Below are 132,408 nucleotides of genomic sequence, written 5' to 3' on the forward strand. Positions count from 1 at the left end.
CTTCTGGGGCTGGGTGTGTCCATCGCTCCCCTTCCCTCTGGGATCAGGCTATCCCAGCCCCCTTCCACCAGAGTGCTGCTAAGGCTGATTTTAGCGCCTCCCTGAGGCAGAGGCCCTAGGGAGGGTCCTGAGGGCAGTGACCACTCCTTACTCAAGGCTTCCTTTCTACCATTATTGCTTTCTGAGAACCCCATTACCATCATGAGCGTCCAAGGTGGAAAGATTAATGGGGGCTGCCCTGGCCTCAGGGGACACAGGGGTGGGGAGGGAAGGGGAGAGGCTGAGGTCCAGAAAACAGGCTCCTATCCTGTTTTCTAAGGAGTTAATGCCCAGCTCATCTATTGAGTCCTGTGCCAAGGTCTAGGGACACAGTTCAGACCTCCCCAAGCTCTGGTCCTGGCCCTGACTGGCAGGGGCCCCTGCCCTAAGCTGACCTATACCCTTTCCCGCTTTCCTCCTCCTCCTTTCTCCCTGATGCCCCTACCACCTGACTTCCATCTACTCCTTAGGTGGTAAGCTGCATGTAGCCAGGGGTCATCTCTCTCATTCATTCGCTTATTCAATCCTCTTCAACCTCCAGCTTCCAGAGAAGGCGACTGAGGCCCAGAGAGACCAGGTTCTGGTGGTAGCGAGAGGGAGTGGGCTTGAACCCAGGTCTATGGGCATAGAGGCTGACCTTCACCCTGTGCGGCTCAGTTCCCCTAGAGGGTTCTGTGGTGCCTGTGAATCTGAGGGACCTGGCTCTGCTGCCCTGGAGAGAGAGAACAAAGATAGATGGTCCTACCCCTTTTCTTTGTCTCCTCAAGGGCCGGGAGTAGAGGCAAGAAGGGAGCCGGCCTTCAAGTAAGAGGGTTGAAATCACCTCTGAAGCTGTGTGACCTTGGACAAGTCCCTTCCCCTCTCTGGGCCTCATGTGGAGATAATAATCCTCCCCACAGGGCCAAGGCCAAAGGCAAAATTCCCTAGGTTAGAGTTGGTGCCCGGCATGGTGGGGATTTGAGGATGGCCAGTGGCAGGCCCAGCTCCCCTCAGGGTCTGAGTGCCCTGGGGCAGAGGGGGCTGGCAGAGCCGGCTCCTCCCTGGCTGACCCCTCCTCCCCCAGAACCAGCTCTGCTCTTTCTGGGTTTCTAGGTGACTTGGCTGGCCCCTCTGGATGAGTTCTACTTTAAACCTGCTGTCGCTACTGCCTCCGTATTGGGGGGGCTCCCACAGGGGCCCCCAGGCAGGAGCCCCCCCAGCCAAGCCCTGCGGGAGGGGTTGCAGCCCCCACCCATCCCCTGCCCATGTGCTTTCCCCTCCTCCCAACCCTGGAACGCAGATTTCAGGGCACCTGCTGTGGGCCGGGCACTGCGGAGCCCCTCCTCAACTTCCATTGTTCTGGATACCTAGGAGGCTTCTGACCCTCCGGCCAAACCACCAGCTTCCCCTGCGCAGTCTCCAGCCCGAGGCCCACAGGGGCAGGCTTCAGATTCAGTCCGGAGGGGCCTGTGGCACGTGAAGGGGGCTGTTCCGGGGTGCGCCCTGGAAGGCCAGGACGCCTGGGTCCTCGGAGGCGGCAGGCGCCCGGCCTCCCAGGGCCAGGGAGGGGGGAGGGCGCTGCCGGCAGGAGGCCCATTAGCCGGCTAAGTGCTCCCAGGGAGGGGACCGCGCGTCAGCGGGAGGGGTGAGGCGAAGTGAGGGCAGAGAGGGGGTGGAAATGGTTTTTCCTGCATTCAGCTAAGTGCCGCGGGAGTGGGGCGGGGGACAGAGCTCTGCGCCCCCGACCCCCCTCAAGTCCTGCCCTCCAGTAGTGCTCTTGGTCTGTCCCCCAGAAAGTTAGCGGGCAGACCCCGGCCGCCTTCGGCAGCGTCTTCTACACGCAACCCCCCAGCTGCGCCTCCAGCAGCCATCCTGGCCCCACGTCTCCCCACCCTGGGCCCTGGGCCCGAAGCTGAACCCCCAGCCAAGCCCCAGGCCAGGTGCGCCCCTGCCCCTGGCCCCAGCCCCTCTCTGACTGCAGTGGCAGCCCGGCCGCCAGAGGGAGCCAGTGCGGGGCGGGCGGGCCGACGCCGTGGGAGGGGCGGCCCCGCTGCGGCCCCGCCCTCGCCCCGCCCCGGCCCGGCCCCGCGAAGTCGCTGGTCGGTCCGGGACAGACTGGCGGGCGGGCGGGCGCTGACGCCGCGGGGCCGGAGCGGGCCGCCCGGAAGCCGCGCGGAAAGACCAGCGGCGCCGTCGGTCCCTGTCGAGGACCGGTGGGTCCCCGACGCGCCTCCAGGCCGGCCATGGCGGGCGCCAGGCCCGGTGTCCACGCGCTGCAGCTGGAGCCGCCCACCGTGGTGGAGACCCTGCGGCGCGGGAGTAAGTTCATCAAATGGGACGAGGTAAGTGTGGGGGACTCCCCCCCGCTCAAGCTCGACTAGACGCCGGGGACCATCTCAGCCTGGCCTGGCCCCGGCCCCCCCATCCCAGCCCGGCTGCGCTCCGGAAACTTGAGTCCCCAGGCGTCCTCTTAATGAAGACTTTGTCCCCCCCCCCCCCGCCCCAATCCCTCAGCTCTGGAAAATTTGGCTCCCCAGTCCTTGGCTAATAAATCCTGCCCCCCCCCTTCACTCGTTCCTCCCACCCCTCCCTGCCAGGCTAATTCTAGTTCCCCTACAGTGGCCTGGTCCACAGACCCCTGCCCAGCCCTGGACATCCTGCTGTGGCTTGGGACCCTGGCACCCAGTCTGGCTCAGGGCACCCCTTTTCTGGAACCCTACTCTTCCCAGTGCCATCGTCTGAGCATTACTCTCTCATTCATCACTTTTTCACCCCATTCTGGCTGTCACCCCTTTGCCCTGCTTCTAGATCTCAGCCCAACCATCTGCTCAGGCAGGAGCACCAAGACCCCCCAAATGGAGGCATTGCCCTCCGCAAGTTCCTTTACCCTTGGAGAACTTTGCTCCCCACTCCTTGGTATTGGGGACTTTGAACCCCAATAAAGCCTGGTTACCCTTTCCAGCTGCCCTGCCCTTCTGCTTCCCAGACACCCTGGCCTCCCACCCAGTCCTGCGCCCTACCCTCAGTTTCACCTCCCACCCCTCTGCCCCCTGGGGCCCTCCTTCCTCAGGGCCTCCACCCGGTCGGCCTGTGCTTCCTCGCTGCTCCTTCCCAGTTAGACCAGAGGCCTGGAAGACTCTGGGCTCCTTTCCGGCTGGGTGGGGCAGGAGGCGTGGGAGCTGGGAGGGAGGACCTGGAGGCGTGGCCTGAGGCAGCAGGTGTGCCACCAGAAGTGCCTGGGTGCCTGGGGAGTGGGGAGACCCCTCCCCCCAGGCCAGCCTGTAGGGAAAAGTTTCTCCTTTTCCTTCCAGTGTGATAAACCCAAATAAGGAAGTGGGAGCAGAGAGAGGGCCCAGGGGGTGGGGTGGGGGTGCTGACAAGGGCTTGGGGCTGGAGAGCAGGGGGCCTGGGGCTACCTTTAAAGGCTGGGCCCCTGGGGAGGGGCAGAGGGAGGTACCAGGGACAGCACCGTCAGAACTCACCCCTCCCCACAGTATTGGGGCTTCAGGCCCAGAGCAGGGTTGGGAATCCTACAGAGAGCAGCTGGGGATGGGTGTCAACACACTGAGGTGGGGTGGCTCAGGCACCCCAGAAGTTCTGGGGCCTCCCATCCCCTCTTCCCCCAGATCAATCTCTTGTCCATTGTAATCAAGCCCTGAGATGGGTGGGGCTGGTACAGTCCCCATTCTCCAGAAAGGGAAACTGAGGTCTTGAAAGAGGAGATTCATCCCAGACTCCACAATGGAGCTGTGCTGAGGCTGGAGCTAGAACCCTGGCAGAGGTCCTGGTCCCCTGCTTCCCAGGCCTCAAGATGCTGGCACCATACTTCCTGCCTGCAGATCCTGGCACCCCTGCATGATCTTGGGCAAGCTCCTTAGCCTCCCTGTATCTGTTTCCCCATCTGTAAAATGGGAATAACAAAGGCACACCCTTCATGGCGTTGTTGAGAGGACCAAGTGAGCTCACATATATGAAGTGCTTAGAACTGTGCCCGGCACACAGTAGGGGCCAAGAGAGTGTGAGCTGTTATGCTGATGGTGATATAATTACCCACCAGACAGGGAGCAGCGGTTCCGGGGTGGCACCGAAGGTGAGGTTGGGTCCTCTTCTGTCCGGAGGAGCCTGGGGGAGGAGAATTCTACCTGTGGCTACCTGGCCACTTGGGCCCTGGCCAAGTCTAAGCCCTTGATGACAGCCCCTTCTGGCTGCTGCCCATCATTTGCACTGGGTGGCCCTGGGAGTAAGCCAGGGACTAGGCCTTCCTCAGAAAATGGGGCCAGGGGGCCCTTCCCTGCACCCTGCCAGCCACAAGCCCATTTGAGGGTGGACAGAATTCACTGTCTGTTGCAAAGGCAGGGACAGTCCCCCTTTTGGGGGGACTCGGTCTGTTCTTTTGTGAGGCTGTGAGGGTCCTGTGGCATGCAGGGTGGGGTGGGGGAACTGGGAGGCTCTGAGGGTCCTGGGGGTGCAGGGTGGGGTGGGGGAGCTATGAAGCTGTGAGGGTCCTGAGGGTGCAGGCTGGGGTGGGGGAGCTGTGAGGCTGTAAGGTTCTGTGGGCTACAGGGTGGGGTGGGGGGAGCTGCGAGGCTGGCTGTGAGGGTCCTGGGGGTGCAGGGTGGGATGGGGGAGCTGTGAGGCTGGGAGTCCTGGGGGATGCAGGATAGGGAGAAACGGACTTGGAAGTGGGTATAAGGGTGGCTGGTCATATTGGTACCCTGAGGGATGCAGAGGGCTGTGGAGGTCAGACGTCCGCCCCCTCTGTTTTCATCTCATAAACCTCTATAGTGTGCTCAGCTAAGGGCGCTACCAGCGGCTCCAACCTTCAGGGAGCTCTGGGGTCTCCTGGGGAAACCAAGCCCGGGTAGAGGTCAGGGGAGGCCTCCCCGAGGAGGTGGGTCAGATTTCACGGGAGAGAAAGAAAGAAAGGTGATCCCAGCAAAGGGAACAATGAGGCGAAGCTGGGAGTGGGGAAGGGTGGGCTGTGGTCCATGGTCCACGTGACAGGTCTTAGGGCAAGAGCTGAGGCTGGGAGGGGTCAGAGCGTGGGGCCCGCAAACGTCATGATGAGGACCTTGCCTTGTCCTGAGGGCTGTACAGAGCTGTGGAGGACCCGTGGACTGGAAGGGGCCTTGTCTTAGCTCACTGGCAGAAGCAGTGGGTGGATGACTGAGAAGTCACGGGTCAAGCCTGGGCCAAAGCCTGTGGGCAGGACTTGCCCTCAGCCCTCACTCCCTCACCCCTGCTCTCCTGGCCCGTCCCCAGGAGGCTTCTAGTCGGAACCTGGTGACCCTGCGTGTGGACTCCAATGGCTTTTTCCTGTACTGGACGGGACCCAACATGGTAAGGGTGGGTGCTGGTACAGCTCACTCAGGCATATGGCCCCTGCCCCAGACCCCTGCGCAGCGCCCCCTGTCCACAGGGTTGGGGCCTAGCTGCTGGTTGACCTCTCCCACGGCTCTCCGGACAGGAAGTGCTAAGGGCGGGAGCTGAGACTGGGGCTCCAGCCAGGGGGTGGCCACTCCCTGGCCTGGGTGGGGAGCTCGGGGGCTCCTGGCTGTCTCCCTGCAGCCTCTCAGACCCACCCTGGCATCTGGTTTTCCAGGAGGTGGACACATTGGACATCAGTTCCATCAGGGACACCCGGACAGGTCGCTATGCCCGCCTGCCCAAGGTGAGTGAAAGGGCCCAAGACTAAGGGTGGGCGTGAGGGCCGGGAGGGTGGGACGCCCCTCCTCAGCCTGGGCTCTCGCCTACCCAGGACCCCAAGATCCGGGAGGTTCTGGGCTTTGGGGGTCCTGATGCCCGGCTGGAAGAGAAGCTGCTAACGGTGGTGGCTGGGCCAGATCCGGTGAACACAACGTTCTTGAACTTCATGGCCGTGCAGGATGACACAGCCAAGGTGGGCTGGGGCTGAGGGGCGGGCCTGGAGAAGCCTCTGACTCAGCTGCTTAGTTAGCTATCATTTATTGACTACCTATTGTATGCTAGACTGTTCTTTAACCCTATATCTCACCATCTTCTGAAGAACCAATATGTAAGCACTACTGTGTGCCAGGAGCCCTGATGGTAAAGTGGTTAAGAGCTCTGCTGCTAAACAAAAGGTTGGCAGTTCGAATCCACCAGCCACTCTTTGGAAACTCGATGGGGTAGTTCTGCTCTGTCCTATGTGGTAGCTATGAGTTAGCATCGACTCGATGGCAGCGGGGCTGGTTTTTGGTTTATTGTGTGCCAGACCTGGTGCTGGGTGTGGGCTGTGGCTGGCCAGTTTCTCTGTCCCCCATTGACTGCTGCCCATATGCTGACCCCCCAGATCTGGTCCGAGGAGCTGTTCAAGCTGGCGATGAACATCCTGGCTCAGAACGCTTCCCGCAACACCTTCCTGCGCAAAGCGTGAGCCCTGGGCCGCCTGGGGGGTGCCGGGGGGTTTTGGGTGGCCATCGCCAGGGTGTGACCCCTCCATCTACCTTTCCAGATACACGAAGCTGAAGCTGCAGGTGAACCAGGATGGACGGATCCCAGTCAAGAAGTAAGCACCCCCTTCTCTCAGCGCCCTCCCTCTTGCCTTGACTTGATGACCTTTGCCCCCTCTGACCTTGACCCTCCCTTCCGCTCCAGCATCCTGAAGATGTTCTCAGCAGACAAGAAGCGGGTAGAGACTGCGTTGGAATCCTGCGGCCTCAATTTCAACCGGGTGTGTAGAGTGGTTGTGGGGGCAGCGAGGGTGTCCTGGTGGGCGCCCACTCCCTGGGTCCGGCTGCCCCCTGGGTTCTCACCCCTCACTCCTGGCCCCCAGAGCGAGTCCATCCGGCCTGATGAGTTTTCCTTGGACATCTTTGAGCGGTTTCTGAACAAGCTGTGTCTGCGGCCGGATATTGACAAGATCCTGCTGGAGATGTGAGTGGGCAGGGCAGGGGGCTCTTCTTGCTGCTCCCCATGGCTGGGCCCATCTCCCAGCCCCGGCCTCTGCGCAGAGTTCCGGCCAGCCCAGCGAGGAAAAGGGTGGTGATGGTCACGCTCAGAGCTGCTTTTCCAGCAGCTCCGTTACCCGGCTGCTCTGTGCTGACGCTCTGCCGGGGTAGTTTAATCAGCCCACCTTACGGATGAGAACACAGCTGCTCAGACGTGCTGGGGGACACAGTGAGTGAGGGCTGCAGCTGGGCTGGAGCCGGGGGCTGAGCACCCGACGCCCAGTGCTAGTTCATTTGCTCCCAATGCCAAGTAGTCAGGGAGCGTATGGGGAAACTGAGGCCCAGAGGGGACGTCAACTTGCCCTGAGTCCCAATCACTGGATGCTGAAGCCAGGCAGGCCCAGACCTTCTGACTCCCTCTGGCCTGACCCAGGTCTCCCAGGGTGAGGGCTGGAGTGGGGGTGGGGAGCCGGCGAGGCTCAGCCTGACCCAGCTTTTCACCCTGTCTAGAGGAGCCAAGGGGAAGCCATACCTGACGCTGGAGCAGCTCATGGAGTTCATCAACCAGAAGCAGCGCGATCCGAGACTCAACGAAGTGCTGTACCCGCCACTGCGGCCCTCACAGGCCCGGCTGCTCATTGAGAAGTACGAGCCCAACCAGCAGTTCCTGGAGCGAGGTGAGCCAGCCAGTGGGCACGCAGGCAGTGGGGAGGGTGGAGGGGTCCAGCTGACCCCACCGCCTCCGCCCCCAGACCAGATGTCCATGGAGGGTTTCAGCCGCTACCTGGGAGGCGAGGAGAATGGCATCCTGCCCCTGGAGTCCCTGGACCTGAGTGCGGACATGACCCAGCCACTGAGCGCCTACTTTATCAACTCCTCACACAACACTTATCTCACCGGTGAGTGGGTGACAGGCTGTCCTCAGCTGGCGGGGGGATGGCCGGCCCCGACCTCTGGCCTTTGCACCGTGCATTCGTTGGCCAGTGCTGGGGATGCAGGCTGGGAGCAGAGCCCGACCTCGGGGACAGCGTCTCTGCATGGAGTGCCTCGTCTTGGGGGTGGTCAGGAATGGCCTCCCTGGGGAAGGGCTGGGGCCAGGGACAGCTCTGATGCCATGGCTATTGAGCTGGTGAGGGAGGAATAGCCTGTGCAAAGGCCTGGGGCAGGAGGCAGCCTGGCTGGGGAGGCGCAGCCTGGGCATGGGCTGGGGACAGCTACAGGGTACAAGGGCACTGAATTGGGAGGCCAGGCCAGACCAGGGGGCACAGATGACTGCATCCTGAGGGGGAGCGAGAGGCTCTAGATGATGGTAAGCAGGGCCTGGGCGCAGGTGATGTGACCTGGTACGGTTTTCAAAGGAGGATGCCAGGTTTGTGTGTGGGGACTGGACTGAGACAGGGCAGGGCCTGCAAGTCTCCAAGGCAGGAGGGGACACAGGCTGTTCCTGGGCAGAGGTGGCAGTACTGTACCATACTGTTGTTGTCGAGTCGATACCAACTCATAGCAACCCAACAGGACAGAGTAGAACCGCCCCATAGAGTTTCCAAGGGGCGCCTGGTGGATTCAAACTGCCGACCTTTTGGTTAGCAGCTGTAGCTCTTAACCACTACGCCACCAGGGTTTCTGTAGAGGTGGCAGAGGGAGTGGAAAAAAGGGAGGGATTGTGAGGGTTACAGGGAGTGGGGCTGTTGGACATGACTCTCAGGGTTCAGGCTGGTGGGATGGGTGCATGGTGGATGTGGGGGGTGAGCCCTGGAGGGAACCTACTTGTCAGCAAGCACTGGTGGACAGCTACTTTGTGCCTAGCTTAGGGTGAGCCCCAGGGGCTGGGTGAGTGGGCAGGGGCCCTACCCTGTGTGTTTGAGGGGAGTTGGTACTTATTCTACGAGTAATTAAGAAGTGACCAAGATGCTGATAGGAGTTTCTGGGTAATGCAAACAGTTAAGCACTAGACTACTAGCCAAAAGGTTGATGGTTCGAACCCACCCAGAGGTGCCTTGGAAGAAAGGCCTGGTGATGTTCTTCTGAAAGGTCACAGCCTTGAAAACTATGGCGTTTCAAGGCTATGGAGCAGTCCTGTTCTGTACCACGTGGGGTCACCATGAGTTTGAACCAAGAGCAGCTGGCTTGGTTTGGTTTTAGGGTGTTGATAACAGGGCTGGGCCAGGCTGTCACAAGGGGCCTTTGCATCCCCAGCATGGTCTGGTTCAGCACTGGCCTCGGGAAGGGGAGAAGCGGAACCCAGGTGAGTGAAGGGCCAGCTGGCCAGGCGGCTGTGGTGACAAAGCCTCGTCTGCAGCGGGGCAGCTGGCTGGGACCTCATCGGTGGAGATGTACCGGCAGGCGCTGCTGTGGGGCTGCCGCTGTGTGGAGCTGGATGTGTGGAAGGGGCGGCCGCCCGAGGAGGAGCCCTTCATCACCCACGGCTTCACCATGACCACGGAGGTGCCGCTGCGTGACGTACTTGAGGCCATTGCTGAGACCGCCTTCAAGACCTCGCCCTACCCCGTTATCCTCTCCTTTGAGAACCACGTGGACTCGTGAGTGGGACCCTGGCCCAGGGACACCATGCGTTAGACATCTGTCCCAGGAACCTCTGATATGGAGGCCTCTGCCCTGGGGACCCTGCTAAACCCAGAGACATCCTCCCACCATGGGACTATCAAACTCTGCTGTGGCCCCTAACTCTGGGAATTTCCACTGACCTTGTGGACCTCTGACCTCTGACCTTGGGCCCACAGGGCGAAGCAGCAGGCCAAGATGGCTGAGTACTGCCGCTCTATCTTTGGGGATGCGCTGCTCATTGACCCGCTGGACAAGTACCCGGTATGGGGGCTGGGAGCCATGGCAGGGCGGGCGGAGGTTGAGGGTCAGTCCCCCTGACCTGTCTCTGCCCACCCAGCTGGCCCCGGGCGTTCCCCTGCCTAGCCCCCAGGACCTGATGGGCCGCATCCTGGTGAAGAACAAGAAGAGGCACCAGCCCAGCACTGGCGTCCCAGACAGCTCTGTGCGCAAGCGGCCGCTGGAGCAGAGCAATTCAGCCCTGAGCGAGAGCTCCGCCACCACTGAGCCCTCCTCGCCCCAGCTTGGTATGGCTGTGGCCTGACCTTCAACCCTGGTCTCGACCCTAGTCCCAACCCTAGTCTCTCCCCTCAGGTGACCCCCCAACCCCACCCCAGGCAAAGGACCATCTCTCCTCAGACCTCTGATCCCAACCTTCCACCTCACCTCACTGAGCCTGTCCCTCCCTGGGGATACTCTGTCCACCCCAACCTCTGACCCTTCTCTTCACGGAGCCATTTACCACCCCTCAGCTGGGAAGGGACCTCTGGCCTCTGACTCTAGAGCCTATGTCACTGAGCTATACCCTGGTTAGACTTGGCTCCATTCAACTCCTGACACCCCAGACTCAACCTCTCACCTCACAGAGCCCTCCCTCCCCTCCAGCCAAGTTATGACTAAATTCTGATCTCTGACCTCAGTGAACCACATCCCCATGCTTTGGGTAGAACCCTCAGACCCCTGACCCCTATTCTGTGACCCGCACTTCAGCCAACTTTTGACCTCTCACCTCACTGAGGTCCCTCCTACACCCAGCTGGGTATGGTGGCATCTGACCCGACTGTTCACCTCACTAAGCCGCTTCCTTGGGTGTGGGGTCTGACTGACTCGACCTGTAATCCCATCATGTCCTTTATCTCCATTGGGTCAAGCTGTTGTACCCCAGTTCCTGACTTCTCACCTCTCTGAGTTGCCCTGCCTACCTTTCTGCTGAATATAACTTTAGACCTTGGCCTGTGACCCGTCTGAGCTACCACTGGGTTTAACACCATCTGACCCTTGACCTCTGTCTTCTCCCAAACCATACCCCTTTGATTTCCCATTGAGTCACCTCCACATACTGGACATACCCCTGACTTCCTGAGTATCTGTGTGGCCCTGACCCTGACTCCTGGTGCTCCCTTCCCCTGTAGGGTCCCCCAGCTCCGACAGCTGTCCAGGCCTGAGCAATGGGGAGGAGGCGGGGCTTGAGAAGCCCGGCCTGGGGCCTCGGAAGTCTCTGGGCGAGGAGGGGCTGCGCCAGGGTCCTGATGCTCTTGGGCCTGCTGACCGTGAGGACGAGGAAGAAGACGAGGAAGAGGAGGAGCAGACAGACCCCAAAAAGCTGACCTCAGATGAGGTTAGGCCTGTGGGCAGGAAGGCAGGGGCAGGTGGCATGTGTTCATTCTTTCCTGAGCACCTACTGTGTGCCAGGCACAGTGCCAGGTGCAGGGTGTAGTATGAGCCAGACAGACATTATCCTTGCCCTCCTGGAGTTCACTGTGAATGGGTGGCAGGGGCAGATCTTAGACGAACAGGCATGGGAGCAAGTGTTCGTGACATGCGTCAGGGGAGAGATGTTTGGGTACAGAGGTGGGGGGAGAGCGGGGAGTCTGACCTCGACCCCTAGGGAGGCTGGGCGGCAGAGCTGAGGAAGAGGGAACAGCATGTGCAAAGGCCCTGTGGCATGGCTGGGGGTAGGCAGTACAAAATGAGGGCGTGGAGTCCTGGAGAGTGGCAAGGAGGGGCTCTGATGAGTGGAGTTGACAGGATCCGATTTGTGCTGAGAGAAGGTTGCCATGACTGTAGGATGAAGCTGGGTTTGAGAGGGGCCCAGAGTGGGTAAGGGGCAGCTAGAGGTCAGCATGGGATGTGTTGAAGTCGAGACTCTTGTTTACCACTGGAGAGAAGATAGCAAGGTGGTGACGGGAAATACGGGCCAGGATGGACACTTGGGCTCATTTGTATGTGTGTAACTGAATCCTGGGCTGGGGTGTGGAGTTCTAGCTTCCATCAGGGAGGTGGGAACAAGCCAGGAGGGTGAGGCCTGGGGCACGTCAGTGAGGCCCTCAGAGAGGGGGCTGTTGGGGCAGGCAGGACCAGGACTGAGAGAGGCTGTGGATCGGATGCCTGGAGGGGCTGGGGTCCTCAGTGAAATGGCAGTGGCTCGACGGGCAGTGGAGGGAGGAGGTGTGGCAGGGACAGCCTGGCCGGAGGATTGGCATTAACGGAGCCAGAAAGGGTGAGGCTGAGTGGAGGAGGCCGGAGCGGGTCTGACACTGTTGCGGGGGTGATCTGGGGAGTGGATCAGGACCCAGGACTTGGGCTTCAGTACGGGGGGAGTCAGCACCTATTTTGTATGGGTTGGGGGAGGGGCAGGCAAAGAAACTTTCAGCCAATGGCTGGGGGTCATGGTACTGCTGACCCTGGATTTGGGGCCACAGGGCACAGCCAGCAGTGAGGTTAATGCCACTGAGGAAATGTCGACGTTGGTCAACTACATTGAGCCTGTCAAGTTCAAGTCCTTTGAGGCTGCTCGAAGTGAGTGGGCTGGGAGGTGGTGGGGGTGGAAGCTGGTCCTATTGGGCCCTGCTGGGCTTGACACCCACCCTCCTGCCCACACATACTCCTCCCCCACAGAGAGGAACAAGTGCTTTGAGATGTCATCCTTTGTGGAGACCAAAGGCCTGGAGCAACTGAAAGAGAGCCCCATGGAGTTCGTGGAGTATCCTCCCAAGTTGCTGCAGGCAGGGGGCCAGGATGGGGATGTGTGGAGGCTCAGATGTCCTGACGCCTGCCGATGGCACCTTCACAGTCCCCAGGCCCTCCAGCACCCTAGTTTGGGGGTTGGACATTTAGTGCAGGCTAGATGGGCCGTGGGAGACTGTTCAGGGGCTAGGCCCAGACTGGGAGGCAGAAGGGACAGGGTGGGTGACGGCCAGGAGGTAGAGTTCATAGGAGCAGAGGATGGGCCTCCAATGCTGGGTAGAAGGCGGAGGGCAACAGGGGTGTAGCTGGGTGGGCCTTGGGACACTGGGTGGCCCCTGACTGCTGTCCTCAGATACAACAAGAAGCAGCTCAGCCGAATCTACCCCAAGGGTACCCGCGTGGACTCGTCCAACTACATGCCCCAGCTCTTCTGGAACGTGGGCTGCCAGCTCGTCGCGCTCAACTTCCAGACCCTGGGTGAGTGCTGGCTTGCCATGGCCCCTGACCCCTGGCCCCCAGCCCCTCTGACTTCTGACCACAACCCTGTTAATCTTTCCCCAGACCTTGCCTATCCCCAATCCTTGACCTTAGCTGACTCTAGACTCTACCTTGTCTGATCTTTCCCAAATCTAGACGCCGATGGCATTTGATCCCACCCCAGCCCTGGCCTCCGTCTGACCCCTAACTGTCCCGCCTGACTCCTGACCCCATCTGACCTACTAACCCTTGCCCTCCCTGGCGCCCCCAGATGTGGCGATGCAGCTGAATGCAGGCGTGTTTGAGTACAACGGGCGCAGCGGCTACCTGCTCAAGCCGGAGTTCATGCGGCGGCCAGACAAGTCCTTCGACCCCTTCACTGAAGTCATTGTGGATGGCATCGTGGCCAACGCCTTACGGGTCAAGGTAGGGCTGGGGAGCGGGGTTGGAGGTGTCCTGGGGAGTGGAACTCTCAGCAGCCGCCTCATCCTCCTTGGCCCACCTGTCCCCCAGGTGATCTCGGGGCAGTTCCTGTCTGACAGGAAGGTGGGAATCTATGTGGAGGTGGACATGTTCGGCCTCCCCACTGACACGCGGCGCAAGTACCGCACACGGACCTCACAGGGGAACTCGTTCAACCCCGTGTGGGATGAGGAGCCCTTCGACTTCCCCAAGGTGAGCCTGGCCCCGCACCTATCCTGAGCACAACAGATCTAGCCTGGACCTGCCCAGGCTCTCAGGTGGGATAGGAGATGGAAATAGGGCTGCTGAGGGACCTCCAGGTGGGGCCCATGTACCTCCAGGCCCCATCCTAGGCCCTGCACACCCTGGGTTCAGGCTCAGGCTCCCTGCACTTCACAGGGTGAGTGAAGACAGGAAAGGGAGACAGGGAGGGGAGCTCTGGCCCAAGGTCCCATAGCCCTACTATGAGGAGAGGGTGCCGTCCACTCATCTCAGAGGCAGGAAGGAGGTCACAACCCCAAGCCGGTACCCGCTCTTCCCCCTGCCCATGGTCCCAAATGGCCGGGGCTCCACTTCCGACTTGGTGTGGGGGTGACCTTGACGCATGGTTCATTTGACAGTTCCTAAGCTGGCAATGAGCAGACCCATCTTGCCATCGGGCCTGGGGCAGGAGGGAGGCAGGCAGTGCTGGGAGGGGCCTGTTGGCTTATTCTCTCAGGTCAGTGCTCCGATGGCTGCTGGCCATCTACTGGGCCAGGCTGTGAAGGTTGTGGGTCAGTCCTTGCTCCACGGCCATGGGGACTCGTGGTCAGTTGTTAAGTCAGTGGGTCTGAAGGTCCACGAGGTGATCGGGCCTCAGGGGTGGTGGTCACAGTCGCTCAGGGGCCGTGGTGCCCAGGCATTAGCTTCATGGCTCAGCACTTCTGTGGTGGCAGGTGGTGCTTCCGACGCTGGCTTCACTCCGCATTGCAGCCTTTGAGGAGGGCGGCAAGTTCGTGGGGCACCGGATCCTGCCTGTCTCTGCCATCCGCTCAGGTGAGGCTGTGTTGGGCTTGGGCAGCCCTGGGGGGCAGTGGATGTGGGGGCCTCACTGGGCGCAGCCTACCTTGCCCACCTGCCCCCCCAGGGTACCACTACGTCTGCCTGCGGAATGAGGCCAACCAGCCACTGTGTCTGCCGGCCCTGCTTGTCTACACCGAGGCCTCCGACTACATCCCCGATGACCATCAGGGTGAGCTGGGGTGTGGTGGGGCAGGGTGCTACACATGGCTTAGCTAGGTGGCCCTAATTCAGGATGGTAAACAGACTCAGGAGCAGGGATAGGCCTGACGCTCCTCAGTGACCCGTGCTGAGCTGGGGAGGGTGTGGCCCCGGGGCGCTGTCTCTGTGACCCTTGCCCTCTACCATAGACTACGCAGAGGCCCTGATCAACCCCATTAAGCATGTCAGCCTGATGGACCAGAGGGCAAAGCAGCTGGCTGCCCTTATTGGGGAGAATGAGGTGAGCCAGGGCCGGGTTGGGTCAGGCCTGGGGCTTGGTGGGTGGGGCCTGGGAGGTGGGCAGGAGAGACCTGGGAAGTGGGGGGACCATGGTGCCTATGGACATGGCTGCTGTGGGTGAGTGGGGAAGTGAGGCCTGGTCAGCCACCCAGTCCTTGTGCCCAGCCCAGTGGAAAAGGGCCCTGAGGCCTCCCCTGCTCTCTACGGCCTCACAGTCCCACCCAACTCCCAGCCTGGTGGTCTGCCTCTCCCCCAGCTGGGCTGTTCCATACCTTCATGTGCTGCCAACTCCTACTTTCACGCATGTACCCTCACCATCCTCTCTGCCTGGAGAGCCCTTTCTGGATTCTTCCGTGTCTCACCAAACCCAGAAAATAAAGCCCAGCGAATGCTGAGTGCCACCTCCCTGCCAGGCCCCGTGTGAGCTCTTTTGTCTCCATGGCTCATTTAACCCTTCCAACCACCTATGAGTTTGGTGGTGGCTGTCCCCAGGCTAGAGATGGGGACACTGAGTCACACTGCACAAGCTCTCTGCCTGGCCAGCCTGGGCACCTCCCACAGCTGGGCCTTCCTGCTCCCTCACTCAGGAGCTCAGCACCTAGGGTTGATCTCCACATCTTAAGGAGTGAGGTGGAAACCACCCCTCTTGCCTGCGAGGGACCCTCAGTTCAGGCCTGGGCTGACATTCCTCAGCTCCAAGTGGGGTCCAAGCCGGGGTGTGGGGCTCTAGCTGCTTCACCAGGGCAGTTTAAAACCATAGAAACTTTTAGAAGGAGGGGGCCCTGGGAGCCTTGTGGGGGGCAGTGGCTCCTGTGGGGAGGGGTCAGGAGCGGAGGCTCACCTACGCATCTAGACCCAGTCCCCAGGGGCCTGAGGCCAGCAGGGGAAGAGATGGCTGCAATTAGGGCCGCACGGAGCTGTTAGTGGGAGAGTCTGGTGCCCACTCTGCGGTCACTTCCTTTGTTGATTTAATCAGGAGCTGAGCCATGAGGATGAGCAGCCGTGGAAGAGGGTGGAGGGGCACAGAAAGGGGAGGAAACGCCAGACTGGGCAGTTTCCAGAACCATCTGCAAGTCCCTGAGCACACACAGTGGGCCTGGCATTCTAGAGATACGCTCTTGTATGAGCTTCCCCACACCTGGTGTGGAAAGGGTTTAGGAACGTTTGTCTTACAGTCTCCTGGGGTCACCATGGGTCAGAGTTGACTCAAAAGGCAACTGACGACACCACCAACACTTCTTAGCCAGACAGCCTCGTGTTCCAGAGGAGTCCAGCGGCTCAGGGAGGCTGCCAAGGGGCAGTGGGGGGCCTGGGATGTTGTCCAGGACAGAAGGGCGTGGAGAGAACAGCGCTTCTGGAAGGAACATGCATTCTGCTTTCCCCCCACAGGCCCAGACTGGCCCTGAGATGAGCCAGGAGCCCCAGTCTCAGCAGCTGGGCTCCCAGCTGCCTCTCAATGCCACACTCAGCCAACTGGAAACATCTGCCTGCCGAAGCCCCGTCTCTTGTGCCCCCCCTTCCAGTTCCTCCCTCACCAGCCCAGGTGAGGGGTAGCCTGGGCTTGGGAGGGGCTGAGGGAAGGGTCTTCTGGCCTGCCCCCTCCCCACCACAGTCCTGCCTTTGCTTTCCAGGCCAGAGGGATGACCTCATTGCCAGCATCCTCTCAGGTAAGGGGCGGGGCTTGGGATGGGTGGGGCTGCTCCTGCGTGCGGCTCTTCTGCTGGGCTGGCCCCCACCTTGCCCACTACCCCAGCTCAGGGCTATCACAGCCTGCCTTTGCTCTGCTGCTCAGAGGTGGCCCCGACCCCGCTGGATGAGCTCCGAGGCCACAAGGCGCTGGTGAAGCTTCGGAGCCGGCAGGAGCGAGACCTGCGGGAGCTGCTCAAGAAGCACCAGCGGAAGGCACTCACTCTCTCGCGCCGCTTGCTGAACAACCTGGCGCAGGTCCGGGCGGAGGGCAGGAGCCGGCGCCGGTAGGTGGCCTTCAAATGTCCTGCCTGCCTGTGTGCGTGTGCCGACGGGAACGGAGGAGTGTGTGCGTAGGTGGGGTTCTGTACCAGGTGGGCATGGAGGGAAGGCCAGGGGCTGCCCCTTGGCCCCCAGGGAGGGGGTTTGGTACCTGGAGGAAAGAGGGGGCTCCCACATGGGGCCCCCAAAGAGTGACCCCTCTTTTGAGGCTCCCCGTGAACAGCACGTTTTAAGAGACTTGCCCAAGCAAGCTCCCATTATTCAAGTGAGCTAAAGGGCCTCCTCACTTGTATGACAGACCCCCTGGGGCTGGTGTCTGTCATTACCTGCTGGCACAGGCCCCAGCCCCACTGCTCTCCCAGCCCAAGTCTGTGAGACAGACACAAGCATCACGCAATGGGGTTCCTCCCACAGAGGGGGGACTGCTGAAGAGGAGGAGGAGGAGGAGGAGGTGAAGCGGTACCAGGAGTTCCAGAGAAGGCAGGTGCAGAGTCTGCTGGAGCTGAGGGAGGCCCAGGTGGACACGGAGGCTGATCGGAGGCTGGAGCACCTGAGACAGGTGTGGAGCATGTGGTGGCAAGAGCGAGCCTGCCCCCCGCATGGATCTCTCGGCAGCCCTGTGTCACCTGTCGGCTCCGTGTCCACAGGTTCAGCATCGGCTCAGGGAGGTTGTCCTGGAGGCACACACGACTCAGCTCAAGAGGCTGAAGGAGCTTAATGAGAGGTAAAGGCAGGGATCTTGTTGGTGGGACAGGACTCCCTGGCACCAAGAGAAAGACAGAGCCCTGGTTCTGCTCTTGACCTTTCCTATCCCCAACCGGCCCCTCCAGAGAGAAGAAGGACCTGCAGAAGATCCTGGACAGGAAGCGCCACAACAGTATCTCGGAGGCCAAAACAAGGGAGAAATATAAGAAGGAAGTGTAAGGACTTCAGGGCCAGGAGCCACTTGGTGCCAGGGAGGCAGGGCTGGGCATCTGTTAACTGAACCTATCCTGCCTTGCTCCTCTGCAGGGAACTGACGGAGATTAATCGTCGGCACATCACCGAGTCTGTCAACTCCATCCGCCGGGTGAGTGAGGCTCATGTGCCACCTCGTCCCATCCCTCTTCCTTCAGTCATCAGATACCCATCTCCTCGGTGCCTGGCCTGGTGCCATGGCGGATGAGACTCCGTGCCTGCCCCAGAGGCCTTTTAGAGCCTTTCCCCCCTGCCCCATATCATGTCCAAAGTCAACGGCAACAGAGCCCCATGGCTTTGGCATCTTCAGGCCTGCCACGTTTGCTGCAAGGCCCATCTCAGAACCCTGACCCCATAGCCCTGTGATCCTTAGCCCACCTGACCTCTATGCCCAGCCAGAGCCCAGGGCCCTCAGCTGAGCCCTTGCCCACCCCGTAGCTGGAGGAGGCCCAGAAGCAGCGGCACGACTGCCTGGTAGCTGGGCAACAGCAGGTCCTACAGCAGCTGGCGGAAGAGGAGCCCAAGGTGAGGCCATGGGGCAGGCGGGCAGGTGAGTGGCAGGCTGGTGGCATGTTGGGTGGCCTGGCCTTGCCTGTGACATCATCCTCCTCCTGCAGCTGCTGGCCCAGCTGGCCCAGGAATGTCAGGAGCAGCGGGCGAGACTCCCCCAGGAGATCCGCCAGAGCCTGCTAGGCGAGACACCGGAGGGGCTGGGGGACGGGCATCTGGTGGCCTGTGCCAGCAATGGTCACGCACCTGGGAGCAGCAGCCACCTATCCGGCGCTGACTTGGAGAACCAGGAGGAGAACACGAAGCTCTGAGCTTGGCTGGGCAAGAGGTGGCCACAGGGCCAGGGTGGTTACCAGGAGGGGAGCCAGAGGAGGCTGAGACACTAATACTTGTAACTTTTTACCTTTGGAAATTTTATTTTTTTAAACCTGGGGCAAGTACCCCACACTAGCTCCCTCCCTTCATCCTCCTGTCCCCCAGCAGTGCCGGGCCCCTCCTTCTTGCCCTCAGTCCCAGGAAAGGTGCTAGGTCACCCCAGCCAGACGGGCCTGAATTGGGGGTCTCGAGGGTTTCACCCTTCCCGTGATACTCACACCCAGAGTAGGAGTCTTCTCCCTCACCTCCCCAGAGAACATTTGGTGGAGACTTCAAGCTCTGGGAAGTAGGGCCCACTTTCTCTATTCTTTGGGAAATTTTTTTTTACATGAATAAAAGTGGATTTTAGGGACCCCGTGTGCAGTGTGGTTTGGGTTAAGGCAGTGCTGGAGAGGACTCTGGGGCCTAGGTCGGGCTTTGCCCTTTCCTTTGGGGGCCTCCGTTTCCTCATCTGTAAAATGACCCTGTGGCCATTTGGTGGGCTTAAGGTCAGGCCCCCAGCAGAGCTGATGGGTCTAAACCTTGTAGGCCTCCTAGCATGGAATTTGCAAATCTTCCTAGTGACCCTCCTTACTCACATCCTAGGCTCTCTAGCCTCTCTCAAGCTTTCCCTGCCCCTCTGTCCCTGCTCCTGTTTTCAACCTGACCCCATTACCTTCTCCCTCCTAGCCTCTTCCTGGCCTCCACAGAGGCTCAGGCCTCTGTTCCAGGAAGCCTTCCCTGCCCCCATCTTCCTGTTGCCTGATATGACCCAAGTGCCCAGCATCTTCCGCCAGGGCTGCTCTGGGCCCCACACACAGGCTGCTTCTCTGTATTGGGGGATGGACCGACTAGGGGTGGAGCTGGGCAGCTCAGAACCTGCCCAGCACTGGGGAACCCGGGCTTTCAGCTGTGAGTGGGAAGTGGGCCTGACCGTGACCTGGGGCTAGGAGACCCAGCATCCTCCTCACCCCTGTGAGGGAGATGTTATACCTGTTTTACAGGTGAGAAAACTGAGGCCCAGAGCAGAAGTCGTGTGTCCCAGACCACAGCTAAACCAAGACATCCTGACCTGGAGGTTCAGGGTGGGCCTGGTCCCTCCATAGCGGACAGTCCAAGGCCAGCCTGGAAGATGAACAGCGTGGAATGGCAGAGACAGCGAGGGTGCCGCCAGGCTCTGCAGCAGGGTCAGGTTGGCCCTTCTTCAAGGCCTCTCCTAGCTTTCTGGCGCATCTGGGGCTGAGGCCTCCCTCCTCCAGAGGAAAGCAGTCTCTTATCTGGGCTTGTCTCCTGCCAATTGAGTGCTTTGCTTTGCTTTGTTTTTGCTGTAACCTCAGACAAACAGGTGGGGTGGGAGGCCCAAGAAACAGAGTAGGGCCTTTCCGGGCCTGGGGATGCTCTCCCCTGGGCCCTCCTCCCTCAGGGTCAGTATCATTGCCCAGGCCCTCTCTGCCTCTCCTGTCAGGCCTTGTTCAATCCCCAAATCTGCCCTCTCTCCTCTTTTCCATGTTTAGGCCCCTCAGCACCCTCAGGTCCCCCTGAGCAGCCAGCTCCCATGCTCTGGACTCTTCTCACCTCCACTTAAATCAACACTACCTGATCCCACGTCAGTGCCAGGTCCTTAAAGACCAGACTAAAGTCTAAACTCGGTGTGACACTCAACCCCCACAGAAGCCAAACCCCTGCTGCGACCCCTCCTACCTCCCCTCATCTCTTCAAGCCTCAGCTCTAACTTACCTCCTCCCTGAAGCCCTCTCTGCCTGCCTTGCAGAAGGGAGCCGCCCTCACTCTGGTTGTGGGCCCCTGTTAGGGCACTAAGCTGGCGGTAGCAAGCTCCAGCTGGGGGGCCGTGGCGGCATCATCTCTGTGTACCCAGTAAAAGCACTGGCTTGGTCTACAGGGGGCGCCAATAAATCTTCCTAGAATTGTGCCCGGAGCTCTGGTCCCAGACTCTCATGGAGCTCCCCCCAGTCCCACAATGACCCCTCGCGGCCGGGCCGGGCCTGCCCGGCCCGTTCGGCTGTGCCCTGAGCAGCGCTGGCCCTGCGCCCGCCACACAGGAGCAGCTCACAAGGACTGACCCACACACGAACAGAGGACCCTCCCTGGGGGCCGCGGCACGGTCTGCAGAGCACGGGTCCCGATTACCACTGACATAAGGACTTTAGAGATAAGGACCCGGAAGCCTCGGTCCTCCCTGCGGCCTGGGAGCCCCGGGTCTCCATCCCCGGACAAGCCGCTCGGAGAGATCCCGCTTCACCTACGTGTAAGCCCGGGGAAGCCTCTCAGTGTTAGCACTAGCCCTCCCGCGAAGCCGCGGCAACGGACAGAGCACATGCGGCGGCACAGACGCGGGCTTTATTCGCACAGGGGGCCGCGAGCACGGGCCCGGGCGTTACCCGGGAGTAAAGGCTACTGGCGCAGGAACGGTTAAGCCCGGCTCGCTCGCGACTTGGCGCAGGCGCCTGAGGCAGAGCAAGCGCCGAAGGGCAGGGCGGGGCCGGAGAGCCACTGGAACTTCCGATGAGGTCGAAAGGGTTCGCACCGGAAGGGAATCGGGCTCCGGCTCAGGCCGGTTCCCTCCTAACGGGAGGGAACGGATCCTCTTTTTGCTTAAGGCCTGCGGAAGACTTCCGCCCACACCCAAGATGGCCACCGGCGGCTGCTGCGGGAGTGGGTGGGGCCTCGGGAACGTGGGACGTAAGGTCACTGAGACGGGGCGGAGCTGCCTCTCCCCAAATTCCGATCCCACCAGGCCTGGATGATGCGTGTCCAGCTGGGGCTTTGCCGCATCTGCGTTGCTGTGCCCGCGCTCTTCGGGCGAGGAAGTCCCTTCGGAGTAGGGAGACGGAAGGGTTAAAAGAGCTCACCCGGGTGGCCAGCTTCGGAATCCGACCTCTGCATGAGCCCCCACGGGAGATCCTAGAGCCCTCAGCTCCCAGAGTGAACGCCGGGCCCGTAGGAATCGGTGCTATCACTATCCAAAAAAACCCCAAACCTGTTGCGGTCAAGTGCATTCAGACTCATAGCAACCCTGTAGGACAGGGCAGAACAGCCCCATAGGGTTTCCAAGGAGAGGCTGGTGGATTCAAACCGCTGACCAATGCGCCACCAGGGCTCCGCCAGCACTACAGATCACAGAAACTCCGTGCTGGGGGCGGGGCTGCGGAGGCGTACGAGGGGGGCAGAGTGGGGGCACCTGCCCTGAGGCGCAAATCAAAGGAGGCGCCAGAGGGATAACATGCGGGGGCCCACAAATACGAAAGGCACCTGGCCTGACTGAGGCAGACGGAAAAGAAGGAAAGGCCTTTCTACTGAAGCGCCACCACTATCAACATCTATTCATCTTGAAATGGGGGGGGGGGGTGCAATTTAGAGATTGCCCCTGAGCGGGGAGGCTTAGGACCCCATTATGGCAGCTCCAGAGCTGGAGATCTAGCACCTGGAAGATGGGGCCGCAACTCAAGAGTTATAGAGGTGGCCTAGAAGCTGGGGCCGAAAACCTGAAAAGGGCTGGCAGGAAGTACAGATCCTAGAGTGCCTCATGCTCAAAGGATTTGGGGAACCCTGGAGCTTTGAAGGAAAGGTGGGGGAGGGAGAGGTTTGGCCACCTGGAGAGGGCAGACTTAAAGGGTTCAGGGAAAGGTCAAGGTGTGTGTGGGGAATGGGGATCAGGAAAGGGACCTGCCGGAGGTTGGGCAGGAAGAGGGGTGAGGTCTATAGATCAGTGTGCCCTGGGACTCAGGAAGGGACAGGCCAGTGAGAGGGTGTGAGAACAGTGGCATCACTAGGGTTGGTGTCACCTGCCCCATGGACTTCCTCCCTTACAAGACAATACAGAATCCTTAGTAATGTTTTGTGCTCTGATGGTACTTGTAAATTGTAATTCTTTTCCTTTAATTACTACTTCATTCTCAAAAAACTTATTGATATAAGTTCACGAATACTAATCGCTACAGTGTTGTAGCTAAAACATCAGAAAATGTGACAAAATCTGCGACTATAAACACCACCAGCAGCGTACCCCAAGGAGACCTGATTTAAAGCGGCGCTGTAACTGGGTAACAGTGACAGCTCTGACTGAAGGGCATTAGAAGGTTCAGGAAGTAAGTTAGCCTAGCGTTTTAGCCTTGTAGGTATATGGATGCATGTAAGCTGGGCTTACAAAAAATGTTTTTGCTGTTATAACTACAGAGATATTCTTATAAAAAATAAATTCCTGCTGAAACACTGCACAAAAAATTGTATGGACAGTCATTTTAGTGTCACCCCTTTCTGACAAGTGTCACCCAGTACAGTTTGCACCCCCACACCCACCTAGTGATCCCGTTGTGTGGGAATACAGGGCCCACACCCTGGGGCTGGCGCTCACCTTGAAATAGCCCTGGAACTCGTCACTCATCCTGCGGAGCTCACGGCCATATCTCTGTGCAGCCCAGAGGTTGGGGGGCGCTGAAAGCGAGCGACCCCGAAAGGGGCTGGGATCCTCCTCCAGCCCTTCAGCCTCATCAGACCCTGCGGGGTATGAGCTGTGGCGACTCCGGGTCTCCACAGCCGCAGCACCTGCAGAGAGGGTCGTGGCATGGTGCTTGATGTGAATCTCAGCTCCTCTACGCCCCTGGCCCTGCCACAACCCTCAGCATTAGTGTCTCGGTGGACATCACGGTCTCTCCCCGCCCCCCCAGCTCCAGTCCCCTCATATGTAAATCCAGGGTAATACAAGCTAGCTCATGGGGCTTCTGTGAAGATTGGTGTCAACTTCTCATTAATCCTCCACATGTTTACTGAGCTCCAATAATGGGCGAGGCCCTTAGGGTATAAAAGGACCTTCCCCTGCTGTGTGCCATTGAGTCACCCCTATAGATGGCCTAGCTGGGATCCAAACCCAGCCACTGGGGTCCCAGAGGCTGTATGCGTAACATTCATGCCCCAGGCTCCCCCCAGCTCAGTGTGGGCCACCTCGAGGCCCAGGTTGGGGAAGGGCCCCCTGGGATTTCTGACAGGAGCCTGATGTGCTGTGTAGAAGGATTCTCCCTAAGGCCATGAATTTAGCAAAGCCATGCCATGATATCTCCTGTGTAAAATGAATTTTTGAAGTGTCCTTCTATTTACTAGAAAAAACCTGGGGCATTTCCTGTGAATTCCCTGGGGAAAGGGGGCTTTGGGTCCCTGAGCAGAGTCATGCCCGCCCTGAACAAGCCCACCCTGGACCAGCTCTCATCCCTACACCCCTTGTAATGGGGCAGAGGCAATTTCTCCCCTTCTGCCTCTCGCCTTCTCTGGGGAGAAAAGGGGTGTGGCTCCATTGTGGGTGTGGGCCTGGATGGGTGCCCAGGCCTGCATGCCTAAGCTACCCTCCCTAGAGCCTGGCCAGGGTGTGGTGGGGGAGAGGTCAGGGTCTATGGCTGGCAGTGCCCCAGCCCCCAGCAAAGCACCTCCAGTTTTAAGTACTTTACCCGTTGGGTTTCTGCCTAAGTAGGTGAGGCTGACCACATCCAGGATCATGCTTCCATGAGCATCTTTATACATTTAATTAAAACAGTGGGGTTCTAGAAAATTTGAGACAATGAAGCAGCACCATCAGACAGGGTGGGGTTCAGATCTTGCCTCTACCACTTATGTCTGTGCCAGCTAGGACAAGTTTCTTCGCCTTCCTCATCCTTAACTACTTGCCAGCTACACTGCAGTGAATTGCTTAATATGGCCCTTCTAGCCATTGTCTTTGTAACTTCCACTAAATGATGACTGGGTGGGGCTATGCAAATGAAGTACTTGTGACCCAGCAAGGGGATTGGACAGCTTGCTAATAATGCAAATAAGGTGCATGGCACCTTTGTAGGGGTATAACTATGCAAATAAGGTGTATGGAACACTAAAGAGGGAATTGGTCAGTTTTGCTACCCTGCTAGGTCAAGAGAACCAATTCCAGAGCAGAGGGGGACTTGACTACCACCTAGCAGAAGAGGTGGGAATGGAGCAGGTACTCTGGACCTGGGATCCCTGTGCTGAGACCCTTCCGGACCCAGGGGATAGAGAAAGAGAGCTGGAGACAGCAAGATAGCTAGAAGCAGTGGCAGAAAAATGACAGCAGTAGAGGCAGCAGAACCAGGAGACTATGCAGTGAGCTTCCTGGCCCAAGGGGCAAAAAACCTGAGCGCCTTTGGGCAGAGGCTTGGTGGTGGAGTGGGGTGTCTCCAGGCACTTATTGCTGGAGCTAAAGAGCTTTCTAACACTTGCCAGAGCATGACACAGGCTGGGCCAAGTGGCCAAGGGCCAGAGAGAGGCCTGCCTGCAGCACAGCTGAGAAGAGGCTGTCCTGATGGAAGACTGTACCCTGAGCATTCCTGAACCTGAATTGCAACCTGTTACCTCCCTAATAAACCCCATAATCGTGAGTATTGTCTGTGAGTTCTGTGTGGCCATCATAAGGAATTATCCAACCCAGCAGGGAAGTAGAGAGTGCCCTGGGAAGGAGCGCTGGTGTCAGAAGTGGTAAAAAGGTTGGAGAGAGGAAGGAGGTCTGTCTGACCTTTGCCTCATAAGAATCAGCCCTGGGCTACTGACGCTGATATTGATTCTCTCTCTCCCTCCTAAATTTAGAGGAGCTCAGATGCCTCCACCACACCATTTTTACACTTACAAAACATGCGTACACGTGCACACACATGCACAGACACACATGTACACCCACGTACATGCACTGTATCCCCTCTCAGGAGGCAGAGCACCATGAGACCTGTGCATGGCCCCACCCTGAGCAGGCATTCCACTGCTCATCAGGGCTGCCCCAGCAGGTCTGGCCTCCACTCCTGGGTGTTTTAAAGCCACGTGAAGTACAAAAGCCCCTCAGACCACAGGCCTGCAGGAAGCTGGTGATGTCAGTAGACATCTAAAACTGGGGCTGGTTTTGCAGGCCATCTGGTCTCTGTTGTCACGACTCAGCTCTGTGGCCACAGCATGAAAGCTGCCATAGACCATATAAATATGAATGAACATGGCTGTGTTCCACTAAACTTTACTTATTGTACACTGAAATGTGAATTTCATGTCATTTTCATGTATCACACAATATTATTTTTCTTTTAACCATTTAAAAATGTAAAAAACTATAAAAAAAAGGAAAACCATCCCAAGCTTAAGCTTGTGAGCTATATAAAAACAGAGGGATTACCTACAGACTGGGAAAAAGTTTTTGGCTATGACATTTCCGATCAGCACCTGATCTCTAAAATCTACATGATACTGTAAAAACTCAACTACAAAAAGACAAATAACCCAATGAAAAAATGGGCAAAAGATATGAACAGGCACTTCATTAAAGAAGACATTCACGTAGCTAACAGATACATGTGAAAATGCTCACGATCATTACCCATTAGAGAAATGCAAATCAAAACCACAATGAGATTCCATCTCACTCCAATTAGGCTGGCTTTAATCCAAAAAACACAAAATAATAAATGTTGGAGAGGTTGTGGAGAGACTGGAACACTTATACACTGCTGGTGGGAACGTAAAATGGTACAACCACTTTGGAAATCCATTTGGCGCTTCCTTAAAAAGCTAGAAATGGAACTACCATACGATCCAGCAATCCTACTCCTTGGGATATATCCTAGAGAAATGAGAGCCTTTACACGAACAGATATATGCACACCCATGTTCACTGCAGCACTGTTTACAACAGCAAAAAAAAGATGGAAGCAACCAAGGTGCCCATCAATGGATGAACGAATAAATAATTATGGTATATTCATACAATGGAACACTACTCATTGAAAAAGAACAATGACGAATCTGTGAAACATTTCATAACATGGAGGAATCTGGAAGGCATTATGCTGAGTGAAATTAGTGAGTTGGAAAAGGATAAATATTGTATAAGACTACTATTATAAGAACTCCAGAAACAGTTTAAACAGAGAAGAAAATATTCTTTGATGGTTATGAGAGGGGGGAGGGAGGGAGGGAGAGGAATAGTCACTAATTAGATAGTAGATAAGATCTACTTTAGGTGAAGGAAAAGACAACACACAATACAGGAGAGATCAGCACAACTGGACTAAACCAAAAGCAAAGAAGTTTCCTGAATAAACTGAATGCTTTGAAGTCCATCGTAGCAGGGGTGGGGGTTTGAGGACCATGGTTTCAGGGGACATCTAAGTCAACTGGCATAACAAAATCTATTAAGAAAACATTCTCCACCCCACATTGAAGAGTGGTTTCTGGGGTCTTAAATGCTAGCAAGCAGCCATCTAAGATGCATCAATTGGTCTCAACCCACCTGGATCAAAGGAGAATGAAGAACACCAAGGACACAAGGTAATTATGAGCCCAAGAGACAGAAAGGACCACATAAACCAGAGACTACATCAGCCTGAGACCCAGAAGAACCAGATGGTGCCTGGCCACAACCGATGATTGTCCTGACAGGGAACACAACAGAGAACCCCTGAGGGAGCAGGAGAACAGTGGGATGCAGACCCCAAATTCTCATAAAAAGACCAGACTTAATGGTTAGACTGAGACTAGAAAGACCCCGGAGGTCATGGCCCCCAGACCTTCTGTTAGCCCAGGACAGAAACCATTCCCAAAGCCAACTCTTCAGACAGGGATTGGACTGGACAATGGGCTAGAAAAAGGTGCTGGTGAAGAATGAGTTTCTTGGATCAAGTAGACACTTGAGACTATGCTGGCATCTCCTACCTGGAGGGGAGATGAGAGGGCAGAGGGGGTCAGAAGCTGGTGGGATGGACCCAAAAAGAGAGAGTGGAGGGAAGGAGCCGGCTGTCTCATTACGGGGAGAGCAACTAGGATTATATAGCAATGTATATATAAATTTTTGTATGAGAGATTAACTTGATTTGTAAACATTCACTTAAAGCACAATAAAAATTAAAAAAAAAAAAAAAGAGGGATTCAGGCCAACCCTTGCTCTAAAACCCAACCATGTCTGTCTTTTGCTTAAAACTTTCAATGACTCCCCAGTGCCTATAAGATTAAGTTCAAACTCCTTGGTGTGGCCTTGGAGTAGTTCTAACCTACACTTCATTTGTCTGCTGTCGGGAAGCATTAGATATTCATGTCTCTGTTCCCAGTGCTTTTGGTATACTATAGGTGCTTGTGACCCTAATACTCCCCAGCATATTTTCTCCTTTTTCAAAACGGGCAACTGAGAGCTTGACATAACTAACGCCATGATAGACCTCTAAGTTGTTCCCCTTCTTCTGCCTGCCTCCTCCTTCACATACCTCTGTTAATGACTTTGTTTTGACCTAAGGTTAATGACTTTTTTCTTTATTTTAATCTGAGGCAAATAACTTTGTTTTGTTCTGTCCAACCACCTATGACTTACAACCCCCCACAGGAAAATCAGAGCCCAGGTATCTGATATGCATCTCTTTAGTCTGATAAAGTCTTTTGTCACGATTTTGTAATGATTAACTCCTTCAGCCATGCCATCTGTGGACTATAAAGACACTTCTAAGCCTTGTAAGATTCTACATAAAGTCTAACGTAAAACTGTTCTTTGGGACTCCATAGAGACAGCCTGTGTTGCTGCTGGGTCCCTGGTGATGTGTGTTGCTGTTGTTAGGTGCCGTCGGTTCCAACTCATAGGGACCCTATGCACAACAGAATGGAACACTGCCGGGTCCTGCGCCATCCTTACAATCGTTGCTATGCTTGAGCTCATTGTTGCAGCCACTGTGTCAATCCACCTCGTTGAGGGTCTTCCTCTTTTCCACTGACCCGGTACTCTGCCAAGCACAATTGTCCTTCTCCAGGGACTGATCCCTCCTGACAACATGTCCAAAGTATGTATTAAGGTGTATACGTTAAGGTGTCTACATCTCCTTAATAAACTTTCTCACTCTTTCTGACTTGGAGTATGTTTCATTGGCTCGACTGCTCCAGGGCATGGACCCTAATCAAGTAACATGCTCAATAAATGTGCTGCATGAATGGCAACCTCTGGGAGCTGAGACTGAGCTCACTCCCCGGTCTGCTTGGAGCCAGGGTCAACTCATAACAACAGCCATAATAATAATGATCAGAGTAATAAGAATGCCAGAAGTCCTTGGCTGGTGCAAATGGTTAACTTGCTTGGCTGCCAACCAAAAGGTTGGTGGTTTGAGTCTACCCAGAGGCCCCTTGGAAGAAAGGCCTGGTGACTATTCCTGAAAAATCAGCCCTATGGAGCACAGCTCTACTCTGACACACATGGGGTTGCCATGAGTCATTAACTCAATGGACTAATGGACCACATGAACTATAGCCTACAGGACCCTGAGACCAAAGGAACTAGGTAGTGCCCAGCTACCACTACTGACCACCACTCTCACTGGGATCACAACAGAGGATCCCAAACAGCGCAGGAGAAAAATGTAGAACAAAAAATAAAACTCACCAAAAAGACCGGACTTACTGGTCCAACAGAGGCTGGAGGAACTCCCGGGACTATGGCCCTAAGACACCCTTCTGACCTGGAACTAAAGCCATTCCTGGAGACCACCTTTCAGCCAAACAATAAATAGGCCCCAAAAATAAACAGTAACACTGGAGAGGAACAAGTTCCTTAGAACAATCAATTATACAAGATCAAAAGGACAACATTTGCCCAAAGGCAGAGATGAGAAGGCAGGAAGGGGTAGAAAATCTGGACTAACAGAAATGAGGAACCCAGGGAGGAAATGGGGAGAGTGCTGACACATTGCGGGGAATGCAACCAACGTCATGGAGCACCTTACATACAAACTATCGAGCCGGAAAACTAATTTGCTGAGTAAACTTTCACCTACCTAAAGCGCAATTAAAAAAAAAATATTCGACAGCAACTGGTCTTGGTTAATAAGAATAGCAAACACTCAGAGTAAGCAATTCCTCTGTGTCAGGCACTACTCTAAGCACTTTTCCTGTATTAATTCATCAGATCCTCTCCACAACCCAATGAGGTGGGTCTAGTTCTATTCCAGATTTTACAGATAAGAAAACTGAGGCAGAGCGAGTTAACTAACCTGTTCAAGCTCAGCTGGCTAATAAAGGGTAGAGCCGAGGTTGAACTCCGACAGTTTGGCCCAGAGTCGGATACCAGGCTGCTTCTCCCACTGCGTGTTCTTCCTTCCTTCCTGTTCTGTATGTTTCTACGATGATCTCAAATCCCATAAGGTTGAAGTCACTATTATGCTTTCAAAACACATGTATAAGCACTCAAAATATGAACTTAAAAATAGAAATATGTATTCTTTGTGAGACTCTCTAACATTAACTGTAAGTCATTACTTAACGTGGCAGTCATAAAAGTTATTTAGAAAATTTCTGAACTTAGACTTGGAAACACAGAAGCATGTGAAGTGTGTAAAGAACATAAACAACCTTTAAGTTCACTTTGACCTGAGGTGCTGTGATAAAAAAAGACATAGCTAGAATAAACTAGAATTGAATCATAAATGTAAACCACCTCTAACCTCTAACCTTGAAGAGGCTATGCAAGATATGTGTCATAACAATACTACTCTTTGATGTCACACTGGCCCTTGCTTCGTGTGGACCCAAGGTGACAAATTCACATAAAAACCATAAATTTCTCTTCACTTACTGAGAGAAGGCAGAGATGGTACCGAGATTCTGTCCACCGTAGCTGCTGACCTTGTACCCAAGCTATGAGGGACCTCGGCTGAGTTTGAGCCGCGGTTAAACCTTCTTCCCAAGACCTCTTGTTAAAGGTAAAAGCCTGAAGTCTAAAGACTGGACTCTAACCGTTGAACAATCGTACCTGTTAATTCTAATTCTTCTGTCCCAATGAATGCTGTGATGTCTTACTTGCATGCCTTCCCCTAACTACCTTGCAGTAAACTAAACTGGAGTTTATGCGTGGCAAACCTGAGTATTAATTTTCTAAGGTTTCTAAAATCCGACACAACACTTCCCTTCGCCACCCATGCACCCACAGGGGCTTGCCACGCACCCAGCCCATTTCAGGCACTGGGCTGTGCACTAGAGTTATAAAAGCGCACAAGGCGGTCCAGTCACTGCCCTTGGGGCACAGAGGCCAGACAGGAAATGTGAAGAGATACCACCAAGTGTGAGCTGAGAGGGGGCAGTGACCACATGGCTCTGGCAGGTCATTGGCACTTATGGGATTTTTTATGGGAAATCACTAAGACATTGAAAAGTACATCAAAAGCATCCTGTGTAGCCCTCTGAGATGGTGGCAGTTTTCTCCCCCGCAGCTGTCCGTAGGCTAGGTCTGGAGCTGGGGAAGTCCCCTGGCCCTTCATTGCTATTTCAGATGGTTCTCCGTCTGTGTCACCCCTTCCCCTCCATGCCCCCCGTGTCCTCCACCTGCAGGTCACAGCCCACCTTTCTGCCCAATGTCACTCCCACTTTCTGCATCACTCCGCTGGTCCTTATTGATCCACAGGTGTTTCAATGTACCCGTAAGCAATTCTTCCCACCTCCTAGCCTTGTGCCCTCCTTCCCCCATCATCTTGGCCCCCAGACTCTCATCCCCATGGGTATAACCCAGACCTCACTGAGAAGAGATTGGGCTGGCTGAATGAAATAAAGGCTACATTTCAAGGCCCTGTGTGCTTGACCAGCTATAATTAGTCTCTGAATCTAAACCTAAGTGCAGACCACCGTACAACTTTTGCTCCTGGCACCCGAAAACTACTTGTGATTAACAAACTAGGTGCTTAGACAAGATAAGGGGCTACATTTCAAGGCCCTGTGTGCTTGACCAGCTATCAATTACTGATAATCCTCCCGAGTTGTTTTTCAAGGCATCACCAGCTGCAGAGCACGCGCAGTAAAGATCAACATGGACTATAAGTGACCTTCCACGTGAGACAAACATGAACAGGGACCCCTCGCCGGGGCTCAAACCAAGATCCAGAGGCATCACGCATGCACAACATCCCAGAATAAGTCCTGTTTGACCTCCCGGCAGCCTTTGTGACAGACTCCATCTTGGTTCCAGCAACCTCTGTGAGGAAGTCCATTTTGAATTCTAACTGAGCACCCATTTGATTTTCATAATCCCTCTCCTTCTCATCGAAATCTCCACCCATCTAACAAATAAAGATAATGCATTCCTCCCATCCCCCCCTCCACAAAATTTTATAAGCCCTAGGGAATCCTCTGTCCAGTGAGAGACTGGAAGCTAGCATAGGTGGAAAGCCCTCTCCCTCTCTCCCTCGCGAGCCTTCTACCCTGTCCCTAGCAAACTTTTGTTCGTGTGGAACCTCTGAGCCTCTCCTGGCCATTTGTGGTCAGAAGAAGGTAAGAACCTAAGCAGGGCTTAGTCCCGAGCTGGGAGCTGGGAAGCCCTGCCCTGTAACATCATCACTGCCAATAACAGCAGCCCACTGACCGCCACCTACCTGTCCAGTTCTCCCCCTCTGGTGCTTGGCTCCAACGACACCGCTGCTGTGACTCCCCAGGGGCTTGCCCGCTATGGTCAGCCAGTTCTTGTCCCTTCCTTGCACACACCCTCAACCCCTTGCTGGGACAAACAGCCTTTTTAACTCCGCTCCCCTGCAAGTTCCCACTGAGAGCGCAGCCACGCCGCCTGCTCTCACTTTAAATTCTCGGCCACAAAGCCCAGTTGCACCCTCCACATTGCCCACCACTGCTCCCAAGTTTCAAACCTGCTCCTATCTCCCCACAGCCCCACCCCTCCTCCCTATCCCCACTCCGGGCTTCCTTACATGGAAGAGAAACTTCTCCCAGTTCCCAGGCTGCATCTACATCCACTCTGCCCCTCCCAGAGCTGCTGCCTCCTGCCTCTAACAGAGAAGTTGCCTCACCAGCCCCCTCCTCAGGTGCCATGCCGGCCCACTGTCCTGCAACACCCCTGCACCGTGGAGTGGACCCCTCTCCCCTGGATGGGTCCCAGTAGCCTAGAAACCTGGTATCTTCTTCTTGGATCTTAAAAACCAACCCTCTCTTGACTGTCCTGCCTTCAGCTGCCACCCCATCCTCTGCTGCTCTTTGTGGGAGCACAGCTGTCAAGAGTGGGTTCTCCCGTCTGCAGTTCTTCTCTTCCCAGGATTTCTACCCACAGCTGTCAGAGCCCCTCCCCCATCAAATGGCCCCAGGTGTGGCCTCCATCGCCAACTCTCAGCCCTTACTGAGGAGTGGGCCGACCCCCGCCCCAAGCGTCCCACTCAGTTCATCGCCCACCCGGCATTCACCACCATGCAGTGGCTGGCGCACACCCCTCTCTTGGTTTCCTGTCCACCTCACTGCCCGCTCCTTCTCAGTCTCCCTTGTGGTTTCTCCTCCTCTTGCACTTAAGGCTAGAACGCAGCCCAGCCCTCCGTCCTCTCCAGATGCTCGCCTCCAGGTTCCTGGGCCTACGTACACTGAAAGGCCGACCACTCTTCATTTATAAATGCTGCCAGGGCCTTTCCTCCGCTGGAAACCCCCACTTGGAGGACTAACGGGCACCTCTAACCTCACATGGCCCAAAATGGGCTCCCTATCTGCCCCCCACCCCAAGGCTCCGTCTTGGTTAAAGGAAACTCCATCCATCCTTCTGGTTGCGCAGGTGAAGCTCCTTGGAGACCTCCTTGACTCAGCTCTTTCTATTCGTCTCTCAGCAAGTCCTGACAGCCCCACCTTCACAATCAATCCAGCTCCTTCTCACCACCTCCACTGCCACCTCCCTGGCCCAAGTCACCATCTTCTCTTGCTTTATTTACAGAAGAGAAACCTGAGGCTCAGAGAGGTTATAGACTCACCCAAAGCCAGCCAGTAAGCATGTATGTGGCTGGGGTGCAGAGAGCTACTGGGCAGGCGGTGATCTTAGGGGGTTCCTACCTCCAAGGTGGCCGCTGCTGGTCGGCTGCCTCTGCTGGTGACTGGCGTCCCGCAACAGCCTCCCCTCTGGCCTCCGCTTCTGCTTTGCCCATTACAGACCAGTCTCAACATTGTGGCCCCAGGCACTCAGCAAACCTGACCAAGTCCCCTCTGCTCTCAGCTCTCTACTGTTTCTTTTCAGAGTATACGCCACAGCCCTTACAATGGCCTTCGAGGCCCTGCCCAGGCCACCTGTCCCCCTCATTAACTCTGATGGCATCTCAACTATTCTCCCCTGTACCTTCTTTCTCCTCTCCGGCCTCACTAGCCTGGACCACGACTTGCCTACGGGACTTTGCATATGCTATTCCCTCTGCCTGGTACTCTCTTCCCACAGACACTTGTGTGGCTCACCCATATCCCCTTCAAGGTTTTGCTCAAATGTTGCTTCTTACCAAGGCTGACCCTGACCCTGGCATCTCAGTTAAAATCCCATGGCCAGTCCTCAGGACTCACCTGACTCTGTTTGCATACACGCCCCTCTCCCAAGCACACATTATCTTCCCAGACATTATAGCATTTCCCTGTCTGCTTGTTTGTTTATGGCCTGTCTCTCCAACCCCACTAGAATGTAAGCTCCACAAGGGCAAAATTTTCATCTCTGTGGTCACTGATGAAGGAGTCCTGGTGGCGCAGTGGTTAAGGACTGGGCTGCTAACCAAAAGGTTGGCAGTTCGAACCCACCAGCCACTCCAAGGGAGAAAGATGTGGCAGTTTGCTTCTGTAAAGATTTACAGTCTTGGAAACCCTGTGGGGCAGTTCTATTTTGTCCTGTAGGGTCGCTAAGAATCAGAATCGAGTTGATGGCAACGGGTTTTTAGTCACTGATGTGCCCCTAGAAACGGGGACAACACGTGGGACCTGATAAAAGGAGGAAGAGAACACTGAGGGGGTCCCAAGGAGGGGTGGGTACGTGTTGTTATTCGCCTTCCAGTTGATTCCCACTCATGGTGAACCCATGTATGTCGGAGTAGAACTGCTCCGTAGGGTTTTAAGGCTGCGATCTTTCAGAAGCAGACGGCCAGGCGGGTCTTTTCAGTGCCTCTGGGTGGGTTCGAATCACCAACCTTTCAGCTAGTAGTCAAGTGCTTAACCGTTTGCACCACCCAGGGTCTCCTACTAAGTACTCAATAAGTGGAGGAAGAGAACGATGAGGGAGCCCAAAGGAGGGGTAGGAAGAGCCAGGTTGGGTGTGGAAACAGCTGAGAGCAGAAAAAGCTGCTTGAGGATCCTCTGCAATTCAGCCTGACAGGACAGAGTGTGCAGGAAAGAGGGAGGGGAGGCCACCCAGGCCTTCCTGTTCCTGAAGAAAATGGGAGTTATATAAGCTTCGGTGGGTAAGCGACATGGTCTGGTGTGTGTTTTCAGAAGGTCTCTGTAACTGTCTCAGGTGCCAAGGCCCGTCCCAGGCACCAGGCACGTGAAGACTATAGACAAATGGCCACTGCCCGCCAACGTCCTTCCATCCGGGCTGGGCCTGAGTAGGTGGGAAGGGCAACCAATAGCCTGTGCTGGAGAGTAGACAGCTCTTTCCAGCAACTTCCCACACCACCCCCTACATGGCCACTGCCTGGGAGGACTGTCTGCCACTTCAGGTAACCTGCCCCAGCAACTGTGCAAAAATAGCTCAGTCCTAGGGTAAGCAGGTAGCCTACGGCAGGATGTAGCCTGGACAGGCCACCAAGGAGCCTTCCACCCCTGCCTCCTACCAAAGGTACCTCAAGCATGACCTTAGTCAAGTCACTTCCCCTTTCTTGCTCTCTGCCTGCTCCTCAGTGATTTCTGTCCTGGCCCTACAACAACAGCTACGTTTTTTGGAGCATCTCCGATGTGCCAACACTATGACAAAGTGCTTCCTATATATTGCTACTAATTGCCCCGAAAACCCTACAATAGTGATGTGATTCATTGCTTTATTTACAGAAAAGGAACCTGAAGCTTAGAGAGGTTATAGACTCACCCAAAGCCAGCCAGTAAGCATGTATGTGGCTGGGGTGCAGAGAGCTACTGGGCAGGAGGTGATATTAGGGGGTTCCTACCTCCAAGGTGGCCGCTGCTGGTCGGCTGCCCCTGCTGGTGACTGGCGTCCCGCAGGAAGCCTGGGGCCACACGGTGGCGGTCGCTGGGGCCTGAAGGCCAGTACCCTTCGGGGCTGGGGCCCAGGGCCCTGTCTGCAGGGGTGGAGTCTTCCCGGTCACTCTGCTCAAACTCTGGGATCTGGAACATACTCTGGGCTGTGGGGGCAAGATGGTGGGTGGTTAGGGCACAGCCGGAGCAAACGGGAACCTGTGGGGGTACAGCAGAGACGTCCCTGGCTCACTCTCTGCCCCTAGAGCCCGCCTGCCTCCCAGACTCATCTGTCTGCCCAGTCTGGCTCTGCCGGGTGCTCAGCCTGTCCAGCTGGGACCTAAATCTTCCCTTGGAGCACTGGTGCTGTAGGGCAGCCCCAGACCCCCACCCAGGCCGTCTCTCCTGGGATGACCGCACACAGGTCTCACCCCAAGCCCGATCTCGAGGCCCCTGACCCGGGCCTGCCGTCTCCCTCCAGTACTGAGGGCGCCCTGCCCTAGTTGCTTGGGCAACGGGAACTGTCACCGGCCTGGCCCAATCAACTCGTGAAATGTCACTCGGGCTGGACAGGAGGCGGGCCCACTCTATACCGGCCCCGCCCCACCGCCCAACCTGCAGCCCGCCCGATGATCTCCTGCGTCCCTTCTTCTTCTCCGGATGTTCAGCTCCCGACATCCTCACGCCTTGGGCGTGTGTGGAAGCCGGTGAGGGATTCTCTGGGGGCCTCCATTTGGAGCCTGGAGACTCGTTTCTGCTGATAAGCCCTTCAGCCCCTCCGGGGCTTAGTTTCCACCCCTGTAAAATGGGGATAATGACACCTCCCTCCGGAGCCAGTGAAAACTTTGTAAACAGAGTGGTGATTACTGTGGCTGAAAGCACTTTGCAAAGTCGCAGTTGACAGTCAGAAGTCGGATGCAATGACTTGCTGTTGTTACGGTTCTGGAGGGGTGATGGGGTCGGCAAGTCCCACTCCGTCCTCTTCCCTAGCGTGGGAACCGCGCCGTGGAAACCATGCCGCCCGCAACAGGGCACCACTCCCCGCGCCATCTCTGGAGCATCCGAGATAAGAGAGGGAGCCTCCACCCTGGCCGGATGACTGCCCGGGGCGCAGAGAAGGCGCAGGGACCCCTGTGAGGGTGACCCATAGTACTCGCGACGGTTTCGCCCCTGGCAGGCAGCATGCAGGCGGCCGGCCAGGTGAGCGGGCATCACCGCGGCGGGCCAGTTCTTGGGGCTGGCTGCCCAGCGGGGGCTCCGGGGTCCAGCGGTTTAAGACCCGCGGAGTCGGGGGGGAAGGGAGGCAGACCCGGAGGCCATCTTGGCTATGGGCGGAAGTTCCCTTCACAGGCGAGGTGACGAGAAATCGTTGCCGCCCCCCGCCGGGGACACGATCCGGGTTTGGGCATAGAGAGGAGAAGGATGGGAGCTGATGGGCCCCAAACCAGCAAAGGCCAGTGGTCCAGGCCACGGCCCACCCGAGCGCTAGTGGAATGGGGCGCGGCTCCGGCGTCTAGGCCGCCCGCCGCCTCTCGTAACCCCTGGAGCCCGCTGACGGCGCACCTCGCGCCAATTCTCGAACGGCCCCACGCCGGGCGCGGCGCGGGGCTGCGGAGCCGAGGTCTGCCCCTGCGCAATTTGCGTAGCGAACGGCGCCCGCGCAGGCGCAGAAGGGGGCGGAGCAGCGGGAGCCGGGGAGCCGGAGCCCCGGGTCCCGGCGACCGGAGCCGGCTCCCCCAGCGGCGGTCTGAGGACCAGACGGCGGTCTCCACCAGCCCCCCGCGGCTGGAGAGGAGACGCGGTGGGGGGTGGGGTGGAGGAGCGTGCGGAATCCCGAGGAGAGAAGGCAGAGGCGCCCCCATTCGGATTGTTGGAGGGGAAAGAACCCTCCTAGCCTGAGGAGGGGGAGAGCGGGGCTTTGGGGCGCCCCCTGCAGGGGCCGATACCCTGAGCGGACGCGCATCGCCGGCTCTCCCCCTCCTGCTGACACCGGCACGAGTCAGCACAAGGCCGGGGATCCCTCTCCTACAGCCTCTGCACCTATCCACCTGGCTCTGGGGTGGCCCAGGGAGGAGACCCCCATCTACCCTGGAGAGGAGAGGCTGTCCTTTCACGCCCCTGAGTGACGGGGCCGGGGCCCAGGCTGCCTGTGCCCCGCAAAGACGAGAATCCCTCTGGTGAGGGGAAGGACCTGGCCAGCCACAACGCCTTGCCCCCTGAGCTCCCTACCTCTGTCTCAGCACCCACCCGCAGTCCCCTCCCCTCCGTATTTATTTCCCTGGGCACTGGCCAGCCCGTCCATCTCTGTCTTCTCCGGGATTCAGGCCTCCCTCCCTGATATGGAGAGTAACCTGTCTGGCCTGGTGCCTGCTGCTGGGCTGGTGCCTGCGCTGCCACCCGCCGTGACCCTGGGGCTGACCGCCGCCTACACCACCCTGTATGCCCTGCTCTTCTTCTCCGTCTATGCCCAGCTCTGGCTGGTGCTCCTGTACGGGCACAAGCGGCTCAGCTACCAGACGGTGTTCCTGGCACTCTGTTTGCTCTGGGCTGCGCTGCGTACCACCCTCTTCTCCTTCTACTTCCGAGACACCCCTCGAGCCAACCGCCTGGGGCCCCTGCCCTTTTGGCTTCTCTACTGCTGCCCTGTCTGCCTGCAGTTCTTCACGCTGACGCTAATGAATCTCTACTTTGCCCAGGTAACCGTGGTAGTGGGTAGTGGATGGGGGCTGGTGGGGGGTGTCAAGCGCCAAGGGCCATAATGAGTGATGGGCATTTCTGCACCCAGGTGGTGTTCAAGGCCAAGGCAAAGCGTCGTCCGGAAATGAGTAGAGGCTTGTAAGTACTTGGGGCCCTGATGAGCTCTGCCTCCAGGCCAGGGGCAGGGAGCAGCCCAGTGTCCATCCTTTCCTACCTCAAAGGGCTGAGGCAAGGGCAACCCAGGGAATGTTTGTGAATGAGGTTGTTGTTGTTGTTAACTGCTGTCTAGGTGGCCCCCGCTTATGGTGACCCCACGCACAACAGAAGGAAACACTGCCAGATCCTGTGCCATTCCCATTGGAAAAGTTAAAGTACCTGGCACAGATGGCTTAGCAGAGGCGTTGCGTATGTGAAAAACAACAATAATAGAAGCAGTAGCGATACTGCGAGGGGTGAGGGTACCAATGTCATCCATGACAGAGGATGCTCCGAAACCAAACTGCACCCTGGGTGACATGGGCCTATGGTCCCGCTGTTATTTACATAAAGTTTTACAGTTTTATAAAGAGCTTTTACAAACACTGTTAATCTTTATAACTAACCTGATATTATCCATATGTGAAAGATGAAAGAACTGAGGTCCAGCAAGGTAAAGGAACATGTTCAAGGTCACAGAGCTGGCAGGAGGCAAAGCCAGGACTCAGACCCAGATTTTTGACTCCCAGTCTCAGGCTCTTTCCACTGTATCACAGCCGTCAGCTACCGCCTGACTTCTTTGGACCTCAGTTTCCCATCTGTAAAACTAGAGGAGCAGGGTTCAGGTTGAAAGATCTGTGGTTCTGATCGGCTCTGGGGGCTCCTTTGGGAGGTTAGGTGAGTGGTGAGCACCAAGTTCAACCTTCTGGGCTGACTGTGCTGTGGGCTGCAGGCTGGCCGTCCGAGGGGCCTTCGTGGGGGCCTCGCTGCTCTTTCTGCTGGTGAACGTGCTGTGTGCTGTGCTATCCCGCCGGCGCCGGGCACAGCCCTGGGCACTACTCCTGGTGCGCATCCTGGTGAGCGACTCCCTCTTCGTCATCTGCGCACTCTCTCTTGCTGCCTGCCTCTGCCTTGTGGCCCGGCGGGCCCCTTCCACCAGCATCTACCTGGAGGCCAAGGTAGGGCCACAGGCTCTAATGCCTGGGTGTCCTTTGGGGTGTCTGGGCAGCCATGTTTGTTGGACAGCAGCCTTCAGGATAGAAAGGAGGCTGGAATCCACTCCTTCCTGATGGTCACCGTTGTTATCTGTGGCAGGGGACCAGTGTGTGCCAGGCAGCTGCAATGGGTGGTGCCATGGTCCTGCTCTATGCCAGCCGGGCCTGTTACAACTTGGCAGCCCTGGCCTTGGCCCCCCGGAGCCGGCTGGACGCCTTCGATTATGACTGGTACAACGTCTCTGACCAGGTGGGCGTTCAGCAGGTCTGCTGCCTCCTAATAGCCATGGCTCCTGGTCCCTGTCCCAGTGCCCCATTGGCACAAACGCAGATTGGCGTGAATCCCTGCCTTCCCCTAGGCGGACCTGGTGAATGACCTGGGGAACAAAGGCTACTTGGTATTTGGCCTCATCCTCTTTGTGTGGGAGCTGTTGCCCACCACCCTGCTGGTGGGCTTCTTCCGAGTGCACCGGCCCCCACAGGACCTGGTGAGTGCCTCCACCTTCCTCTGCGGGCCCAGTGGAGAAGGGTGGATGCTGGGAACCCTTGGGCTGGGCTGGGGGGTGGTAAGGGAGCTTGGTGGGGGCCAAGAGAAGGCATCCATGGTGGCTTTTTCCCCTCCCCAGAGCACCAGCCGCATCCTCAACGGGCAAGTCTTTGGCTCCCGATCCTACTTCTTCGACCGGGCTGGGCACTGTGAAGATGAGGGCTGTTCCTGGGAGCACAGCCGGGGTGAGAGCACCAGGTAGGAGTCCCTACCCTGCCTCAGGCCCCCTGAGCCATGGCCCTCCCCCAAGGTTTTTGTTTCCTTGTCAGTATGAGGTGAGGCCCCCTCCTTCCCATCTCCCCCTACTCCACCCAAAGATGCAGTTGGGCAGAGTCTGGGGAGGGGAGCCCCTCCCACCATGCTCTGTTCTAAGCCTTTTTCCCTCTCCCACCTCTTGTGAACGTGGTCCTGGTCACTGCCCTGGGACTGACCTGGTTTCTCTACCCACAGCATGTCAGGCAGCCTAGGCTCCGGCAGCTGGTACGGCTCCATCGGGCGGGAGCCGAGCTGGTGCGGGGGCAGCCAGACGCGGACTACTCCTCTGCTCTTCTCCCAGGTGCCGGGACCAGGCGGCCATCACCACAGCCTCTACTCTACCCCCCAGACGTGATCCCCCACCCTTCTAGGATGCCCAGACCCCAGTTCCCCTCCCCCTCAGGCCCCTGAGTCAAGTTCATTTGCTGCTTCTTGCCCAGGATCCTAGGGGCTGTAGCCGCCTCCTTCCCTGGCCGGCTCTTCGGCTGCTCCTGTTGTAGTGAGCTTGTGCCACCCCCTAGGGTGGGGGACATGGCCCTGGCTGCCAGATGCCCACAGCACCCTGGCATGACCTGCCATCTTTGCTTCCACACCAGAGCCAGCTACCTCTCCTGCATCTGCCACTCGATAAACAGTGTCTGTGCCCAGTGTTCATTTGTCTGCTTCATCTTCCTCCCTCATCGCCACCGTTTTGGTCAGCTTCCTGCCTTGACCTCATGCTGATTAGACACTGGTCCTTGAAGGCAGCCATTAGCCTGGGCTGGGGCCACTTACTGAGGTGGGTGGGCAGGGTGAGGAGGAGCCTGCTGTTTGAGGGAGGGGCAAGGGAGACCATTCAGCCCTTTGTTTTCAAAGCTCTCTCGGCCCAGAAAAACCCCATTCATGCTGCAGTCCCCTCCCCACTTGAATAATTTCTACTCTTTTATCAGGATCTGTTCTAAATGTCACTTCCTTTATGAAGCTTTCCATCCCTTGCTCACAGAACAGTGGCCCCTCTCCTGGGCCCTGTATCCCTGTGATTATGTGATTATTATGCTTCTTGGTCCCTATCATTTGGGATTTTGGAGCCTGTTTCCCTGTTACCACCCCCAACCTGACCTTCAGGTGCCAGGGGTTAGCCCAGGGCCTGCAGAGGTGTCGACATGGTGACTGAGCAGCCTACACCTCTAGGAAGGTGTGAGTTTCGCCTGGTGGGTAGGGCACCCCCACCCCTGAGGCCCTCTTTTCCCATGTGCCCACAGCCTGTTAGCCTAACATAGATCTGCCCCACTGCTGGCAACCTTTATTAGAGGGTTTCTCTCCTGCCCACATACCTGACTGCCCCAGCTCCTAGGGCCCAGCACCAAGCTTCCCTGGCAACCCTTCACCTGGGACTATCCTGGCATCAAGCCCAAAGGGCTGCCAGATAGGGCAACTGACCAAAAACCACTTGTGGTGGAAAAGGACATAGCTAATATTTGTAGGCTACTTTATTGTGTGCCAGGCTCAGTTTTGAGCATTTACACACTCCAACCTCTAATGTTTAGAACAGCACCTTCGGTGATCATTCACCATCCCTCTTGTGTAGATGAGGAAGAAAAAGCTCTGGAATTAGGTGACCTGTCCAGGTTTCCTACTGGGAGGGGTTGGTCAACCCTAAAGCCGAGCTGGAAACACGTCAAGAAGGCTGAGGTCTGGAAGCAGCCAAAGAGGAGGGTCTTTGGAGATGGGATGATAGCATGGAGGGGCAGCGTTCCAGGACCAGAAGGGGGCCCTGGTTGTGCAGGCAGTGGGGGAGGGAGCGCTGGCACTAGTCCATGTTGGGACTGGGGGGCAGCTCCTGGTCCAAACCCCTGGGGCTGACCCCTGGGCATAGAGTTGAGCACTAAGTGGGGGGGGGGACAAGGAGGAGGTGCAGGGGGTGCCGCAGCAGGGACTTCCCAGAGCTGGGTCCCAACCCCCACGCCAGCCAATCCCAGATGGCCTCTGAGGGATCCTCCAGCCTTGGTCCCGCGGGGACCCCCTCCCTTATGGTGCCATCCTCAACAGAGTGCTGAGCCCAAAGACCGAGCTGTCCCCAGGGGCGGGGAGATAAGGGCCCATCCTGATCCAGTAATGGGCCTTGGAGAGGCCCGGAGACTAGCGTGGCGCCGGTCCGGAGAAGTGGGCCCACTGATGTTCAACCGGGGACCAGCCGGCCGGCGGGACAGCACCAGGGCTCCAGTCCGAGACTCGAGGCTGGATCCAGCGGCGCGCCCTCTCCGACTCTTCTGCGATCCGCCGCTCCAGGCAGGGCTGGATTGGAAGGCCGGCGGCCGCAGGTAAAGGGCTGCTGGGGCAGCGCCGGCGGCGAGGGAGCGGCACCGAGGACGGCGCGGCGCAGGAGGGGTTAAGCGGGGGGGGGGGCTCCCGGCAGCGGGAGGGGGTCTCAGCCCCGGCGGCCGCCCGCTCCGCCCCTGCAGCCGCCGCCTCCGCGGCCCAGCCGGCACCGGCGAGGCGGTGCGGGAGCCGGGCCGCAGCAGCAGCCGCAGCGTTGCAGACAGTGAGTGCGGAGGGTCAGGCGGGCGGGGCAGGGCGGGGCGCCCACCACCGTGCGGGGCGCCGTCGGGAGTGGTCCCACGCTGCCCGTCACGCTTGGAGGCGTGGGCGTGGGCGCGCGGAGAGGCGAGAGAGAGCGGTGCGGCGTATCTGGGCCGGCGCGTGCTGCGCGGTGGCCCGCGGTCTGGTGTGTGTGCGCGCGCGAGTGTGCACACGTGTGCGCGGACCTCGGGGCGCCTCCGCGCAGCGCGCACCGCATGGGGTCTGGGGTTGTCCGGGAGAGTGCGGGCGTGTGCAAGTGGAGGGCGTGCAAGCAGCGGGGCGGCGGCGCACGCTGGAGCCACAGGACGGAGCGGGGGCGCGCGGGGCTTTGTGCCCGCGGGCGGTGGAGCGTGTCCTGCGCGGGTGCTCGTGGGCGCCTGCGCCCGCCGGCCCGGGGGCTGACGGTGTCTGTGGGCTGCTGCGCCGGTCCAGCCCTTCCCGCCCCCGCCGCTCCTTCTGGGAACCCGGCGCCCTCCCTCTCTGCGCAGCGGCGGGACCCGCCCCTGGGTTCCTCGAAAGCCCGGCGGGGCGCAAGGGGGGCCGACCCGGCGCAGCTCCTGCAGAGCTGGGAGAGGCAGGAGAGGAGAGAGAAGCGGCGAAAATGCTGCCTCAGCCGCAGCCAGCGAACCGGGACCTGCCATCCCTGGTCCCCGCCCTGCGCGGGCTGGCCTTTCTGTGGGCTTCGCCTTCGCGCGCCTCCGCACCCCTCTGCCTCTGCCTCAACGGCCCGGACCTAGTGGTTTTCCACGCCCACTCCATGCCCCCAGCTATCCCTTCGCACGCTCTGTCTCTGTTTCCTTTCGATTGCCTTCCTTTCCCTCCCGGTGCCCTCTTGTCTGCTCACCCCCTGAGTACCTGGACAGGGGCTGAGGGCCGGGCAGTGGAGGTAAGGGATGGGCCGACGACAGTCTGTGCAGTGAGTACTTGGTGGACCTTGGCACCAAGCGTCCAGCCAGGGGATGTGAGGAGGCGGCATCCATGGGCAGTAGGGCCGGGGACTCCAAGGACCTTAGAGTGTGTAGGGGAGAGACAGGTAGGGGGTAAGGGTGTCAGGCCAGGCTATTGATCCCAGCATCCCTCGTTCTGCCCACAGTGACCACAGCTCCCCAGGAGTCCCCTGCCCGGCCCCCCCAGGCGGGGAGTGGAATTGGCCGGACCCCTGGCCGCGCCATGCGCAGCACAACGCTGCTGGCACTGCTGGCCCTGGTCCTGCTGTACTTGGTGTCGGGTGCCCTGGTGTTCCAGGCTCTGGAGCAGCCCCACGAGCAGCAGGCCCAGAGGGAGCTGGGGGAGGTCCGAGAGAAGTTCCTGAGGGCCCATCCATGTGTGAGCGACCAGGAGCTGGGGCACTTCATCAAGGTGGGTGGGCGAGAGCCCCTTCATTGGTCACCCATGCCAGGGGGGTCCTGTGCTGAGATATGCTGCTTCCAGACTAATGCTCGGGGGTGGGGGGGGGCAGGGGGCAGCTGGGGTGGGGTGGGGACAGAGACTCTGATCCAGGCCTCTGTTTCTCAATATGGAGGCTATGGGTCATTTGTTTTCCTTATGGTACCTGGCACAGTGCCGTTGTCCCAGAACATCTCCTTCCGTGTGTGATGGTGATTGAATGAAGGAGGGAAAGTAGGAATAAATGGCTGTAGCACGTAGGGTATGTTCCATTTTCACAGGTGTCACTCACTCGTTTAGGGTTAGGGTGGCAAGATAAAATCTAGATGGGCAGTTCAACTTGAATTTCAGATAAATAAGAAATACCTTTTTAGTGTAAGTATGTCCCAGGCAATATTTTTATTTGCTAAACTTGGCAATGCTACATTAGTTCTGACACATTTTGGGAGTCACAGATCCCTCAGAGAAGCTGGTGGGGAACATTGTGAATGCTCCCCTCACCCCCAGGAAAGTGCCCATATTAAACATGTACAGATGATTCCAGAGAGTTCCAGGATGCCCTAAAGCACTCCCATGCCACCATGGCTGCCAGCTTAAGCACTCCTTTTCCTCCAGGACACATGTTTACCATGGGGAGGTGGGAGGGAGGCCAAGGCAGGGATGGGGGGCAGCTTCAGGCTTCCTTGGAACACTCCTGATCAACCTCAATCCAGTGGCTAAAGAAAGTTCTAGGCTTCGGCCTTCTGTGATATAGTCAGGCAAGTGCCTCTGTTGCTTTCTCTAATTTCTGAGTCGCTGTCACATAGAAAGGAGTTCTGGAGCCACAGTGGTTAAGCAGTTGGCTGCTAACCGAAAGGTTGGTGGTTCATACCCACCAGCCTCTCCAGGGGAGAAAGGTGTGGTAGTCTGCTTCCGTAAAAGATTTACAGCCTTGGAAACCTTATGGGGCCATTCTACTCTGCCCTACAGGGTCGCTGTGAGTCGGAATTGACTCAGTGGCAATGGGTTTGGTTTTGGTCTTCGTCACATAGAAAAACCCTAACATTTAATTTAAGAAAAATTAATATTCATTACTTAATTTTAGAGTACCCCTCTTGCCCTGCCTGTTTTTAGTGGAAGGAGAGACCAGTCAATACAGAGGCCTCAGAGTTCCCACTGATTCTCAAGGTGGCAGGACCCGGGGCAGAGATGAGGGTGGGGTGGGCCCAGGACACAGGCAGCCTGACATTGTTTCTGACACTTCCAGTATGCCAGTGAGGCCCAGAGAGGCCTGGGCCAGAGAATGTGTCTGGCCAGACCACAGGGCAGAGGGAGGGAGGGAATCTGACCCGTTTTATCTTCACCAACGGAATTGCTTTTTTTTCCTGGATAAGAAAGAAAAAGAAAGAGAGGGGCAGGGCCAAGAAGTGTGTGTGAGGGGCAGCTGCTTTACTTCTTTTTTATAAGATTCACTACTTGATTTAGTCAATCATGCAACAAATATGCACCTACTGTGTGTTTTTTTTGTGTGTGCTAGGTGCTATGCTTTATACCATATCAGGATGGAAAAAATGCAGGCTCTGCCCCGGAGGCTGCCACTTCTAAAAGAGGGGCAGACCCACAGACAGGTCACTGTAGGATGCTGTGGAAAGGGGGCCTTTGTTCTTTCCTTCTTTGTTGAGCACCTACTGTGTGCCAGGCCCAGGGCTGGGTACTGGGGGTAAGGAGGGAGATCCAGGGGGCTTTGGAAGAGCTGGGACAGGAGATGAGCCAGAGGAGATGGGTAGAGTTTAGAGATATGTCGTTTGGGGGCAACAGGCTCCCGGGCAGAGAAACAGCATGGACCAAGGAGTGGAGGGAGGCTGGACAGCTCCGAATGTTTTTGCAGAATCCAGGTTTACCAGATGCCTTAGTCATTTGAAACAAAAATTAGAATACACAGGATGAGAAAGGATTTTTTTTCTCCCTAAGTAGTAAATTTATTGGAAGAGTTTTGCAAAATAAAAATTAAATCACTTAATCATACATTTCACTTTGTGGCTTTATTTTTAAAAAATATTATTACAGAAAGTGGAATCATTTCAGAAAATCTGGGAGCAAGGTCACCATAACTTGGGGTCCCAGATGGGAATTCCAAAAGAGATGACTGGGAAAAGGGGGATTGGGAGCAGACTGAAAAAGAGCTTGAATGCTGGGCGAGGGAGTTCAGACTCTTCTGTAGTCAGCAGGGAGCCATGACTGATTCCAAGCAGTCACTTTAGGAAGATTAATTTGGAATGGGTCAGCAAGAAGAGGTGGTTTATGACCCCGCCCACACCCGATGTCTTTGTGCCTTGGCAGGACCTCTTGCACCCGGCCTCATTATTCTCTGACTTTTTATTTCCTAGGGCAGGCACTCTCAAAACACAGACCCTGCCCCGAAAGGATCTGCAGGCTAGCAGGATGGGAAGACACATGGACATTCCATTCATTTGATAATGTTTATTGAGCACCTACTGTGTGGCACAGGGTTTGGCTTGGACTTCATAGGGTGTGCCTATGAACCTCCTAAAATTTTATGAAATATTTGAGAAGAGAATATTGGGAGAGAAGGTCCCAAACTTTTCATTAATTATCTAAAGCAAAGGACTCAAACTCAGCTTTCCAGTAGGGGCAATAGGGAATGGTGAGGTCTGTGGAAAGCTGGAAATCACAGGGCGTATCACCACGTCAAAACTTAAACAGACACATACAGCTTACTCTAAGTGCTTTAGCTCTTCACAAGAACTCTATGAGATGGGTACTGTTATCATCCCCCTTGGTAGATGCAGAAACTGAGACAGAGAGAGTTAACTTGCCCAAGATTACACAGCCAGTAGTAAGGGCACCAAGATTTAAACCCAGGCAGTCTGGTCCTGAGTCCATGCTCCCAACCACTGTAAGACTGAAGCTCTGTTGTGTGAAATTAGGGGGCAGATAATGCAAATATTTCTAAAACACGGGTGGATTGGGCCACCAGATTTGCAATCTCTGCTCAAGGGATGGCCTTCAGGGAGGCCAGGAATATGGGAGAGTTGGGAGAGGAAGGAACCACCCTGGAGACTGGAGGGGCAGGAAGGTGGCCAGGACAAGGAGGGAGGACTGAGGTTCCTCCTTCCGAACCTTGTCCTGCAGGAGGTGGCTGATGCCCTGGGAGGGGGTGCAGACCCTGAAACCAACTCAACCAGTAACAGCAGCCACTCAGTCTGGAACCTGGGCAGCGCCTTCTTTTTTTCCGGCACCATCATCACCACCATCGGTGCGGGAGGGGACAAGGGCATGTGGAGGGGACGTGGGGGTGGGGTGGGCTTCCTTGAGGGAGAAGGTGCAGGGGGAGTAGGGTGTGCAAGGTGGCCCCTAGATGTCTGGCACACCCCTCTGCCCAGGCTATGGCAACGCGGCCCTGCGCACTGATGCTGGGCGACTCTTCTGCATCTTTTACGCGCTGGTGGGGATTCCTCTGTTCGGGATCCTGTTGGCTGGGGTCGGGGACCGCCTGGGTTCCTCCCTGCGTCGGGGTATCGGCCACATCGAAGCCATCTTCCTGGTGAGCTGCTCCATGCTGGGTGCGCCCTTGCGCTGGCCTCCGGAGTCTCTTCCCAATTTCCTGGCACGTGAGCGCGCGTCCCTAGACCGCAAGAGCCTGGCGCGAAGGCTGGGGGGAGGGGGTGGTGCTGGGAGTGGAGGGTGTCGGTGTCTCCTAGCTCCTGCCTATCACCCCTCCCCACAGAAGTGGCACGTGCCACCGGAGCTGGTGCGGGTGCTGTCCGCGGTGCTCTTCCTATTGATCGGCTGCCTGCTCTTTGTCCTAACGCCCACGTTCGTGTTCTGCTATGTGGAGGGCTGGAGCAAACTGGAGGCCATCTACTTCGTCATAGTGACGCTCACCACAGTGGGCTTCGGTGACTATGTGGCCGGTGAGGCTGCCCTCCCTGCCCCGCAAAGGCCCCGCTTCCCACCCACTGTATTCTTGCCAAGTGATTTTGCACTCTCACCCCTCCCACCAAAATTCACGTGGCACTCCTGTGCTCACACGTGATTGCACTAACACCTGCATCTGCTGACAGACCACATCCTCACATTCTAACACTCATGCAACGAGTCCTGTGAGCTTACATTCTTGCATGCCTGCACGCCCGCGAAAGTTCGCATATGCATAAAGTACACCCCTCACACGTGTCACATTCTTGCACACATATTCACTTTCTTGTATGTTGCATTCCCATGCATACTCGAATTCTTGCATGTGAGCATCTCCTCTAGCACGCCCTCTTGCACACCTTCAACTTATGCACGCTTATCTTCATGCATGCATTCACACACTCCATTGCCCCTGGGAGGGCTGGCCCTCTCAAAGAGCTGGGGAGAGGGGTAGGGACCAGGCTGCTCACAGGTGACACACCTGCCTTGCAAACAGCTTCTTTCCACTCTCCCCGGTGGTCTCCCAGGCGCCGACCCCAAGCAGGACACCCCAGCCTACCAGCCACTGGTGTGGTTCTGGATTCTGCTTGGCCTCGCCTACTTCGCCTCCGTGCTCACCACCATCGGGAACTGGCTGCGAGTGGTGTCCCGCCGCACCCGAGCTGAGGTAGGTGCCTGACTCAGTTCTGGCCTGCACAGTAGTGCTGACACTTGTGCCCCATCAGCTCATCGACCGATCTGTCTCCCTACCAGAGAGTGGGCTCTTGGAGGGGCTGCGAACAGAGGGGTAAACGCGGACAGATTTGCAGATGACTCTGCCACCTCTGCCCTCAGGACGGGGTTGCCAGATTTAGCAAATAAAAATGCAGGAAGGCCAGTTAAATGTGCATTTCAGGTAAATAAGGAATAATATTTTAGTATACCAAGCCCGTTGCCATCATCAATTCTGACCCATAGCAACCCTATAGGACAGAGTACAATTTGTCTCCTAGGGTTTCCAGGGGGCAGCTGGCGGTTTCAAACTGCCAGCCTTTTGGTTAGCAACTGAGCTTTTAACCACCGTGCCGCCAGGGCTCCATTTTAGTATAAGTATGCCCCAAACATTGCCTGGGACATACTTATACTGTTGTTGTGTGGACCCTATAGGACAGAGTAGAACTGCCCCATAGGGTTTCCAAGGAGCAGCTGGTGGATTCCAACTGCTGACCTTTTGGTTAGCAGCCTGAACTCTTAACCACTTCACCACCAGGGCTCTGTAAGTATACTAAAATTTTATTTGTTGCTTATCAGAAATTCGCGTTTAACTGGGTGTCCTGTATTTTGCAACCCTAGTCAGAGTGCCCTGCTGTGGACTCGGACAGGGGTGCAAAGGGATTTGGGGGCACTAGAGGGACAGCTGAAATATAACTAGGGCTTTCTAGAAAGCTCTGGGAGAAGGGGGGCACTTCGGTGCTGATGGGGGAGAAGAGCTTTCAGGGCACGGGCAGAGGCAGGAGGGAAAGAGAGGCAGAGAGGTGATGGCTGACTAGAGAAGGGGAGGGCTTTCGAGGACCCCTGGCCCCAATCGCTGGAAGCCCCTTCCCTTTCCGTGCAGATGGGCGGCCTCACGGCACAGGCCGCCAGCTGGACCGGCACGGTAACGGCGCGGGTGACCCAAAGAGCGGGGCCCACCGCCCCGCCGCCTGAGAAGGAGCGGCCGCTCCTGCCTCCGCCTCCAGCCCCAACGCAGCCTGTTGTCCGTCCCCTATCCCCTGAGCCCACCGAAAAGGTCGATCCGCCTTCCCCTCCGACGGCCTCCGCCCTGGACTACCCCAGCGAGAACTTGGCTTTCATTGACGAGTCCTCGGACACACAGAGCGAGCGCGGCTGCGCGCTGGCTCACACACCCCGGGGTCGCCGCCGCCCCAACCCTCCCAGGAAGCCTGCGCGGCCCCGGGGCCCCGGGCGTCCCCGGGACAAAGGCAATACTGCGTAGGGCAAGACCCCGGGCCGGCATCCCAAAGGGCTTTCTTCCCTCACTCTCCCCGGCATGGCCAGTTTGTTTGACCAAAGAGCCCACTTTTTAACGGGACAGACACGTGAGGAGGAGGCTACCGGCTGCCTGTCCACCACCAACCTCCCTTGATTTCCCCCCCTTCACCAGTCCGTCCATTTTCAGACCCCAAGGCTTTCTGTGTTGCTGCCCCGCGGGGCCTGTCCCTCACAACACCTCACGACTGTGCCTCAAAGCCTGGATCAATAAATGAAAATATTGTGCACCGCTGCGAGCCTGCGCGCTCCGGGGACGCGAGTGGGTGTGGGCGCGCTGGAGTGAGGCAGCTGCGGGACACGGCAGGGCGCCCCCCCTCCCCGTGACCCCTAGGGAACCGCTGTGCTCCGGCCCACGTCTCTGCCCTGGGGGCTACAGGATGGGGCCTGGCATGGCAATCTGTCAAGATGGCCTAGGCGGCTCCAACCTCGGCACAGAGATTTGGGGGTGGCAGTGGGAGAGAGCCGATGACATTTAAGCTTGGAGGACTATAGCCTGAGCCCCCCAAGCGCGAGATCCCCATTGCCGTTTAGGACAAGACTCTGCCCCTCCCCCTTCCTGGAGCGTGACCCCCTCCTCGCCGGAGGCTTGTGGGTCCGTTGGGGAAGAACCATGGAGGAAAAGCCCTCTAAAGAGCTCTTCCAGAGGCCGCTCGTGGCTTCTTCTGGAAGTGCTGGCCGTCTGGCCGATTCCCAAGCCCTGCACCTCGCCAGCCCCGAGACTCATCCTAGGTCTGACTGGGGCCCAGCGCTTGCCGCACCTCCCACCAGCCTCCACTCTCTACTGAGCCTGGGCCCTGGCCTGACTCCACATCAGTGTCCGCAGCCGGCTGGCTCCTCCCTGCCACCCTCGGCTCCTCTCGTGTGTGACCCACAGGCATCGGGCGAGTCCTTGGTCCACCATGGCTCCGAGGAGTCGCACCAGCAGAGCGACATCCGGAAGCTGTGGACCACGGCCACGCTGTCCCAGATGAATCTGAACTTGCCGCTGTCCAAGGTTGAAGAGTGGTCGGACACGGATGGTAGCAGCTTTTGCCACCAGAAGAGCGGTGTCGACTTGGATGCCGCCGACTGGGAGTGGGACGACAGAAAGCGCGATTCACTGCCTGGTGACAACAACTTCAAGCAAGAGTTGGACGAACACACCTTGTCGAAGCTGGAGCTGCACCGTGGCCGCTCCCTGGGGAGCAATTTAGAAGAGCGAGAGTCCAGGACCGAGGCCGGTCAGTGTGACACCGCCGGCCGTGGGCGCCCACAAGGCAGGGAGCTGGCCTGGGCCTCACTTCGCTTGGCTGCAAAATAAGGGGAGGTTGATAGCCTCCAGGTTTCCAGGATCCGCTCCCCCCCACCCCCCGGGAGGGGCACCAGCGCCAATCTTTCAGGCTTTAAATTAACCAGACATTCTTGGAGCGCCCCCTACCGGGCAGACATGATACCAGTCTTTGGGGCGCGGGGCACTCGGGGTGGGGGAGAGCCACGCACCAAAACGCGCAAAGGCAGGGCGGTAGGACCTGTGCTTTTAATGGAATCACTGGACCAGTTTAGAGGAGGGAGTGAACCCTGGATTGCGCTGGTTGAGATGTCTTTAATTCAGTCAGTAATTGGTTACATTTTTGAGCACCTGTTACTTGCCACTGTATGCAGTCGCACTTGCTTCCCCCCCCCCCCCCGCGAACGCTGGAAGGGACAATACGGTGAGTGCCATTTATTGAGCACTGGCTACATGCAAGGCACAGGGCTTCCGGAGCATTATCACCTTTAAACTTCACAAACTCCATAAGGGGGCACGGTTATGACCCCATTTTACAGATGAAGCAAATCGAGGGCAGAGAGGTCCAGTTACTGGCCCTGAGTCTCCAGTGGGGCAGTCAGAACAGGAACCTAGGTGAGTGGGACTTTAAAGCCCAGGATTGTCACCCTGTCCCAAACTGTCTCCACTAAGGTAAAACATGGCAGCTGGTCTCTGAAGGCCACCCTTCCCCCCCCATGTGTCTACCCACACATCTCCTCTGTTGATCCTCTTTTCTCTTCTCCCAGAAAAGTCTTCCTCAATGTCATCACTCAGTATCTTGAAGCAAACACCTCATCGAGCCTACTGGGCAGAGCAGCAGAACAGGGTTGGAGGGTCCCGGGGAAACTGGGGTTTTAGTGGGTGGGGGATGGGTAAGTTGGGGGTTGTGTGCAGGGTCGAGGGGCAGGTAGGGTGGTTGGGGATCTTGAGGGAGCACACAGGACAGTTTAGCCTTCTGCTGCCTCTCCAGCTGCCGCTGCCCCTGACGGAACTCATGGAGAACGAAGCTGTGGAAATCCTCACCAAGGCTCTCCAGAGTGAGTCGTCCCCTTCCCCCCTACTTCGTTAGGAGATTCGGGGCGGGGGGTTGCAAGACCTGTAGTTGTGGGATTTTCCTGGTATGCCTTATTCAGATCCCCTTACCACCCACAAATATTCCAGGAGCCCCACAAATAAGTAACAAGTTAGGGATGCAGTACAAGGAGATGTGATGGGGTGACCGTCCAGGCCTGGGGCCAGCCCTAGTGCAGTCCCTCTCTAGCTGACGTGGCTTCTCTGAGGCTTTGTTTCCAACTGCTTGTGGGAATGACAGACTTTGTGGGGCTGTGGCTCCCTCCCCAGATACTGTGAGGAGCTTTTGGGCAGGATTATTTGGGTAAACTTCCCCTGGCTTGCCCTGCTTATGGTACGAACGTCCAGAGGGGAGAAAGGGTGGGCTAACGGCTTACAGTGGGTGGTCCAGGAGATGTCCACAAAGGTGCCGGCTATCACTGCCCTAGTGCAAGTCTGCAACACCTTCTCTAACTTTGCCCTCCATCTTAACACCTGCCTCCTGTCCCCCGCCTCCATCTATTTGGAGCACCGGTCTAAGACTTGCCCATTTAAAACAAAACTGGCAGTGCCCTAGAGCCTTGGAGATTGAGCGTCCCCCAAAACCAACACAAGACCTGAGCGCTGAGCGCTCCTGCCACTTCAAATCACCCGCAGTTCCTCCAATCACACTTGCGGCGTCTGCTGCAGGGGAGACCACCCCCTTGCTCGCTGCCCTGAGCGGAGCCTTGCCCTCCTCCTAGGCTACCGGTCGGGGATCGGCAAGGACCACTTCCTGACCAAGCAGCTCCAGCGAAGCATCGAGGGGCTCAAGAAGCGCCGCAACAAGAGGCTGCATGTCTCACTGCGCTGAGAGCACCACCGCGGGCTCGAGCGGCCGCCCGTCTCCAGCCCCAGTCCCTGTCCGGCTCCCAGACCCAAGCCCACCCCCATCCGCGTGGAATCTGAAGCCGAGAGAAATAAAAGAGTCTGTGCATTGTCCGTGAGTCAGTGCGTGGCTGCCCGCGTGAGGCGGACGCATGGGGCCCCGCCCTTCCCCGTGACCTTCACTCGGTCACCGCAGTGACCTTGAGCCTTCTCGGTCCGGGCCCTAGCGGCCTCGCCTTCCAGAGACTCGAAATTCAGGGCTTCTTGCATGTTTTAGCTCTGCTTCTCCCACCCCAGTTCCGTAGCCTTGTAGGGTATTGGGTCTGGGGCCCAGTGCCCCGAAGGTATTACCTTGGGGGGAAGGGGGAAAAGGAAAGGGGCGGAACCTCCCCTCCTGCTCAAGCTTGCGAGGCTCGGCTCCTCATGCATATGCAGATACGCAGTCTCTCCGCTCGTTCCGCCCTCTCATTTACATATGTATATAGTCTACCTTCACCAGTGCTGCAGCCACTAAGCGACCTCGCCCACTACTCTCTAGCATAGCGTGCCCCGCCTCCTCCGTTACCTAACAGCGCCCCTGGCCCCACCCCTCTCGGCTCTTATTCCCTGCGCAGCTCTGCGTCTCCTCTGGCCCCGCCCCCTCGGCTGTCTCCTACGCATGTGCGCCGCTGTGGCTCGGAGGCGGCTGGGCGGGACCTTCTTAAAGGCCCGCCCACTGGCTCTGCCCGCTCCGCCCCGACTCGTCCGGGCACGCAAGCGCTGCCTGCTCCATTTGTCTGATTAGCATAGGGCGCCGAGCCCCGCCCCCTGCTTTGCATGCGCACGGCCGGCCCCGCCCCCGCTGTCAGCTGGAGGAAGCGGAGTAGGAAGCGGCAGCGATGTCCTTTTGTGTCCTACAAGCCGCCGGCGGCGCCGCCGAGTGAGGGGACGCGGCGCGGCTGGGCGGCGCGGCCCGAGGAGGCGGCGGAGGAGGGGCCGCCCGCGGCCCACTGTTCACCCCGGCGCTCCGGGCCGCTCGGCCCCCATGCCTGCCCGCCCGCCCTGCCGGAGCCCCAGGTCCGGGGGCGGAGGGGAGCGCTGCCGGGGGCGGGCGGGGCGCGGGGCCATGTGCGAGCGCGGCGAGGGGCGGGCTCCAGGCGGGGGGTGGCCGGCCTGGGGTCACGGTCCCGACCCCGTCGAGAGCCAGGAGAGGTCAGTGTTCCGGGCAGCGTCCGGCGTCTGGATCCTGGTGGGCCGGCCTAAGTCTCAGGGTCTGGCCCCGCTCAGGCTTGGGCCTCGGATCCAGCCCCAGGGCAGGGTTCAAACCAGCACCTGGGACATGCCGAAGTCCCAGGGGCTGGCCCGGGTGGAAGATGGGGAGGGTTCTCCGTCGGGCAAGGGGCTTTGAGGACCACGTGGGGGCGCTCAAAGGGGCCTTGGGCCACCCTCCTCTGTGGGTCAAAGGTCATCGCACCGGCGGGGGAGAACTTCCTCCTCCTTGGCTCTCCCCCATTTACTTCCTGATAACCTGATAGAGGTCTCCCGCGGGCGGAGGGGGAAGGGAGGCGCAGCAACTTTAGACAACTTCCCGTAGGTGTGCGCAGGTTTGGGGGGGCGGGCGGAGTGCCCCGGGAGGAGGAGGGCTCTGCGGCAGCAGGAGTGAAGAGTGAATGCAGACGGGGTACTAGGCGGTGGAGGCGCGCCCGCTGGGGTGGCCGGGATTGAGCCTGCTGGGGCAGGAGCGGCTGTGTGTCAGGTGCTAAAGGCCTTGATGTGTTTTCTCCACAAGAGTCTCTGCCGGTGTGTAAGTGTGGGGCACGGTGGGAGTATGAGCGTGTTTGTGAGTATGAGTTTGCTTACGGGTGCACACTTGGGGAGGAGTGTGTAAAGACAAGTGTGAGCATGAGTGAAGACTGGGGTTTGGGAAGGGCCATGTGAGATTCCCCGGGCGAGTGAGCATGTGTGAACATGTGGGAACACCTGGGCACCCAGGTGAGTGGGAGTGTGTGACGGCGTGAACATGTGTTTGTGAGTGCCTCAGCTGCCGTCAGTGTGCTCTCTTGAATAGAGGATCCCAGGTGAGGGGACCATGGAGGCACCCCCAATATCTGACAAAAATTGGGAGTGATCCTGCTTCTGCCGGGGGGTACCAGCCGGCGTTGAAGGTGACCAGAAAGCCAAGGTTACCCTACCAGCCTGGGTGGGAGTAGGGGATTTCAAGCACCCTCACCAAGGGGAGACCTGCTGTCAGTTACTGGCCCTGGAGGCTATGGAGACTGTTCCCATGGCAACAGCTGGGGGCCCTTCTCAGGGCAGCCCTTCCTTGGACTCTGTCCCCTCTCCCCCCCTCACTGAGCCTGGTAGCCTGGCCCTGGGCCCGGGGTTGGGCAACCCAGTGGCAGTGTGTCTTTCTTCCCCATCCCCCATCCCAGTGCCTCCCTGGAACATGATGGGTATCTCTCTGCAGGTGACGAGCGCCATGTCCAGCCAGGTGGTGGGCATTGAGCCTCTCTACATCAAGGCGGAGCCAGCCAGCCCTGACAGCCCAAAGGGCTCCTCGGAGACTGAGCCTGAGCCCCCCGTGGCCCTGGCCCCTGGTCCAGCTCCCACCCGATGCCTCCCAGGCCACAAGGAGGAGGAGGATGGGGAGGGAGCTGGGCCTGGCGAGCAGGGCGGTGGGAAGCTGGTGCTCAGCTCCCTGCCCAAGCGCCTGTGCCTGGTCTGTGGGGATGTGGCCTCCGGCTACCACTACGGCGTGGCGTCCTGTGAGGCCTGCAAAGCCTTCTTCAAAAGGACCATCCAGGGTGAGCCCCCCACCCCTGTGCCCTCTGCCCTATACCCACTGGGCCTCACGCCACTCACTGGGTGCCCTGCTGGGTGCAGCGGCCCCCAGGCTACCATGGTCAGTCTAGTGTTCCCAGGCGCTTCCACTTCCTAGGAACACCCATTCCCTGAAAAGTTCAATAAAGCCCACCAGGATTTATGGAATGGATGGGGGTATGACAGGAGTCAAGGATGCCTGCCAGGTCTCTGGGTCCACAGTGGCTCTGAAAATTTCAAGGCAGGCCCTGCCTGTTCCTCATCTCAGTTCTTGCTTCTAGCCATTGCCAACCTCTCGTAGCATAGAACATGCCCCCTTTTTTCTCGATTTCCCCAAAGCAGCACCAACACAAGGCAGGCTTTTATGGGTGACTGAGGGGGGCTACGGCGTATTTCCATATCCAACTTGAAAAAGATTATGAGGCATCCGTGTTCTTCAGAGTCACTGCATTTTTCCTGCTTGGGAAAACATATCAAAATACAAGTGCGTGGGCAAGATGCTGATGTAACTGTGGCTGGGAATATGCCTGTTATTTATGTGTTTACTTAAACCATTGGTTACTTTGGAACATATATTTTTTTCAACATTTCTCCAGTGCTTACCTTGTGCCAGGCATGGTGCCCTTTTACTTTTAGGATCAGCCTCCACAGGAACCCCGTAAGGTGTGAGCACTATTGTCATCGTGTTTTACAGGATGGGGAAACTGAGGCTCAGAAAGTTTCTTTTTTTTTTTTTGGTGGGGGGAGGAGGGGACTTTGTTCAAGTCATACAGGTAGAGAATGGTGGAACCAGGATTTGAACTTGGGTTGATTTAGGTCCAGAGCTGAGGTCTTCAGCAGACTCCTGCCTGTTTATTACTAATAACTGAACTTCGGACAGACGCCTCACAACTGATTGTGACATTCCAGCGAGTTTTGACCTGGCCCAGATCCACTGGTCTAAAACCCTCTGTGCTCCCTCCTGGCTCTGAATACCAAGGAGCAAACAGACCAGGTCTAGGTGTTTCCTACCCACCCTGGGACTCTTTGCTCTTTGCTCACTCAGTTGACAAATACTTACTGAACCCCAGCTATAAATAGTAGCTACCATTTATTGAGCACTTTGGTGCAGTGCCCCATGTGCACGTTCTACCTGTATTATCCCCCTTAATTCTCACAACCCAGCTTTGTAATAAGATGGGAAAATTGTGGGTTAGGGATGGAACCTGCCCAAGGTCACACAGGTGGTAAGTGGTAGTATCAGAATGGGCCCCAAGCAGCCTCTAGAGCCCTCCTTCACAAATCTGTGCTTTGCTGCCCCGGCCACTGTCCCAGCATGGAGACAGAGCTGGGACCAAGGCCGGACGGGCTCTGCTCTTGAGCAGTTTATAGTCTAGCAGAGAGGAGAGATAGGGAACAATGGGCTGTACAGATTGCTCTATTACAGCTGAGGCGAGTGCTGGAGGAAGACGTACAGGTTGTGTACGGAGGGACCTGGCTGGGTCCAGGGCCTTGGAGAGCTTCCTCGAGGAGGTGTCTTGATCAGAGCATGGAAGCCCTAATAGGGTATAGGAGAAAATGCACTGTGGGGAGAAATGTGCCACCGACCTGTGGACTGCTGTATCGTTTTGGTCCCTGTGATAGCCCATCATAGCTGCAAGGGCCACCAGTAATTGTGAATGCCTACAGTGGGCCAGGGGACACTGGTGGTTCAGTGGTAGAATTCTCGCCTTCTATGCAGGAGACCTGGATTCAATTCCCAGCCTGTGAACCTCACATGCAGCCATCACCCATCTGTCAGTGGAGGTTTGCATGTTGCTATGATGTTGAACAAGTTTGAGCGGTGCTTCCAGACTAAGACTAGGAAAAAAGGTTTGGTGATCTACTTCCAAAAAATCAGCCAGTGAAAACCCTATGGATCTCAATGGCCTGGTCTGCAACCGATCACAGGGATGGCACAGAACTGGGCAACATTTGGTTCTGTTAAGCATGGGTTTGCTGAGTCAGGGGGCCAACTCGATGGCAGTTTACAACAATGACAACTGTGGGGCCAGGCCCTGTTCATACCACGGGGGACTGGGGACCATCTTGGCCCTCATGGAGCTGACACTAAAGTGGGAAGACAGATAATAAAGAACATGAATAAGCACAATATGTAGCATATTGGTTGGTCCTATGAGCTGAAAAGAAACTATAACAGTGGGTAAAGAGGACAAGAGGTGTCTGCAGTGGGGGTTTGCCATTGCAGGATGGCCAGGGAAGGCCTCCCGAGGGGACAACTGAGCAGAGACCTGAAGGACGCAAGGAGCCTGTGTGGCTATCAAGAGCCGCTCAGTCAGAGGTGACAGGATGCCCTGAGGCAGGGCCTGTGTGAGGAGCACCCAGGAAGCCGGTTGATCCGGAACGGGTGCAGACAGGGAGGTGAGGTCAGAAAGGTGACAGGGAGAGGGGGGTAGGCCTTGCAGGCCATTGGGTTCACTTTGGCTTTTACTCCAAGAAGGGACGATGTTGAAAAGTGCAGATGAGAGACAGGATCTGACTTGGGGTTGTAGGTCCCCCCTACCCCGGCCGCTGTGCTGAGAGTAGGCCGAAGGAGGCACAGCCTGCAAGATGGCAAGGGGACAGTGCTTCAGGACAGGGTGGAAGCAGTGGACAGGCAGGAGGGGTCAGATCCTGGGTATAAGGGTGGTGAGGCCCACCAGGACTTGTGGGCAGTTTGGCTGTGGGCTGTGAGAGGCACGGAGGATGCCGCCTCGGTTTCTGGCTTGAGCGTCTGAACAGATGGAGTTGCGGGCTTTGGGGCACAGATCAGGAGTTCCACTTTGGATGTGTAAGTTTGAGATACTTTCTAGACACACATGATGTTGAGGCAGTTGGATGAGTTGAGGGCAGGTCTGGACTAGAGACAGAAATTTGAAAGCCCTCGTGACTTTCAATCAAGGGAGTGAGTGGAGAAGCCCAAGGGCAGAGCCCTGGGGTTTCCGGTGGAAGGAGGTCAGAGATGCACAGAGATCGCAAAGTGGCCAGTGAGGTGGGAGGAAGACCAGAAGAGTGTGGTATTCTAGGAGCAAAGGAACATGTTAAAGTGCTTCTAGGAGCTGGAAGTGATCAACGGTATTAGATGTGCCTTTTAGGCCAAGATGAGGACTGAGACGTGACCACTGGATTTAGCAGCATGGAGGTCACTGGGACCTTGATAGCAGATGAGGGCCGAATGGCCTGAGGGCAGAGGTGCGGGCTGACTCCCCGGGCCCCAGCCATCCCTTGCCCACGCAGAGGCCCCAGCCCAGTGGGCTTCCTGCCCCTCATGGAGCTCCTGCTCTCCCTTTCCTCCCCACACCCCCAGACCTGTGCTTGACTGGCCAGTCAGGGCTCTCCTGTAGGCTGGGCCCCCTCCAGGCCCTGGGTGGCGGCCACTGGAGCCCTGCCTCTTCCTGGCAGGGAGCATCGAGTACAGCTGTCCGGCCTCCAACGAGTGCGAGATCACCAAGCGGAGACGCAAGGCCTGCCAGGCCTGCCGCTTCACCAAGTGCCTGCGGGTGGGCATGCTCAAGGAGGGTGAGCGCTGGGCAGGGGCCTGGGGGAGGCTGGAGGGAGCTGGGCGCACAAGATGGACAAGGCCTGTTGGGGAGGGCTCCACAGGGCAACCTCACGGACACAGTCCTATCCTACAATTCCAGGGGTGCGTCTGGACCGTGTTCGGGGTGGACGACAAAAGTACAAGCGGCGGCCAGAAGTGGACCCGCTGCCTTTCCCAGGCCCTTTCCCTGCCGGCCCTCTGGCAGTAGCTGGAGGTCCCCGGAAATCAGGTGAGTGCACGTGGATACCTGAAGCTGCAGGGCTGGGGTGGGGCTGGGACACAAGAAGCCTCTGTGGCATCATTCACCCCCATCTATTCATGCACTCATTTCTCTAAGAAATATTTATGAAAATGCTGTTCCTGTATCAGTTATAGGAGAACTGGGGACAGGAAGGGTTTCCTAACACTCAGAGCCTGGCTTTCCCCTGGAAGTAGCTAGAGCCTTTCCCTGGAGGGCAGTGTCTGTGCCTGGCTGGTCAGCAGCCATTGAGGAAGGCCACAGGGGGACCAACTCTGGGAAGATGCTTAACCCTAAAGGGCCTGGTGAATTTGAGTGCCCCTGAGTAGTCCCCAATTGTCCCTGCAGCCCCAGTGAATGCATTGGTGTCTCACTTGTTGGTGGTCGAGCCTGAGAAGCTGTATGCCATGCCCGACCCAGCAGGCCCCGATGGACACCTCCCAGCGGTGGCTACCCTCTGTGACCTCTTTGACCGAGAGATTGTGGTCACCATCAGCTGGGCCAAAAGCATCCCAGGTAAAGGGCCCAGTGGTCTGGGGTACCCTGGGGTCAGCCAGACCATGCCTGGCTCTGCACACTTGCTCAGTGAAGCTTGCTCCCCTGTCCTCCAGGCTTCTCGTCGCTGTCGCTGTCTGACCAGATGTCAGTGCTGCAGAGCGTGTGGATGGAGGTGCTGGTGCTGGGTGTGGCCCAGCGCTCGCTGCCACTGCAGGATGAGCTGGCCTTTGCCGAGGACCTGGTCCTGGATGAAGAAGGGGCACGGGCAGCCGGCCTAGGGGAGCTGGGGGCCGCCCTGCTGCAGCTGGTGCGGCGACTACAGGCCCTACGGCTCGAGCGCGAGGAGTATGTCCTGCTGAAGGCCCTAGCCCTTGCCAACTCAGGTGAGTCTGGGGTGGGCACTGATGGGTCTCTCCACAGGGCCCTCCAGCTTTTAGTGCTGTGATGGCAACAGGGTCCCATTTGGCAGATAAGGAAAACAGGACTCAGGGAAGAACCCTGACTTCTGAAGGTCACACAGCAAGCCAAGGGCAGGGCCAGGAATTGTACGCGTGATTTTTAACCCTAGGGCTCTGTTCACAGGGAAAGAAGGGGAGGAAGGGAAGGCAGGGAGGACCAGAGGCAGCTATAGTTGAGTGGGAAAGGGCGGGCCCCTGGCAGGAGCCTCCACCCCAAGCAGATGGGGGCTCTGCTCTTTCCGGAGATGGCCCAAGTCACAAGTTCTCCCCCTCTCTGCAGACTCTGTGCACATTGAGGACGCTGAGGCTGTGGAGCAGCTGCGAGAAGCCCTGCACGAGGCCCTGCTGGAGTATGAAGCTGGCCGGGCAGGCCCTGGAGGGGGTGCCGAGCGGCGGCGGGCAGGCAGGCTGCTGCTCACACTACCACTCCTTCGCCAGACAGCGGGCAAGGTGCTGGCCCATTTCTATGGGGTGAAGCTGGAGGGCAAGGTGCCCATGCACAAGCTGTTCTTGGAGATGCTCGAGGCTATGATGGACTGAGGCGGGGGGTGGGCACAGGCGGGGGTGCTGGCAGGACCTGCCAGCATGGGTTCAGCCCCAAGGGGGTAGAGCTGGGGCCTGGGCAGTGCCATAGCCTGCTGGCAGGGCCAGGGCAATGCCATCAGCCCCTGGGAGCAGGCCCCACATCCTCCCCTCCCCAGGGGGGTGTCAGAAGCTGGGAATGTGTGTGCCCATCCTGTGGGCAGTGCTGCCCCTTGCAAGCCATAATGTGCCCCCAGAGTGTAGGGGGCCTTGCGGAAGCCATACGGGGCTCCAGGGGTGGTGTGGGGGGCAGAAGCCTGATCTCAGGGAGGGAAGGGGGTGGAGACTACAGTCTCCCAGTGGGTGATGCTTTTGCTGCTGCTTAATCCGACCCCCCCCTCCAGAGCAGAGGGGGACTTGGAAAGCAAAGGCCTTGCCCCCTTCGCTCCTCTCCTCATCATTTGCATTGGGCATTACTGCCCCGCCCCTTGAAGCAATAACTCCAAGCAGGCTCCAACCCCTGGACCCCCTGGGGTGGCCAGAGCCCCCATTAGCTCCTACCCGGCCTCCTCAGGGGGTAGGGAGAGCACTGCCTCTATGCCCTGCAGAGCAATAACACTATATTTATTTTTTGGTTTGGCCAGGGAGGCGCAGGGACATGGGGCAAGCCAAGGCCCAGAGCCTTTGGCTGTACAGAGACTCTATTTTAATGTATATTTGCTGCAAAGAGAAACCGCTTTTGGTTTTGAAACTTTAATGATAAAAAAAAATATATCCTATCGAGCTCAAGAACACTCTGTTCGGTGTGTCACTGGGCGGACGGTTGAAGATGCACACGACAAAGCCAGCAAACAATATACAAAAAAGCAAAGATACACACGGTTCCCGAACGAAAAAGGGGTGTCTGGGAAATTTAAGTCTCGGTTTCCTCATCGTTCAGCAGCATGTTGGGGATCCCGCGGCTGATGGGGAAGAGACGTCCGGACTCTGGGCATTGGAGGGTGCCCTCCAACACGTCCACCTGCGGGGAGGGGTGACAGCTGACACTGGCGGCCTGGGGCGGGGTAACGGGGGGAGAAGGTGGTGCGCCAGTCTCACCTCCAGCAGCACGTGGTGCATCTTCCTCAGAAATTTTTCATCGCGCTCGTATCCCTCAGTCGGCGCTTTGGGGACCTCGACCAGATGCAACTGCGGGCAAGAGGCCTAAATCATGTCTGGGCATCCCTGACCTTCCCCCTCGGGCCAGAGCCAGGTCCCGGGGGAGCGGGGTGACCACCCCCGGGGTGTCCACGGGCGGGTTCTCACGGTATCTGCCGCCTCCAGAAGAGCCGCCCACTCCACCTTGGGTATCATCCGCGCCACGAAGTCGGGGTTGAACTCCACGGGGTTGATGCGGACCTCGGTGGCCTGCAGGGCGGATCGGTGAGTTAGGCAGGACGGGACCCCTGCTTCCCCATCCCACCTGGGCGAGGCGCAAGAGGACCCCGGGCAGGTACCTGGAGCCGCAGGGGATAGCCGCGGGGCCCCACCCCCCGCACATGCGAGCTCAGCAAGTTGTGGGTGAGCAGCTTCATGTCGCCACTACGCGCTCGGGCATAGACCGGAGCCGGAAAAAGGCCCGCACCCCGTGCGTCACATCCGGGGCTGCGCCACTCTATCCCATTGGACGGCCGGGAGGACCGGAAGCGGCGAGCTTGCTGGAAGTACTCTTGCCTCTCGCCAGAGCTGTGGGCCGTAGAAACCGTCGGATCACGCGCCGCCGCCGGAAGCGTCCGCTCCTGCGGCGCACGCCCACTGGTTTTGGCGGGTCCCAGCCTCCCCCGGCTCCTGGAGTGTAAGTCACTTGTGAAACAATTGCGGTGCAGGGGGCCGCGTTGAATGCAAATAAACGTGGTTTTGCCTCTCACACAGGCGCCTGACCGCCCTCCATCCAAATAGAGCGGGACCTCCCCTTTTATGCAAATAGCTGCGGGACTGCCGAGTGCTCCGCCCCGTTTGTAATTGCGGCGTGGCCCCTCCCCGTATGCAAATAAGCGGAGTCGCGGTAGCTTGGTCCCCAGCGCTGCAGCCTACTGGCCGGTGGGCGGTCGCTGGAGGCCCGCGGAGCAGAAGCCCCACCTTTCACAGGCTCTGGGGTTCGCTCGCTTCGGGCCCCGCCTCCTGCGGGGGTCGGCCCGAGAGACCTGGCGGTTGCTGTCGCAGGGCTGGGCATGGGGCTGGCGGGGTTGCGCGTTCTGGGCGGTCCAGCGGGTTTGGTGCTCAGTGGGGCGGCCGTCGTTGAGTCTGCAGCAGCGGCAGCGGTGGGAGCAGGACGGCGACCGGGAGGAAGAGGAGAGTGGACGCTTGGCGGGACTCGCAGTTTCAACAGAGCAGCCGCAGCCATGGCCCCGATCAAGGTGACCGCCTGCCTGGCCGGACCCGACCCCGTCTCTTCCCAGAACCGCCACCCGTCCCACTCGTCTGGGGGTGTCACCCTCTGTTTTGCCCTTCGGAGCCCTCCCGCCGCTGGTCCCCTCACCCTTCATCAAGACCGCCCTGACTGCTCCCACCCCCTTTCTCGCCACAATTTGGAGCTTCGTGCCCTTTTTGTCCGGGAACAGTCTAGGGCCTTCTCGTTCCCCCATCTTCTGGGACCATCTCCTTCGCCCCAGGGCTCCCTCCCCACTCTCCGCAGGTTCCCCACCGTAACCTATCCCACACTTTTGTCATTGCAAGGCATCGCTCTTCACCCCCCCACCACCCCCGCTTAAACAATTGTTGACCCTCAGAGCCTGTTTTTTTTTTTTTTTGCCCGTTCTCCTCCGCGACATTTTTCCCTCTACCCAGAGTTAATTTTCATCTTTCTGTTCAGTCTTTTACTCCTCTCGTCCTCTGAAACCACCCACAGTCCCTTCCCCCCTTTCCCTCCCACACCCTCTGAGATCCGCTCTGCCTCTACATCCCACATCCAAACTCTGGGCCCCTTAGAGACTCCCTTTTGTCTTTGCCTCCCCCAGCCCCATGCAGCCCTTCAAGGCTTTTATTCTACATTTCTGCATCAGACCGTCCATCCCCCATCTGCTGCAGGGTGGCGGCGCTTTCGGCCTGGCCATGATCCTTTCCTTCCCCATTGTCAGGGCCCCCGTCACACCTCCTCCCCTTGCCCATCTATCTTACTCATTTCCCATAACCCAGACAGCTTGTTTACTCAACCCCTTGCGACACCTGGGGAGGCTTTCTGTCCCTTTCCCTGGTGTCACCAACACACCCTTAGAAACAGCAGACATCTGTGGGCCAGGAGGATGTGGGGTAGTCTGGGTGGGATCAGGAGGGGGAGGGTGGCGGGGGGGGACATTTAAAAACTGACAGGACTGGACTTTCCAGCTGGCTCCACCAGGCCCAGCCACCAGGCAATCTCTTCCCTCCTGGCCTTGCTCTGCTGCCCCTCCCTTAGCCTTTGCCTCCTGACTCCTAACCCTGGAGCCCTTCCCTCTAGGTGGGAGATGCCCTCCCGTCAGTGGTGGTGTTTGAAGGGGAGCCTGGGAACAAGGTGAACCTGGCAGAGCTGTATAAGGGCAAGAAGGGTGTGCTGTTTGGAGTTCCTGGAGCCTTTACTCCAGGCTGTTCGAAGGTGAGGCCCTGCCCTCCTGGGGATCAGGAATTTGGGTCTTTTGTGCCTGTTTTTTATTGCTCAGAAGTCAGTGTGTCCTTCCAAAGCCCTGAGGCGGCTTAAAGTGTATTAGCAGCAGTTTAAGTATATTAGCATTCAGGAAGTAAGTAGTGGCTGTCAAAAGATAACAGTACCAGGAAGGTAGCAAAAAGGATTATTGCAGTTAAACTCAACACCTTTTGTTGGTCTTGCTGGATGGCAGGCACTGTGGAAGGCACTCCTGCCCATGGGACATTTATGGTCTTGACTACAGAGTGTTAAGTTTGAATCTGAGCTTCCAAATGGCCAAGGCAAACAGGAAATAGGGCAGTTTTGCATACTTCTCTTTGATCAAAGGAATTGAAGCAGGGAAGTGAGGAGGGGAGAGAAGGGGAGGGCCAAGGAGCAGGGGCAATCATCCCTTTGTTGACCCTTCCTTGTTTTCCTTCCCTAGACCCACCTGCCAGGGTTCGTGGAGCAGGCTGGGGCTCTGGAGGCCAAGGGAGCCCAGGTGGTGGCATGTCTCAGTGTCAATGATGTCTTTGTGACTGGTGAATGGGGGAAAACCCACCACGCAGAAGGCAAGGTGAGGTGCAGGTCCTGCCAGGGTCAGGGGTCAGGCAGGAGATTTTCCTGGTGACCTTTATTTTCTTTCTGCTCAGGTTCGGCTCCTGGCTGACCCCACTGGGGCCTTTGGGAAGGTGAGTGTGCACCCCCTCTCACCCTATGGGGTGATTTCTGTGCCAGGCCTTGGGAGCAGGGACTTAGAGGTATGCTGGGCCCATTCTGGGAGTTCCTGACCCTTTTCTCTGCCTCCGCCTCCCCCCTGCCAGGCGACCGATCTATTATTAGATGATTCCTTAGTGCCACTCTTTGGGAATCATCGGCTCAAGAGGTAAGAGTGGGAGGGTCCTCTGGGGCCCTGGCTCCTGCCAGCCCTCCTCTGTCCATTCCCAGCCCCCAGGCCCAGTCTGATCTGACTAGCCTGGCCCCTCTTTCTGGCAGATTCTCCATGGTAATAGAGGACGGCGTGGTGAAGGCCCTGAATGTGGAGCCAGATGGCACAGGCCTCACCTGCAGCCTGGCCCCCAACATCCTCGCACAGCTCTGAGGCCCCGGGCCCAGATGCACTCTCTCTATCCTCTACTCGTCTTACCTGCCCAGCCCTAAGCAGGAGGCCCAGCTCACCCTCAGGAGGGTCACTCGGTTGGAACCTTGGCCATGTTTCTGCAATAAACACTTGTAGTTCACATTCGCCTCCTTGTTTCTGAATTGCTGCTTCTCTGGGGACCAGGCCTTATGACATAGTCAGAATGAGCTGAGAACTGTGAGGGGAGTGGACAGGGGTGGGAGGGATTAAACGTAGGGAACCTAGATTTAAATAAGGGGTAGTCAGGGATGTCCTCTTGAAGGGGGTGTTATGAAACATCTATTTGGAAGCCAGGGAGGGCCCCCGAGGCTAACACAAGCTCCCGGCATATCCACGACCTGTGTGATCTCAAGTGCTGGCTGATCTCCCTGAGGCCCATAAACCCCAGGGCCAAGAATCTCAGCTCTAGGGCCCACCTGGGGACCGTCTCAGTGGCAGAAAGGATTTCAGTGGAGGCAGGGCCAGTTGAGTTCAGGTGGGTTTCCTGAGAGAGGAGTCTGTGTAGTTGAGCTGTGGAAGAGAGAAGATGCAGGTGGTGGGTGTATTGTGAGGGGCTGCAGGCCCTGCCCATGGGCCTCAGGCTCTTGGCCCTTGGAGGCTGTGTGCGTTTAGCGGGCAGTGATGCTCCACCAGGTCCTGGCCAGGTGTGCACACTTGCTGAATGTTTACTGTTGCTAGGCAGGGTGCTAAGCGCTTCAGCTTCAGGTGTAGCGACTCAATCCTCACAACAAGTCGCTTCAGCTTCAGGTGTAGCGACTCAATCCTCACAACAAGTCGCTTCAGCTTCAGGTGTAGCGACTCAATCCTCACAACAAGTCGCTTCAGCTTCAGGTGTAGCGACTCAATCCTCACAACAAGCCTGTGAGGTGTGATGTGTCCCCGCCCTGTTGTACAGAAAGGTTAAGTAAACAGGCCAGGCTTCTGCGGCCACGAGCAGGTGGAGTCAGGATTTGAACAGTGATGTCATGTGTGTTCTGTGGACTGCTTCCTGCCCAGGGGTCTCTGGGACTCAGCCCCCAGAGCTGGCTCACTCAGATCGAGAAGGTCTGGAAAGGCTGCTTGAGGAAATGACCCTGAGGTAGTGGGGACAGGCAGAAAGAGGCATGGAGGTGTGGGACAATCAGGCTACTGTAGCTTTCGGGGCAGCTGGAATAAAGATGCTGGGAGGTCAGGGGCCCTTTGAGCCTGGTAAGCGGCTTGCCTTTCATCCTGTGGGCACTTCGGGCCATTGAAGGGCTTTAAGCAGGGCAGTGACAGGTCAGATTGATACTTGGGCTACTGTGTGAGGTAGAATTGGAGCGGGACCAGCTGGGAGGTGAGGGGGAGCCATGGGGTGGGAAGGGGCAGTGAGACAAGTGATGTCCAGAAATGGCAGCCAGGACTTGGAGACCTGTTGGATTTGGGGAGCGAGGGTGAGTCCACGGGGCCACCAGGTAGAGGCTCAGGGGCCTGGGTGGTTGGAATTATGTCCTCATGGAAAAAGCACCCAGGAAAAGGATGGACTCAGCCTGCCCAAGACTTCCCACCTGCTTACCTTTTTCTGCCGCTGCACAGTGGTTAAGTGCTCAGGAGCTAACCAAAATGTTGGCAGTTTCAGTCTACCAGCTGCTTCTTGGAAATCCTATGGGGCAGTTCTGCTTTGTTCTCTAGGGTCACTATGAGGCGGAGTCAACTCGGCAACAGGTTTGGTTTTTTGATTTTGGTCTCTCCCATAGCTGCTGTCCCTGAGGGGTCCTGGGCCAGGGCAGGGCTGACGTCTCTCCAGCTTCCCAAGCCTTCGTGTAACCTGCCCACTTCTCCTCCCCTGCCAAACCTTGGGTCCTTGCTGGTGTGCTTGGTGGAAAAACCCTTTCATTCCTGGGCACCATTTTTCAATCCTTTCAATAACCCCAAGGCAGAGGTTGTCCCCCTCACGGGTGCAAAGGAGGAAACTGAGGCGTAGCATTTCCCCCAAGGTCCACAGCAGCCAGTAGGGTTAGGCTCTCTGGCCTTGAGCCCCTCTGAGAGCTCCAGGCGGAGGGAGTTCCTGAGTCAGTACCAGCAGCGTCTGTATCAGTCAAGTATGGTCAGAAAGCCTGTCCCTTGCTGTGCATCCTCGACCCCTTCTCTGCAGCCCTGCTATCACAGGAAGCCCCCATCTCTGCCACTCAGCTGCCCATTCCTCCACTCCTGGGGTTTTATCTGAGTTGGTCGAGGCCCACTGAGGCACCTGAGAGGAATGTTCCCTTCAGCATCATGTTGAACATCTGGGCCGGGAATGGGGGTGGAAGGGGGCTTCTAGGGGCTGGGTAGCCCTTTAGAACGCAGCCCAGAGGGGTTGGGGTGTCCAATGCGATGGATTGCTTTTATATGGCTTTTCTTGCCATAGTCTTATAGCCCCACCAGATGGTGGGATTATGTAAATGAGGTGCTTTTGGCTCACCAAGGGGATTGGGTAGCTTGCTAATAATGCAAATAAGGTGCATGGCACTCTTGTTGGGGTGGGACCATGCAAATAAGGTGTATGGAACACTAACAAAGGGATGGTCAATTTTCCCATCCTGCTTGGCTTAAAATGAGCCATCCCAGAGGCGGATGGGGGACCTCACTACCAGCAAGAAAAGATGAGAGTGGAGCTGGTCATTTGGACCTGGGGTCCCTGCACTGAGAATCTCCTAGACCCAGGAGGCAGAGAGGGAGAGCTGTAACGCCAGAGATGGCGTGAGACGGTGAGAAGTGGAAGCAAGCATGGCAGAGAACCAGCAACAGCAGAACCAAGAGACTTGCAGGAGATGGAGTGGTGGGCTTCCTGGCCCATAGAGTGAGAAAGCTGAGTGCCTTCGGGCTGAGGCTTACTGGGGGTGTGGGGTGGCCCCGGGCACTTATTGTTAGAGCTAAAGAGCTTTGTAACACTTGCTGGAGCAGGACAGAGGGCAAGGGGCCAGGAGGAGGCCTGCCTGTGGGCACAGCTGAGGAGTTGTCCTGGCTGAAGAACTGTATCCTGAGTCATCCCTGAGCCTGAATTGTAACCTGTTACTTCCCTAATAAATTTTAAGTATGGTCTGTGAGCTCTGTGTGGCCATTGCAACGAATTATCAAACCCAGCAGAGAAGTAGTGCCGTGGGAGGGACGGCTGGTATCAAAATTGGTAAAAAAGTTGGAGAGGAGGTATGTCTGCCCTCTGCCTCATAGCAGTTAGCCTTGGGCTGTTGATCTTGATTCTTGCCCCTTGTGAAGTTAGAGGTCAGAAGCCCCTGCACCGCCATTTTTACAGTGGACCCTGGGGTGTTGACCTGGGTGCCCTTGGCTGCTGACCGCATGGCTCAGCTCGTGGGGGTTGGGTGTCCTGGGAGAGCAGGGTCCCGGGGCCTGCCCTGTGAGTTGCTCTGGGTGCTGGAGGGCCTGAGATCAAATGGTGCACAGCAAGAGTGTCTGGCAGAGCCCTGTTTCCAGGGCAGACAGGCCAGGTTTCAGCTGGGACCAGAGGCCCTGAGCAGTGGGCATGGCTTTCCTGGTCTGTCAGTGGTCAAAGGACCAAGAGATATAGCAGTAAAACATTAAAAAAAAAAAAAACCTGAACTATCCCCCCATCTTATCCCCAAATAACTCTTGCCTTCCTGTCCCCTGCCTGACTTGCCAAAAGCCACAGCATCTCTGACCCAGAAGCCAAGGGTTTTACTCAGCATCAGTGGTTCTGGGCCTTTTCTGGGTCAAGAGTTCCCTTGCGGAGCTGCTGAGAACAATGAATGACCTTTGCCTTAGAAACTGCATATGCAGGCACGCGCACACACACGCACACATGGACTCTAACGTGCTCTTTAAGGGCCTCAAGGAACACCGAAGCCCTTCCAAGATTTCCAAGTGTGCCCCTCCCCCGCCTGGTGGGTTTCTCGGATGGATTTCGGGGTCAGAGACCCAGGCGTGGATCTCAACTTGTCTTAGACACTGGTGATCTTGGACAGGCTATTTAGTTTTCCTTACCCCTACTACTCTCATGTCTAAAGTGGGAGTATAAAATACAGCCCACCTCATAGGATGGTTATGGGGAACACGTGAAACAAGTTATGTAAAGCATTTGGCACAGTGCCTAGTCTGGAGTAAGTGCTCGATAAGTGGTTATTAGAAAAGAAATAAAGAGAATCTTCACTCTTCACCATGCAGCCTGTATGCCAGGAAGGGAGGAACTGGGAGTTGGGTCCCAGCCCTGTCGTTAGTGAATCCTGTGGCTTACACCTGTCAAGGGCCTCATTATCCTCATCCGTATAATGGAGATAATGACACTGCCTATTACCTATTGTCTACAGGCCCCTGGGATTCTCCATACCTCCTTCAGCCCCCGAAGCCTCAGAGGTTAAGAAGCAGCCAGACCTTTCCAGGGGGATCTTCCTCAAGCCCCAGAGAGTCAAACCTGAGCTTCAGAGAGAAAGAGAGCTTGGAGAGGTCCCAGCATTCCTGGCCTAGAGCAGACTTGGACCTCAGCCACGCTGACCCCGTGATCAGGAGCACTGGAGCCTGCTGGTCCCAAGGGACCACATTCTGCTGGTCCTGGGTGGGGTTTGGCTACATGGGCACCAAATAGTGACAGCAGAGATAAAGAGGATGTATGTGTGTGTGTGTGTTTGTGTAACATCTGAAGAAGTTTAGGTAACATCTGTGTGGATGCATAGATTCTTGGTGTCAATAAACATGTACATCGGTCTGCTGTGCTATTTATATTTGTATCAACTCTCCCTTCTTGAGCTAGGAAGTATGCTTTTTTACTTAACACAGGTAAGGTGCCCTGCTCAGGTGGGCAACACGGGAAACAATCAACACCTATTTTGGGAAAGAGTGAAGAAGTGAAAGAAGGGAGGGAAGGCGGAATGAGAAGCTACTTTTTCTCCAGCTTTCTGGATATTGACCCCATTGTTTAAACATAAACTTGACCACAGTCAGTTTGACTTATACCTAGATTTGCTTGGGAGCGACAAAAAACCTAAATATCAGTGATTTAAGACAGAAGCTTAACTCATGGATATGCAGTTGAATGTTGACAATGCTTAACTCATGGATATGCAGTTGAATGTTGACAATCTAGGACTAGTATGGCAGCTCCATAATCATCGTGGACCCAGGCTCCTTCCGTCTTGTTGCTCTGCCATTTTTACATGTGGCTTCAATCTCAAGATTCATTATGGCCACTTGAATTCCAGCCTTCCAACCGTCAAATCCATAGTCCAGCCAACAGGAAGGAGGAAATAAAAGTCCAGCCTTCATTCCTGGTCCTTTTTTTGAATTGGGCTCCCTGGGTGGTAAAAATGTTTAACACCCTAGCTGCTAACTGAAATGTTGCAGATTAAGTCCAACCAGAGGTGCCTCAGAAGAAAGAACTAGCAAAAAATCACCCATCAAAAACACTGTGGAGGCCACAGGAACCAGAGACTTACATCATCATCCTGAGACCAGAAGAACTAGATGGTGCCCGGCCCCAGTCGATGACTGCCCTGACAGGGAGCACAACAGAGAACCCCTGAGGGAGCAGGAGAACAGTGGGATGCAGACCCCAAATTCTCATAAAAAGACCAGACTTAATGGTCTGACTGAGACTAGGGGAATCCCGGCGGTCATGGTCCCCAAACCTTCTGTTGGCCCAGGACAGGAACCATCCTCGAAGACAACTCATCAGACATGGAAGGGACTGGACAGTGGGTAGGAGAGAGATGCTGATGAAGAGTGAGCTAATTATATCAGCTGGACACTTGAGACTGTGTTGGCATCTCCTGTCTGGAGGGGGGATGGGAGGGTAGAGAGGGTTAGAAACTGGCAAAATTGTCAAGAAAGGAGAGACTGGAAGGGCTGACTCATTAGTGGGAGAGTAAGTGGGAGTACGGAGTAAGGTGTATATAAGCTTATATGTGACAGACTGACTTGATTTGTAAACGTTCACTTAAAGCTCAATAAAAATTATTAAAAAAAAAAAAACAAAACACTGTGGAGCACAGTTCTACTCTTACACACATGGGGTGCCCATGAGTCAGAATCGACTTGACAGCAACTGTTTTATTTTTTCCTTGATTCGTTCTTGTGGTGACTGGGCTGCACAGTTCAGCTTCATCAAAGATGCATTGTTTTATTGAGATAAAACTCACATATCATAAAATATATCCTTTGTCTTAAATGCTAGCAAGCGGCCATCTAAGATGCATCAATTGGTCTCAACCCACCTGAAGCGAGGGAGAATGAAGAACACCAAAGAGACAAGGTAAATATGAGCCCAAGAGACAGAAAGGGCCACATAAACCAGAGACTACATCAGCCTGAGACCAGAAGAACTAGACGATGCCCAGCTTCCACCAATGACTGCCCTGACAGAGAACACAACAGAAGATCCCTGATTGAATAGGAGAACAGTGGGATGCAGACCTCAAATCCTTGTAAAAAGGCAAGACTTAATGGTCTGACTGAGACTAGAGGGACCCTGGATGCCATGGTCCCTGGACCCTCTGTTAGCCCAAGACTGGAGCCATTCCAGAAGCCAACTCTTCAAACAGGGCTTGGACCGACTATAAGATAGAAAATGATACTGGTGAGGAGTGAGCTTCTTGGTTCAAGGAAACACATGAGACTATGTGGACAGCTCCTGTCTGGAGGCCAGATGAGAAGGGAGAGGGGGACGGGAGCTGGTTGAATGGTCATGGGGAATACAGGGCGGAAAGGAGGAGTGTCCTGTCTCATTAGGGGGAGAGCAGCTAGGAGTACATAGCAGGGTGTGTGTAAGTTTTTGTATGAGAAACTGACCTGATTTGTAAACTTTCACTTGAAGCACAATAAAAAAAAACTCGCCCTTTAGAAGTGTACAATTCAGTGGCTGTTAGTATATTTACGAAGTTAGGCGACCACCACCACTACAAAGATGGACTTTTAATCTCAGTAGCTTGTCCCCAGATGAATCTGTGTCATTCTTCTGAGCATTGCAATGATTTCTTACATACTTGTGAAAGGTTACACAGACTTTGGGGGATTTTGCTGTATCGCCCCATGTACCCCTCAGTCCACATAAGGCGTTCAGTGGCTATTTGCTGAGATCCCTTCTGTGTCAGGCACTGTGTTGGGCTCCAGGGACGTAGTAGCGAAAATGCAGCCGCAGGTTGGCTGATACCACCACCAGGCGCCACTCTGGGATCTGTGTACCATGTTCTAATGAAGGAAGTCAGCTCCCCAGCTCTGGTTCCCGCCTCGGCACGCTCAGTCTAGTGGGGAGGAATTCCTGGGTGGCACAAACAATTAAGCGCTCGGCTATTAGCTGAAAGGTTGGTGGTTTGAATCCACCCCAGGGTGCCGGGGAAGACAGACCTGGTGATCTGCTTCTGACAGGTCACAGCCTTGAAAACCCTGTGAAGCAGTTCTCTTCTGTACACACAGGGCCAGCATGAGTGGAGATCGACTCAATGGCAACTAACGACAACAGCAGTTACCAACCAGTGTTGAAAGATTCACAGCGCAGTGGTGGTGCCAGACCACACGCAAGTGACACAGCCAGCATGACGGAGCTGCGATGGGGAAACACAGGCATGTGGGGAATTCCAGGAGCCTGTTAACTGCCTTTCCCATGGGGAAAGGGAGGGAGAAAGTGGCTTCTAGCCGAGACAGAAGGATGAGTGATAGCCAGGTAAACAGTGACGGGAAGGGTGGTGGAGGGCACAGTCTGTGCTAAGGCCTAAAGGTGAGGAAGGAAGGCAGCCTGGGCTGAGCAGAGGTGGTGGGAACAGAGGCCAGTCTGTCCACAGCCACAGCCCAGTTGGCTGGGGTCTTGATGGGCATCTGGATATCTCCAGTGCTTGGCTAGGGCAGCTGCTGGCACATTCTATTTTTGTCCCCTTTTGGGCTGCTTCCCTGGGCCCGTTCCCAAATGCAGAGGGCTGGGTCAAAGGGCTCCAGAGATTTTATTGGCCTCTGGAAACTCTAGGCTATTTGGAGCCTGCGGTGATGTAAGCCGCTGCTTCTCCCTCCAGGGTGGGCCAACCCGAATTTTACCTTTTGGATTTATTTTTGCAGGCTGAATGGATGGCTCATGGTACCTTGCAGCTATCTTTAATGTGTGCGTCTTTAATTATGAGGGAGGCTGGCAACCACGGGGCTTGGCACCAGGTCTCACCTGGCTCTCTTTCCAGATGGTAGTAAGGCAGCAAATGGCAGGGAGGGGATGTGGACGCGGCGGTCAGGGTCTAAGGACTTGGGCTTTTCCCTCAGCCACCCTGTTTAATCCCGCGCCCCTCAGAGCCTCACTATCTTTGTCTCTGAAATAGAAATTCATTTGTTCAGGAACGTTAATTGGGTGCTTTCTATACCTTGGCTCCACCACTTCCTGGCTGTGTGGCCTTAAGCAAGTACTTAACCCCTCTGTGCGCCAGTTTCTCCATCACAAAATGGGGATAATAAGAAGAACCATTTGCTGTCCAGTTGGAAACCCTAGTGGCGCAGTGGTTAAGAGCTATGGGTGCTAACCAAAAGGTTGGCAGTTCAAATCCATCAGGTGCTGTGTGGAAACCCTATGGGGCAGTACTACTCTGTCCTATAGGGTCACTGTGAGTCAGAACCGACTTGATGGCAGTGGATTTGGCTTTTTGCTGTCCAGACTTTTTTGGCCCCTGAGGGGATTAAGTGAATTAGCACATGTGAAATGGTTAGGACAGGGCCTGACATGGCTAGGGTCCACTTTGGAGAAGGAAAGCCTTTTCTGAGAAGAGAGGGGTTGAGGGAGATCTGTAGAGTGAGAAGGAGGCAGCCTAGGGAAGAGGGAGGGTATGTGTGTACGTGTGGGGGAGGGAATACAAAGGGTGGAATGGGTCGAACCATGTCTCTCAAAAAGATATGTTCAGAAATATTACACAACCATAAAGAGAAATGAAGTCCTGAAACATGCTGCAACATGGATGAACCTTAGAAACAGTCAACACAATAACCGGTTCCTATTGACTCATTGTGTGAAACCATGCTGAGTGAAAAAAGTCTGTCACAGAAAGACAAATATTGTACCTCCCGCTTATACAAAATATCTGGACTAGGTAAATATGTAAGAGTTCACAGTTAATGCTCTCAGCTGCTAGCCAAAAGCTGGAGGTTTGAGTTCACCCAGAGGCACCTCAGAAACAGGGACTGGCGATCTACCTCCGAAAAATCAGCAAGTGCACAGTGTTGCTCTGACACATATTGGGTTGTCATGAGTCAAAATGGACTTGACAGCAACTGGTTTTTAATAGAGACCAAAGGTGATTAGTGGTTACCAGGGGCAAGAGGGAGGGGGGAAGGGGGAGCCATTGATTCGGGGACACTGAGCTTCTCTGTTAAGGGTGATGGAAAACTTTTGAAATGGATAGTGGTGACGGTTGCACACCATGACGAACGTAATTAATGTCCCTGAATTGAACATGTAAAGAAAGTGTTGAAATGGCAAATGTTTTGTTATATATATATTTACCACACACATACACACACACACACAAAGGTATGTTTAAGTCCTAACCCTGGTACCTGCAATTGGGACCTTATTTGGAAATAGGGTCTTTGCAACTGTGATCAGGTTAAGATGAGGTCATACTGGATGAGGGTGGACCCAATCCAATGACTGGTTTCTTTATAAAAGAAAGGAGAGGGAGATGTGGAGAGACACAGGGACACATGGGAAAAGGCTATGTGAGGATGGAGGCAGAGACTGGAGCGATATGTCTATGAGCCAAGGAACGCCAAGGTCCGCCAGCAGCCACCAGGGGCTGGGAGAGAGGCATGGAGCAGGTTCTGCCTCAGAAGGAACCAACGCTGCTCACACCTTGTCTTTGGACTTCTGGCCTCCAGGACCCTAAGAGCATGCATTTCCGTTAAGTCACCCTGTTTGTGGTGTTTTGTCATGGCCGCTAGGAAACTAACTCAGAGGGTGTGCCAGGTTGCTGGGGTGACAGGTGAGGCTCTGGGGCTACCTAGGGCAGGGAGAAAAGCTGTCATCCCTGGACTCTGGCCCTCTGCGCTCCAAGGCCCTCCTGCCTCTGGCCTCTGGGACTGGACCAAGACTATCTAGAGAATTCAGAACCAGAAGGGAACTGGGAGGTGAAGTGGCCCTGCGTGGATGCGGAAGCTGAGCCCCCAAGGGGGCCTGTATGATGAGCCGGCAGCAGTGTTCTCCATTCATCTTTCTCTGCTTCCTGCCTACATTTTGGGTCCCATGCTGGCAGCAGTGGGCACTGAACCCCCTTAAAAATTTCCAGAAAAAGTTATCTGAGAAGGACAGCCATTAGGGCACTGTAGGAATAGCCAAAGATGCAAATATCTAAAATGTGTGTCAACAAGAGATTGGCTATGTGATGATGGGTTGGCAACATGATGAAATACTAAGCAGCCGTTAAAAAGGTCAAGGCCAATGGTTCTGTACGGCAATGAAGCAGATTGAAAAATATATTGCAGAGCCAGGGAGGTGCAGGACCGTGTGTGTGTGTGCGTGTGTGTGTGTGTGTGGCGTGCAATCACATAACATGTGCTGACACAAGAAAATGGTAACAATGTTTGCCTCTGGACAGGGGCTGAGGGCTGGATGGTGCATGGGAGATTTTGTTTTTTTCTCTATGCTCTTAATGGCTAAAGAAAAAGGCTCACTGCTAGGCTGCTACTCTCTAATGAATACCTCTCTGCTGCTAACGAGCCTCAGAATCCAAGGTCTCAGTGGCAGCAGGTTGGAGGACCCTCCCCAGACTTCCCCAGCCCCTGTAGCCTCCATCGGCCTGACTCAGCTGAGCCAAGTCAGGCTTGTCTGTAGGGACGGATGTGAGAGCAATCATCGACACAGTCCCTGCCTCTGAGCTGGCTGGGGAACGTTGTGACTCAGAGATGTTGAACAAGGCAGGGGCCCTTGGCCACCACCAGGAGGTAAGGTCCGTTTATCAGGTTGGGCTCACCCTGGCAGACCTGCTGGGCTCGCAAAGAGCAGTTGTTCCTGACCACATCCTGGGCTGAAACTCTTGGGCTGCAAATCCGAGTGAGAATCGCAGGTCAAAGCTGGAAGGGCCCTTGATAATAGTGATGATAATCACCACACTGGGGACCGTTTACTGAGCACATATACCAGGCGCCGGCTCATCAAATCCTCACCATATTTCTCCGAGAGGATTATCCTCATTTCCAAGCCAAAAAAAAAAAAGAAAAAAAAGCCTGTTGCTGTTGAGTTGATTCTGGTCCATAGCGACCCTAAAGGACAGAGTAGAACTGCCCCATAGTGTTTCCAAGCAGCGTCTGGTGGATTGGAACTGCCAATCTTTTGGTTAGCAGCCATAGCTCTTAACCATTAAGCCACCAGGATTTCCCCCCATTTCCAGATGAGTCTCGAAAACCCAAAAACCAACCTCTAGGACAGAGTAGAAATGCCTCGTAGTGTTTCCAGAGAGTGCTTAGTGGGTTCAAACTGCTGATCTTTGGGTTAGCAATGAAGCGCTTAACCACTATACCACAAGGACTCCTTAGATGAACCTCAAAACCCAAAATAACCCAAGCCCACTGCTGTTGAGTCGATGCCGACTCATAGTGACCCTGGGGGACAGAGTAGAACTGCCCCATAGAGTTTGTAAGGAATGCCTGGTGGATTGGAAATGCCGACCTTTTGGTTAGCAGATGTAGCTTTTAACCACTATACCACCAGGGTTTGCAGATGAGTCTCAGGAGGGTTAAATAACTAGGTGTGCTCCTCTGCAAACAACCCTGCCTGGTTCCCCTTACCTGGTCTGCTCTGGCTCACCTTGACCACTGTGCCCTTCATTCTTTCCACTCGGGCCCTACTGCCTTCTTTAAGTGGGTTCTACCATTTAATAGCTGTGTGACCTTGGGCAAGTTACTTAACCTTTCTGGGCCTCAATTTCCTCTGTAAAAAGGAGATAATCCATAGTCCTTATTTCATAGACTGTTGTGAGTTGTGGAAACCCTGGTGGCGTAGTGGTTAAGTGCTACGGCTGCCAACCAAAAGGTCAGTAGTTTGAATCCACCAGGCACTCTTTGGAAACTCTACAGGGCAGTTCTACTCTGTCCTATAGGGTCTATAGGGTCACTATGTGTCAAAATCGACTCCACGCAGTGGCTTTGGTTTTGTTTTTTTTGTGTGTGTGAGTTGCCGTCGAGCTGGCTCCGACTCATGGCAATCCCGTGTATAATAGAATAAAACATTGCCTGGTCCTGCACTATCTTCAGGTCTGAGCTCATTGTTATAGTTATTTTGTCAACCCATCTCATGGAGGGTTTCCCTTGTTTTTGCTGAACCTCCACCAAACATGGTGTTCTTTTCTAATGATTGATCGGTCTTAGACTAGTCCAGAATAAATAAGTGAATAACTATAAAGTACTTCTAATCACACCTGGCTCATGGTAAGCCTGTGTTTCCTATGGTTGCTATTCTTTTTATTACCCTATGTCTCATTAAATCTACGATGTCATTGATTGTAAAAGATGCCACTAAGGGAAAAAGAACGCTGCCAGATAGCTATGCCCCACAGCTCTGTCTTCACCAGGCTTTTTATTTTATGCTTCTGGAAAGAGCTCTGTTTGGCTTGGACATAGATTTTCATTATATATAATTCCGATGCACACATAAAAAGGCCAACATAAGCAAAATAAATTGTCAGCAGTGTTCCCAAGACTCTTTCACATTTAAGAGCCCGACTGCCGCGAATCCCGTTTCGGCTCAGAGTTGTGATGTCTGTGTGTCCCTGCCACCTCCTCCCGAGCCATCCCTAGTACTGGTGACAGCGGTACAGACTCCTTAAAACAGGCAGCAACCATGAAACTACCAGGAGCCCCTGGTGTCAGCTCTTTAGACAGCTTTGCAATCATGCAGAGCAAGCTGGCTTTTGATTCCTGGTTTGAGAACGTTGCTAACCAGTCTGGTTCCCCTCCCCTGGGGATTTCCATCATTTGGGTCCCTGGTTTGGGTTTAAAGGAATGCTCTGCTCTTGCTTCTGGGATTTTCTTCCAAGCCACTGACATCCTTTCGGCAGGGTTTGAGCCTGGGGCTTGTGAAGCGTGGGATTGTGCAGGCAATGTTAACTATGTCAGGACTACAGACAGACTGCACTGTGCGACGTAACCTGATTTAGGAGAGGTTGAAAGTGAAAAATAAAGTGTCTTGGAATCGAGAAAACATTATGTTGGCCATGCTTCCGGCTGCTGCTGAGCACTTGCACATTCTGTTCCCACTGCCGGAATGTCCTCTCCTCCCCTCTTAGCCTCGTTAACCAGTCACCCCTGATCTCAGCTCCTAGGCCGCACCCCTCCGGGGAGCCTTCTCTGACCAGCCCATGAAGGTCAAATCCCCTCCCCTTTAGTTTCTCGGTGTTGTTGTAACAGAAATATCACAAGTGGGTGGTTTTAATGAATAAAATTTTATTTCCTCAGTTGTGGAGGCTAGAAGTCTGAATTCAGGGCACTGGTTCTAGGGGGAGGCTCTCTCAGTCAGCTCTGAGGGAAAATCCTCGTCTCAGTTCTCTACCCCGGGGTTCCTTGTCTATCTCCACCTGGCAGCTCTTTCCCATTTGTGCTTGCTTGTGTCTGTGTCTAATCTGTTCTTTTTACATCTCAAAAGTGACTAGGTTTAAGACACACCCTACTCTGATATGAGCCATTAACAAAGAAAACCCTATTCCCAAATGAGATTACATCAGGTATAGAGAGAGGTTGAGAGTCCAGCCAGGGGAGGATCATCCAGGAAGCAAGGTATGCGTGGGCTTATTTGTGTTTATTTACTAATCTGCAGTGCAAGGGTGAAATTTCACCTGTGTGAAATCGTGCACTGCACTTTAGTAAGTCCATGTGTACCTTTCCTGTTGGGTAATCCATCCCTGATTCCAACACAAATTTTGAGGGACACAGTTCAATCCATAACACCTTTGTAGCCCTTGGTATGGCCAGAATGGCACATTTTATGTGTGTGAGTTTTGGTAGCTGTCTCCCCGGTGTACTGTGCGGCCCTTGGGGACAGGGATGGTGTGGATTTTTATTTCATCCCATCACTCAGCACAGTGCATGAAAGAATAAGCCCATCTCTCCCAGGTCCTGTAGGGAGCAGTGGGGGAACTGGGATGTCTTCAAGACTCTCCATGACATGAGCTGCTGTTCTCCACCGAGTCCAACCTATTTGTATTACAGATGGAAATTGAGGTCTGCAGGTGAGACTACCTGCCCAAGGCCCAGCCCAGTGTGTAGAGAGTATGGAGAGTCCAGGGCAGGGGTGCTCACTTCTGGGTGGGGTTCAGAGGAGGCCTGTGACGGAGGGGGCATTTGAACCTGGCCTCACAGGTGGCAGGAGGGGGTGGTGGTTAGATAAGTTTAACATCAAGGCGAAAGGGAAGGAGGCTCTAATGAAGCCCCGAAGATGTAAGGGTGGGTGTGTCTCCCCCCACTCCCCCGACTCACCACACAAGGCCCAGAGTCCCCTCAAAGGCCCTGGGGGGTACAGGGCCAAGGTCACCTTCCCAGTTTTCCAGTAGGAAAATGAGGCCTTCAGAGTGGAGAACTCACCCTCCTTGGTCATGGAGCCAGAGAGCTGCAGGCCTTGCTCTTGGTGGCCCTGATGGCCTTCTGTGATCTCCACCCAGCCCTACTGAGAGGCAGCCCTGGGGCCAGGCCTTTCCCAGGGAATGAGCTGTGAGGGTTTGGGGTGCGCAGAGAAGGCCTCGCTTGGCTGCCTGGCTGGGATGAGGATGTGGGGGCCGAGACAGGACTCTAGGGGTGCAGAGGCTGGCCTGCCCCGGAAGGAGGAAGCTGCACAGGGTGTCTGTGGCGGGGCCCGGGATCCCCCACTCGGGGACTTCCTCTTCCTCTCAGGGCAGGTGTAGCTGCCACAGAGGGACCCGATACCCCCAGCCCAGCATGGAGGGGGGCGAGGGGCCCAGATTCAGAGACTTCCTGAGTGGGAGCCTGGCCACCTGGGTGAGGGGGGCAGGCAGGAGGGAGTGGGGCTGGAGGGGAAGTGAGCAGCAGCAGGAGGGGCTGGTGTCTGGTGTCTGGGCTGCCGAGGGTGGGGCAGAGCTGGGAGCAGAGGGAGGGATGGGCTCAAATGTAGGGGTGGAGAGGTCCAGGGGGCTGTGCTGAAGGGAAGGGGGCCCAGACTAGGGGGCAAGGCATTCAGGGAATTGGTGAGGAGGGGTGGGGGTGGGGGCTCATGGAGGCAGGTCGGAGGGGCCCAGGACTCACTGAGCTGGAGGGGAGGCTCCTCCTTGGTCCAGCTGAGCCCTCTGCTCCCCACAGGCGCTTGGGCTGGCGGGGCTGGTGGGGGAGGCAGAGGAGCCCCAGGACGAAGAAGAGGAGGAGGAGAAGGAAGAGGGGCTCCTTAGCCCTGAGAAGAGGTTCTTGCGACTCAGCAATGGGGCCCTGCTTCTCCGGGTGCTGGGCATTATGTAAGAGGCATCAGGGGGTGGGTGGGGCAGGGGGTTCGGGGCAGGCTGGAGGGAGGAGACTGATGGGTGGTGGACGGGGCTTGGCTCAGAGGGGTCAGGCTCTTGACCACCCTTTTTCCCTCGTGCCTGCAGTGCCCCCAGTTCCAGAGGGGGACCTCAGATGGTTGGGGGCCATGAGGGTCCTGCAGCTGGGCGGGTCCGGAACTTGAGCCACCTGTGGGGTCGACTGAGGGATTTCTACCAGGTGAGGGTTAGCAGGGAAAGGCTAAGATCGGGAGCCCACAGCAGGAAGCCGCTCATATCTCCCACTCCCTCCACCCCCAGGAGGAGCTTCAGCTGCTGATCCTGTCGCCACCCCCAGACCTCCAGATGTTGGGGTTTGACCCCCTCTCAGGTACTCTCCGTTAGTACCCCTCTGCCTCTCCTTCTGCCCCCCACCATTAACCTGTGACTTCTGCTTGCAGAGGAGGCGGTGGAGGAGCTGGAAGGAGTTCTGCGGCTGATGCTAGGGGCCTCAGTGCAGGTGAGTGGGCAGGAGGGCAGAGGTCCAATGGGAGGGGGCTAGGTGGATGGGAGACTCCTGCTCCGGCCCCCCTCCTGTCTCCCTGCAGTGTGAGCACCGGGAACTCTTCATCCGACACATCCAGAGCCTCAGTCTTGAGGTCCAGAGCGAGCTGGCCGCCACCATCCAGGAGGTACTGGGTGGGATGGAGGGCCTGGGGCTGGAACCGCCCCTGGGGGACACCCTTGCCACCTGCCTTCTCCTGCTGAGCTGCTCTCCCTGCGCCCTCAGGTGACCCAACCCGGAGCGGGCATGGTGTTGGCGCTGACTGGGCCTGAGCCTGGGGAGCTGACACCCTCTGAGCTAGAGGTGCTGTCCTGGAGCCTGATGGGGACACTGTCCAGGCTAGCACGGGAGCGAGACTTGGGTGCCCAGGTAGGGGGTGGCAGAGGCATGGGGACCCTGGTGAAGAAATGGAGGAAGGTTGGGGACCCAGATTTGGGAAGAGATGGGGGTTGGGGCCCAGGTGTGGGTGTCTGGCGTCTTGGGCTGTGACAGCCAGATTCATCTTGTGGTGGCTGGGGGCAGATATGTGGGGCCATTGGAGAGGTCTCTCCTGATGCCTGACCTTGAACTCGCACAGCGGCTAGCTGAACTGCTGCTGGAGAGGGAGCCGGCCCCTCTCCCGCCTGAGGCTCCCATCAAGGCTCCCCTGGAGGGCCCCTCGCACCACCTGGCCCTGCAGCTGGCCAACACTAAGGCCCAGCTTCGGCGCCTGCGGCAGGAGCTGTGAGTGCTAGTAGGCCGGGGGAGGGGATCTGGGGAAGAGGCACATTAGGCCGGGTTAGGGGCCGGAGCCTGGTGGGTACCGCAGGTTCAGGCCTGGGAAAGAACGGGGGTTGCGGTCCCCACAGCCCCTCCAGCTCCTCTTCCCTCCAGGGAGGAGAAGGCTGAATTGCTGCTGGACTCCCAGGCGGAGGTGCAGGGCTTGGAGGCTGAAATTCGAAGGCTCCGGCAGGAGGTGCGCCCCGCTGCTCCCCATCATTGCCCCTCTCCACTCCATCCCCACCTCCCGTCCCACTGCAGTCCCCCAACCCTCTCCTTCCCGACCCTAAGCCCTCTGGCCAGCAGCCGGCCGTTCCCAGCCCCGCACTGTCTGCCCAGGCTCAGGCGCTGTCGGGGCAGGCCAAGCGGGCGGAGCTATACCGCGAGGAGGCCGAAGCGCTGCGGGAGCGGGCCGGCCGCCTACCCCGCCTGCAGGAGGAGCTGCGGCGCTGCCGGGAACGGCTGCAAGCGGCCGAAGCTTGCAAAGGCCAGTTGGAGGTGAGGGGCGGGACCAGATGCGGATGGGCGGGGCATCGCGTGAAAGGGGTGTGGCCATGAGGTGGGGCCAGCAGGGGAGGGGGTGGGTCATGAGAAGGGCGATTGGGTTAAGAGAAGCGGGTCAGATCAGGCCTTACGGAGGGCGCAGGCGCCTGTAGGAGAAATGATCAGGTAGGAGGGAGGTAGTGTCTGGCGAAGGCCCCTCAGGGCGATGGGGCAGAGGGATGGGAGAGATGGGAGCAAAGGAGTGTGGGGCCCAGAGCAGGAGAGGCGGTGTCAAGAGTGAAACCCTACAGTAGGGGCTGATGCAGAGGCGGGGCCTTGGAAGGCGGTTCCAGGAGAAAGGGGCGGGGCCTATAGAGGAGCCGGGCGGGGCTAGGTGCTTGGGAGGTTGGAGGAGACAAAAAGAAAGAAGGGGGAAGGAGGAGGGGAGAGGCGAGGCCTCGAGAGGGACAGGGATGGGGGTCAGATGGAGGAGCGGAGGTCCAGGGAAAGTGGTTTAGGACCTCCGGCCCTGGAACCGCGGGGGCTGCATCGCATCCCCGGTTTTCTCTGCTCTCCCTATAGGAGGAGCGGGCGCTCTCAGGAACTCTGGAGGCCTCGAAGGCGCTGCTGGAGGGACAGCTGGAGGCCGCTCGCGAGCGCTGTGCCCGACTGCACGAGAGCCAGCGCGAGAACCTGCTGCTGCGGACCCGGCTGGGCGAGGCCCATGCGGTGAGGTCGCCAGATGACCCCAGCTGGGTCGGCCTGTGTCCCTGGTGACCTGTGATCCCTAAGTACCTTAGGGATCCCTGTGACCTCTAGCCCTAGTGACATCTAGGGACCCTCAGGCCCACACAGTAGCCTGGCCAGGTGGGGAGGGCTGTCTGACCCTGCTTCCCCCCACCCCCCAGGAGCTGGACTCTCTTAGGCATCAGGTGGACCAACTGTCAGAGGAGAATGTGGAGCTGGAGCTGGAACTTCAGCGCAGCCTGGAGCCACCCCCGGGCTCTCCTGGGGAGGGTGAGGAGCCCCTGCAGAGGGGCCGGGATGGGGGCTGCCTGTGCTTTCCTGCAGTCGTGGCGGAGGGCTTGTGATTTCAACCCCTTCCTAGGTCTCTGGGCTGTATGTAAGGAGCCAGGGAGTGTGGAGGGGCTATGGATGTGGAGAGGTCCTGACCTCATTCTCATACCCCCCAGCATCCCTGCCAGGAGCGGCCCCCTCGCTGCATGAGGAGGTGAGGGAGGCCGAGGCTGGGCGGCTGCGGACCCTCGAGCTGGAGAATCAAGAGCTTCGAAACCTGCTTCAGGTGCTGCAGGGGCACCCAAGGCGACAGGTGAGCCTCCTCCCCCCTACAATCCTAGGAGGTCCCTCTCCAACCTTCTTCTGCGGGCCTGACTGTTCCTCTTGTGTGTCCCCAGCCCCCCCTGCTGGAGGAGGAGAGTGAGGATTCCATAGTTCCAGAGCCGGCTGCAGCTCCTCTGCCACCCCTGGCAGAAGACCAGGGCCCCCAGGGTTTGGTCCCCCAGGTGGTAGATGAAGGCCCCCAAGCTTTGGGCCTGACTCCTGGAACATCAGATACAGCGCTCCAGGGGTCAGATGAGTGTCCCCAGGCATCTGAGTCAGGCCCGCAGGCGATGGAGGAGCCCCTCCAGGAAGCAGCCGTGGCCCCCCAGACCTCAGACTCGACCTCTCAAGAGTTAGGCCCTGCTGTGGAGACACAAGAGTCCCTTGAGAAGGCTGGCCATGAAGCCCCTCTCCAGACCCATGCCTCTGGTTTGGCTCCATCTCAGAGTCCAGAGATCAAAATTCAGGCCCAGCTGTTGCTGGGAGGAGAGACTGGGGACAGAGAGGATTCCCAAGGGCAGTCAGTGTCTGAGGCTCAGTGTCTGAGACAGGAGGGCCCTGGGCTCAACCCAGGACTCTTGGACCTCAGCCTCAGTGCACATCTGGGGGAGCAGGGGACCCCAGAGCAAGGCCTGGACCTGTCCAATGTGCAGACAGAGGTCAGAGACCATGAACAGAGGCTGGAGGGGATGGCTGGGGAGCCAGCCCAGCAACACCCACAGCAGAGGTTGGAAGTGGCTCCTGAGACGCAAGCCTACGAGAGGCTGATCCCGGGGGAGATGCTGGCCAGTGGTGTACCAGAGCAGAGGACTCTGAGTGAGGAGGTGGCCCAGCTGAGGAGAGAGGCCCAGGCTCTCAGAGCTGAGCTGGAGGCCCAGACCAGAAGGCTGGAGGCCCGAGGCACAGAGGCCGCCCGCCTCTCTGAGGAGCTGGCTCAGGCTCGCAGGGCAGAGGCGGAAGCCCACCAGGAGGCAGAGGCCCATGCCCAGGAGCAGGCCCGGCTTCGTGAGGCAGTGGAGACAGCTGGCCGGGAGCTGGAGGCTGCGGCGAAGGAGAGGGAGGCACTGGCCGAGGCACTGGCGGCAGCAGGCCGAGAGCGGAGACAGTGGGAGCGAGAGGGCCCCCGGCTGCGGGCCCGGGCTGAGGAGGCTGAGGAACGGCTTCAGGCACTGGAGAGGAAGGGCGACCAGCACCAGGAGGAGGCAGAGAGGGAACGACAGGAGAAGCAGGCCCTCAGGGAGGTACGTCGGGGCTCAGGGCCAGAGTCAGCAAACGGACTCAAGGCCGGAGTCAGGAGACGGGGGTCAAGGCCAGGCTTTCCCTCAGTTGCTGTGAGTTTTGAGTTATTAATTCCACCAGCTGTCACTAAATGCCCAGCCCTGTGCTGGGGCTGCAAGCCCACCCCTGCCCTCTAAGTGTCTGCTTGGCCAGAGCAGATGTTCTCTGTTCCTGATGCCACATGTAGCAGACTGTTTGGAGGGGATAAGAGTGTGGGCTCTGGAGTCAGACCACCTGGCTCTGACAGCTGGCAGTTTACCCCCTCCCCAGGTCCTCCTTCTGTAAAATGGGGATGCTCTTTTTTGCTGCCTCGGTGGGTCTTTTGGAAGAGCAGGGGAGGTAACAGTGTGAAGACAGAGGCAAAGGCTTGTGGGTGCTGAGGAAACAGTGGTTAATATGAGCAAAGTGCTTCAGGAGCCCATGGAAGGGGGAGATGATGGCCGGGGGCGGGGGCGAGGAAGGCAAGGAGGCCTCAGGGAGTGTTCTGAGGGTGGCTGGGGTTTCACTGTGAGGGGACGGTCATTTCATCCAAAAAGAACTATGTGTGCAACGACTTTAAGGTGTTAAGGATGCTCAGGGGCCCGAGAGAAGTGGAGGCTAGGGGCTGGAGGCTGGAGAGGCAAGTTGGGTCAGCTTTGAAGGTGTTAGACCTCCATTCCCAGAGAGGGAAAGCCACCAAAGAGTGTGGGCAGGCCTGTCCGTGCTGTCGGGAGGTAGTGGTAGTGGTTCAGGTACAGGTGAGGCTGGTGGAGTGGGACGGAGGATTGAGAGAGGGAAGGACTGGAAGCACCTTTATTCATTTATTCAAACATGTTTAGGGTATCTCCTTGGTGCCAGGCCCTATACCAGGCTCCTCATTCTTGGGGAGGCACTCACAGTTCATGGTAGAGACAGGACAGTGCAGGGAGCCCAGGAGGCTCAACTCAGCCGTGGTGTGTCAGCGAAGGCTCCCTGGAGGTAGAGACTTTCTTTTCCAGGAGGAGGCCTGGACACGAGTTTGGCAGGTGGGAGTGAATCCTGTGAAGGATGAGGTGGGGTGTGGAAAGGTGAGGCCAAGAATTAAGTAGGGTTCCTGTTAGGCAGGGCCTGAGCTTCCTTCCAAGCTAAGGAAGGAGCTGAGACATTTTTTTTTTTAATGAGGGAGACAGAGAACAGCACTTTCACCCCCAGGACTGGCCTGGTCAGGTCTGTGTGTTGAGAGACCTCTCAGGGAAGTGGAGGAGGCATGGGGCTGCGGGGCCAGTCCAGGGGGTGTGAGTGCCCTGCGGGGCAAGGAACTGAGTCATCTGACTTGATGGAGTTTCCAGTTTCATTCTCGTTTTACAGATGAAAGCAGTGGGAACACACTGTTGGGGTGACCAAGGGTGTGGCATGGGGCAGGGCAGGCCCAGGGGGATGGGAGTTCTGGAGAACATGAGAGTTGGGGGGGGGGTGTTGGTGAGAGGATAAGGCCAGAGGTTGGGTCTGGGGTCCACTCTGTAGTGTGGGTGGGAGATGCTGTCAGGCCAACCCGGGTTATATCCCAGATCCCCTACTGATAAGCTGTGTGGCTTGGGGCAAGATACTTAACCTCTCTGAGTCTCAGTTTCCTCACCTATAAAACTGGAATAAAAACAGTACCTGTCTCACAGGATCCTGTAAGACTATGAATGTAGAGAGCTTGGGGCAGTCCCTGGCACCTAGTACAGGCTTGTTCCCTGGACAGGGGAGAGGATTGTGCTGGATGGGGAGGATATGTCAGCAAGTGGCAGTGCTGGTGAGACTAGATAGGGCTGGCAGGCTGGGAGAGCCAGAGGGTGGGAGAGGTTGGGGACAAAGAGGGAATTTTGTGAGGTTTCCTGGTGATAACGGAGGTGTGGTGCAGGACCAGGTGTGGTGCAGGGTGAGGTGGTGGAAGCCCTTGGCTAGATGGAGGTGAGGGAACCAGGGGCCAAGGGAGTTGTCCAGGTGGGCGCTGAAGCCCCAGGGCTGGGCAGAGAGTGGGCGGTGCCATGGAGGAGGGCTCTGTGAGGGCCGCGGCCAGGGCCTGGAGGAGGCAGGGCAGGGGCCTGGGCCGGGATTCCAGTCTCCTTTATCTCATTTTTCTGTTCCCAGCCCCTGGCTCCAGTGCTGCCCGCCCAGCAGTGGTGGCTGATGGGACTTGTAGTTTTTCAGAGGAGGCAGTGGCTTAGGGTGTTGGGAAGTAACATGCCCCAGGGGCAGGCCCCAGTGGGGTTGTGAAACCGGGATGATCGTTTTTTTCAGCAGCGGAAGCTTGTGGGGTTGGTTTCAAGCGGCGGGATTTGGCAGGTGGCGGGTGAGAGTCTGCACTTCCCTGTGGTTTCATCCCCCCGCCCCCAGAATGGTTTGGCCCACCTCCTTCTCAGACCCACAGGCCAGAGTTGTGCCTCCCCCGCCCTTCCCCGATGGCCTGGTCCAACTGCCACTGTCGGCGTCCTGGTCTTCCCCCTCCTGGACCCCCAGTGTGGTTAGGCCTGACATTCTCGAGTTCCTGTTCTGATGCGCAAGTTCCTGGCCCACTAGCCATCTGTGGCCATCCCCCTGCAGCTGACGGTTTTCTCTAGACCTGCCACACTGGGACCCTCATGCCCTCATGGCTGGGCTGGCCTCAGCCAGCAGAGCATGCCCACCTCTCTCTGTGCACGGGAGGAGCCGTGGGCTTAGACAGGTGAAGACACCTGCCTGTGAGGGCCTCTGACTCCCAACCCAGGGGCCTCTCCCACACAGCCCACCAGCTCTTTCATACCCACTCTGTGAGGCCACCAGGCTTCACTCCCGTTTTACAGATGGGAGAGTAGAGGCCCACAGGATAAAGGCATTTGCCCAGGTGACAGAGCAAGGATGGAAAGCAAGGTCTCCTGACTCTCAGTCTCTGTCCTTGTCTGCCCCTGCCCCCTGGCTGATGGGTGTCCCTTCTGGCCTTGAGCCTGCTCTGCCTGCCCCCAGGAGCTAGAGAAGGCTGTGGTACGGGGCCAGGAGCTGGGGGCCCGGCTGGAGTGTCTGCAGCGGGAGCTGGAACAGGCGGCTCTGGAGCGGCAGGAGTGGCTGCGGGAACAGGAGTGCCAGAACCAGAGGTGGGGGGGCACCAAGTGGGAGGCAGGGGCTTGGGGGAGGGTGGTAGGTGGGGCTGGTACCAAGGCAGCTCCTGGCAGGTACCAGGGCCTGGAGCAGCGGCTAGAAGCGGAGCTGCAGGTGGCGGCCGCCAGCAAGGAGGAAGCGCTGTTGGAGCTCAAGGCCAGGGCCCAGCACCTGGAAGAGGAGCTGTTCCAGGTGAGGCAGCTGGCCCTGGAAGCTGGGGAGCCTTGTCCAGCCCCGTCCATCCCATGAGCAGATGTCCAGTCTGTGTGTGTGCCCATCCCTCTAGGCCTTGCCCCTGGATCCTTGGCCCGCTGCTTGCCTTCCTGCCCCCATTTGGGGCCGGTTGGAGGGAGCACTGTGCTGGGAGTCAGGAGGCTGATTCTGCTCAGGCTGTGTGCACTGTGTGACCTTCTGGGGGCCTTGTGTCCCCCCACCACCCCATCTGTCAAACGCACAGAACCCTGCAGCTCTGCTGTGAGGTGCCACTGTTGTTCTCTTGCCTGGGCCTGTGCTTCCTACTGGCTCAACCAGTGTCACTGTAAGTCGGGAAGTGTTTATGGAGCACCTGCGTGTGCTGGGCCCAGGGCTCAGGTAGTGGTGCTGGTACTAAGACCAGGCTATTGCCCTCGGGCTCATAGTCTAATTAGGACAGAGCAAAGAAAGCAGGCGACAAGAAGTCAGTGCCGAGTGCTGCGATGGAGCCAAGTGGGGCAGGTGGGGCACCTGTAGGGCTCCTGCTGTGGGGCAGGTTTGCTGGAGAAAGTGATGTCTAGACTGGGGCTCCGAGGAAGAGGAAGGTGGGAGCAGCATTCTCTGTGGAAGAGCCAGCACGGGCAAAGGCAGATCTTCTGCAGAAGCCAGGGACGTTGAAGCGTGCAGAGTGCAAGAAGCTGCTGGGCCACCGGGCCACGGGAGCCCCGGGGTAGGGGGTGGAGGAGGTGGGGGGTGGTGTGTGATGGAGGCGGGGTAGGCGGTGTTGAATGTTTCAGCTGCTGAAGTGCTAAGAGTCCACTGGTTTGGGTCCCTGCGCCATCCCTGTCACCACTCCCCCGTGTGACCTCCCAGGGCCTCTCCTTGCAGCTTCGCCAGGGCCCTGAGGGGCTGGGGCCGGAGGACCAGGCTGGGCCTCAGACCCTGGAGACCCAGAGTAGGCGGCTCATCGAGGTGGAACGCAGCGTGAGTGCGGGCCGGGGTGGGCCTTGGAGGGTGCCCCAGCTGCCCGGCCACTGCTGACCCTTCCCCTCCGGGCAGAATGCCGCGCTGGCAGCCGAGAAGGCAGCTCTGCGGGGGCAGCTGCAGCACCTGGAGGGCCAGCTGGGGAGCATGCAGGGGCGGGCCCAGGAGCTGCTGCTGCAGAGCCAGCGGGCACAGGAGCACAGCAGCCGCCTGCAGGTGAGTGATGGCCAGTCTGCCCGGTCCTAGCTCTATCCCTGTCCTGTCCCCTGCTCACTTACTGCTGCCCCCACCCCTTTTTAAATCATTATTTAGTGCATTTTCCTTCCCAGCTCCCTGCCAGCAGCCCTCCAGTCACATTGATCCTTACCTTCTGACCCCAGCCACCCCATCCTGTAACCCTTCTCCCTGCCCATGCCCACTTCAACCTTTCCTCCCTCTTGTCCCTACCTCCTTCTTCCTATCCCAGCCCCTACATCTGCACCCCTTTTGCCAGTCTCCAGCCCCCTCCTCCACAGCCAGCCATTAGGCCCCACCCCTTTCCCTGTCCCCTACCCCGGGACCCATCTGTCCCATCCCCTCCACAGCTTGGCACCAGCATCAGCCTCCATAACACCCCTGGCCTCCCTTTACCCTCTGCCTTCAGCACCCCCGCTTCCCCTGCCACAGCCCTCTGCCATCTCCACAGTTCTCCACTCCTCATCCTCTGCCTTGCCCCCTGCCCTTTGCCCCTCGTCCCTTCTCACCCCACTGGGCCCTGGCTCCCTCTTGTGCCCCAGGCTGAGAAGGCCATGTTGGAGCGGCAGGGCCAGGAGCTGCACAAGAGGCTGGGGGTGCTGGAGGAGGAGGTACAGGCGGCTCGGCAGTCCCAGGAGGAGACCCGCAGGCAGCAGCAGGCCCTGCTGCGGGACCACGAGGCCCTGGCCCAGCTGCAACGGCGGCAGGAGGCTGAGTTGGAGGGGCTGCTGGCCCGGCACCGCGACCTCAAGGCCAACATGCGGGCGCTGGAGCTGGCGCACCGTGAGCTGCAGGGCCGGTGAGCCTCCCAGCACCCAGCTCTCCTCCCTGTGTTGTAAAGGACCTTGCCTGCTCTTCCTGTCTTCCCCACGCCCAGACGCCCACAAACAGCACTCTTTCCAACAGCTCTGCCCTCCCCCTAATTTACCAAAACCAAAAAAACCATTGCAGGTGAGTCAATTCCGACTCATAGTAGCCCTAAAGGACAGAGTAGAGCTGCCCCGTAGGGTTTCCAAGGTGTAAATCTTTAGGGGAGCAGACTGCCATGTCTTTTTCCTGCAGAGCGACTTGGTGGGTTCAAACCGCAGCTGAGCGCTTAACTGCTGTACCACCAGGGCTCCTCATGTTCAATTTAAGTTACTATGAATTTACTCAGGAAAGTGCAAATAGCTTTTTATTCTTAAAAACAAAAGTTAGTAACAGAAAATTTTTCACCCTCCGGAACTCATCTCCAAAGCTCTCTGGGGCACCTCCAGACTCTCTCTCTGGTCCCCTCCCGCCAGGAAAACAGACCCGCCAGGAGATCCCCCTCCACTTAGAGACAAGGCACCCTAGCTGCTGCTGGGCTCCCCACACTCCCAGGGTGGGCTCACCCTGGGGCTTTCTGTCAGGGTGAGGGGCACCTTTGGCTCTGCCTGGTGGGGGGTCCTGTGCTCAGGAGGTGGCAGACCCAGCCCCAGATTGTCTAGCCACCTGCTGGCCCTGCCCCAGGGCCCTTGCAGCCCTCTTAGCTCCTTGCTCATCCCAGGCATGAGCAGCTGCAGGCCCAGCGGGCCAACCTGGAGGCTCAGGAGGTGGCCCTGCTGGCGGAGCGCGAGCGTCTGATGCAGGATGGGCATCGGCAGCGGGGGCTGGAGGAGGAGCTGCGGCGGCTGCAGAGTGAGCACGACAGGTACCAGCCAGTTTTCAGTGTTCCTGTCTCTGAAATGGGTTGGTGGGGAGCTGGTCTTGGTTCCCGTGGGGTCCTGCTTTGCCACCTCTCCCCAGGGCGGCTCCTCTGGCCCTCATGAGGGCCAGGGGCAAGTCCCCTCAGAGAGCAGCTCTCTGGCCTCCACAGAGCTCAGCTGCTGCTGGCAGAGGTGTCCCGGGAGCGAGGGGAGCTGCAGGGTGAACGCGGGGAGCTTCGGGGCCGCCTCGCGCGGCTGGAGCTGGAGCGGGCACAGCTGGAGGCACAGAGCCAGCGACTTCGTGAGTCCAACCAGCAGCTGGATCTGAACGCCTGCCGGCTGACCACGCAGTGTGAGGTATGTGCAGGAGCAGGCAGTGGCCTGGGGTGGCAGGATGGCAGGGTAGCCTGGGAAAGCAGACCAGGCCGCCTTGAGCTGGGTTATGCCCCCTGACCCGTCCTGCCGACCCCTGTCCCCCACCAGCTGCTGACACAGCTGCGAAGTGCCCAGGAGGAGGAGAATCGGCAGCTGCTGGCAGAGGTGCAGGCCCTGAGCCGGGAGAACCGGGGGCTTCTAGAGCGCAGCCTGGAGAGTCGGGACCACCTGCACCGGGAGCAGCGGGAGTACCTGTGAGCAGCTGGGTGCCGGAGCGGATCCTGGAGGCCCTTTTGGCTGGGGAGGTCCTAAGAAAAGAGGGCTGCCAGGGGTGCCTGGGGGCTCAGGGACAGTGGCCATTTATCAGCCCATACCAGAGTATATCAATGTGCTAACAACTTGGTTGTACCAGCGTGCACCTGCCAACACCCATGAGCCCCCAGCCTCACGCCCACCTCTCCCCTCCCCGTCCTACCAGGGACCAGCTGAACGCCTTGCGCAGAGAGAAGCAGAAGCTGGTGGAGAAGATCATGGACCAGTACCGCGTGCTGGAGCCTGGGCCCCTGCCCCGGACTAAGTGAGCGGCCCTTCCCGCACTCTGGGCCAGGGTCCTCCCACCTCCCACTTGGCTTGGCCCTACCCTCTCGTCCCCAGCTCAGGGCAGGCCCCTGTGAGGGTTTGCCTGGCCTTGGCCATCCCCAACACAGTCCTCCCCTCCCACCTTCCTCTCTGTCCTTACCCCCTCTTGTGCCCTCTTGCCCCCAGGAAGGGCAGCTGGCTGGCAGACAAGGTGAAGAGGCTGATGCGGCCCCGGCGGGAGGGGGGCCCCCATGGGGGGCCACGCCTGGGGGCCGATAGGGCTGGCAGCACCGAGAGCCTGGGGGGCCCCCCGGAGACGGAGCTCCCCGAGGGCAGGGAGGCAGATGGGACAGGTGGGTTTGGGAGCTAAGTGACCAGGATGGTCCCTAGCCCATGTCCCCTGCCCCCACCCTGACCCCTGCCTGTGCATCTGGCCATTCCCTTTCTGTCTCGCCTTCCCTGTCACCTGCCCAGTTGCTTTCTGTGCCCTCTGCCTGGGCCTCTGCCGGGTCCCTCTTGGTCAGCACCTCCCTCCTGCCTGCAGTGCCCACCCACCCAGTCCTACCCTGTCCTCAGTAGTGCCTGGGACCTCAGAGCAGCAGGGAACATTAGTGAGAGATCATTTATCCCAGTCAGCAGATGAGGAAACTGAGGCCCAGAGAGGGGGAGCGCCTTGCCCAAGGTCACACAGTAAGTTAGCATCAGGGCCAGCACAGGACCCAGCCTTTTGAGGGTGATTGTACCATGCTCACTCGGGACCCTCGCCCTGCCTCTGTGGCCACGTCGCCCTGCCCCTACAGCCTCCCCTGCTGGCCCTCCTCTGAGGCCTGGCCCTGGCTGCAGTTCTCTGACCCCTCCCTTCGTTCACTCTTGCAGGGCTCCCCTCACCAGCACCCATGCGCCGGGCCCAGAGCTCCCTGTGCCTACGGGATGAGACCCTGGCAGGTGGGCAGCGGCGGAAACTCAGCTCACGGTTCCCTGTGGGGCGAAGCTCTGAGTCATTCAGCCCTGGGGACACCCCACGGCAACGATTCCGCCAGCGCCGCCCAGGCCCCCTGGGGGCACCCAACTCCTCTGGCAAAGGTGGGGACCCTGTTTCCATTAGCTCCCCACTCCCAGTGGACCAATCATCTCCTTGGGGGAGGGGGCTTCCCTCCTGTCCGGTGTCTTCCCACAAGCCCCACTCACCTTTGCCCCAGTGATCCCTGTGGCCCCACGGCTATATCGTGTCCCCCCCAGGATCTGGTGTGGGATGGGACGGCTCCGTCGAGACCCTGGCGGAACATGAAGCAGATGTCAGCCGAGAGGGTGAGGGGGGCCTGGGGAGGGGGTTGGAGTATTCACCCCAACCAGGGCTCCTGACAGACTTCCTCCATCCATTTGAGTCTTTACTAAGTGCCAGGTCCTGTACTAGCTAAGGATATAGCAGGGAACATTCTGCTAGGGGACACAGATGGTAATCAATAGGCCCTGTTGGATAGAAATACAACGTGTAATTTTTAGTTTCCTAGTAGCCACATCACAAAAGGCAAAAAGAGGCAGATGAAATTGATTTTAACGATACTTTCTTTAACTCAGTATGCCTAAGATATCGTTTCAACATGTAGTCAGTGTAAAATTTTTACACTGTGAGATATTTTACATAATTTTTTCATACTAAGTCTTGGAAGTCCAGTGGCTATTCTATGACGAGCAGCCATACGTGGCTCGGAGTGGCCGTACAGGACAGCCCAGCTCTAGAATACCATTATTGTTGTTAGGTGCCATAGAATCGATTTCTACCCATAGTGACCCCATGTGACAGAGTAGAACTGCCCCATAGGATTTTCTAGGCCGTAATCTTTACGGGGAAGGAGTCCTGGCGGCGCAGTGGTTAAGGGCATGGCTGCTAACTGAAAGGTCAGTGGTTCCAACCAACCAGCCGCTCTGCAGGAGAAAGATGTGGCAGTCTGCTCCCCTAAAGATTACAGCCTTTGAAACCCTATGGGGCAGTTCTACTCTGTCCTGCAGGGTTGCTATGATTTGGAATTGGCTTGACGGCAATGCCTTTGGTTTGGCTAATCCTTATGGGAGGAGATCACCAGGTCTTTTCTCTCGAGGAGCAGCTGGGTGCATTTAAACCACCAACCTTTCAGCAGCAGCTGAGTGCTTAACCGCTTAATCCTTGTGCCACCAGGGCTCCTTCCCGGAATATTAGGAGGTGATAATGTTTGGGGAAAAGTATAGAGTGAGGGGGTTAGGGTGCCGAGGAGGAGGCGAGTTGCCGTTTAATTAGGGTGCTTAGGTAGGCCTCAAAGGGGAGGTGGAGCTGGAACAAAAACTTGGAGGTGAGAATCTGCCAGGGCCAGCATTCCAGGTGTGAGGAACAGCCAAAGCGAAGGCCTGGCGTGTTCAGGACAGGCGAGGAGCATGGTGCGGCTGGAGTAGAGGAGGTTGGGGGGCTGAGGTGGGCCTCTTGAGGACTAGGGGTCGTCCTGGGTCAGGAGGCCTGAGCTGAGCCTCTCCTTCCAGGCCTCGAGGTGCAGGAACAGGAGAAACGTCTCCTCACCCCTTCCCTCAGCCAGTGACACCACATGGATGGGGCCCACGGGAGCACTCCCCTCTCGCCGTTGGAGCCTCGGTGGGGGCTCTCGCCAGCCCAAGAGCTCAGGGAGCCAGGGTGCCCAAGGGGAGTCCTTGGACAAAGAGGCCCTGAGATGGAGCTGGGACGAACTTGTGGACAGGGGGCATGGCCATCCCCCAAGGGCAGCTCCTTGCCAGGACACCGGCTCTGCCCTGCGGCCCCCACTGAGGAGGCAGTCTCTGGGGGATCACCCTTCAGAAGGAGGCTGGCGGGAGCAGGCAAGAGAGCCCCCCTGCCCGGTCCACGTGGGGAGCTAAGGACCACTCCCTGGGGTCTGTGACCTGGGCCAATCTCTGAGCCGGGGCGTGAGGAACGTCAGAATAAAGCGAGATGCAGTCACCTGAATTATGTTGTGTCTTCTGGTTGCATCCAGGGGCTACAAGACGTCAGGGACACATGCAGCTCCAAGTCCACCCCGCTGGTGGGGGCACGGGAGCAGCAGTCTGCGGCAGAGGGCGGGCCTCCCTGCCCCCAACAGGGTGGCAAAGGGCACTTGTTAGGTGAGGCCAGCCGGGCTTGCCAGAGCCTAGATGTCCCTGCGTGTGTGTGGGTGCATTCAGGGTAATAAAGGACAGTGCTCCAGCAGTGGGTGGGGCCTGAAGTCTCAGCTCCGCCTTTGCCTACAAGGCAGGGTCTGTAAGCCCCAGAGGCCCCACCTCCTCCTGGGCACCCTCTTCTCACCCTTCACTTCCCCCCACCTTCTCATCTCCTCTTTCCCATCCCTTTGGAATTGAGCCCCTGGTGCTTGGTGGGGCACCACCTAATGTCAAGAGCTGCCATAGAGGGATGCTGGAGGTGGGAGGGACCAAGGGCTTTGGAAGAGACTGGGAAGATGGGCAGTTAGGCTGGGTGGCCAGATGTGAGTCAGGGGACTTGGGCTGCCCAGGGCGGGATGGGCTACTCCTGAACCTGGGGGTGTGCAGAGCCGGGAGGGTGGCCATCCAGCCCCGCCAGGGTAACCTGCAGAGCCTGGCTCAAGGGGTTTCTGTACCCCTGCCCTGGGGTTAACCCCCAGCTCTGCCCTCCTCTCCAGTGGAGCTGGGGGGGGGGCAGTGGGTGGGGTGGTCCCCCTGACCTCCAGCTGGGCTGAGGAGCAGAAAGCCCACTTCCGTAGGCCTCGGAGCCGGGGTTGTGGTGGCCTCCCCACCCTGCTTTGTGGCCTCTGTCAGTTGCCAGAGAGGGCGAGGCCCGGGAATTGGCTGCCTCCAGGAGGCTGGAAGAGGAGGTGGCAGAGGCTCTGGGAGATAGGTCACTCAGGGGCTCTGGGTCTGATGGGGAGAGGGGACTGCCCCTGTGTGGCTCTGACATCCTTTTTGAGGTCTGCTCTGGGCTGGGCACCATGCCAAGCTCAGGGACAACAGGGGGATAGTACCATAGGAGGTATGTGCAGCACCAGGTGGGCTTCCGAGGGTGGCTGGGGACTGAGGCTCTTCTGCAGACCCAGAGAAAAGAGATCCAGTTGGTGTAAAAAAGAGATCCATGCGTCCTACTACAGCTGGGCTTGACTCCATCCCCCTGTGGAGCCCCCTGTAGGCACCAAGAGGTCCCAGTGGTGCTGCAGGAGCCAAGATAAGGCTTAGTTCTGAAGGCCCCTAAGCCCCCTCATACTTCCCCTGCAGAGTCAAGTCCACAAGAGAGGGAGTCTTGGCTGGCCATCTGGAGGTGTATGTAGGCGGGGAGCTGGAGGTGACAGAGCTGGGGCCAGGTTGGTTCCACTGCCTTGGACTGGGTGGCTTCCAGGACCCTGACATCCTCTTGCCTGCCCAGCACCCAGGGGACTGGCCACACTGAGTGAGGGTGCTGGGCCCAGGCTGTGTTGGATGACGGTGGCCCCGGCCGCCCATCAGTCAAAGGGGCACACAGAGCCCCAACCCTCTTTGCGGAGGTCAAAGTGATCACAAATGGAGTGAGTGGGCTGTGTTTTTTATGAAAGCCCTTGCACTGTCGCTGGTGGCTATGAAAATCAGGTGGAGGACTGGCGGCTGCACTGGGTCTGGACTCTAGGAGGGGTGGTCTCTATGCCTGTTTTGGTCCTCCCTCCACCTTGGGGCATAGGCTCCTGGTGTCTGGGACACTGGCTTCAGCAGGCATCCTGGCTTGGGAGTGTACGCTCAGGGACCCCAGGCATGTCTCCCAAGAGGGGGAGGTCCCAGATCCCCGGGGGGGGGGGTTGCATGTGGATCTCCTTAGCATACAGCCTTGATGCTTGCCCCCATGCGGGGAGACAGGGCGACCCCCACCGGCCGCCCACTGAGGCCCGGCGCTGTCACGTTCCAGCCGCCTGACTCAGGCCGCGCGGGGCGGAGAGCCGAGAGGCGGCGCCCGCCTCGGCCCGGAGGCGGCACCAGGAAGCGCCCGCCCCGGCCGGAGCCGCCATGTAACCGGCGCCGCCCGGAGCCCGAGCCGCGCGGGCCCAGGGACCCGCCCGCCATGGGGGACGAGGACGAGGATGAGAGCTGTGCGGTGGAGCTGCGGATCACGGAAGGTGGAGCAAGAGCGGCAGGGGGCGCGGGGTGGCTGTCGCGTAGGACTGGGAGGGTCACGGCCGGCTGAGCTGATTCGCTCCCTGTGTCCGCAGCCAACCTTACCGGGCATGAGGAGAAGGTGAGCGTGGAGAACTTCGAGCTGCTCAAGGTGCTGGGCACGGGAGGTGAGGACCCCGGGCCCCCAGGCAGGTGTCCCAGGTTCGGTGCCCTGGGTTTCCAGGGCCGCAAACCCGCCTGGGCCCGGGCCAGGCCACCGGGAAGGCCCCCCACCCTTTCCCGGCACAGCCGCCTAGCTCGCCCCGCCCTGCCCCGCCAGGGTTTGCATGCCCTCTCCCAGGGCCAGCTCAACGGTGACATCGTTCCTCCCTGCCAGGTCCTGTGCGTGCATGCCCCCTTCCCGGTTTGCCAGCACCCTGCAGGGCCTTGCATCCCTCCCAATTATTTGCACAGCTCCTCCCCTTCCCCTGCTCGAAGCGCCCTCCCCCGCTTTGCAAACTCCCTAGCCCTAGTTTGCACTGCCCACCCGCATCTCTGCATCCCTTCCTTGGATTTGAATCCTCTTGCATCCGCCTGTTCTTTCGCAGGTTTGCACATGCCCCGCCCCCACCTCGCGCTGCAGGCCCCCTGGGGATGCATGCTCCCCAGTCTGGGTTGCACATCCCCGCCCTGGTTTTGCGGAGCATCCTCCTGGGGTTTGCACACCTGTTCCTTGCACACCTCTTCCAGTTCTTTGCACACCTGCCTGGCGACCCGGCTTCTACCCTCGATTTGCACACCCTCCTGGGTTGGCATCACCCCCCGCCCCCGCCAGTCTGCACCACCCCCCTGCTCACGGACCACCCTCCACCCACTTGCTGCTCCCACAGCCTACGGGAAGGTGTTCCTGGTGCGGAAGGCGGGCGGGCACGACGCGGGGAAGCTGTATGCCATGAAGGTCCTGCGCAAGGCGGCGCTGGTGCAGCGCGCCAAGACGCAGGAGCACACGCGCACCGAGCGCTCGGTGCTGGAGCTGGTCCGCCAGGCACCCTTCCTGGTCACGCTGCACTACGCCTTCCAGACCGACGCCAAGCTGCACCTCATCCTGGGTAAGGGCAACTGCACTCTGACCTCGGCCGGGGTGGGTGCAGGCGTGGTGACCCGGACCCGGCGCTCTCTGACCCCCATCCCGTCCCCCAGACTACGTGAGCGGCGGGGAGATGTTCACCCACCTCTACCAGCGCCAGCACTTCAAGGAGGCCGAGGTGCGCGTGTACGGGGGCGAGATCGTGCTGGCCCTGGAACACTTGCACAAGGTGGGCGGGGCCCTGACCACGCGGCTGTTGCCATGGGGATGCGCCTGCGGCTTGTAAGGGGCTTCAGAACATGGCCGTGGTGGGTCTTTTCCCGGGCCTCCTGGGGCGCGGTGTCCTCAATGGGGACTGGAGCTGCTTCACAGGCCTGGAAGGAAGGGCTCAGTGCGGCCTGCGGGGGTGGGGGGAAGGGCCTCCTCCCCTGGCGCCTCGGCCAAGGGGCTTTCCTCTCACAGGGAGCTCGGGGCTGCCTCCTGAGACGCTCTCACAGAAAGAACTTCCTCAAAATCAGACCTCAAGCCTCGCTCCCTGCACCTCCTTGAAATGAGCTCTCCACCCGGCGTTTGAAATGAGCTTTTCACCCGGCTTTCCTTCTCCCGGGACCTTGGGGCTGCTCCAGTGGGGCCTCTTCCTGGGGTCTTCCTGCCTTGCCTTTGGTCCTTAGAATGGTTCAGCTCCAGCCCAGCCCCTGTCCCAGGAGTCCCTCTGCACGCAGGTGTCCTTGATCAGGGACCTCCTCTCGGAGGGTCTCCTTGTCTTGAGTGGAGACCTGGTTGTCAGCAGTTGTGGAGGGACATGGGTGGGGGACTTGTCCCTGGAGGCTTGGAGCTGGGGAAGGTTTCGGGGAGGAAGCTCAGTGCCCCTCTTGCCCTGCCAGCTGGGCATCATCTACCGGGACCTGAAGCTGGAGAACGTGCTGCTGGACTCCGAGGGCCACGTCGTCCTCACGGACTTTGGGCTGAGCAAGGAGTTCCTGACGGAGGAGGTGAGGGAGGGTCATCTCTCTGCCCACTGCATCCCCATTCAAGCTTCTCCTTCCTGTCTCTTCCTGTCCTGTGCCTGGCTCTGTGTTTCCAGAGGTGCAGAGGTGAATGGACCCAGGCCCTGCCTTCAAGAAACTCCCGCTGCCCCCACCCTCACAAGTCCATCAAGTCCTCACTCGGAGCTTTGGGGGCTGCTGGGGCCAAAGAGAGGCCTTTGGTACCTAAATGTGCCCTCTCGCCCTCCCAGAAAGAACGGACTTTCTCTTTCTGTGGCACTATTGAATACATGGCCCCTGAGATCATCCGCAGCAAGTCGGGGCATGGCAAGGTAGGTCGGTGGGGAAGCAGGGGCAGTGGGTGTGGGCCCGGGGCGGTGTAGGCCCTCATTCTGGCTCCACCCTGGTAGGCCGTGGACTGGTGGAGCCTGGGCATCCTGCTCTTCGAGCTGCTGACGGGGGCCTCGCCCTTCACGTTGGAGGGCGAGAGGAACACCCAGGCTGAGGTGTCCCGGTGAGGAGGGCCGGACGTGGAGGCGGCCAAGGGCCAGGGGCCTGCCTGGGCAGGGCTGTGGGGGGGCTCGCTGCCCCTGACGCCCCCCCCAATCCTCTCAGACGGATCCTGAAGTGCTCCCCTCCCTTCCCCCCCCGGATTGGGCCTGTGGCGCAGGACCTACTGCAGCGGCTGCTTTGCAAGGACCCCAAGAAGCGGCTGGGTGCAGGTCCCCAGGGGGCACAGGAAGTCAAGAACCACCCCTTCTTCCAGGTGAGGCTCTGGACTCTGGGCCCCACACCTCCGTGCTGGGCACACCTAGGCCAGGCTACTGCTCTGGGTTGGGGGATGCAGAGGGAGGGTCTGAGCCTGGTAGATTTCACTTTGTCCAGACCACCCTCCAGGGAAAGAAAGCAAATGTGTATAAGTTGAGGCTTATCCTCTCATCTACCCCCATTGAGGCTTTGGAGATGCGTTCCAGAAGGAAAGAATTCTAGGTTCATCATGTCTGGGCTGGCAGGGACTTGAGAATGGGTCAACCAGTCCTTTCAATTGACAGGCCCAGAGAAGGGACGTGACTGCCCAAGATGGCACAGAAAATGGTGTAGAGCTGGGGACAGAACCCAGGTCTCCTCTGGGCCCAAATTAATAATGAAAATCACAGGTATGGCTCTTTAGCGTCCCCGCGGCCGTTTTGTTTTGTCCTTGTGCAGTTTGGGTCTGCATACAGGGTCGCTATGAGTCCTAACTGACTTGACGGCAATGGAGGGAGTTTTGTGCAGCCTGAGTGCCTGCCATTTGGATGGATGGTTGAGGAGCCCACGTGGGGCTTGGCTGACTGGTTAAGAGCATGTGCATTCCACCTCCCTGTGAGACCAGGTGCTTGGCCATCACCAGCACCCAGCAGGACCTTACGGCAGTGAGCATTCACTGTGTCAGCCATCGGCCTGCGTTACTTCACGTAACCCTCTGAACCATCCTGATGATCCCCACTGTTATAGGCGAGGACCCTGAGGTTCAGAGAGGTTAAGACATTTGCCCAAGTTCATCTAGCCAGGAAGCAATAAAAGCTCAAATTCAAACCCAGGTCTAGGGGCTTGAAGGCCTGTGCTCTTAAATGCTGTGTTCTTCTGTTTGCCTGTGGGCAACAGATATGCCACTTGTCTGATACGATAACAAAAGCACCCTTTTATGGCTGCTGGGGTGGCGTAAATAGTTCGCACTTGACTACTAACCTAAAGGTTGGCAGTTTGAACCCACTCTGGTGCTACAGAAGAAAGACCTGGCAATCTGTTTCCAGAAAGATTACAGCCAAGAAAACCCTATGGAGCTGTTCTATTCTATAACAAAGGGAGTCTGCATGAGTCGGAATCGACTCGATGGCAACGGGTTTGGAGTGGTTTTTATTATGTGCCGGGCATTCTGTTACCCGTATTACAAGCACCATCTCCTTGAGTCTCCCCAGTAAGTATCACCCGGAAGGGCCCTTGCGGATGCTTTCTCAGACAGAAGCCTAAGTCTCTTTGGTGAAGATGTCTCTTTGCTGGGGGAGAAGGGGAAGCAGTTGAGAAGTGTCATTTTCCTTCAGTGAGTTCCTTAAACCCATTCTGAGTGCATGCCAGGTGCTGTGCTGGGTGCTGGGAGCAGGTGGATCTGTCCACAGGAGAGACCCCAAGGCCTTTGAGGCCTGATTCTTGGTAGGGTTGTTCCCCTCATTCCACCTTCTTTCTGGGCAGCCTCTTTGGTGATAGCAATGCCGGGATCCCTGGTGGCAGAATTGGGTCCTTTAAGCCTGACTCAGGCCTCTTGGCTTTAAGTGACAAAAAGTCTAATTCAAAATGGTAGTATCTGTTGGAATAGAGTTCGGCTGCTAGTAACAGAGATTGGAACGAAGAGTGGCCTAAAGAAAAAAGAAGTTATTATTTTTTCTCACATGAAGTATAGAGGTTGGCAGACCAGGGCTGCTGTGGGGTCTTCATGGTGTCTTCAGGAACCTACGCTCCTTTTGTCTTATGCTTCTCCATTCTTAGCGTGTAGGCTTCACCCCAGGGTTGCCTCACGGCCCAAGATGGCTGCTGGAGATCTTGCCATCTAGGCTGCTTCCCAGGCAGGAAGCAGAGGGAAGAAGGATGGAAAGGGCAAAAAGAGCACTTGCAAAGATCCTTCTTGAGGATCTTTCCCTGGAGTTCTACCTCACAATTTTTGCTTACAAGTTATTCGTCATCCCTTGCTGCAAGGCAGTTCATAAAATATCTTTTAGTTATGTATATTGCTGTCTGGAATAAAATTGGGGTTCTGGTTCTAAGGAAGACAGGGAGAATGGTTATTGGGCTGGCAATTAACAGGCTCAGCCACACTTACTTAAATATAAAAGGGCATGTTTTGGCTCTTGTAAGTGAAAAGTCCAAGGGACAGGTTCTGGGTTCAGGCAAGGCTGCATCCAGGTGCTCAAACTGTGTCATCAGGAGTGCCTTTCTTTGTCTCTTGGTTCTGCTTTTCTTCATGGGGCTTCATCAGTAGATGTTGAGGGTACCCCAGCAGTTCCAGGCTCACATCCTCTCAAATTTAAGAGAGATTTGTTTTTCAGACCAATTCTATAAAAAGTCTCAGAATTGACAGAGCATAGTGGAGAGGTGGTTTGTAAAGGAAACAGAGATTCTGTTACCAGAGAGAGGGAAATGGAAACTGGGGAGGCAGGAAGAGCAGCTGCTCACCCCAAACACAAGAGAGGCCCTTGGGTCATTGAGGAGCTGCCCAGTGAGGGTGGCCTGAGTCCAGTTCCTGACCTTTAACCCTGATCTCTGATTCCTTTTCCGCAGGGCTTGGATTGGACTGCTCTGGCTGCCAGGAAGATTCCGGCCCCATTCCGGCCCCAGATCCGCTCTGAGCTGGATGTGGGCAACTTTGCAGAGGAATTCACCCGGCTGGAGCCTGTCTACTCGCCCTCTGGCAGCCCCCCGCCTGGGGACCCTCGCATCTTTCAGGTGAGTGAGAACTCATGAACCCAGGTGTAGGGGAGGCCCTGGCTGACCCGCGGGCACCGCACAGCTATGTCCTGACCAGGACTCAGCATCTTTCCCAGGCCTCTCCCCACCTCACTCGGTCCAAGTTTAGCTCAGGATCTCACTGCTCAAAAAACACTGGCGTTGAGTCGATTCTGACTCATAGCGACTCTATAGGACAGAGTAGAACTGCCCCATAGGGTTTCCAAGGCTGAAGTCTTTACGGAAGCAGACTGCCACATCCTTCTTCCGTGGAGCAACTGGTGGGTTCAAACCTCCGAACTTTTGGTTAGCAGCTAAGCACTTAACCACTGTGCCACTAAGGCAAATCCTGACCCTGCTTCCTCCCCAATGTCCACGCAGCAGCCCTTCTCCCAGGCCTGGCCCTGCCCTGTTCAGTCCTCATGGCCCTTTTCTTCCCCATCTCCCTCTGTAGCTGAGTGACCTCCTAACACTCAAGCCCGTGGGTCCCTTGCCTGCTGTTCTAGGGCTTTGCCTCCCAAGCTTTCCCAGTGAGACTTCCCCAAGACAGCACAGAGCTGCACTCCCATGGTACCTGTAGTTGTCATTCATAGAGACTGCTACAGCAGGACGTGGCTTTGAACTCATGCTTATCTGTAAACCATGTGTAAATTTCCCTTCTACCCATCACATCTCTTTGTTGTTCTATAAAAATGTTTTAAATTGTCTACGTGCTTACGTGGAAACCCTGGTGGCATAGTGGTTAAGTGCTACGGCTGCTAACCAAAGCGTTGACAGTTCGAATCCGCCAGGCGCTCCTTGGAAACTCTGTGGGGCAGTTCTACTCTGTCCTATACGGTCACTATGAGTAGGAATCGACTCGACGGCACTGGGTTTTTTTTGGTTTTGTACGTGCTTACGTGGACACCTAGGAAGAGATGGCATGTTTATATCGTGCTTCGTATACCCCTCGGCACACCACCTCATGTTTCCCACCTAGTTATAGAAGCCTAGGCCTGCAAACAAGTCCTTTGCTCAGCATTCAAGGCCCTGCATGATGTGGCGTTTGCTCGAGCCCTAGCCTTGGTGCTCAGTAGTGTCCCACTTGATGCTCCAGCAGCACTGAGCTGCTCAGAGGTTCCAGAGCGTACCTCGGTGCCTTTGCACATGCTATTCCCTCCACCTGGAGTGCCCTCTCCACGTTGTCCACCTGGCAAGTTCCCGCTCATCTTTCAGGTCTGGTGTCCAGTGCTCCTGTCCACGGGAAGCCTTCCCCACTCCCCTGGCCTGCTGGGTCGCCCCTTCTCTCATGTCCCAGCCCTTTGCAGATGACACCTCCTTCCAAGCGTTTATCATGTTGAACCCTAACAGTCTGACTGAGATGCCCCCCCTGGTCTGGAAGCTCCCAGAGGGTGGGGCTGTGCAGTTAACGTCTCTGTCCCCCACGTCCAGCTTAGGGCCTGGCCTGTGGGGAATGCTTCACAAATATTAAACTAGACCGATACCCAGTACGGATGGATCTGTCCGCTCCGTGAAGCTCTCAGAAGTGACAGCTCTCTGGTTTTCCATTGTTCCATCATCACAGTAGTAATGAGAAAGTTCTTTCTTGTGAACCAGTGGTTACGTCTATTCATTCACTTAATGACTCACAGTGGTGTGTGGAGCCCCTGCAGTATGCTGGGCCCTGATCTGGCCCGTGGGGACACATCAAGGAACCTAACAAACAAAAATGCCACCTCTGTGGAACTCACATCCTAGGGCACAGTGGGGATGCATTTTTTGGGAGAAAACAACACATGGTTAGAATTAGTTTTGAAAATCTCTGAAGTTGCCAAGACATGGATTTTTAAGAAGGGCAAAGAATTAACTTTCGGTTCTCGTTGCATTTCCTTGGTGGCCCTCCTCACAGAGGGGGCCAGAGTCTGCTCTGCAGGGAGGCATAGAGTTGTTTTCTTCTCAGTGGGCTGAGTTGGAGCCTCACAAGCTAAGCGCGTCTGACGCCTGGCCAGAGTACTTGCATGGATCCAGCCTATCATATTCTGGGCTTCTGTGCTGTACCAGGCACTGCCCTTGGCACTTGCTGGGCACTGTGATGAGACAGGTCGGAGCACAGTCTGGTGGAGAACTGACATGGACCCAAGTTCCTACAAAACAGGTGGATAAAATGTGTCCACACCTCTTGTGTCACCAGGATGCCCCATCTGCACCCCAGCCCCCAGCTGCCCATCCATCCTGTCCCCTTCCGCCTCCTCCGCAGGGATACTCCTTTGTGGCGCCTTCCATCCTGTTTGACCACAACAACGCTGTAATGACCGATGTGTTGGGAGCTCCTGGCCCTGGAGACCGGCCAGGCAGGGCAGCCGTAGCCAGGAGCGCCATGATGCAGGTGGGCTGGACCGGGTTTGGGGGGAAGCTGTATTGGGGGTCTGGGCCCTGAGATTCCGGGCCTGGCTCCACCGGGAGCCCGCGGTGTGACCTCGGTGAGGTCTCGAGCCTCTCTGAGGTGGGCCCCCTAAGCCCCCCCTTTGCCTCCAGGACTCGCCCTTCTTCCAGCAGTATGAGCTGGACCTGCGGGAGCCCGCGCTGGGCCAGGGCAGCTTCTCCGTGTGTCGCCGCTGCCGCCAGCGCCAGAGCGGCCAAGAGTTTGCTGTCAAGATCCTCAGCCGCAGGTGGGGGGACCCGGGGTGGGCGGGGCTCTGTAGAAGGGTGGGGCCTTGGGAGGGGGGTCGGCGGCCCTGACCCTGTCTGCCCCGCTCCCCAGGCTGGAGGCGAACACGCAGCGCGAAGTGACCGCCCTGCGGCTGTGCCAGTCGCACCCCAATGTGGTGAAGCTGCACGAGGTGCATCAGGACCAGGTATGCCTTACTGGGCTGGGGGGAGCGCTAGGACGAAAGAGGCGGCCCATGGGTGGAGCGGGAGAGGCGGGCAGGAGGCGGGGCTGAGGATCGGTAGTGGGGTCCCAGGGGGCCAGGGAGGCCCCGGAGGTAGGATTTGAGGGGAGGAGGGCCTGAGGATTCGAAGGCCAGGCTGCGGATGACCAAGGGAACGGAATTTGAGGAGGGCGTAGGGTAGGATTTGATAGGGCCGGGGCTTGAAAATGGCCAAAGGGGCGGGGCCTCAAAGGCATACCTGTGGGCCGGGGGCGGAGCCCAAGGATAGTCACTGGCGTGGTCCTGGGGACACGGCTCAAACGGGGCTCCAACGTGGGTGAAACTGAGGCTAGGGACTTGGGGCTTGAGGTAGGCAGGGCGGTCCATGTGTGGCTTGGGAGGGCGGGGCCTGAGGGCTGGGCTAGCGGGTGTCCGAGGAGCAGGGCCTGGCTGGTGGGCGGGGCCTGGCTGGTGGGCGGGGCCCGACTGATGGGCGGGACCCGACTGGTGGGTGTGGCCCGGCTGGTGGGCGGGGCCCGGCTGGTGGGCGGGGCCTGGTCCGGGTCTGGGTGTCGTGACCATGCGCTGCGCCTCCTGCAGCTGCACACGTACCTGGTCCTGGAGCTGCTGCGGGGCGGGGAACTGCTGGAGCACATCCGTAAGAAGCGGCACTTCAGCGAGTCGGAGGCGAGCCAGATCCTGCGCAGCCTCGTGTCAGCCGTGAGCTTCATGCATGAGGAGGCGGGCGTGGTGCACCGCGACCTCAAGCCCGAGGTGGGTGCAGGCCTCGCTGGCGGGAAGGGGGTGCGCGTGCGGGCCTACCCCTGACTTTACCCACCACCCGCACAGAACATCCTGTACGCTGACGAGTCGCCGGAGGCCCCGGTGAAGATCATTGACTTCGGCTTCGCACGGCTGCGGCCGCAGAGCCCCGCGGGGCCCATGCAAACGCCCTGCTTCACGCTGCAGTACGCGGCCCCCGAGCTGCTGGCGCAGCAAGGCTATGATGAGTCCTGTGACCTCTGGAGCCTCGGTGTCATTCTGGTATGGGGCAGGGTCCCCGAAGTCGGTGCAGGGTAGCCTGAGGCTGGGTCAAGGGTCTTCCTGATGCTGGGGCCAGGCACCCTGGTTCAGGGCAGCCCGAGGTAGTGGGCAGGGGACATCTTGGTGGGGGCGGCAGGGAATGATCTTTGGGGGTTGTCATAGTCCAGAGGCAGGGTCGCTTTAGTGATCAGGGGCACCTGTGTTTTGGGGGTTAGTGGCCAGGGATAATCACACATGGGCCTCAGGAATTGCTCTAGTGGAGGGGGTAGGCTGAGGGGTCAGCCTCTGGCTGCCTTCGTCCCCACAGCGTGGCGGTCTCACTTTTCTCCACATCCCCTCTAGTATATGATGCTGTCAGGGCAGGTCCCCTTCCAGGGGGCCTCAGGCCTGGGCGGGCAGAGCCAGGCGGCCGAGATCATGTGCAAGATCCGCGAGGGCCGCTTTTCCCTGGATGGGGAGGCCTGGCAGGGTGTGTCCGAGGAAGCCAAGGAGCTGGTTCGAGGTGCGGAAGCCCCGGGCGTAGGGCAGAGTTGGGAAGTGGGAGGTCGTGGGGCCATGGCTGGGCCAGGGATTGTCGCGGGGTCACGTGTCCTGGTTTTCTGGTTGGGGTAGGGGTGTGTGGTATTGGGGCCTCTCTGGGTGACCCCCTCCACACAGACCCTGCCCAACCTCCCTGGCCCACCTGCAGGGCTCCTGACAGTGGACCCCACCAAGCGGCTGAAACTCGAGGGGCTGCGGGCCAGCTCGTGGCTGCAGGATGGTAGCGCGCGTTCCTCGCCCCCACTGCGGACGCCCGACGTGCTGGAGTCCTCCGGACCTGCTGTGCGCTCTGGGCTTAACGCCACCTTCATGGTGAGGGGTGGGGCCTCTGGGTTGCAGGGGGGAGGGGACAGAGCCCAGAAAGGTGAAGTGGCTTCTGGCGGGTTGGGGCCCTGACCTTTCAGGATGCTGGAGGCCAAGGATCTGTTGGGATGAGGAGGGTCCCAGGGTCTGAGGCCAAAGCTAGGATAAGGGAGTCAGGCAGGCCCGGGGACTTACCACCTCCCCTCCGCCAGGCGTTCAACCGCGGCAAGCGCGAGGGCTTCTTTCTGAAGAGCGTGGAGAACGCGCCCCTGGCCAAGCGGCGCAAACAGAAGCTGCGGAGCGCTGCCGCCTCCCGCCGCGGCTCCCCCGCGCCTGCGGTCCCGGGACGGGTCGCTGCAGCCAAGGGGCCGTCCCGCCGCGCCAATGGCCCCCTGCCCCCCTCCTAGCCCTTGCCACTGTGACCCCCTTCCCCCATAGGGACTGTGACCTGGGAGCCTGGCTCACTGCCCCCTGACCTAGGCCAGAGGCTCTGCCCTGACCCCCAGGGGTTGCCCTTCTCCCCTTACTTCCAGACAGAGCAGAAGTATTTTTATAAGCAGAGAATTTTTTATGTCTTACCAGGTAGATAGAGATGCAGGGAGGGAGGGGTCCTGACCGGGAGTGGAGCGTGGGGAGCCCTCTCCCAAGACCCTGCTTCATCCGGGTCTGCCCGTGGGCGGGGGGCGGGGGGGGGGTGCTGTTCCAGCAGTGAAGAGCACCTCCCCCATTTCTAAGCACTGAGCTGCCACAGGGAGAAACTGGGAACCCCACTGAGGCTCTGCTCCTGGGGAGCTCTCCTCAAGCTGTCACTTTATGGGTTGTCTGTGCAATTCCGTCCACCAAAGACCTGTGTTGGGGGGTTGAGGGAGAGGCCCTGGGGCACCCCCTGAAGCATTTCTACTTCATTTCAGGTCACCTGCTTCTCCCCTATTGGGGCTCAGGAAGGAGGCAGGTCACCCCCTAAGAAGGAGGCCCCCATCTCACCGCCCCTCCCCTTTGGTACAGCTGCTCCCGGCTGGGGGGCGGGGCCTTGGGGGTCTGGGCTGGGCGTTGGCGGGCACTGCCTCAGCCCATCCAGGCTGTGCCTTTGACTTTAAAATAAAAGTCCACCCAGTGCTGTGCGGCGTCTGTGTGTGTGTGCCTGTGTGGGTATGTGCGGAGCCTCCGAGGGGAGGGACAGGGCAGACCAATGCTGGGATGAGAAGGCACCCTTTGTCCTTGGGCGAACTCCCATCTTGGGGGTGTGTCTGGACAGCTGTGCCATGGATCACTTAGGATTCCCTTGTTGTAAGTAACAGAAAACCCAGCTCACGCTTGCTTAAGCAGAATGAGAGTTACAGGCTCCTGAGCTACACAGTCCAGGGGCAGCCTCAGGTAAGGCCTGAGCCGTGCTCCTGATCAGGCCTCAATTTCCCCATCCCCAGCTCGTTCTTGCTTCCTTGGCGTTGCTCTAGCCTGGAGGGTTCTCTTGGCCCCAGGATGGGTACCAGCTGCTTCAAGAGCTGCAGATTGAAATCTGGTGCTAAATGAGAGTCTTTGTTTTAGCCATTCCTAGCAAATCCTGAGATGTACTCTGATTGGGCCCACTTAGGTCATGTGCCCACTCTGAGCCAATCATTGTGGCCAGAGGATGCAATGTGCTGATTAGCTTAGACTTTGATCGTGGATTCCCCTTCTGGAAGCTCATTAGGTGGGGCGTAGGGGAGGGGTGGACCCCCAGGGAGGTCAGCTGGACAGGGCTGAGGAGGCTGAGCCTGTCCATGGGGGCGGGGCGAGGGCGGGGCCGGGGCCGGGCGGGCAGCGGGCACACATTTTGGGCCCTTAGACTCTGTGCGCACTCAGCTAGAAGGGCATTGCCGCTCAGTAGTCTGATTCCAGACTTTGCTCAGTTACAAAGAGTTCTATCGTAAGGATGAGCTGTAAGTTTACTGCATTGTTGGATGTTTGGATTGTTTAAAAACTTTGTTTCTATCATAAGTGTTGCTGAAACAAACTTTACAGAAACCAGTGCATTTAAAAAATAGCTGTTTTCAGACATAACTCATCTGCCATGTAATTCCCCCACTTAAAGAGTGCAGGACAATGAGTTTATGTATAGTCACAGAATTGGGCAACCATCACCACAGCCTAATTCCAGAACGTTTTCGTCACCCCGAGAGAAACTCCATACCCATTTGGCGGTGGCTTCTCATTTCTCCCCCTACTCCCCTCCATCCTTAAACCAGCTGCTGACTCATGGCGACCCCACGTGTGTCAGGGTGGAACTGTGTGCACAGGGTATTCAATGGCTGATTTTTTAGAAGTCGATTACCAGGCCTTTCTTTCAAGGTGCCTCTGGGTAGACTCGAACCTCCAATCTTTTGGTTAGCAGCTGAGCACTTTAACCGTTTGCACTTCCCAGGGGCTCCCCCAGGTCCTAAAAAAAAAATCTAAGTTTGTCTCTACGGATTTGCCTACATACTTTGATACATACTTTTGAATGACCCACCTCCCCCATAAATATTGTACTGATGTATACTATACTCCCAGCAGGCAGCAGGATAGGAAAATGTCAATTTTATTGTATGCTCACAAACACTGTGTATTTTTTTAAAACCTTTGCTAATTTGATGCATAAAAATGGCTTCTTGTCATCAGTTTCCTTATTCCTCATTTCATGGGACTCACAACCACTGTATGAAAGAGGTGCCCTTAGCCTCATTTCACAGATGAAGGAACTGGGCTCACAGGGCGGAAATAACCCTGAGGAAGGAGTTTGCTGGGGTGTAAAGAGCAGGGGCTTAGAGGAATGAGCCAGGCCACCTTTGCCCTCTGCAGTCAGGGAGCTGGCAGGTAGGAGGCATAGGTGATCTGGGGCTGAGGGCTGGGTAGGGTGTGAATCAGCAGGGTGGAGTGGAGAGGAGGAAAGGGCAGGGAGATCACGGGCCAGAGACCAGTGATCCCATCTGGCAGCCCGCTCCCACACCTTGACTTTGGCTTCTGGCTAACTCAGCCTTACAGGCTGTCTCAGGGGGCTACGAGGGCCCACCCTCCTACACTGGGCCTATAGTTCTTTTCATGAAAGGTTCCCTGCTCCGTTAAAATGCTGACGCTTCTGGGAGGGTCTGGAGGCCCTGTAAGCCTCCAGCTTCTGAGTCACCGTTAGCTAACTGCTGTTAGAACTGAAGCTGGGGTGCTGGGTTTAGTCTGCCCTGTGGTACCCACTGTGTGACTGGGAAAGTTCCCTTAAGGTTCCCTGGGGCTCTAAACAAGAATATGCCATGGTAATGTTGGGGTTGTAAACTGGCAGCCTATTCCTGGCCTAAATAGACTTATTTTGGGAGGCCAGGACAAGTTTTAAAATGAGAAAATGCAAATGCAAATGACTTTTATTGAGAAAGTGGAGAAGTTGGCAGCCCAGGGGCAGCCTTCCTGCGTGGTGTAATCAGCTGGAGCCGAATCATGCTGCTCCCTAGACAGGACTCTGCTTTCCCAGTTTGCCATAGTCCCCACCACTCCCCATTGTCACCTGACTCCGTCTCTCATTTACCCTTATGACCCTCTAGGTATTTGAGTTCATGACTCTGAGATAAAGTCCTTCCACATTTACTGCTGTACGTACATGGGGTTTGTGAAATGTCAAAGCTTTTTTTTTTATTTCAAATTTTTAATATATATTTGGGAAAAGCTAATAAATTCACATGATTTGAAATTCAAAGGATACAAAAGAGTACGTAGTGAAATATCTCCTTCCGTCTGCCCTGAGCCTCAGCCACCAACCTCCCCTTCCCAGAGGCAGCCAAGGTCACCTGTTCTTGTGTAGTCTTCAGATATATGTTAGGAGCTCTGGTGGTATAGTGGTTAAAAAACTGGACCGCTGAACGAAAGGTTGGCGGTTTGAACCCCCCAGCCGCTCCACGGGAGAGAAATGTGACAATCTGCTTCTGTAAAGATTTACAGCCTTGGAAACCCCACAGGGCAGTTTTACCCCTTGTCGTATAGAGTCACTATGAGTCAGAATCGACTCAGTGACAATGGGCTGGGTTTTCTTCAGCTATATTTTATGCATAATCAGGCAAAACCAAATACACACATTACGTAAATATAATTGGAAAAATTCATTTTAATTGAATGTTAATTTTAGAAAAGAACCAGAAAATATAAACTAAGGGAAAAAAAGAATTAAATCCCTCTACAGATAACCACCATAACCACAGCCCGTTAAAATTTACTAAGTATTGACTTCCAGCTCCTTCTATATTCATATAGATTTTTAATTGAAATGGCATAGAAATATAAATAGGTTATCATAGCCTGCTTTAAACTCAGAGATGTATTGTGAATACCTTTCTATGTCAATGATTATATTTTAAAATTATTTTTTTGTAGCAGCATAATATTCCGTTGTATAGGTATACTGTGACTTATGTAGTCAGTTCCTGTTTTTGGATACTTGGGCTGTTTTCAGTTCCTTGCTGTTTTAAACAGTGCTACAGTGAACATCCTTGAACCTACATCTTTGCTCACCTTTCCAAATATTTCCTAAGGCTATGCTTCCTAGAAGGGGAATTAATGAGCTAATGGATATGTCCATGCATGCACATTTTAAAGGCTTTTGATATAGATGATCAAACTGCCCTTCAGAAAGATCCTGTCATTTTATCTGCCTTTCAGCAGCATGGGCCAGATCCAAGATGCTGTCTCCTTTAAAATGAAATGACTTGTCTCGCCAGCTGAGTGTGTCCTTGCCCGCCGGCCTGCCCGCTTTTGTTTTTCTTGGCAGAGCTCCTGGAGATGGTGGATGCAGACCTGGAGCTTGGCTGGCCCCCAACGGTGGTGGTGGAGGCACTGTGGACCCTGCCCCAGGGGATGATGGGAAACTCCTCCCTCTCCCCCATAACCTGGATCTGGCCCCTTCCCTTAGTGTTGGGCTGGGCGGGAAGTCTCTGTGGAGGAAACGGAGCAGTGGACCCTGGGAAACTGACCGAGAGTCTGCAGGGAGTGGATGTGTAGTGAGGGCAGGAGAGGCTCGGAGGGGGAGTCCCTGGTGGTGCAAAATGCTAAGTGACTACTAGCCGAAAGGTTGGCGGTATGAACCCAAGTAGAGGTGCCTTGGAAGACAGAGCCGACGATCTGTTTCCAAAAGGTCCCAGCCTTGAAAACCCTATGGAGCAGTTTACCCTGCACACATGGGGTCGCCATGAGTTGGAGTTGGCTTGATGGCAACTAGCAACAACAATAACGGCACATGCCCTGCATGTGGGCCAGTCATCATTGTGATTTGAAGTGATGATATGGGCGAAAGGAGGGGCCGGGTGACTGGATCTTGGAGCTTCGCATAACCTGTGAGCCCAGCAGCTGAGTGGGGTCCGACCCTGGCTCTGCCCCTCCCAGTGTGCGAGCAGGACCAAAGCCACTTGAGCCTGAGTCTTCATTGCCTCTTGAGGGAAGTGGGTAGGGAACAATACCGCCTTGGAAAGCTGGAAAGAGCCCGGCCGCTGCGAGCCTTCCACACGCTGCAGCTTAAATAAACTCGAAACATTTATTAACAAAACCTGGGTGTCTTAGTTATCCAGTGCTGCCAGAACAGAAATACCACAAGTGGATGGCTTTAACAAAGAGAAGTTTATTTTCTCACAGTAAAGTAGGCTGAAAGTCCAAATTCAGGGTGTCAGCTCCAGGGGAAGGCTTTCTCTCTCTGTTGGCCTTCTCATCAAACTTCCCCCAGACTAGGAGCTCCTCTGCACAGGGACCCCAGATCCAAAGGACGCGCTCTGCTCCCGGTACTGCTTTCTTGGTGGTATGAGGTCCCCCTGTCTCTCTGCTCACTTCTTTCTTTTATATCTCAAGAGATTGCCTCAAGACACAATCCAATCCTGTAGACTGAGACCCACCTCACTAACACAACTGCCGCCCAGACTCCTTCATTAACATCATGGGATTTACAGCATATAGGAAAATCACACAATACCAGGAATCATGGCCCAGCCAAATTGAAACACATATTTTTTTTTGCGGGGGGGGGGTGACATAATTCAATCCATGACAGTGGGGAAATCGAAATGGCTTGGGTATGATCATGACAGAGCCCCGCTGCAGGCCGAGGCACGCTCCTCCACCCCAGCTCTCCTACCTCCCTCGGGATGGTTGGTAGAGTCCTCCTTCCAGGGCCTCAGGGGACGAGGCTTCTGCGTGTGCTGAGCAGGTTCCAGCCCCTCCCAGCAATGTGAGGGCCACTCTGGCATCCTCCCTGCTGTCACACCTGCAGCTTGAGAACAAACTAAGGGCCTGGGAGTGGGGGTGGGGGGGAACACAGCTGTGTGTGTGTGAGTACACCAATGTATGTGTGTATATGCATGGATACGTGTATGTGTGCATGAGTGTGAGCAATTGAGTGTGTGAGAATTGTGTGTGAGACTGTGAATGTGTATGCATGTGTGAGTGTGTAAAAGTGTGTGTTGTGTGTGATTGAGTATATGTGAGTGTGAGTGTGTGAGCATGTGAGTGTGAGGATAGGTGTGTGTGAGCATGCGAGTGTGTGAGGATGTGAGTAAAAATGGTGTGAAGGCAGTGTCTGACCTCCTCTTTCTTCACAAGGGGGAAGGAGAATCAAGATCAGCAGCCCAAGGCTGATTCCTATGAGGTGGAGGTCAGACAGGCCTCCTCTCTCCGCCATCTTTACCAACTCTGACACCAATTGTCCCTCCCACGGCACTCTCTACTTCTCTGCTGGGTTTGATAATTTATTGCAGTGGCCACACAGAACTCACAGATCGTACTCATGATTATGGGGTTTGGTGGTGGTGGGTTCTTCTCCTTTCCTGCCTCTGGGGTGGCTCATTTCAAGCCCAGCAGGACGGCAAAACTGACCAATCCCTTTGGTGAGCCACGATTACCCTACCACACAGTCCTGCCCAGTCACTTGGATGGGAGTTACAAAACCATGGTTAGAAAGGCCACACAAAAATGATCTATCACACCTCAGTGTGCATGTGAGAATGTGTATGTGAGCATAAGCATGCATGTGAGTGCGTGTAAGAGTGTGTTGTGTGTGTGTTTGAGTATATGTGAGTGTGTGAGTTTGTGTACTTGACCAAGTCTATGTGTGAGCATGTGTGTGAGTGTGTGTGTGAATATGTGTGTGAGCATGTGAGCGTGAGAATGGATGTGAGTGTGCGCATGTGAGGGTGTGTGAACGTGTGAGGGCGCGTGAGTGCCTGAGCACAAGCATGTGTGAATGTGTATCTGAGTGTTGTGTGTGACTGAGTACACGTGAGTATATGTGTCAGGGTGTGCATATGAGTGTGTGTTTGAGTATATGTGAGTGTGTGAGCATGTGTGCGTGTATGTTAGCGTGCTCCCACCCCGGCACTCTGAGGGAGGCGCAGAGCAAAGGGGTAGAAGCTGTGCGGCCAATGCTTTATCCTTGCACCTATCCTCCCCCCTGCCCTGGCAAGGGCCATCTTCCTAGCAGTGAACTTTATTATTGGCTGTAGATGTGGATTCAGACGCGACCAGGACAGGTTGACTTTTGGCTCTTGGTTTGCACGGCCTCATGGCTGCAGAGCTAAGCAGTGAGAGGCACACATGTGTAGCAGCTGCTGGGGGTGACGCCAGATGGGGGTGACATCGGCCTTGGATGCCAAGGCTGCCGGCTGAGCGGTGACAGAATGAGGCCCGAGTGGAACCCATCTCTCAGGGACTCTTGCTTTGTCTATGAGTAGGGGCAGATTGGCGCTTCCTCCTTGAGTACCCACCCCAGCAATGGCTGGAGCGGGAGCCCACCAGGAGGGGCGCTCCTGCTCTGCTGGGGGGAAGCCCCTGCCCTCAGGGGTCACCAGGCAATTATCTGTAATAAATGGGTAAAGTGTAAGGATCTCAAGGCACAGGCTCAAGTATGTGAGAAAAATCTTTTTTCTTTTTAATCGCTTTGCTACTTTTCTGACATGAAGTTCTCATTTGGCAGAATTGGCAGAGAAAAAGTACCCTCCATCCTTCCTGGGGACCCTTCTGTTCCCTACCCCCAGGGCTGGGCCACAGAGGCAGGGACTTCTTTGGGATGAGGCAGTGGGTGGGGGTCAGGGCACCCATCACGGGTCTACACAGGCTCTGCTGGCGATACCTGCCCTGTCCTCGAAGGTCACCCACTTATTCAATGGAGTGCTTGGGGCAAGGGACACTTGAGAGAGCCACCAGTGGTCCCCCATTGACAGGCCTCAGGCATCTGTCCTGGGGCCTTCTAGACTCTTCCTTGGCTGGCTGCTATGAAGCAGGGGTTGGGCCCCTGCTCTCAGGACCCCCAGGCCTTTCTCTTTCTCTGCCTTCTCCTTGTCCTGGTGGATACAGGCTTTTGGAAAACAAAAGTCAGAAAGACTGCTAAGTGTTTGTGCCCTCACGTTCCTCCACTGAAGCAAGTACTGCCAGCTTGAATGGGAGGTGGGTTAAGGGAAAGAGGAAAATATAAGGAGAAGAGAAAACCTGACTAATAGCTCAGAGAGCTATCAGGCACCTATGTGATGTGTCAACATTATTAGCGTGGGAGTGTTGATAAAGTCCCCTTCCCCAGCCCACTTCCTCCTCTCCCTCCTCCTAAGAGAAAGGCTTCTTCTTAGAGAGGGTCCAGGCTGATCTCTGTAACACAGGACTGTGGGACAGGGAGAAGGGAGAAAGGGAGAAAAAACAAGGTGCTGGGTGTGGGGAGGGTGGGTGAATGGAGGAGGGAGTGCCTCAGGACAGCTGCAGAGCAATTGTGGGTCCTTCCTGTTGCAATCCCATATGGGTCGGGTGGCTTGTGAGGTTCTGGGACCCAGGCTAAGAAAGACTCAGCCATCTACACCATGAGGCTCCCTGGGTCACCTTGGTATTGCCATCAAGGGGTGATGACATGGGGATGATAGAGGAAACATTCTGGAGATCTGGGACTAGACCTGGAAGTGGCATTCACAGCTGCTGGCCATGTCATCGGCTGGACTCACCACATAGCCCCCTGACTGCAGAGGAGGCTGGGAGACGGACATAGAAGAACACCAGGGGAAGAGGTGAGCGTGGGTATCGGCGCACTGTCACCCCTTCTTCCTGCCGTCAGCACATCAGGTCACCCTCATCCTTTTCCTGGACACTGCAATTCCTTATAACGGTCTCCTAGCATGTCCCACCCCTCCTCCATACTGGGCCTCCGTGCAGACGTCAGAGGCGTTAAAATAAGAACAACTGAAATGGAATGAGCTGAAGCCTGTAGGGTAAAGCCCACACCCCTCACCATGGCCCTTGGTCCTCCTCAGTGGTGTGTGGGTGCGTGGCCCAGCCTCTTACAACCCCCTGAGGCTTCCTTGCTTAAAGGGCATGCAGAGTCCAGGCAGCCCTCTCTTTCAGATTTCTGACCACCTCAGAGGTAAAGACTTTGTAGCAGGAAAAGCAGGGAGACCAGTTTCCTTGCAGGACTGCTCACGTCCACTCCCACATCTGAAGGCCCCTTTCCTGGGCCAGTGTGGAAGGCGGAGGCAGCCAGCAGGGCCTGCAGGTTTCCCCTGGTGGTTTGAAAACAGTCACCACCAGGCCGAGGCCTCAGGGGCTCTGCATTTTCCTCCTGCTCCCCTTTTAAGCCCTCCACTCCCTTCGTTCTCTCTGGGCCGGGGAGACGGTCACAGCTCAGGGAGTAAGACATGGCCCAGGACACCTGCCAGGAGCAGATTAGCCAGTAAGCACAGTATGCCTCTGCTTGCATTGAGCAAGGTACATATGGGCTTAATTGTATTTACTTGCTACTCTGTAGCGAGCAATTTCACCGTATCTTTGATGTGGTGGGGGACAGGTGAAATTGTGCACTGCAGATTGGTGGGAAGGCACAGTTAGGCCTGTGTGTACCTTGCCTATTGGGTAATCCGTCCCTGCCTGGAACCTCAGCTGAGCGGCAGCCAGGGCTGCCCTGGGCCATGGGAGGAGGCACCTGCTGTGGCCACCCTTGGGCTCACACAAAGCTGCTGGAAAGCAAGAGGCAGCCCTGCCCTGGATATGCCGGGGCCTCAGTGCAAACCTGGGAGGCTCTGCCAGGTGAATTGGCCTGGAGGGGCTACCCACCCTCTGACAGGGTCCCTGGAGGGCTACAGCTCCCAGCAGGCCCCAGCTGCCGCCTTCCTAACCTCTCTTTCAAACAACAGCAAAGCTGAACCAGACCCGGGGCACTTTTAATCCCAAACTTGGCAGTGCCTGGAAACTACCTGGGAGCTTTGAAAAACACAGATTCCTGGGTCCCCCTGTGTCTGGCTGACTCAGGGTTTCTGGGGGTGGGTCTGGGAGTGCGGTGTGATGTATTGCTTTTGTGTGGCCTTTCTAGCCATGGCCTTGTAACTCCCACCTAAGTGATTGGGTGGGACTGTGTAGATTTGGTAATTGTGGCCCACCAAAGGGACTGGTCAGTTTTGCCATCCTGCTGGGCTTGAGGTGAGCCATCCCAGAGGTGGGAGAGAGAAGAGCCCACCACCACCAAGGAAAGAGAGACCGCAGGAGATGGCAAAGTGAGCTTCCCAGCCCTAGGGGCGAGAGAACTGAGTGCCTTTGGGCAGAGAATGAAGGCCAGGGAGAGGCGTTCCTATGTGCACTGCTGGGAAGAGGCTGTCCTGATGGAAGAACTGTATCCCGAATGTTCCTGATCCTGAATTGTAACCTGTTACTTCCCTAATAAACCCCGTAATCGTGAGTATGGTCTGTGAGTTCTGTGTGACCATTGCAATGAATTATCAAAGCCACCAGAGAAGCAGACAGTGCTGTGGGAGGGATGGTTGGTGTCAGAACTGGTAAGGATGGCGGAGAGAGGAGGCACGTCTGACCTCCATCTCAGAGGAATCAGCCTTGGGCTGCTGATCTTGATTCTCCTTCCGCCTTGTGAAGTTAGAGAAGGTCAGACACTACCCCCACGCTGTTTTTACAGGGAGTTTGTGTTTTTAACAAGCTTCCCCAGAGCACATTTAGGGTTTAGAACCACGAATTTCCTTAATCACCTGTGCTTTCCTGACAGGGAGACTGAGGGGCATAGAGGGGAAGGGACTCGCTCCAAGTCACAGGCTGCAGAATGGCAAAGCTGGTCTCCTGACTCCAGCTCAGGCGAGTCCTCATCAGACCGTGCTTTCCGTAATGGGGAACTTTCCAGAGGGACACAGATCTAGTTTTACAGTAGGTACCCTCAGAAACCAGTGTCCTTTGCCAGAAGTTCAGGCCACAGCCCACTTTAGCGGGAGGTACGTGTTCTATAGAGTAAGAGGCATCTAAGGTCCCTGGGTGGTACACACGGTTTGGTTTGTGCTTGGCTGGTAACCGAAAGGCCGGTAGTTTGAACTCGCCTGCTGCTCTGTGGGAGGAAAGACCTGACAGCCTGCTCCTGTAAAGATTAACCCGTTGCCATTGAATTGATTCCAGCTCATGGTCTACCCTGTAGGACAGAGTAGAACTGCCCCATAGGGTTTCCAAGACTGTAATCTTAACAGAAGCAGATCAACACATCTTTCTCCCGCAGAGTGGCTGGTGGGTTCAAACCACTGATCTTTTGGTTAGAAGTCGAGAGCTTAACCTTTGTGCAACTAGGGCTTCTTCCCATAAAGATTACAGCCTTAGAAACCATATGGGGCAGTTGTATTCTGTCATATAGGGTTGCTGTGAGTCAGAATCAACTTGACGGCACACATCAACAACAGCTAATATTATTGGGCGCTGGCCCTGTGCCAGGAGCCAGGCCTGGGCCAAGGGCTATCCATAGATGATTTCATTTTATAAGCAGGTTCTATAGCATTATTGTTATTGTTCCCATTTAATGGATCAGGAAAATGGGTGTCAAAATAAATTCTCTAAAGCATACGATGGCATCCAGGGATGCTGTTGCTGGAGCCCGTGTCTCTCTGCTCCAGTTCTTAACCACAATGCTTTGCTGCCTCTCAGTTATCTCCTATCAGGCATGTGGTTATTTGCTTTCCTCTGCTACATGTTTTATTTAGCTTGCTTTGCATTCTAGAGTCTGGTTCTCATCCTGACTCTGTAGAGCCTGAAGTAACACAGATGCTAGCTCTGGGCTCTCTTTGTTGGATGCCAGTTCAATTTGCTGCCTTTATGGAACAAATCATATCAGCTATCACGTAATCTTGTGATGTCCCTTCTCTCAGCTCAGCTTTCCATTCTGATCAACAACTGGTACCACAATGTGAAGCCTGTGGTCCAGAGAGACTAGAAACATGTTTCCAGAATAAACTGATTCAAGGAGAAAAGCAGACAGCAAAAACAAAAGAGGGATGAGGAGGAATAAATCTTGTGAAAACTCAGGAGACAAAGACCCTGAGATCCCAGTGGACCACCAGTTTAGTATGAGTCAACTGCTGTTTTAAATACCTAGTTAGCAATGGAATATGATGGAGTACTTGTTAAAGCGCACCGCATCTCAGGTATAGAATGAGTCAAGAACGCCCAACACTCTCTTTCCTCCCCTTTGATGCCATAATCACTGTTTACGGACCTGTATCATTTTCATCTTGTGGCTACCCCCCACCACCAAGAAACTGGGTGAGAAATTCATTTGAGGCTCTATTCCCTTATTTTGGTTCAGCTCTCAAGAAAGTGTGGCCAAGGCTGCTATATACTTACCGGATACCCATACTCTCTGTCTTAGCGACAGAAAGCCTACGGTGCCAGATGCTGCAATGGCTTTTTATAACACATTTCCTAGCCTCTCAGAAAGGGGCCAGTAAGACACAAGCAGAAGTTACTGGGTGGGGTTTCTAGAAAGCTCTTCAAAGGAAGGTGTCTTAGTTGGGAGATACGCCCTTTTTGTCTTTGTCTTTTTTTCCTCCCTGCTGATTGGAATATGAGTGTGGCATTTGGAGCCATGATAGCCATTTTGGAACCACGGGGTAACATCAAGGATGGGAGCTTCATGTTAAGAATGGCAGAGAGGGAGACAGAGAGAACCTGGGTCCCTGCGGCTGTGGAGATACTGTTTTAACCCTGATCTGGCTGCCTCTAGACTTCTTTTTACATGAGAGGAAAATTTAACCTCTCTTTTTTTGTTTTAGGCGCAGTTATTTTGGCTTTCTGTTACTTATTGTCGTTAGGTTCCCATGAGACAGAGTAGAACTGCCCCATAGGGTTTTCTAGGCTGTAATCTTTACAGGAGCATATCATCAGGTCTTTCTCCCATAGAGCTGCTGGGTGGGTTTGGTGGGTTCAAACTGTCAACCTTTCAGTTAGTAACCAAGCACGTAACCGTTTTGCCAGCAGGGCTCCTTCTGTTGCTTGTAGCCAGGTGCAATCCCTAACTGATACCAAAGGCTTTCAGCACACTGGGACCTCACTTCCCATCTTGATTATGAGCAAAGAGGAGGTTGATGTGGATGTTGCAGGGTGTCCTGAGGTGTCCATACTGGGGGTGGAGCCTCAATTCATGGAACTGGAGGCAACATGTTGGCTGGTCCTGTTGTGGGAGTGGACACGCATGGCCCTTTTCTCTCTGGGGGTTGAAGGAGGAGAACGAAAGCATTTGGAGTAGAAGTGTCAGAGAGAGAGGAGGCAAGAATGTTGGGGTGGGGGCAGGGATGCCATAGAGAGGGGCTTAGGCTGGATGCCTGGGAGCTCTTTCTGTGCGAGGTGGTGTGCCTCGAGCTCAGATTGGGTCCCCTCCAGGCTTGAATGACAAAGGGAAGCACCCATGGGGAGGACAGAGAGCTTGTACTTTTGCTCCAAGCCTTGCCTGAGGGCAGGCAGGCTGGGGAACGCTGGGGACAGACCTGATGGCCAGCAGGGGTGCTTTCCTGGAGGATGGAACAGGAGAGATAGGCGATACACCGAGGAGCAGGTCAAGGTAGAAGGCAGGTTTGGGCTCGTACCTGAGCACACCTCCCTGGGGAGTGGGCAGCCAAGTGGGCTGAGGCCCTGCGAGCCTACAGCTGGCACCAAGAGCCTGGGCAATTTAGACACAGATGCTGCAGAGACCGCATTTGTACCCCTTTTCGGCCGAGCGGGACATGCAGGTTACAGAGGGCTGAACTTAATTAACTTCATAAATCCTGCAGTGCCCCAACGTTGCAGCTTCTTATTACCTGGTGGAGACACACCCCCTTACAGAAAGCTGGTTTCAGCAACTCCTCCATAAACATCCTTGAAGTTCACAGGCCTCTTTGCTGTCTTGGAGCTCCTACAGTGTTCTCGGTCCCTCCCATATTTGCTTATTGAATCAGCAATTCAGCCACATGGATTTAAAGGCATATCCAACCTTTTTTTTTTTTTTTTTTGAAGCAAAAACTTCTTCAGTTGAAGCAGCTCTGCCTGGCCACCACTTGCCAGGGGACTCCATTCTCAGAAACATTCTCTTGCCAATTGATGTTCACGGTGATGATCTGAAGGCAAGGGGCAGAAAGGCACCAGGCCACATCTCTGCAGTTTCTAAAGAATGCTGTCTCCTGTGATGTAGGCCGAGAGACACTTGAACCCTCCATTTTTTTTTTTTGTAATTTTTTGAAATTGTACTTTAGATGAAGGTTTACAGAGCAAATTAGTTTCTCATTAAACAGGTAATGTTTTGTGACATTGATTGCCAACCCCATGACATGTCAACACTCACCCTTCTTGACCTTGGGTTTCTCATTACCAGCTTTCCTGTCCCCTCCTGCCTTCTTGTCCTTGCCCCTGGGCTGGTGTGCCCCTTTAGTCTCATTTTGTTTTATGGGCCTGTCTAATCTTTGGCAGAAGGGTGAACCTCAAGAGTGACATCATTACTGAGCTCTAATGGTGTTTGAACCCTCCTTTTACAGACAGAGTATCTAAGGGGAGGCCTTGCTCATGATGACGTGGTCCGTAATTGACGGAGCCGTGAGGCAGAGCCCAGGGCTCTGTTCATGTCGTTTTCAAACCAAACCCGTTGCCGTTGAGTTGACTCTGACTCAGCAATGCCATGTGTTACAGAGTAGAACTGCTCTGTAGGGTTTTCTTGGTTGTAATATTTATAGAAGCGGATTGGCAGGCCTTTCTTCTGTGGTGCTGTTGAGTGCATTGGATCTGCCAACCTTTAGGTTAGTTTTTATCAGGTGCTGTCGAGTTGGTTCTGACTCATAGTGACCCTAGGTACAACAGGACAAAACACTGCCAGTCCTGTGCCATCCTCACAATCGTTGTTATGCTTGAGCCCACTGTTGCAGCCACTGTGTCAGTCCATCTCATTGAGGGTCTTCCTCTTTCTCGCTGACCCTCTACCAAGCATGATATCCCTTTCCAGGGACTGGCCCCTCCTGATAACATGTCCAAAGTACGTGAGACGAAGTCTCGCCATTCTTGCTTCTAAGGAGCATTCTGGCTATACTTCTTCCAAGAGAGGTTTGTTTGTTCTTCTGGCAGCCCATGATATAGTCAGTATTATCCTCCAACACCATAATTCAAAGACATCAATTCTTCTTCGGTCTTCCTTATTCGTTGTCCAGCTTTCACAAGCATATGAGACGATTGAAAATACCATGGCTTGGGTCAGGCCCATCTTAGTCCTCAATGTGACATCTTTGTTTTTTTAATACTTGAAAAAGGTCTTTTGAAGCAGATTTGCCCAATGCAATACGCCATCTGATTTCTTGACTGCTGCTTCCATGGGTGTTGATTGTGGATCCAAGTAAAATGAAATTCTTTACAACTTCAATCTTTTCTCCATTTATCATGATGTTGCTCATTGGTCCAGTTGTGAGGATTTTTGTTTTCCTTATGTTGAGGTGTAATCCATACTGTAGGCTATAGTCCTTGATCTTCATCAGTAAGTGCCTCAAGTCCTCTTTGCTTTCAGCAAGCAAGGTTGTGTCATCTGCGTATCATCACTGGTCTGTCAGTTTGCCTTACTGCGGTGGCTCGTATGTGGCTGTGACGCTGGAAGCTATGCCACCGGTATTTCAAATACCAGCAGGGCCACTCTTGGTGGACAGGTTTCAGCAGAGCTTCCAGACAAGCCAGGCTGGGAAGAAGGACCTGGCAGTCGATCTACTAACTTGGCCAGTGCAAACCTTTAGGTTAGTAGATGAACACAGTTTGCACCACCCAGGGACCTCCATGTCACTCCAACCCTCAAACTGTTACCATCAAAGGAAAATGAGCTCACCGCTAGCCAAAGTACTTGCGTAAATAGAATACAAGTGCTGGCTGATATTTGAGCATCTGGTTCTGTTCCAAGTGTCTTTGATCCATGATTTCGTTTGATATGTACAGCTTGTGAGGGGAGTGGTGTTATCGTACCCATTTTACAGAGGAGGAAAAACAGGCTCAGAAAGCCTGGGTAATCTGCCCAAAGGTATTCACCTGCTAGAGAGCAGAGCCAGGAATCGAACCTGGGTCTTTTCCTGACCCCTGCTCTGAACCTGCCTGCTTATATTGATTGTGCTGAGAAAAGGAGGGCTTTACTGCATAAAAACAAAGTAGGCTTGTTCCCTGTAATGCTGTCATCCCTGGGGCTGTGGAAAATAAACGGGGCTGAGCAGGGGCTGGCCTGGGCCCCCAGGCAGCTTCCACAAGCCTCCTCAGCCAACTTTCAGAGTGGTTTCTTCTTTTTTGTGTCAGTGTGGAAGGCGCACTGCCAAGACAAATAACCAAAGAGCAGTCAGATGGCGCTGGGTGCTACAAGCATCCCTCCCCCTCACTTCTGCCTTCTTAAAACCCGGGATTTCCTTGTAGGTATCTGCTGTCTGCAGTGGACACCTTCTAGATTACTGGCTTGCTCCCTTGTCTGAGGGTCAGCAGCTGTGTCTGCTGTTCCTTCTACCAGCCTTTGGGTAAGGGGAAGGGGTCAGGACTTAGGACACAAAGCCACCTGCCGGAGACAGTCTACATCAGCAGATGACCCCAGCCCAGGACAACATCATGTTGTTAATCGACAACATTAGGTCAAGTAACAAAGAGTTTCCAGGTGTTATAGATGGAATTGCGTTCCCTAACACTGAGCCCTGGTGAGACAATGGTTAAGTGCTGGCTGCTAACTGAAAGGTTGTTGGTTTGAACCCACCAGCCATGCTCCATGGAAGAAAGATGTGGCAATCTGCATCTTAAAGGTCACAGCCTCAAAAACCCTGTGGGGCAGTTCTCCTCTGTCCTCTAGGGTTGCTATGAGTCAGAATCGATCAACGGCAATGGGTTTTGGTGTGTTCCACAAAATATGTGTTGGAATCCTAACCCCTATACCTGTGAATGGAATGGAATGACCTTACATCTAATGTAATATAATGTAATCACTTTCAATAATTCAATCTAATGTAATACAAGCAATCAATTATTTGAGTTCACACTAGTGTAGGGTGGATCCTAAACCTCATCACTTCTGAGTTATGTGAACAGCGGCATAGACACAGAGATACACACGGACACAGGGGAAGACAGATGCTGTCTTTACCTGAAGATGGAGGCAGGAGATCCTACAAGCCCAGGAATTCCAAGGATTGCCGGCTGCGAGAAGCTGAAATAAAGAAGGACCTCCCCTGAGAACCATACCCTGAATTTGGACTTTTAGACTCCTGAACTTGAGAAAATAAAAGTCTGTTCTCTAAAGTTACTGCTTGTGGTGTTTGTGTTACAGTAGCACTAGGAAACTAAGACACACGCAAACACACACACACACACGCAAACCCAAACCAGTTGCTGAGAAGTCAGTTCCGACTCATGGGAACCCCATGTGTGTCAGAGTAGAACTGTGCTCCATAGGGTTTTCAATGCTGATCTTTTGGAAGCAGATTGCCAGGCCTATCTTCCAAGGCACGATTGGATAACAGTCTAGCACTTAATCGTTTGTGCCACCCTTAAGACACCAGGTAAGAAATCACCTCATCTGCGCGGATGTGAGTAGCTGGCAGAGGGAGTGGGCTCAGTGACGTAGGTTTCCAAGGGAGCCTGGTCCAGTTGGGATGGGCATGGACCCAGGCCAGGCAGAGCCCAGAACTCCAGCAGAGGGGATGTGTCAGATAGCTAATGTACCTGGAGGGGGGCTGTACTTCTCCCGCCACACCTTCCGGTGAGATGCACAAGGAAGGGGAGGTGTTGGACCTTCCTCGAGGGCTGTGGTCCTTCTCCATCAGCCTCCAGTGGCCAGTAGGTGCTGCTGGAGGCCTTCCTGAGGCCTGCAAGGGGCAGGGCAAGGATGGGAGAGGGGACTTGGTTGGGAGGAGAGTGCGTGCCAGTAGCTGTGGAGCCTGGGACTCTGTGCCTGGTGGCCTGCTGGAGCTAAGGGATGCCAAGGAGCAGGGCCCCCAGGGACGAGGCAGTAGATTTGATGCTTCAACCCCCAGGCCTGCGTTTTAGCTTGGTGGGCCCAGAAATTCCATGCACCCTTTCCCCTGGAGGGAGACGCATTGTGTGGTGCTTGGAGAGAGCCCTGGGGTGGGGAGAACAGGCTGGGCTCCCCACTCTCCCAGCACGATGGGGAGAGAGTTACTCAGGAGATGAGCCTCACTGTCTCAGCTGGAAGGTAGTGGGGAGCTGCCCTAAGGAGCATTTTGGGAATCTTGTTCCTTAGAGCTCAAGGTTTTCATAAGATGGTAATAGATGGCCATGTAGAAAGATCTTGTAAGCAGCTGTGTCCTTGGACATCTCTTGGAAAGTCATAAAGCCCATTAGTGCATTAAAGGCTCTGAGATGTCCCACGTAACAATGTCTATTTGACTCAGGGCTTCTCGCTGCATATCCAGGAACACCTGTGGAACACCTGGAACACCTGTGGAGTATCCGGTGTTATGGGTTGCATTCCTAACCCCTGGTACCTGTGAATGTGACTTTGTTTGGAAATAGAGTCTTTGAAGATATTAAGTTAACTTGAGGTCATATTGGGGTAGGGTGGGTCCTAATCTGATATGAGCAATGTCCTTATAAAAAGAGGAGGAGAGACACAGACACAAAGAGACACAGAAGGAAGACGGCCATGTGAAGACAGTGGCAAAGATTTGCGTGATGCATCTACAGGCTAAGGAACGCCAAGGATTGCCAGCAACCACAAGAAGCTAGGAAAAGGCAAGGAAGGGTCTTCCCCTGGAGCCTTCAGAGAGAGCACAGCCCTGTGCCCTGCAGACAATTTGAATTTGAACTTCTAGCTTCTAGAATTGTGAAAAAATTAAATTCTGGTGCTTTAAACCACCCGGCTGATGGTACTTTGTTACGAAACTGATACACCAGGGCTTTGAGGAATGTAGTTGGGGACTGCACTGGATGTGGCCTGCTCTGAGCCTGGACATTCTCTTGGGAATAGGCCAGGCTTGTCACCTGAGGTGATTTATGAGCTGGAGAGCCAATTCATTAATTTGCAGGAAAGTCATCTCTGCCATCCTAATTGACGTAGCACTTTGCCTGAGGCAGTCCTTCCTGGCTGGGGTTGAATCTGGAGGTCAGTGCTGGCTCAGAAGTTGACTGGTTGAGCCTGAGGAGGAGAGGGAGCTGGGCAGGGCCATCTGGGGACCTCCACCCTGCTGGCATAAAGCAGTAAGAGGACCTACTATGTGCTAACCACTTCACAGGCATCATCTTCTTTAAGCTTCTTCTTCTTTTTTTTTAAATAATATTGTGTTTTTGGAGAAGGTTTACACAGCAGTTTAGGTTTCCATTCAACAACTTCTACACAAATTCTTCAGTAACGTTGGTTATATTCTTTATAATGTGTGAACATTCTCATTATTTCCGTTCTGGTTGTTTCCTTTCCATTAATCTAGCTTCCCTATCCCCTTCTATTCTCATCTTTGTTTTAAAGTAATTATTGACCGTTTTTATCCTATAGGTGATTTTTTAAAGGAGCACAGTACTTGCAGGTGATAGTCATTATTTTGTGAGCCAATCTGTTATTTAGTTTACAAGGTGACTTCAGAGTTTGGTCACCTAACCTAATGGGGCAGTGGTCTCGGGGAGTCCTCCAGTCTCAACCAGTCCAATAAGTCTTTTTTTTTTTTTCTTTTTTAGGAATTTGAGGTTTTGTTCCACATTTTTCTCCCATTCTATCAGGGTCCATCTATTGTGGCCTTGAAAGAGTCTTCTTGTTGGGTCTCACAGCAGTTCCATTTACAGATGAGAAAACTGAGGAGCAGGGATCTTTGGTCTTTTACAGCATGGGCCAGGGGCCGGGGTTCACGTTAGGTCTGTCAGACCCCAGGGCCCATCTGCACCACCGTCCTGTGTCACTCAGGCCCTGCCCAGCACCTGGCCTGCTCCCCACTAGCCCAGGAGCTCAGCTTCACTGATTGTCAAGGAGTGAATTGTGTCCCACAAAAATATGTGTTAACTTGGCTAGGCCATAATTCTCAGTATTGTATGGCTGTCCTCCATTTTGTGATCTGATATAATTTTCCTATGTGCTGTAAATCCTAATTTCTGCCTGTGGTTTTATAAGGTAAGATTAGGTTAGGTTAAAGACTCATTGCATTGGGCAAATCTGCTGCAAAAGACCTCTTTAAAGCAAAGATGTCACCTTGAGGACTAAGGTGCACCTGACCCAAGCCATGATATTTTCAGTGGCCTCATACGCATTCGAAAGCTGGAAGATGAATAAAGAAGACCGAAAAAGAATTGATGCCTTGGAATTGTGGTGTTGGCAAAGAATATTGAAAATACCATGGACTGCCAAAAGAACAAACAAATCTATCTTGGAAGAAGTACAACCAGAATGCTCCTTAGAAGCAAGGACAGAGAGACTGCATCTTATATACTTTGGACGTGTTGTCAGGAGGGATCAGTCCCAGCAGAAGGACATTATGCTCCTTAGAAGCAAGGATGGTGAGATTACGTCTCACATTTTTTGAACATGTCATCAGGAGAGATTGGTCCCTAGAGAAGGACATCATGCTTGGTAAAGTACAGGGTCAGTGAAAAAGAGGAAGAACCTCAAGGAGATGGAATTACACAGTGGCTGCAACACTGGGCTCAAGCATAGCAATGACTGTGAGGATGGCGCAGGACCGGGCAGTGTTTCGTTCTGTTGTATGTAGGGTCTCTATGAGTTAGAACCGACTTGACGGCACATAACAACAACAAACAGGATTGGTGGGGGGGGGATGGAACACCCTTACTTAGGTCACAGCCCTGGTCAGATGTCAGGGGAGTTTCCCTGGGGTGTGGCCTGCATCACCTTTGTCTTACAACGGATAAAAGGGGAGAGAAGCAAGCAAAGAGAGAGGGACCTCTGGGAGCAGAGCACATTCTTTGGACCTGGGGTCCCTGCACTGAGAAACTCTTAGACCCAAGGGAAGGCTGATGACAAGGGCCTTCCCCCAGAGCCAACAGAGAGAGAAAGCCTTCCCCTGGAGCTGGTGCCCTGAATTCAGACTTCTAACTTCCTAGACTGAGAGAGTAAATTTCTGCTTGTTAAAGTCATTCACTTGAGGTATTTCTGTTATAGCAGCACTTAGATAACTAAGACGCTGGTGAAAGCAGTTTCCACCACTCTGATTCTTGGGTTTCTTTCTAGGAGAGAGACTTGTTCCAGAACACTCCCTTCTCTGTGGCTCCCAAACAATTACCCAGCCTGCTTCCTGCTGATAAAAGGAAAGGGGACAACAAGTCAGAGCGGGAGGGGACAAAGGGTCCCGAATCTCAGGCGGGTCTTGGAGATAAATCTGGTCCCTGATTTACTTTCTGGGACTGTTTCCCAAGTCTTCCCTCTGTGGTGCTGGGCACCGTTGGGCCTGTGGGATTCGCATTGTCTACAGGCCCCATCTCTTGAGTCTCACTGCAGGGTGGGGCCTCTGGGTCAACCCCACGCCCAGATTCTGTTTCTAAAGAATCAGGCATTCCTTTGACAACAGGAGCTGTTCCTGTGTGTAAGGTTCAAGGCTGGGGGCCGGGGATAGAGATTTGGACAATGTGCACACAGTCCTTGCCTTCAAGGGGCTTCTAGTCTAGTGGGGAGACAAAGATGATAACTGACAGGCAGTGAAGGAGCATGTACGAGGGGGTGCTTAACCTTGCTCATGTGGTCTGGAAGGGGTTCCTCCAGGTGTAAGTTCCAGAAGGTTGGAGAACCAGGTCCAGAAACTGGCAGAAATGGGGGCCCAAGCCCTAGGACCCTGCTCAAAATCATGGCACAGAATTGGTCTGCTATCACAACCACTGGACACTGGGCACCACGTCTGGCCCCCTGGAGTGGTGGCCTTGGGTGCCACCACTGACCTGTTACCCCTGATGTTGGACACTGTGGCCAGAGCCTGAAATTGCCCAGACCCACACTGCTTCTTACTACTTAAGCCTCTGTTATGTGTATTTTCTGTTTACTTGTAGTCAAAAGCATTCTTAACTGTTATAGCTGTGTGACACCCAAGGAAGAAAATGAATTCTTCCACTTTGCATCTTAAATTAGGCCAAAGAGTCCCTGGGCGGTACAAAGAGTTAAGGCACGTGGCTGCTATCTGAAAGGTCGGAGGCTCACGTCTACCCAGAGGCCCCTCAGAAAAAAGGCTGGTGATCTACTTCCAAAAAATCAGCAGCTGAAAACTCTACGAAAAACAGTTCTACTCTGTTGCCATGAGTCAGCGTCAACTCTGCGGAAACGGGTTGGCTTTTAAATTAGGCCTAATGACATTGTCCAAGATAGCTCCCAGCAGGGTTTGAATATTGAGAACCACACAAAACCCTGCCACATCCCATGTCCTAAATGTGAATAAGAGCCCTCGTTATCAAAGTCCAGAGGTAAAATACCTTCCCCCTTCTAAGTTAAAACCAAATGAACTTGAGTTAGGAATCCTCCTCTCGTGAGCTTCTTGGCTCAAGCAGACACATGAGATTATGTGGGCAGCTCCTGTCTGGAGGTGAGATGAGAAGGCAAAGGGGGACAGGAGCTGGCTGAAAGGACGCGGGGAATACAGGGTGGAGGGGAGGAGTGTGCTGTTCCATTAGGCGGAGAGCAACGAGGAGTATATAGCAAGGTGTATATAAATTTTTGTATGAGAGACTGACTTGATTTATAAACTTTTACTTAAAGCACACACACACACACACACACACACACACACACAAAGAATCCTCCTCTCTTCAGTGTCTTACTGTGTTTCACCTCAGCTGCAGGGTCCCCTCAGATGGAGTTAGACTTCTCTTGGTGGCAGCTGCAGCCTGGGCCTTCTGTCACTGGAGTGGGCACAGTGCCTTCTCCACTGCCAACGTGAAGTCAATCTAATTCTAAGTTTCTTACCTGCCCATCTTTTCCAAACAGCCACAGTCACTGGGACACGAACGATGACTAGTACCAGTCCTAAACCCACAACATGTGAAAAACTGAACAGCACATAAGCACCACCTTAGCCAACACAGCAGCAAGCCTGAGCAAGGCCTGTTCCCAACACCCAGTCCAGGGCATCTGTAAAAATGGCGTCGCGTCAGAGGTCTTCTAATTTCACGGCGTGGCGTCAGAGGTCTTCTAATTTCACGGCGTGGCGTCAGAGGCCTTTTAATTTCATGAGGGGGGAGGAGAATCCTGATCAACATCAGCCCAAAGCTGGTTGCTATGAGGTGGAGGTCGTACATATCTCCACCCTCCAACACTCTTTATCAATTCTAACACGAGCCGTCCCTCCCATGGCACTCTACTTCTCTGCTGGGTTCGATAATTCGTTGCAATGGCCACACAGAACTCACAGACCATACACACGATTGCGGGGTTAATTAGGAAGTAACAGTTTACAATTCAGGGTCAGAAACGTTCGGCATACAGTTCTTCCACCAGGACAGCTTCTTGGCTGTGCCTGCAGGCAGGCCTCTCTGGGCCCTCAGCTCTGCTTAAAGAAGTGTTACTTATTTGCCGGTAAGTGCCTGGAGACATCCTACTCTGCCAGGAAGACTTCTGCCTAAAGGCGCTCAGTTATCTCACTCCGTGGGTCTGAGAACCTAGCCTACCAGTCCAGTGCCACTGCCATATCATGCCATCTTCAGTG

The 132,408-nt window shown here is 56.1% G+C and overlaps 10 protein-coding genes and 1 long non-coding RNA gene across 23 annotated transcripts; 8 read left to right on the plus strand and 3 right to left on the minus strand.

The window, feature by feature from the left end:
• Positions 1–2,125: 2,125 nt before the first annotated feature.
• PLCB3 (phospholipase C beta 3) lies at positions 2,126–19,069 on the plus strand. Of its 2 annotated transcripts, XM_049892332.1 has the most exons (31): positions 2,126–2,360; positions 5,281–5,358; positions 5,621–5,689; positions 5,777–5,917; positions 6,329–6,408; positions 6,491–6,544; positions 6,634–6,709; positions 6,812–6,912; positions 7,437–7,603; positions 7,679–7,825; positions 9,226–9,466; positions 9,668–9,752; positions 9,829–10,015; positions 10,901–11,106; positions 12,191–12,287; positions 12,387–12,471; positions 12,808–12,932; positions 13,204–13,358; positions 13,446–13,607; positions 14,330–14,429; positions 14,521–14,625; positions 14,804–14,895; positions 16,284–16,437; positions 16,526–16,561; positions 16,687–16,867; positions 17,277–17,421; positions 17,510–17,586; positions 17,693–17,782; positions 17,874–17,931; positions 18,258–18,344; positions 18,437–19,069. In XM_049892332.1, the coding sequence occupies exons 1-31, from the start codon at positions 2,262–2,264 to the stop codon at positions 18,638–18,640; spliced, it is 3,684 nt and encodes a 1,227-aa protein (XP_049748289.1). In that variant the 5' UTR covers positions 2,126–2,261; the 3' UTR covers positions 18,641–19,069. The 2 variants fall into 2 exon arrangements, with proteins under 2 accessions (XP_049748289.1, XP_049748290.1); XM_049892333.1 differs by lacking the exon at positions 18,437–19,069 and having other exon boundaries at positions 18,215–18,274.
• A 643-nt stretch (positions 19,070–19,712) lies between these two features.
• BAD (BCL2 associated agonist of cell death) lies at positions 19,713–36,316 on the minus strand. Of its 2 annotated transcripts, none has more exons than XM_049892363.1 (4): positions 36,228–36,316; positions 35,585–35,779; positions 23,056–23,246; positions 19,713–21,515 (listed from the first exon to the last, which is right to left on the minus strand). In XM_049892363.1, the coding sequence occupies exons 2-4, from the start codon at positions 35,769–35,771 to the stop codon at positions 21,390–21,392; spliced, it is 504 nt and encodes a 167-aa protein (XP_049748320.1). In that variant the 5' UTR covers positions 35,772–35,779; positions 36,228–36,316; the 3' UTR covers positions 19,713–21,389. The 2 variants fall into 2 exon arrangements, with proteins under 2 accessions (XP_049748320.1, XP_049748319.1); XM_049892362.1 differs by lacking the exon at positions 36,228–36,316 and adding an exon at positions 36,044–36,134.
• Positions 36,242–40,945, plus strand: GPR137 (G protein-coupled receptor 137). 3 transcript variants are annotated; one of them, XM_049892343.1, is made up of 8 exons: positions 36,242–36,319; positions 37,937–38,308; positions 38,398–38,447; positions 39,238–39,463; positions 39,600–39,749; positions 39,859–39,987; positions 40,126–40,244; positions 40,497–40,945. In XM_049892343.1, the coding sequence occupies exons 1-8, from the start codon at positions 36,242–36,244 to the stop codon at positions 40,654–40,656; spliced, it is 1,284 nt and encodes a 427-aa protein (XP_049748300.1). In that variant the 3' UTR covers positions 40,657–40,945. The 3 variants fall into 3 exon arrangements, with proteins under 3 accessions (XP_049748300.1, XP_049748301.1, XP_049748302.1); XM_049892344.1 differs by lacking the exon at positions 36,242–36,319 and adding an exon at positions 36,715–36,812; XM_049892345.1 differs by lacking the exon at positions 36,242–36,319 and adding an exon at positions 37,276–37,789.
• A 3,034-nt stretch (positions 40,946–43,979) lies between these two features.
• Positions 43,980–50,146, plus strand: KCNK4 (potassium two pore domain channel subfamily K member 4). The gene is made up of 6 exons (XM_049892371.1): positions 43,980–44,219; positions 47,379–47,502; positions 47,630–47,790; positions 47,974–48,160; positions 48,692–48,831; positions 49,759–50,146. The coding sequence occupies exons 1-6, from the start codon at positions 44,031–44,033 to the stop codon at positions 50,137–50,139; spliced, it is 1,182 nt and encodes a 393-aa protein (XP_049748328.1). The 5' UTR covers positions 43,980–44,030; the 3' UTR covers positions 50,140–50,146.
• Positions 50,147–50,805: 659 nt separating this feature from the next.
• Positions 50,806–53,567, plus strand: CATSPERZ (catsper channel auxiliary subunit zeta). The gene is made up of 4 exons (XM_049891854.1): positions 50,806–51,415; positions 52,230–52,309; positions 52,454–52,520; positions 53,277–53,567. Exons 1-4 carry the CDS (start codon positions 50,806–50,808, stop codon positions 53,384–53,386), a joined length of 867 nt encoding a protein of 288 aa, XP_049747811.1. The 3' UTR covers positions 53,387–53,567.
• Positions 53,568–54,266: 699 nt separating this feature from the next.
• ESRRA (estrogen related receptor alpha) lies at positions 54,267–62,248 on the plus strand. Of its 2 annotated transcripts, XM_049892342.1 has the most exons (7): positions 54,267–54,456; positions 55,847–56,183; positions 59,620–59,736; positions 59,859–59,987; positions 60,345–60,512; positions 60,608–60,877; positions 61,233–62,248. In XM_049892342.1, exons 2-7 carry the CDS (start codon positions 55,859–55,861, stop codon positions 61,490–61,492), a joined length of 1,269 nt encoding a protein of 422 aa, XP_049748299.1. In that variant the 5' UTR covers positions 54,267–54,456; positions 55,847–55,858; the 3' UTR covers positions 61,493–62,248. The 2 variants fall into 2 exon arrangements, with proteins under 2 accessions (XP_049748299.1, XP_049748298.1); XM_049892341.1 differs by lacking the exon at positions 54,267–54,456 and having other exon boundaries at positions 54,592–56,183.
• Positions 62,234–63,147, minus strand: TRMT112 (tRNA methyltransferase activator subunit 11-2). 2 transcript variants are annotated; one of them, XM_049892369.1, is made up of 4 exons: positions 62,971–63,147; positions 62,780–62,881; positions 62,573–62,677; positions 62,234–62,495 (listed from the first exon to the last, which is right to left on the minus strand). In XM_049892369.1, exons 1-4 carry the CDS (start codon positions 63,046–63,048, stop codon positions 62,388–62,390), a joined length of 393 nt encoding a protein of 130 aa, XP_049748326.1. In that variant the 5' UTR covers positions 63,049–63,147; the 3' UTR covers positions 62,234–62,387. The 2 variants fall into 2 exon arrangements, with proteins under 2 accessions (XP_049748326.1, XP_049748325.1); XM_049892368.1 differs by having other exon boundaries at positions 62,241–62,495; positions 62,573–62,662; positions 62,971–63,108.
• A 59-nt stretch (positions 63,148–63,206) lies between these two features.
• Positions 63,207–66,352, plus strand: PRDX5 (peroxiredoxin 5). Of its 3 annotated transcripts, none has more exons than XM_049892356.1 (7): positions 63,207–63,308; positions 63,764–63,870; positions 64,950–65,084; positions 65,557–65,688; positions 65,765–65,803; positions 65,936–65,997; positions 66,108–66,352. In XM_049892356.1, the coding sequence occupies exons 2-7, from the start codon at positions 63,856–63,858 to the stop codon at positions 66,211–66,213; spliced, it is 489 nt and encodes a 162-aa protein (XP_049748313.1). In that variant the 5' UTR covers positions 63,207–63,308; positions 63,764–63,855; the 3' UTR covers positions 66,214–66,352. The 3 variants fall into 3 exon arrangements, with proteins under 3 accessions (XP_049748313.1, XP_049748314.1, XP_049748312.1); XM_049892357.1 differs by having other exon boundaries at positions 63,224–63,308; positions 63,757–63,870; XM_049892355.1 differs by lacking the exon at positions 63,207–63,308 and having other exon boundaries at positions 63,528–63,870.
• A 14,674-nt stretch (positions 66,353–81,026) lies between these two features.
• CCDC88B (coiled-coil domain containing 88B) lies at positions 81,027–96,155 on the plus strand. 3 transcript variants are annotated; one of them, XM_049892329.1, is made up of 27 exons: positions 81,028–81,165; positions 81,484–81,632; positions 81,765–81,876; positions 81,957–82,026; positions 82,097–82,155; positions 82,244–82,327; positions 82,426–82,569; positions 82,778–82,923; positions 83,074–83,155; positions 83,299–83,457; positions 84,025–84,171; positions 84,351–84,459; positions 84,636–84,772; positions 84,858–86,024; positions 89,008–89,135; positions 89,214–89,331; positions 90,220–90,315; positions 90,391–90,531; positions 91,092–91,348; positions 92,078–92,221; positions 92,387–92,573; positions 92,700–92,845; positions 93,070–93,168; positions 93,357–93,523; positions 94,047–94,253; positions 94,410–94,478; positions 95,682–96,155. In XM_049892329.1, the coding sequence occupies exons 1-27, from the start codon at positions 81,106–81,108 to the stop codon at positions 95,735–95,737; spliced, it is 4,440 nt and encodes a 1,479-aa protein (XP_049748286.1). In that variant the 5' UTR covers positions 81,028–81,105; the 3' UTR covers positions 95,738–96,155. The 3 variants fall into 3 exon arrangements, with proteins under 3 accessions (XP_049748288.1, XP_049748286.1, XP_049748287.1); XM_049892330.1 differs by lacking the exons at positions 81,028–81,165; positions 81,765–81,876 and having other exon boundaries at positions 81,552–81,632; XM_049892331.1 differs by lacking the exons at positions 93,357–93,523; positions 94,410–94,478; positions 95,682–96,155 and having other exon boundaries at positions 81,027–81,165; positions 94,047–94,191.
• Positions 94,248–97,422, minus strand: LOC126081007 (uncharacterized). Its single transcript, XR_007518275.1, has 3 exons — positions 97,166–97,422; positions 96,134–96,258; positions 94,248–94,444 (listed from the first exon to the last, which is right to left on the minus strand). It is a non-coding gene; the product is annotated as an uncharacterized LOC126081007 (long non-coding RNA).
• A 660-nt stretch (positions 97,423–98,082) lies between these two features.
• On the plus strand, positions 98,083–109,687 carry RPS6KA4 (ribosomal protein S6 kinase A4). 3 transcript variants are annotated; one of them, XM_049892336.1, is made up of 17 exons: positions 98,083–98,278; positions 98,372–98,443; positions 99,146–99,364; positions 99,456–99,571; positions 100,227–100,334; positions 100,580–100,660; positions 100,739–100,842; positions 100,944–101,094; positions 103,641–103,805; positions 106,042–106,170; positions 106,341–106,453; positions 106,546–106,639; positions 107,255–107,428; positions 107,504–107,698; positions 108,041–108,200; positions 108,387–108,550; positions 108,754–109,687. In XM_049892336.1, the coding sequence occupies exons 1-17, from the start codon at positions 98,224–98,226 to the stop codon at positions 108,946–108,948; spliced, it is 2,295 nt and encodes a 764-aa protein (XP_049748293.1). In that variant the 5' UTR covers positions 98,083–98,223; the 3' UTR covers positions 108,949–109,687. The 3 variants fall into 3 exon arrangements, with proteins under 3 accessions (XP_049748293.1, XP_049748291.1, XP_049748294.1); XM_049892334.1 differs by having other exon boundaries at positions 98,086–98,278; positions 106,320–106,453; XM_049892337.1 differs by having other exon boundaries at positions 98,218–98,278; positions 98,372–98,397; positions 106,320–106,453.
• Positions 109,688–132,408: the final 22,721 nt, after the last annotated feature.

The sequence above is a fragment of the Elephas maximus genome, chromosome 7 (genome assembly GCF_024166365.1).
Source record: "Elephas maximus indicus isolate mEleMax1 chromosome 7, mEleMax1 primary haplotype, whole genome shotgun sequence".
In the NCBI taxonomy this organism is placed as follows: Eukaryota; Metazoa; Chordata; class Mammalia; order Proboscidea; family Elephantidae; genus Elephas; species Elephas maximus.

What these genes read in the sequence shown, in the direction of transcription:
- PRDX5 (XM_049892355.1), top strand. Translation starts at nt 63,685, where the DNA reads ATGGGGCTGGCGGGGTTGCGCGTTCTGGGCGGTCCAGCGGGTTTGGTG. An exon ending in TTACTCCAGGCTGTTCGAAG is followed by an intron (nt 65,085 to 65,556) that starts GTGAGGCCCTGC and finishes TTCCTTCCCTAG; the next exon opens with ACCCACCTGCCAGGGTTCGT. An exon ending in CCACTGGGGCCTTTGGGAAG is followed by an intron (nt 65,804 to 65,935) that starts GTGAGTGTGCAC and finishes CCCCCCTGCCAG; the next exon opens with GCGACCGATCTATTATTAGA.
- CATSPERZ (XM_049891854.1), top strand. Translation starts at nt 50,806, where the DNA reads ATGGAGGAAAAGCCCTCTAAAGAGCTCTTCCAGAGGCCGCTCGTGGCT. An exon ending in AGAGTCCAGGACCGAGGCCG is followed by an intron (nt 51,416 to 52,229) that starts GTCAGTGTGACA and finishes CTCTTCTCCCAG; the next exon opens with AAAAGTCTTCCTCAATGTCA. An exon ending in GGGCAGAGCAGCAGAACAGG is followed by an intron (nt 52,310 to 52,453) that starts GTTGGAGGGTCC and finishes CTGCCTCTCCAG; the next exon opens with CTGCCGCTGCCCCTGACGGA.
- GPR137 (XM_049892343.1), top strand. Translation starts at nt 36,242, where the DNA reads ATGATCTCCTGCGTCCCTTCTTCTTCTCCGGATGTTCAGCTCCCGACA. An exon ending in CCGGAAATGAGTAGAGGCTT is followed by an intron (nt 38,448 to 39,237) that starts GTAAGTACTTGG and finishes TGTGGGCTGCAG; the next exon opens with GCTGGCCGTCCGAGGGGCCT. An exon ending in GCATCTACCTGGAGGCCAAG is followed by an intron (nt 39,464 to 39,599) that starts GTAGGGCCACAG and finishes TATCTGTGGCAG; the next exon opens with GGGACCAGTGTGTGCCAGGC.
- BAD (XM_049892363.1), bottom strand. Translation starts at nt 35,771, where the DNA reads ATGTTCCAGATCCCAGAGTTTGAGCAGAGTGACCGGGAAGACTCCACC. An exon ending in CAGCAGCGGCCACCTTGGAG is followed by an intron (nt 23,247 to 35,584) that starts GTAGGAACCCCC and finishes CCCTCTCTGCAG; the next exon opens with GTGCTGCGGCTGTGGAGACC. An exon ending in AGTTCCAGGGCTATTTCAAG is followed by an intron (nt 21,516 to 23,055) that starts GTGAGCGCCAGC and finishes CCTACTCCGAAG; the next exon opens with GGACTTCCTCGCCCGAAGAG.
- ESRRA (XM_049892341.1), top strand. Translation starts at nt 55,649, where the DNA reads ATGGAGACTGTTCCCATGGCAACAGCTGGGGGCCCTTCTCAGGGCAGC. An exon ending in CTTCAAAAGGACCATCCAGG is followed by an intron (nt 56,184 to 59,619) that starts GTGAGCCCCCCA and finishes TCTTCCTGGCAG; the next exon opens with GGAGCATCGAGTACAGCTGT. An exon ending in CTGGGCCAAAAGCATCCCAG is followed by an intron (nt 60,513 to 60,607) that starts GTAAAGGGCCCA and finishes CCTGTCCTCCAG; the next exon opens with GCTTCTCGTCGCTGTCGCTG.
- RPS6KA4 (XM_049892334.1), top strand. Translation starts at nt 98,224, where the DNA reads ATGGGGGACGAGGACGAGGATGAGAGCTGTGCGGTGGAGCTGCGGATC. An exon ending in ACCGCGACCTCAAGCCCGAG is followed by an intron (nt 107,429 to 107,503) that starts GTGGGTGCAGGC and finishes CCACCCGCACAG; the next exon opens with AACATCCTGTACGCTGACGA. An exon ending in GGAGCCTCGGTGTCATTCTG is followed by an intron (nt 107,699 to 108,040) that starts GTATGGGGCAGG and finishes CATCCCCTCTAG; the next exon opens with TATATGATGCTGTCAGGGCA.
- KCNK4 (XM_049892371.1), top strand. Translation starts at nt 44,031, where the DNA reads ATGCGCAGCACAACGCTGCTGGCACTGCTGGCCCTGGTCCTGCTGTAC. An exon ending in AGCTGGGGCACTTCATCAAG is followed by an intron (nt 44,220 to 47,378) that starts GTGGGTGGGCGA and finishes CTTGTCCTGCAG; the next exon opens with GAGGTGGCTGATGCCCTGGG. An exon ending in CACCATCATCACCACCATCG is followed by an intron (nt 47,503 to 47,629) that starts GTGCGGGAGGGG and finishes CCCTCTGCCCAG; the next exon opens with GCTATGGCAACGCGGCCCTG.
- CCDC88B (XM_049892329.1), top strand. Translation starts at nt 81,106, where the DNA reads ATGGAGGGGGGCGAGGGGCCCAGATTCAGAGACTTCCTGAGTGGGAGC. An exon ending in CTCCGGGTGCTGGGCATTAT is followed by an intron (nt 81,633 to 81,764) that starts GTAAGAGGCATC and finishes TCGTGCCTGCAG; the next exon opens with TGCCCCCAGTTCCAGAGGGG. An exon ending in GGGCCCCTGCCCCGGACTAA is followed by an intron (nt 93,169 to 93,356) that starts GTGAGCGGCCCT and finishes TCTTGCCCCCAG; the next exon opens with GAAGGGCAGCTGGCTGGCAG.
- TRMT112 (XM_049892369.1), bottom strand. Translation starts at nt 63,048, where the DNA reads ATGAAGCTGCTCACCCACAACTTGCTGAGCTCGCATGTGCGGGGGGTG. An exon ending in TTCTGGAGGCGGCAGATACC is followed by an intron (nt 62,678 to 62,779) that starts GTGAGAACCCGC and finishes GACATGATTTAG; the next exon opens with GCCTCTTGCCCGCAGTTGCA. An exon ending in TGCACCACGTGCTGCTGGAG is followed by an intron (nt 62,496 to 62,572) that starts GTGAGACTGGCG and finishes CCCTCCCCGCAG; the next exon opens with GTGGACGTGTTGGAGGGCAC.
- PLCB3 (XM_049892332.1), top strand. Translation starts at nt 2,262, where the DNA reads ATGGCGGGCGCCAGGCCCGGTGTCCACGCGCTGCAGCTGGAGCCGCCC. An exon ending in CATCCCCGATGACCATCAGG is followed by an intron (nt 14,626 to 14,803) that starts GTGAGCTGGGGT and finishes CCTCTACCATAG; the next exon opens with ACTACGCAGAGGCCCTGATC. An exon ending in TTCCTCCCTCACCAGCCCAG is followed by an intron (nt 16,438 to 16,525) that starts GTGAGGGGTAGC and finishes TTTGCTTTCCAG; the next exon opens with GCCAGAGGGATGACCTCATT.